Raw genomic sequence first — 144179 nt, 5'->3', positions numbered from 1 at the left:
CCATCACTGACTTGACCAACTAAGAGACTTAGAGGAACCTCCAGAGGCTCGCTGTGAAATGTTAGCTAAATACTTTGAGAGCAAAATCATTGTCGTCCCCCCCACTTGACTTAGATGCCACTATTGAAACAAATGTACACAGAGCATCATCAGTCTACTGGTTGAATTTCAATTCCTGCAACCTTAGGATGCTAAGAAATGTGAGGGTCACCTCAACTTTATCCACCTTGGCTTATAACATTGAGAAAGGAGGAAATGGCTGGGTCCAGAAGGTAGAAAATACCTCCTTAAAAAGGGATACCAGCTGCCATAAAGGAGATGGTTGTGAGATTACTCATAAAAGAAACAACCGCCAGCAGATCACTAACATCCCCTTCCTAGGTGCCGTGTTCTTAACTTACACCCCCTTCACAGATACCAAGTAGACTTATCACAGCAAGCATAGGACTACTTGCAATATATCAGTATTCCTTACACACGTACACACATCTAGATATAAACATGTGTTTTGTATTTGGGAAGGAGTTTTCCAAAAGAATTTAGTGGGACTTGGAGACTTTATGAAGTGGCTTGTTCACAATGCTTGCCTGTTTATGGGCCTTGTGTATAATCAGTGTCTCAGTGAAGGTTTGCTCAGAAGCCCACATGAACTACTCTGGTTTGTTGTGGGGTTTGTTTTATTTTTGAAGAAGAAGAGTGAGATAAAAGGATTGCACGCAAATTGACAAATAAATAAATAAATAAATAAATAACAATATGGTAAAAAACCTCTCACAGCTGTGTGCACTTAAATATGTCAACGCAAGATAAAAAGCATAACGAAAGCTGGCCCTGCCGTTAGGAAGAATGAGACGACTATCTCAGGTGGCAGTTACTAGGGGAGGAGGGGAAATGGTGTGGGGTGGTGGGAACAGAGCTATGTATGTTATGCAACCTAACCAGGGCCCATTCTAAAGCTATCCCGAGGACCTTTGATACTGTGGAAGAATTTTGGTGTAAAATTCATCCCCCTCCTGCGCATGCGCGAGCCAGCTTCTGGAAATTAGGTGACACCATCTTGTCCTTTGCCTCAGCCCACAAAATGGCCAGGGCTATCCCTGAATAAGTATTTTTAAACTGGAAGCATGCTTTAATGAATGGATGTTTTTAATTAACATACAAGACCCAGGAAATTCAAAAGGCACCGTTAGTGTCATCTGTGCACAGAGGTTGTGGTGGTGGTGGTGGGAATGTTCCTGTAGACTTAACAAGTTGACTTTGTAGGGGTCACACAGAGGCTTCTTACCTAAGGGCCTGTTATTGAAATCCTCCTCACAGAGCTCTCACAAAGCTCAATGTAAAAAAAGGGGGGGGGAATTATTCACATGCATGTGTTGTGCCTCCTAAAATGCAATTATTTAAATATTAATAATAAAACAACATAAATAATATTATGTTGGAATTGCCAATGCTGCCACTTGGACAGGGCCTGGAGACATTATCCTCTGATCACATGCAGAGCGCAGAACAGATCTTGTGGTGGGGCAAGGGGCAAGCAGAGTCTAACACAAAAACAGGACATTCATGTAAGGTGAACAGCTAAAACAGAACAGCTGAAAGAGAAAGGCCAACCCTTGCTTTTCTGGCAATTGGTGTCAAAGCAAAAAATAAATATAAGGCAAAGTTGGGAAGGGTTTTGTTGATTTTCTGGTTGGGTGGCAACTCTGAATATGGTGACAGGTCACCTCCTTTGTCTTCCTGATGGGCAAAACAAAAAAATGCTTGCCTTTCTTTTTGATCTTCTAGTAGTTCAACTTCATAGTAGTGTTACAGCAGAACCTCCAAGTGTCCCTATTTTCAGGGACGTCCCTGTTTTGATCCCGGAATGTCCCACCTTTCCTTAGGACATCCCTATTTCACTGGAGAAATGTTGGCTGGTATGGAGTTATTCAACTCCCGAGCTATCTGAAGGCAATTCTGTATAGGGAAGTTTTTTTTAAATGTTTAATGTTTTATTATGTTTTTATATATGTTGGAAGCTGCTGGGGCAACCCAGTAAGATGCGCGGGGTATAAATAGTCAAACTATCATTATGGAATGGGACATCCCTATTTTCATCAGAGAAATGTTGGAGGGTATGTTATAGTCAGAGAGCACATTTCCCAGGAAGGCCTGTGAGGCTACCTTCCATTTTAACTTTATGTAAAGTATCAACATAGTTATTTGCCCAGGCTGTTGGCTTTTTCACAATTAAGCGTTGAGTCATTCTCTCTACTTCTGTTCTTGATATCAATAATTGTGTTTTATCGCTTGCTTGTTTTATGTGCTGATTTTATAAGTATTTAGTCATAAACTAACATTGGTACTTTTAGAAGGAATGCAGTCTAGAAATTTTGTAAAATAATTAGAAACGTATTCTCATTATTTAATTTTATTCAGCGCTTTGAGAATGTGAGAGAATAATCAATAAAGGTACACATAGGGGGCCATTAGTCCTTCTGCCAGCTTCACAGAAGGATTCTCTCCCATGTTTACTGTTTTTTATAAACAGAACTACTGGCTTCTGGGGCATTGTGTAAATAATAATTACCCAGCACAACACTGATTTCAACATCTGCATTTGGGTTCTATTTGTAACTACTGGATTGTATGGAGTGATCATAAACTGACTTTCAGTGCTTTCTACCTGTCCTTGATAGACCCACCCAGGATTTTTGAAAAAGGCGGCCACTAACAACAACAACAACAACAACAACAACAACAACAACAACAACAACCATTTTTTAATCTGCTAATTAGTGCCCAGGGCATTTTGTGTAAAAATATGACAAGCAATTCAGATTAATAAGCCATCGTAAACCGATTATTAGAAAGTGAAAAAGTGGACAGGAATGAGAAAAGATGGACCAAGGAGAAAGAGCAGTAGATTTTCTAACAGAACAGTGCTTTTATTAATGGGGAAGGGCAAGAATCAGATGCAAGTTTCCATCTTTGAGATAAACCACAATGGCTGGACATGCCTCTTCTGATATGACAGTGGACCTGGTGTATGAGCATAGAAATCATCAGAGGAAGATCCCAGGAGTTGAACTCAAATGGAACCACGATCTATAGCATCTTTGCTATTGTTTTTATTTAAAATACAGTTTATGGACGCCAGTGTGGTGTAGTGGTTAGGAGCGGTAGTCACGTAATCTGGGTAACCAGGTTCGCGTCTCCGCTCCTCCACATGCAGCTGCTGGGTGACCTGGGCCAGTCACACTTCTTTGAAGTCTCTCAGCCCCACTCACCTCACAGAGTGTTTGTTGTGGGGGAGGAAGGGAAAGGAGATTGTTAGCCGCTTTGAGACTCCTGAAGGGGAGTGAAAGGCGGGATATCAAATCCAAACTCTTCTTCTTCTTCTTAACCCAATACAAAATTGCAGCCTTCCTTTAAATTTGAATTTCTTTTTTTTTAATAATATTTTTATTGAACAGTTTTTTATATAACAGAAACAAAACATACATAAACAAACATCAAACAATAGTAAAACATAAAACAAGTACCATTTCATAACCCAATTTCTAAACCTTACTTCCACGACCTCCTCTTACTTCCCGTTTCTGTATTCCAGATTCTTACAGTTATTCAGCGAAATCTTGCCTTATTTTGTTATAAATTTATACTAATCACCCTTATTCTCTTTGTCATGACCATTACTAATAGTAACCATTTATTTTAATCCAGCATCATTCTAACTGTCATTAATTTTATAATGTTTCTTTAAATAGTCCTTGAACTTTTTCCATTCTTCTTCCGCCGCTTCTCTTCCCTGGTCTCGGATTCTGCTCGTCATCTCTGCCAAGCTCATATAGTCCATCACCTTCATCTGCCATTCTTCCAGTGTGGGTAGATCCTGTGTCTTCCAGTACTTTGCAATGAGTATTCTGGCTGCTGTTGTGGCGTACATAAAAAAGGTTGTATCTTTCTTTAGCACCCCCTGGCCGACAATACCCAAGAGAAAGGCCTCTGGTTTCTTGGTGAAAGTATATTTAAATACCTTTTTCAGTTCATTATAGATCATTTCCCAGAATGCCTTAATCTTCGGGCACGTCCACCAGAGGTGAAAAAATGTACCTTCCTTTTCTTTACATTTCCAACATTTATTATCAGGCAAATGGTAGATTTTTGCAAGCTTGACTGGGGTTATGTACCACCTATAAATCATTTTCATTATATTTTCTCTTAAGGCGTTACACGCCGTAAACTTCAACCCGGTGGTCCACAACTTTTCCCAGTCAGCAAACATGATGTTATGACCAATGTCCTGAGCCCATTTAATCATAGTTGATTTAACCGTTTCATCTTGTGTGTTCCATTTCAGCAGCAGATTATACATTTTTGACAAATTCTTAGTACTGGATTCTAACAGTTCAGTCTCTAATTTTGATTTTTCCACCTGGAAGCCTATTTTTCTGTCTAGTTTAAACACTTCATTTATTTGATGATAATGTAACCAATCTCTCACCTTCCCTTTTAATTTTTCAAAACTCTGCAATCTCAGTTTGTCCCCTTCCTTTTCCAAAATTTCCCAATATCTTGGCCATTTCGACTCCATATTTAGCTTTTTAACTGCCTTAGCTTCCATTGGTGATAGCCATCTTGGAGTCTTATTTTCCAGCAAGTCCTTATATCTAACCCAGACATTCAATAGTGCTTTTCTGACAATATGGTTTTTGAAACTTTTATGCGCTTTAACCTTGTCATACCACAAATATGCATGCCACCCAAAAATATTGTTAAATCCCTCCAAATCCAGAATGTCTGTGTTTTCAAGAAGCAGCCATTCTTTTAGCCAGCAGAAAGCTGCTGCTTCATAGTACAATTTAAAGTCTGGCAGGGCAAACCCCCCTCTTTCCTTTGAATCCGTTAATATCTTAAATTTTATTCTGGGCTTCTTGCCCTGCCAGACAAATTTAGATATATCTTTCTGCCACTTCTTGAAACAGTCCATTTTGTCCATTATTTGTAGTGCTTGAAACAAAAACAACATTCTTGGCAATACATTCATTTTTATAACTGCAATTCGACCTAACAAGGAAAGCTTCAAGTTTGACCAAATCTCTAGATCTTTTTTCACTTCTGTCCAAGTTTTTTCATAATTGTCTTTAAATAAATTCACATTCTTAGCTGACATATTCACACCCAGATATTTCACTTTTTTAACCACAGTCAACCCCGTCTCATTCTGAAACCTTTCTTTTTCTATCTGTGTTAAATTTTTCTCCAATACCTTAGTTTTTAACTTATTCAATTTAAATCCTGCCAATTGACCAAACTCTTGGATTATTTCCAAAACTCTTTTCGTGCTAGCTTCTGGCTCCTGTAATGTAAGTTAAATTTGAATTTCATTTACCTTATTTTACTGGTTAATAACACAGCCAGCAACTCAGTTTAGCCTGAATAATTTGAACTTACAAACTTCATAACTTCATTTGCCTGAATGACACTAAATGGTCCAATTATTTTGCATGAAATAGCAAATAGTTCCAGTCATAATTCCCATAGTTAGTGCTCAGGAACAAAAGAATTGGTATTCAACTAAGTTTTCCTCAGTTTTACTCAGAGTAGACCTGTTGAAAGTAATGGCCCTAATTCAGGCGTGGGTCTATTGTGAGTAAAACATAGCAGATACCTCCCAATATTCGTGTGTTGCATTTGTGTTTCTCAAAAAGCAGCTTCAGGTGGCTGCCTCAGTCTGGCTCATGGGTGGGCCAGCACTGTTCATAACCTCTATGGACTTCGTAATATGAAAGCAGCAACCTTTTTTACACCAAGCTACTTTGGAATGGAAAGGGACACGGGTGGCGCTGTGGGTAAAACCTCAGCGCCTAGGACTTGCCGATCGCATGGTCGGCGGTTCGAATCCCCGCAGCGGGGTGCGCTCCCGTCGTTCGGTCCCAGTGCCTGCCAACCTAGCAGTTCGAAAGCACCTCCGGGTGCAAGTAGATAAATAGGGACCGCTTACCAGCGGGAAGGTAAACGGCGTTCCGTGTGCTGCGCTGGCTTGCCAGATGCAGCTTTGTCACACTGGCCACGTGACCCGGAAGTGTCTCCAGACAGCGCTGGCTCCCGGCCTATAGAGTGAGATGAGCGCACAACCCTAGAGTCTGGCAAGACTGGCCCGTACGGGCAGGGGTACCTTTACCTTTACCTTACTTCGGAATGAGATTCTTCCCTAGGGCTAGAATAGGTTTTCTGATTTGTCTTCCCATTAGCAGCTTTGCTGGGCTAATCACCGGTGTTGACATGTAGCTTAAAAGAACAGTGGGTAGCTCATTCTGTATAAATATGTTCTTCTGCTCTCTGCCTCATCGCTTACTTGAAGATAGTAACGAGGGCTAGTGGCAGTAGCAGACAGTTCTACATGCCTAAATGCTAATAACACACTCCTTTATGAGTTGTGCATAGTGTTTTTCTGCTTTGGTAGGAGTTCTGGAGCAGAATGTGATTGGCATCCATTCTGAACCATGCAGCTGTAGTAGCACTTCACCTATTGCATGGCTCCTTCTATCAGTGCTAACTTAATGGGGCCTTATTGGCATCATTAAACTATATGATTGGGCCATTGATGATTATGCCCTTTATTTTTGTAAAGCCAATGTCTTGATGTGGTCCGCAAAGCCAGTTCATGGTGGATATTGCAATGGGTTTATTGATTGCACTTTTGTTAAAAAATCTTGCAAATATCAACCTAGACTTAGATCAAGGGTTCTCAAACTGTAGTCTTCGTACCACCAGTGGACTCCAAGCGTCATTCAGGTTGTCAGCAGCCTGTCTGCAGAGCTGTGGTGGAAGACAGGGAATGGCATACCCATCACATAGATTACTCATATTGATTTTTAATTGTATTTTATTGCTTCTTTTATTTCTTATATTGTATATGATTGCATTACAATTTGAATTCTTTGGAACTGCAATTGCTACATCAGACAAAGAAATTATTAAGTGGTCCACCAAGACTCTCAGCAGTTTTCAAGTGGTTTGTGTGACAAACCACTGACCCCATTCCTCATAAAACAGGTGGATTAGTATCTGGTATGACATATGTTAACAAAACTACTTTTTAAAAAAAACAGCAACATTTGCTGCCCTGTGCCCCTTTACAGGGCCCCTCTAATGTTTCATATATTGTGCATGCTATCTGAAAACAGCATGCAGAGTGCTTTTCAAATTTCTGGATTTTCTTTTCTGGGCTTTCTTTTGTGATGGCCCTGCAGAGAGACTTGAGGAATTAATTTGTCCTTTTCAAAATGGCTACTGCTGCTTCTAGGGTTTTGTGATGTAGAAATTGCATCTTCCAAGTCACTCTGACGTTGTCTTTGCTCCCTGTTCTGGGTTTTTATCAACACTGATTGTTTTGCCACCACTGTGGCTTTGTGAAGAGCTAAGAATTCTTTATTAGCTGCATTTTTTTTCCAGAGCACCCTTTGTCTAGAATTCCAAGAACTGTTCTATCTCTAAGATGCTTCTCCTTTTTATCAGAAAACTCACAGTGTTCATACAAGGCTGGCCCTAACAAATGACTCAATAAGATATCCCTTGGCTTCTGAGCTCTTTGATAGAAGCAGATCCTCTCATAAACCACATTCCCCCCTGGAGATGAAATGGGCCTCAGACTTGACACAAACTCTCTCAGAGTTGTGCTTGTGGTCCTCTTCTGCTTCTTTCTCATGACATAAAGTGCCAAGCTTACCTGCATTATTCATTTTTCCTTGTGGAGGTTTATGGCCTGGCAGAAGCAAGCAATTATTTCCTTCCATTTAGAAAGTACTACTAAAGGTGAAGGTTTCAGATGCAGGGAACTGTGCCCTTTTCTTTGTCACATTAGGAATTTGTAGCTTTATAAACTTTACTTCTGACACCAAGGCTTTCATACCATTAGAAAGCTAGACAAGAAAGTTACTGTTTCCTACAATCTAGCACATAACCTAGTGACTAAATCAGGGGTCAGCAAACTTTTTCCGCAGGGGGCCGGTCCACTGTCCTTCAGACCTTGTGGAGGGCCGGACTATTTTTTTTATAAAAAAATGAACACCTATGCACACTGCGAGGGGGGCAAGTAGTCCCCCCCCAGCCGCCTTCTTGGTTTGCCGCCTGCCTCATTTGCCAAAGGGCTGGCAGCGGTGGCACAAAACTGGCTTCCTCCCTGCCTAGAGAAAGAAGGCGCTATGCTTACTTTGCCAGGGGCTGCCACCACCGCCGCCACTCCTTCTCATGAAGCGGGTAGGCAGAGAGAGCTTGTCTGCGCTGCTCTCTGGCCCACAGGAGCACCAGGGCGGTGGCGGTGGCGGCGGGAGGAAGAGGCCGAGTAGTGGCAGCTCTGTCAATCAAACGCCGTGCCTGGTTTACCTCAGCGGCGTTTGATTAACAGAGATGTCCGCACGCCGCGCTGAGGTAAACCAGGTGCGGTGTTTGATTGGCAGAGCCGTCGCCACTCAGCCTATTCCTCCCGTTGCCATTGCTGGGAGTCTCGGCTTTGCGGCAGGTTCCGGCTTCGCGGCGCGGGCTGGATTTAGGACCCTGGCGGGCATGATCCAGCCCAGGGGCCAGAGTTTGCCGACCCCTGGACTAAATCATATAACGACATGATCCACACACTTTTCATGTTCATTTGAGGAAAATAAAAGAAGAGCCTAAAGTATATCCTTAAGTAGGAATGATTTTGCACTTATTGTGTGTATATATACAGTGTGTGTGTATTCTCTCATGAGATTTTCTATTATTATTTAATTTAATAATAATTTAATTTCTATACCACTTTGTATTTTTAAGAAAAGAATCTCAAAGCATAAAATAAAACAATCCGGAATAAAACATTACTGAAGAAAGTCAAATATAAAGTAGACATTCAATGCAACATAATTAACAGAAAACTAAAATATTATCTTAAAAGACTTCAAAATTAAAACATTACAAAGGTGGCCAACTACAGGACGGACATTTAATTCAGCAAAGTTAGTAAACAATGAAATTTTTATCTTAAAGAGTTCAAAAGAGGCCAAATAAAAATGCACACTTAAAACAACATAATTAAGAAGAGAATAAGATATTATCATAGAACATATCTGCTGTTGTTGCTGCCAATCCTGCCAATAGGGTTTCATGGCAGGCTGTGGCTGTGGAAGCTCAGGCTGATAGGGTCTGCACTAAGAGACAGCTAATATGGTCTCTGTTACAATAACATTTGATCACATGGGATTGTGGACCAACTACATACATTTTGGCAAGCTGATTGGTTGTGTTGATGCCAATAGGATTCTGAACATATGCAAGATGCACAGAATTTGGCTCTGCAATTTATATAATGTAGATAGCTAAATATTTGATGGTTTGAATGGTGCTTGGATTTTCAAAGCCACTTAAACAACTGAGCTTTCTATTAACACCTGTATCATTAATATGTGTATATTGTGTATATTTACTATTCTGCTGGGAGCCACCCAGAGTGGACTTTCATCTTTATTTTGTCCTATATTGAAATTTCAATATTTGATATGATATTAAAAATATTTTCATGTTTTCTTCCCATAAACGAATTCCAAATTAACTCCTTTTGTAATTTAATTTTTTTAAGCCAAATTTGGCTGCCAACCTGGTATATGCATAACATTAATTACTCTGAAGGAGCTTTCCATGCACATAATCAAGCTATTTTATTAACAGGTTGAGTTTTAAGCAGCTTGATGTTTTGGTAAACAAAATAATTTGACTGAAGGATGTTGCACAGATATAGGCATAAGATTCCAGAAATAGATGGTTAGTCCTGAAACAGGCTCCCCAAAGCAGGAAATATTTTTATTACTTGGTATTTAGTATTTAGAGTGAGAGTAGTAAACAAACTATCTTATTACCAGGCTGAGTTTTAAACAACTTTTTGTTTTTTTGTAAACACAAAATAATTTGACTGAAGGATGTTGCTGTATTAAAATGGAAGCCATCCATTCTGAACTGACTTTTTCTCACTCCCGCCTCTTCCTTTTTATTCCAGTTCTTCCTTCCCCTTCCTCGGCCCTTTACTTTCCTCCCCTTGTCCTAGTTCATTCTCAATATCCATTGACAATGTCGCTAATCTACCCTGTAAGACAGGAATGAGTCTTTGTTCTCTCTTTGCCTTTTCTCTCTCCTAACACACACACACACACACACACACACACACACACACACAGAGAGAGAGAGAGAGAGAGAGAGAGAGAGAGAGAGAGAGAGAGAGAGAGGCTTACTTATAATCAAGTGGTATATACACACACACACATATATATACATACACATGCATATATATGTATGTATATATATGAATGATATTTAGTCCATGCCCAAGTCATCTAGCTTCTCTCTTTACATCATCTCTAGTGCTAGTAATCTCACACTTCGTCTATTATCACTGTATTCTCTCTGGTTTGTACTGTCTCACCTTTGTATAGGAGTCTACTGCTGAAGTAAACGAAGCTCTTTTACTGCCCTGATCATGTGACATCCTTCCTTATGTCCTCATGCTAATAACTTTTCCATTCACAGTTCCAGTAGAATCTCATCCCCATCTCTCTGCTCTTAACCATTGCTCTTCCAGCTCTACCACCCTTGGCTATGCAGCTTACCCTTCTCTCCCAAATAACACCACTCTTTCTCTCTTCCTGCCCCTTAATCTTGGAACATGACCTAGAGCATCTATGTGATGCTAATTTCCTCTTCAAAACCCACCTTTTCGGTGAATCCTTTGACACAGGCCCCTCCTCTCCCTGCTGCAACTGAGCCTAATTTACTGTAACTGAAATTGTACATATTTGCTCCTTGTTTATCTCTACTCCCATTTACCACCTTCTTCTCTGTTGTCTCCCTTGTCAGATTATAGATTGTAAGCCCTCTGAAAAAGTGACCTATCCTGTTCTACTCTGTAAAATGCCATGCAGATGGATGGTACTGTACTACATAAATAATAGTAACTGTCTTTGTTGTGACCTGAACATGCATTTGCCCAATTGATCTGAAAGTAGGTGAAGTCGCCCATTCTTACAACACTTTCTCTTTAGCCACCTCCCTGATTTATTTCTCCATCTCACAGTCATCATTTTGGTCAAATAGCCACAGTACATTCCTTGTTCTAAATTACTTTTCATGCCTGGTATTGTTACCCGCAGCAATTCTGTGGAAGAGTTTCTTCCACTTTGTTGAACTGTATTCCCTGTTTGACACAGTCTCTAATGTACGCTTTTCTGCCCTTTCAACAGAGTTCATACCCACAGACAACTGTGTCTCACTGTTTTTCTCCATTCCATCAGGTTTCTGATATGCCCACTATGTTGTTGTTTAGCACCAAGCACTCCAGGTTCCCCCATCTTGGCTCAGAGGCTTCTAGTATTAACATATAAAACCTCTATTCGTTGTTCAATAGGGAGTTCCTGTCTCCTGAAGGCTCATGATGATGTAGTCCTACTGTTGAAGCTGAGCAAGTCTGGACTTGTAAGCTATCTGGGTAGGATACATCTTGGGAACCATGTGTAAGCCACTCTGAAATTCTTAGAGAAGGGCCAGGGTATAATAAATACCTGTACCACTAGGTGGTCTGGCTTCTACACTGAGAACAGCAGAGGTACAATAAAACAGAATGATTAGCAGAAGCAAGCATGGGTATGTTAACAGCAAATATTGAAGAGCCAAACTAATTTCCTTATCTGTCAGCACAATTTGGAATGTGTCAGATATTTTTCTCTGTCCATCCATGGTTGAGTTTCTTTTGCTTGTAATAGTGATTTCATTTACCAATATAAAAGCTGAGTGATTAGAGGTAAGCAGACTTTCCAACAAGAGGCAGCAATTCCACCAGCCCTGCATCAGAGAGAACTCCTATATCTCAAGGTCCTGCAGTTTCAGACACAACATAGCTCTCTTGCTCCTCAATTCAAATGATGTACTCCAAACTGTTCCCAGCTGCTCTCCACATGTTTAATGAGCATGTAGAAGGCAGGTAGAGGCAAGCTTCACCCTTGCCATCTGCCTGCTGAAACATACACCTGCAACATACATGCAATGGCAAGGTTCCATGTCATTGGGTACGGTGATTGTGGGCGAATACCTACCAGGTGGCTACAATCAAGAGGGCCAAATTTACAAATACACATACCAGTTTCAGCAAGGCCTTCAATAATGGCAAATTGCAAAAATGTGGCTTAGACTATGCTGTATTACATCACCCAGCTGCTTGAAAACCTGTATGTTCAGGTCCAGCTGTCTGAAAATCTGTATTTGCTTAACATAGGGTTGCCATATGTCCAGAATTACCCAGACATAACCGGGATTTGGCTGTCAAAAACCATGTCAGGGCGGAAATCACTTGAATTTCTGGGAAAATACGGATGTATGGCAATCAGTGTCGGAAGTGTAGATTTTGGCAACTTTCCTTAAAAATAGCTCAAAAACTTTTTTGAAAAAAGATTTTGCAAAAAAAAAAATTGCCAAAAAACTCAACAAATTTTGTGTTTGGATTTTCACTTTTTGAACTGCGGCAACGCTAAGCTTAACACTACCAAGAGGAATGAAAGAATCAATGGAAGGTGGCTAACCAGTGGGGTTTAGCAGGATCTGTCCAGGATCTAGTGGTGTTCAACATTTTCATTAATGACTTGTTGCTAATCCTGTGAGCTGCTGTGTGCCTGAGCTGCTACAATCAGGTCCCAGCACTGGCAGGAGGCCACAGTTGGCGCTCTTGTGACAGCCTTAGGATCCTGCAAAGCAGCAGAAGCTATCCCTTCCTCACTGCTGCTTGCATGCCTGTCCCAGCTCTACTCTGTGGTCTTGAACAATTTCCTCCCCTCAAGACATTGGGCAGTGCTGGGAATAAAACTGTTAGGAACCTGGCTAACCACACTAAATGACATTAAAGCAGCATTACACAAATGGCTTTCCTTGTAGCAATAATAGGAGGTTCTCCTGGCACGGTTAGCCATCTGCATCTTTGCAATTGCACCATTGCACAATCCAAGTATTAAACATATATAGATGGGGAGTGGAAATCAGTGGAAAACTATTTAGGCTACAGCAACTTTGAGAAGACTATGAGATTACAGTATCTCAACAGTGTGCCACAAAAAATAAAACAAAAAAATGCCTCTGTAAAATTAATGCCATCCACTTGGGGTAGCATTTAGAGAAGGAATTTAGGATTCGGAGAAGAAAAGCAGCAAGATACAGACATATACATGACATGTGTAAAAGGCAGAAGGAACTGGGAAAGTATCACAAAAGTAAAATGCTTGAAACCTCATCACTTGCACCTGATCAATTGGCTTCATTGAAAAACATTGTCTCTAAGCTGAAGTTGTGTTTGATGGCTTTTTAGCTGGATCATTCACACATGAAAAGTGGTTGATATACTAAAGAGATGAGCTATCGTCTGTGTACTTATCAAAAGATGATGGGGGGGGGACATTAAAATTTTATGCAATACATTGAGATCTTCCATAAAGCCTTTCTTTCATAAAGTAGAGAGAGGGCAACTAATCACAATGACACTTAAGGCAGGGCAGGAAAAAATGGCTTGTATGTGGACTCGCTTTTCCAGAAATGGAGGGGCTTCTTCCATTTGTGGATGTGTCTTTGATTCAGAAGGGAACTCCTGCTGTTAGAAGGGATGAGAGACAACTTTCATCCATTTCATCCCACCCAGGAGTAACCTCCAATGCTCCCCTAGAGCAGATTTTGGGGGACATAGGGGGTTGCTGTGGGGAGGGGAGATCAGCAAAATTACTGCCTCCTTTCCTTCAACAGAAGCATGCCATGAACGGAACTCTATTCGCAGGATGTTTAGATCCTCACCAAAAAAGATGCAGCAAAGAAGACTGAATGTGGAATATCAGAAATTACTGCCTAACTGGAAGGATAATAGGTTAACAAACTGTATTGCCCTAAAATGGCTATGCTGCTTCTCTGGGGATGATTTTAAGTTTATAGAATTCTTCTATTACAGAGATGGTGGAGTGAATTACTCTTAAGTCACATTCCAATTTTCTTGTCCCATTGTCTGGCAAATGTACAGTTTATGGATCCATTGCAGAAACTGACAGCAGACTTCTATTATACAGTCTATGCAAACTGACCCTGATTTCTGCCTTTGGCATATTTTTACCTGTGATCTAGATAAGTTAAGAGATAGAGACTCCAACTTCAGGTCACTCATTCAAGGCCAGTTATATATCCTATTATCTCAAACTATCTGGTCTGTCCTCCACTATTCTCATGCCTTGCAACAGAGGTTAAAACAGATCCATGTTATGTCTTCTGCTCCTTTCTGGTAACACTGAATTACAGAATCGTGTATCGGAGGGGTCTTGGAGACCATTTACTCCAACTTCCTGTTCAATGCATTAGTCTTACTGCTACTGCTCTAGTGGTATCCACTTGACAGTGCCAGATAAGCTTGCAGTGTTCTGACATTTTACATATTATCATCATAGCATCTTGCAACATAGCTAAAATTTATAAGTACACTGAAGTATGACAATGGACATTATTTGTGCTTAAGTCAAATAAGGGAAACCATTTGTTACCTTTGTGCTTGGAATTGTAGCTCTGTGAGGTGTAAACTACAGTTCTCATGATACTTTGGGGGAAGCCATGTGCTTTAAATGCGCTTTAAAAGTATGGTGTGGGTGTGACTTCATAGTGGTGTGTAGGCCAGTCTCTGGAACACACAGACATTCCTATCCATCTTAAAAGGCAGCCAGTTCAATATGTGGAGGGAAAGAAACATGGTTTGATCTGTCTAGGAAGGTGTTTGGAGCAGGACTGGGGAAGGCAGAGCTTTATGTGCAAATTAGCTTACAAGTTCAGAGCAGGCAATAGTATCAGGCTGAGGATCGTGAAACCTGTATGGTTACCTTGTTGTTGTTGTTGTTTAGTCGCTTAGTCGTGTCCAACCCTTTGTGACCCCATGGACCAGAGCATGCCAGGCACTCCTGTCTTCCACTGCCTCCCGCAGTTTGGTCAGACTCATGTTAGCTTTGAGAACACTGTCCAACCATCTCGCCCTCTGTCGTCTCCTTCTCCTTGTGCCCTCATTCTTTCCCAACATCAGGGTCTTTTCCAGGGAGTCTTCTCTTCTCATGAGGTGGCCAAAGTATTGGAGCCTCAGCTTCAGGATTTGTCCTTCCAGTAAGCACTCAGGGCTGATTTCCTGAAGAATGGATACGTTTGATCTTCTTACAGTCCATGGGACTCTCAAGAGTCTCCTCCAACACCATAATTCAAAAGCATCAATTCTTTCGCGATCAGCCTTCTTTTTGGCCAGCTCTCACTTCCATACATCACTACTGGGAAAACCATAGCTTTAACTGTACAGACCTTTGTTGGCAAGGTGATGTCTCTGCTTTTTAAGATGCTGTCTAGGTTTGTCATCGCTTTTCTCCCAAGAAGCAGGCGTCTTTTAATTTCGTGACTGCTGTCACCATCTGCAGTGATCATGGAGCCCAATAAAGTAAAATCTCTCACTGCCTCCATTTCTTCCCCTTCTGTTTGCCAGGAGGTGATGGGACCAGTGGCCATGATCTTAGTTTTTTTGATGTTGAGCTTCAGACCATATTTTGCGCTCTCCTCTTTCACCCTCATTAAGAGGTTCTTTAATTCCTCCTCACTTTCTGCCATCAAAGTTGTGTCATCTGCATATCTGAGGTTGTTGATATTTCTTCCGGCAATCTTAATTCTGGCTTGGGATTCCTCTCCAGCCTTTCGCATAATGAATTCTGCATATAAGTTAAATAAGCAGGGAGACAATATACAGCTTGTCGTACTCCTTTCCCGATTTTGAACCATCAGTTGTTCCATTTCCAATTCTAACTGTAGCTTCTTGTCCCACATAGAGATTTCTCAGGAGACAGATGAGATGATCAGGTACTCCCATTTCTTTAAGAACTTGCCATAGTTTGCTGTGGTCGAAACAGTCAAAGGCTTTTGCATAGCCAATGAAGCAGAAGCAGATGTTTTTCTGGAACTCTCTAGCTTTCTCCAGAATCCAGCCGGTGTTTGCAATTTGGTCTCTTGTTCCTCTGCCCCTTCGAAATCCAGCTTGCACTTCTGGGAGTTCTCGATCCACATACTGCTTAAGCCTGCATTGTAGAATTTTAAGCATAACCTTGCTAGTGTGTGAAATGAACGCAATTGTGCGGCAGTTGGAGCATTCTTTGGCACTGCCCTTCTTTGGGATATGTATGGTTACCTGCATATATCTAAAACCACTCTCCATCATGTCCAGGTCTCCATCATGAACTGTGCTTAACTAAGATCATTTTTCAAGATGCAAGACCGATATCTAGTATCATTCAAATATCAATATATCTTCTGGGGAAAGAGATGGCACTTTTATTGACAATGGCAACCCCCCCTCCCCCCACTGTCCTCCAATCTGGCCCTCTGCTGTACCGAGCGCAGCCAAATTTAGTCAGGTCCACCCCATTCCTCTGCCCGAGTCTCAGTGAGACCCCCCCCAATTTTCTTATCCCATGACTGCTGAGTTTGCTTAGGAATCTTTGGTGAAGAAGTAATAAATCTGTACGGCAAAACTGAGCAAAGGTCTCAGCATAGCTAATGGGCAGGTTAGCCCTGATGGCAGCTACACTCTTATTCCCATACCAAATTCCAGATTTCCTTCAGATAAAATAACTTATGAAGAGAACATTGCTGGTTGTTCCTTCCTTGGATAAAAGTGAAAGAAAGAATGTTTTATAAGCACAAGTTAGCATCTACTATATTTCTGTTCCTGTTGTTTTTGTGCTTTATTCTCAGTGTGCTCATCTGTGTCCTTCAGGGGAAAAAAGGATACATATTCTGAAAATGAAAACCATCAGACAACCTTCTGGAAAGAAGAGACCTATTTTAGGTATGTCTGTGTGAATATTGTACGTATGCATGTTAATTGTTTGCTTTGTGGTTGCTGTTACTGTACACCAACCCTATTTCTTGATAGAGATAAGGTGCCTGAACATTTAGTTCAGAAAAAAAAGAGACACGGGGAAATGTGTATACAGTAACCCAAGCCTGCATCTGTGTAAGTTTGCCAGTGACTTCCAAACTGTGCTGTCTGAGAAATTGAAATGTGCTTTGGAAAATTAAGCCCCTCTGTAGGATTTAGCTAACATCCTCTGCCTGTCAGAGCAAGTATGCCCCATGCAGTATTTACTCTCTCCTCTCTCTGCCAATTTTTGGGTGGTGACATCATCCTGGGGGGAGGGGAAATGCCACCACCGGGATTTCCTGATGCAGCTCACACTACAGCTGATGGGCAGGGGGAACCCCAGAAACATTAACATTGGCCTGGAAGCACAGGGTTAGGATTTGGCACCAAGAAGTAATATCAATTCCCCAGCCCAGTTGGAATGATGTTTGTCCATTATCCATGGCACTGATGAAGAAATGTTTATGTGTACGTACCTCCAATTTTAATTGAGAAAACTGTGCTTCAAGTGTTAAGTGTTTGTGTAACAGTGGTCTATGTTATATTTGTGTACTAGTTCATGTGCTACTTTCCATAAACCTGTTAAGATATGTTGTCTGTCTAAATGCACCAGACAATGTATATTCCTGCATCTATCAAAAGGCATTTGCCCAGGCATATATGTTTGTTTAATAGATTTACATACCACACTTCAAAAAGTATTTGCAGGGCAGTTTGAATAGAAATACATACACAATAAATCAGTAAAGGTAAAGGTAAAGGTACCCCTGCCCGTACGGGCCAGTCTTGACAGACTCTGGGGTTGTGCGCCCATCTCACTTAAGAGGCCAGGGGCCAGCGCTGTCCAGAGACACTTCCGGGTCACGTGGCCAGCGTGACAAAGCTGCATCTGGCGAGCCAGCGCAGCACATGGAAACGCCGTTTACCTTCCCGCCAGTAAGCGGTCCCTATTTATCTACTTGCACCTGGGGGTGCTTTCGAACTGCTAGGTTGGCAGGCACTGGGACCGAGCAAAGGGAGCGCACCCCGCCGCGGGGATTCGAACCACCGACCTTTCGATCGGCAAGCCCTAGGCGCTGAGGCTTTTACCCACAGTGCCACCCGCATCCCACAATAAATCAGTAGTAAGCAGTAAAAGAGCAGAGTAAAAAACAGCAACACAAAATTAAGGTATATTGTGCTCAGTGATCATTATTTGCATATCCTCGGTTTTTTACTTCATGTCCTTCATGGATAACCTTCTATTTGTGCAAGCTAATGTTTACTGGATATGCTTCTGTTAGTCCTGCAAATGTAATCAAGATTGTAGATTTGTCTATGCTACTACCAGATCACTGTGCAATAGTGTTGTGCTGAAGATGATTTATTGGGACTTGACCAGTGGCATCTACACTAAAAACACATGGGTATCCAGACAACACATAGTACAGTACTGCTTTAGTATATATTTAACTGGATTGATTTGCTGGCAATGAAGCAGTCAATGATGGCCAGCAAGTCCATGTTGATTTAAATGACTTAGCACCACAAATTTAATAAACTAACTTCAGATGCACTTCAAATAGATTTCTAGGGTACCTCTAGAATGTATACCAAATTTTACAATTCAATTTTCTCTGCTTTGAAGAGGGGCAAATGCTAAAGCATAGCACACTAGAAAACTGTACAGAGGTAGATAGAAACCTTTGAACAAACAGCTGGTTCACACATCTATACAATTTCTCTGTGCATGATGACTCAATGCTGGACATGTGAGTTGACCCCACTAAAAAGCAGTGCTTCTGAGGAGATACATCATTTTTTATATTTCCCCTACACAGCCATTAATGAATTTATACAGTTGTTCATTACTCTGGTTTTATAACATTTCTCAATGAAACAAAACCTTAAATTGGATGAGTTAATAATGACTGACCAAGCATACTGGAGACATTAAAAACCACTGCATAAATAAAAGCTTGTCGTCAGGGTGGTGCACTCTCAGCTTGGCAAACCACAACTTGTGCTTTAGGAGATGGTGAAATATATTCATAGTGTGAGCTGTTAAGCAGACAACCCCCACTCTAATCTTGCTTTATCCACAAACTTCTTAGATGGTGTTCAGCAAACTACTCTTTCTCAGGAAAAGTTCCGCAGCATAGGAATGATACTACTATAAGACTGTAATAAAGATGGCCAAAACAATATACACAAAATATTCTCAACATACATGCAAGTTTTATTCATATTTTATAGCTACATGATGGACAGTAATTTGGGTTTTTGTACTTAACATCCACGTTGGCAAAATAATTTCTGCCTTTCCTTAGCTAGAAAAAAAGGCAATCTTAGTCAGAGGGACCCAATGCATGATTGATTTTGCTCCTACCTCACTTGAGTGAGTTAGATTTCTTTGTCTAAACCATGGCCATCAAGGAATTAATAATGGGTTGAAGTCATTTGATTCCTAATGCATGATAAGTAAAGGGAGAAAGAAAGGATTGTTTGAGGTGGTTTGGTGGCAATGGTTCTTTGAACTGGTTTTACATCTGCCTAGCAAAAGTGCTGTGTGAGTGGTGTGGGTTTTTTGTTATTGTTTTACACATATTACATTTAGCTCCTTAGCTGCTTTCCCATAGGTTACTGCAATTATCTCCGGAAAACACTACAATCTGACATCTAAGGGTCAGAAATGCCATGACAGGTCTGCGATCAAATCCCTGTGCCTGTGATAATGTCTGTCCATTTTTTCAGAAGAGCCCTGCTGGATCAAACCAAAGGTCTGCCGTCACTGTTCCAACAGTGACCAACTAATGTCTTTGGGAAGCTCACAAGCCGGAGAAGAGCACAGTAACTCTTCTGTTCAAGGTCCCCAGCAACTGGTACTCGGGGGAATACTGGAGTTAATATATAGCTATAGCAATTGATAGCCTTATTGTCCGTGGATCCCCTTTTAAATCCATCCAATCTGACGGCCATCACTACATCTTGTGTAGCAAATTCCATAATTTAACTTACGGGCTGTGTCAATAAGTACTTCATTTCGTCTGCCCTGAAACTTCTGTCCCTCAGCTTTCATGTGAGATGGGGAGGAAGCTTCTCTTTTGTCTACTTTCTCTACCCTTATATCACACCTTTATCCCTCTATCCTATATTTTTGGAACCACATGTCTAAGTCTGTAATGGCTGGTGTTTGATGCTCCCAGCGAATTACAGAACTAGACTTCTAACTGCATTGTTCTGAGTTAACACCAGGGCTCTCTCTCTCTCTCACCCCTTAAGACTAAGCCCCCGAAAATTAAACAAGCCTCTAAGCCAAAAATGAACAAAAACAGGACAGTAAGAAAGATATATTTTTTTAAAAAAATAAACAACTACATTTTAAATAAGTCCTTATTTTCAATATATTTTCAGTGGTATCTCATCCAGGCAGTTTTCTGAGTTAAATGGCCAGTCCTGTTGTTTCAGCAGCAGAGCTGCATCATGACCAAGCTCATATTTTTTGGATTTCCTTGGTTTTCCAAAGAGTTTATTATTTTCACATACATACCCACCATACACTTCATAGTCTGATAGGTGATTTTTGCGAGCGTCCTGGGCCTGCGCCCCTGGCAGTGGCCACTTTTGCCAACCTCTAGGTATGCCTCTGGCTTTATACAGAGACAATCTAAAATGCTGCTACTGTCACAGCTCCTTGACATCACTGGGACAAATATATGAGTGCACAAGATGGCTGCCGGAATGCTTGTCATATTCTATCAAAGCGCGTTATGGACGATAGTTATGATCCAGCAGGTTGAGCAAGCAATGTGCTCCTTGTGCAGAGGTATATTGAATAGTGTTAGGGAATGCTAAAGCTGCATCATCACTATGGAGATGGGGAATAAGGAACTGATGTCATTTACCAGGTAATGTAGCATCTCCTCCTGTGACCTATCACTGGGTTTGTGCTCTGCATTCAAGAACTGTCCTGTTCACACTGTCTTTCTTCATCAATTTAGCTATCTATCTATCTGGGGGGTGCGGGGAGAGAGAGAGAAGATGAGGAACTGAGGCCAGTAGATAGGACTTGGCCAAAATAACCAACTGAATTATTGTCTAAATCTGAGTTCTCCTTCTCTGAAAGTGTTTTTTTATCTACAAAATAGCACAGCAATCAAGGGCTGTGAAAGCAGGCATTGGGGGCTGTTGCAATGTAAATCTGAACAGAAAAAGTGTGGCATGAAAGAATCTCATTTTTACATTAACTCCAGATGAAATTTCTCTTGTGAGGGACAACTGAGAAGGCATTTCATCTGGGCCAAATGATCTACAACAGCCTTTAAAAAGGACGACTGTAGGACTGGTGTTCGGCAAGCAGGTGGCTTGCATTAAAACCCTATGCAATAAATGTAGCGGCCATCGAGACTATAATTCCTATTAGCTCTGCCTACTGACCATGCTTTGTAGGGCTGATGGAAGCTAGAGTCCAACAATTATGGGAGGGCCACAGATTCTTCACCCCGGTTTAGATAATTTCGTTTGTTAGGTGCCATCATGTCGTTCTGCACATTCCCTATTTAAATGAATTGAGACTGTGCAGCATCGGGGTTTGGTTGATTGTAGTCTCAGCATTCACTTCTATCACAAATTCTATGATCCTAGACATACATACTTGCTGCCTGCTGAAATAAATGGGACTTAATTCAAGTAAATGCTTTGGATTGGGATGTAGAATTACATGATTTACAAAGAAGCTAAGATATGCTAACAGGAGCTTTACAACTAAATTGTTTCACAGAGATGCGGCTTATTGACATGCTAAACCCAAGACATATTGTCTAAGAAAAGAGCGTTATAAAAGCAACTTTTATTAGCTTTACTGCAGCCTTGCAAAATTATTGATTATTTTAATCAAATTGAGTCTAATCCCACATGCAAGCACTTTCCATGTCTCGACCAGTTATAACATTTTAAACACTTTGTTCCATTTTTTCTCATTCTATTCTTCATATATTGATTTTAATATGATGAGTGCATCCAGCACTGATAATTGTGGCACAGTGTGTGTCATTCTTTCAACAGATGACAAATCCTCTTCCCAGTGCTGTGCTACAAGGATTGGAGAAACAACCTGTCTACAGTGACCAAATAATTCAGCAACATAGAACAGAATGAAAGCCAGCATTTGGAGGTCAATTTCACTTGTGATTGTGAGGATTCAATTGCCTTTGAACCTCTCTTGTGCTATTTATGTGTTTGAGTGTTGGGTTAGGACCAGGAAGACCTGGGTTCAGATTTGCATAAAGCAACAACAACACTGTCAATAATACTAACCTGGATGACTTTGGTCCAGTTATCTGTCAGCTCCTTTCAACACATACAACAGGGAGTCTTGTAGCACTTTAAAGACGAACCAATTTATTACCGCGTCACATTTGGTCAACCAGGCTCCACTTTCTCAAATGCATAAAATGTTATTCTCAGTTGGCAGCATGCCTAAGAGGGGGAAAGTAAGCAGTGAAGTCAAATGTCAATGGCCCCACTGTTTCAAATTTCCTACCTCTATATCCATGTGTATATAATTCTGCCAACTGAGGATAACACTTCATGTTATGAATAGGGATGGGCAAGTATATATATATTTAAAACAAAAACATTTATACAATATCATTTATTTATTTATTTATTTATTTATTTATTTATTTATTTATTACATAGTTAATCTATAAAGCTGATTGACCTGGAATATGATGTTCAGGGACGTGACAAAACAAAAAGGAGTGGCAAAGAGACAGGTCACAGAAACATAGAATCTTAAGAGTTGGAAAGGACCCCAAGGGTCATCTAGTGTAAAGCCATTCAATGCAGGAATCTCAGCTAAAGCATCCATGACAGATGGCAATTCAGCCTCTGCTTAAAAACCTCCAAGGAAGGAGAGTCCACCACCTCTTGTGGGAGTCTGTTCCACTGTTGAACAGCTCTTACTGTCAGAAAGTTATTCCAAATGTTTAGTCAGAATCTCCTTTCTTGCAACTTAAAAAAGGTCAGGAAAGACAGGTCTGCTAATGGCTGCTTGGCAGTAAGCCCTACTCAAAAGACAGTAAAGTTGAAGTCTGTCTGATATGTAATAGGAGAGAGAGAGAGAGAGAGAGAGATGTAATGGTGTTTTGATCCTAATAATAATAATTTATTATTTATACCCCGCCCATCTGGCTGAGTTTCTCCAGCCACTCTGGGCAGCTCCCAATCAAGTGTTAAAAACAGTACAGCATTAAATAATAAAAACTTCCCTGAACAGTATACTGTTCAATAATACTGCCCATCCAACCAAAGGTACTATATATGCATATTCCAAAGTTGTGGGATGGGCAAATCTGACAATTTTTGTTTCTCTCGGTTTCTCATTTTTCTAGTCATACGTTTAGTTCTCCAGTTTGTGGTTTTTTGAAAAATAAAAAAGTCACCGTGAAAATTCACCAGCATTCCTTTTGGTACAGTTGCTTTTTATGCATCTTCTCAGTAGGTACTCATATTATAATTATTTGGTGCCTCCTCAGCTCAGCATCTTATGCCCTAAATCAGGCACTGGTGTCACTGAATAGGCAGTCTTGAATGCATCATACACCTAGTTTAGAAAATTCATTTGTAAACCTTCTAAAACAATAACACTATTTTTTCGCAAATTTAGAACCTAAATAAGTTGAGTTAAATTAAAAATCAGGAGGGAAAGCTCATTTACAGGAGTTCGAACAGTCCCCTCCTAATGCATCATGCTGTTAGGGTTAAGATGAATATGGAAATTCATCAAAACCATCTTTTTCGCAGTGCTCTAATAAATGGATTTGTAAACTGAAAACAATACCTTGCTCATCTCATCTAACTCCCAAAGCAAGCTCCCATCCTCCTTTTCCAGATGAGAGATAACCAGAACTAGGCTGAAGATTAAAGGAAGGTAACTGGATATATTTATTTCATGGACTTATAAAAGCAACTTTGCCCCTCACATGTATAAGTAACATTTTATGCCACAGAGAAACTGACATAAGGACTTTGTTTTGCTCACTCTTAGAGGAAAACTTTGTGGAAGTTGCAAGTGCAGCAAAATATTAAGACAAAACATTTCTTGTTTCTGTTGAAAGTGAGTGTTACATTGAAGAAAACATAGAAATATGTTATCATTGTATACTAGCCAAAGTCTTATTCTATAGTTCATATCTCAGTGAATTGTCAGATATATCTAGACAGTGAAGAATGCATAGTCATTAATAAAAACAATGTAATTTTCCTATTGACTTGCAACTTTATGCACAACTATAATGCTGTAATGTTGAAGTGCATGTTGGTTTAGTCCTATAGGAGTCAGAGAATCATAGAACAGCAGTTGGAAGGGATCCCAAGGGTCATCTAGTCCAACCCCCTGCAATGCAGGAATATCAACTAATGCATCCATGACAGATGGCCATCCAACCTCTGCTTAAAAACCTCCAAGGAAGGAGAGGCCACCACCTTCTGTGAGAGTCCATTGGTTAGAGTCCTGGGCATGGTCCATAGCTTCTGGGGCAGCAGAAAACAAGCTATCATATCTCCTCTCAGTCTCCTCTTATCCAGGTTAAACATATCCAAGCCCCTCAACTGTTCCTCATATTGTGGGCTGTGGATTACACTTTCTTCTGTAGCCCTGGATTATAGATTTTGAAAGTAAATGTTTCAGAATTTTCTCTGGTACAAGGGCACATATCTTAACACAGACAACTAAAAATGTTACCTTTTAAAAAAATAGTTGAAAAATAAATTATGCAGAAATAGATTAGAAGTCAGGTCATTTTCTGTGTTTTGAGAGCTGCATATCCATGTATCGGCAGCCACTATACCTAACTGGGTGGAGGGTTTCTTCCACTGATACAGACCCCACATTTGCAAGAATACAGGAGTTCGAACAGTCCCCTCCTAATGCATCATGCTGTTAGGGTTAAGAGCTGTACTTCCATGGGTGCTTCAAGCAGTGAAGGACTATCCCTGGCAATAGAGAGCCATGCAGGGATGCAATTAGCAGTGCTGCCTCCCCAGCACTGGTGTTACAGAAGCTCACCTGATACAGGCAGGGCTGCGATGAAGTCAGGGTTGTGTGGATATGCCAGAGTGTGAAATTGGCTCCACTGGGGCATCTGCATAGCCGCAACCTCACCACTGCCCTGCCCAGGTAAGCCGAAGTGAAGGCAGCTTCACCTCATCCCACCAGTTATCTACTGGCAGCTGTCTAATTAAAGGCTGTATATACACCATAAAGCACACTTAAAGCATATGACTTCTCCCAAGGAATCCTGGGAACTGTAGTTTATCCCTGACAGAGCTGCAATTCTCAGCACCCTTGACAAAGTGAAGTTCCTAGGATACGTTGGGCAAAGTCATGTGCTTTAGAAGTCATAGCCCTAAGACTGTGGTCTTATTATGTCCCTGCTTCCCAAGACAGTAGTGTGCACTACTTAAATTGCTTAACAAAGTGGTAAGCCAGCTCTGCTATGGTGGTGTTTTTTTTGGGGGGGGCAGGTGTGCTTGTTCTGCCGAGTGGAGCTCTGAGCTTCTGCCCGTCAGCCCTCTCCTGATAATGGTATGCTCAAGCCAGCTGAGTCTGGGGCTTTGAGAGACTGAAATCTCAAGAGGTTTCTCCTTATCCACAGGTCCAAGTGACGGAATCAGCCTTGGAGATTGTGACCCAGTAATTACTTGCATATCTTTTTAAAGTGTAGGGTTCTGAAACCTCCTTTCAGACATAATACATGTTTATCTTAACTCCCCTAACTTTAGTTGTGACGGCTGGGTGCAGGGTTTTAAGCAGATGATGCAAAATTGCTGTTCCCTGCTGATTGTAACAACAAAGTTTGCAATTAGTTTAAAGACAAAATAAATTGGACAAGGACAAACCTAAGTAAGCAGGTATGTTTTTAAGCCTCACGCACAAGTAGATTTTTGTAATGTGGAATAAGGGAGATAACATAAAAGTTAGAAAGCTTAAATTTCCTACATTAATATCTGAACTGTGTTACATTCATTTTCTTAAATTATAAAAAGTTTAGAGAATTCCAATATAGCCCATATATACTGTTTTGAGATATAAAATTCTACTCTGTTAAAAACAACTGGCATTTAAAGGCAGGTTTTAAAAGATTATTTTGTTCTAAAGTAATCCTATTCAACTTTATTTTATAACCAGGGGTTTGATTACTGCAGCATAAATATTTTTTCAGTAATTTAATACAGCCCTGAATAGTACTGAAAGCAGAAAAACAGTAATTTTAAAAGCAAGTTAGTTGCCATCAGAAAAAAGATGCACTGGTTTTTATTGGCTTTTAGAAAAAAAAATTCGGGGGGGGAAAACATGTAACAAGTACAAACAATGGAGGTGGGGGGGAAATCATCTTAAAGCTTTGCAATTCACAGTGCCAGTTTACAAGGCCATGCCTAAGTGGTTAAAACCAAAAATAATAGAAGAAAAAGGGAGAAGTGTGGGGGATTGGATAGAGAGAGGGATGGGGGCCTTGGCAGTGCCCATAGGACGTACACATTGCATAATAGCTCTGAAGATCTCAGAATAATTGTGCTCCTTATGCCTTCAGGCAAAAGCAGCCTTTTCATACGCTGCAAGAGAGGAAAGGTTGAGCGATGGGGAGAGCCGTCTGGTTCTTCCAGTGTTGTTAAACCCTTGTTGTTGAGATCAGCAAAACTTGTTCAGATATTTGTAACTTTTAAACAGTTAAAAGAAGCTTAGTAAGATGCAATACTGAACTTGAATGAGACCTATGTGTATCAAAGCTTCTTACAATTAATTAATGCATTGCTCCTTTTACTTAGTTCATTTTTTTAAAAAAAGTAAATAATAGTTAAACTGCAGTTCTTTTGAATGAACTGCACCTGATGCTACAAACCTGTGCCTACTTTCCTGAGAGGAACCTTAAATGGAAACAGTGGGCCTTGCTGTGAGAACTTGCATAGGATTGCACTGAAGACCAAATAACTCATCTGTTCTGGTTGTGTAATGACTGGAAGGCCATTGTTTTTGGCAGACGAAGACTGCAGTTCTATACACACTGACCTGAGAGTAAGTCCCAGTGAACTCTGAGTAGTGTTTACTTCTGAGTAAACATGTATAGGATTGCATTGTTAGATTGCAATCCTATACCCACTTTTTATTTAAATGTATTTATTCTTTATATTTGTAGACCACCTTTCCGGACAAAGTTCTCTGAAGGGAGTACTTAACTGAACTTAACAAGATTTATTTTTTTGAACAGACATAAACAGGACTGTGGTGTAAGGCTGCAAGCCCTATGCTGACTTTCCTGAGAATAAGTCCCGATGAATACAATAAAATATGCTAGTATTTTCAAAACAAATTGTCTGTTTGTTTTTTTAAAAACAAGGAAAATTTCCAGCAACAAGCAATAAAAGAACTGTTTTCCTAGGTAAATTTATAGAGTCCTAGTTTACTTCAGCATTTAACTAGGAAGAACGTTCTTTAAAAAATAAACAAAAGGTTCTAGAGAAAAAACCCCACTGTTGATAGTTCCTTAATTTTTTTAAAATACATACACCTATATATGCAACTAAAAACATATTGCAGGACTGGCTCCTATAAAGCATTAATAATCAACTCATATGTTATAAGATTATATATTTTAAGTTCATATGGCTAATTAAAAGATTCCCCCCAAAAAAGGCATGTGCATCTATAGATACTGTAGATAGATAGAGTTGCACTTATGTAGGAATATTGTCTCTCCATCTATGAAAAATCACTTGAAAATTCAAATAGCATTTATATCAATTTCCTTAATTTATATATATGGTAAATGTTAAAACTTACAATTTCTAAAATGTTACACCTAATAATTAAATACCCTTAGTATATTTAATTATATATTGAGGATTGTTTTTGGGGAGGAAATCTTTAAAATTTGGCAGTTATCCAGTTTGTAGCTCGAATAGCAGGTGTATCTGTATCTGCTGCAAATATTCCAAACTGATTCATTGACTTACCTTTTTTAAAAGCTAATATGAGAATCAGAATTGAAAATGTGAACAATGAAAATAACCAAAAATACATTTGATTTCAGTGTTGGCATTAGTTAAAGGAATTTTCTGTAAATGCTCTTTTACAAATATTTCAAGGGGTCTTGATTATTTTTTTTTATGTAAACTATAGTTGTGGGGCTGCTCATGCCTTTTTAAAAATGTATATAGATTTTTTTAAACAGTAGTCAAGAACACAAATTAATCTTGTTTCTAAGTAAACGTGCTTAATTTCTGGCTGCCTACTAATAAGATTCTCTCGTATAATACATTTGTAAGGTATATTGAAACAATTTTCAAACAGTGTAATTTAAACCATGATTGTTTGTTGATCTACATAGAAATCTTGTATTATGTTATATAATATATTAAATCTATAAGGCAACTCTTAACATGACAACCAAACATGCAAACACCCAAAACACCCCAAATCCATTTTATTGTCTAGTTTCTGAAAATTATATCCTATTTTAAAGTATATATTTATCCAGGATTAGAACACATATATACTGTCACAGATTAATTAGCAAGGAAGAAAAAATAGACTGCTTACAAACATTTTATCATATATCCATGAAATATTAATTTCTACAAATCTATGTTGTAGCATTGATACTCTGTTACTGAAATCTTAATTGTTATTAAATCAATGCGAAAAACAAAACTTTCTGTAGAAGGGACTTTATGACTTATATAACAACATTCTAGCACTTTATATTATCAAACGCTGCCTTGGTGATCACTTAAGCTTACATAAGCTGGAAACATTTGTAAATGTATCTGAAGTACTGTCTCAATATCTGGGCCTTACTCTTTACCAATTTAAAAAGAGCAACTTGCATGTTCTGTTATAGCACCATGCTATCATATTGCAAGGAAGCAAAGAATAATATAATAGCCCTTGTGTTGTTGTTTCTAGGACAAATTAAAAGCCTTTTTGAATAAGGAAAAAATATAAATAATAAAATAATTCATTAAAATTCACCTTGTGTATAACTCCTTGACAAAATGTCAATATTTACTGGAGTCTATATAAATCAACCCAAACAATTTTAAGAATTATTTTTCAACAGCAAAGGTTAAAAATGTTTAATATTTGGTTTCAAATGAACTAGGAATGATGTACATACTGTATAAACTTACAGGCAGGGTTGTAGGATATGCTCAGATTGTAATATGATAAGCTCCTGATTACATAAACACGCCTTAAGGGGAAAATTGAGGGGGAAATAAATTTAAGTTACTCCTGCCTCTTAAGGTTTATGAAGCCAATTTCTGTTGTAGTCATGGGCCAGGAATCCAAGAGGTTCTTTGGGCATGGAACAGGACAGGTCCTCTTTAGATGAAAGATCTTCACACCATATCAGCATTTGCTTTTTATATTTATCTCCATTTCAGGAATGGTTTTCAAAAAATATAAGCCCAAATTTCCCTTAGGCCAGAGCTGAGGAACCTGGGACTCTCTAGATGGAGTCCAACTCCCATCAGGCCTAGTCAGCATGGCTCTGGTCAGTGGTTGGCAGTACAATCAGATTAGACCAGATTTAATAGTGATGGCCAAACTTGGCCCTCCAGCTGTTTTGGGACTACAATTCCCATCATCCCTGACCACTGGTCCTGTTAGCTAGGGATGATGGGAGTTGTAGTCGCAAAACAGCTGGCAGGCCAAGTTTGGCCATCACTGGACCAGAAAGTCCTCTAGATGTTGTGGACTTTGTGAAATGCATGCACCATTTTATGTGTTTGTCTTTGTACCACTTAAGACGCAATCATCTGTAGCTATCTGTCTACAGATATGTAGATATAGATAGATGATTGATAGATAGATAGATAGATTAGATAGATAGATAGATAGATAGATAGATAGATAGATAGATAGATATAGATAGATAGCTATATAGCTATTTGGGGAGGAGTTCTGCCGAAATAAATTAACCCTGAACAAGCCCATATCATGAATGGAAGTCTAATCCATTTCTTTAAGTCTGTCTTTCTAAATATATTGTCCTCAAACACAGAAACAAAGTTCAATTTTTGCTGATCAATAGGACTTGCATCCCAGTCATTTATTTCAAATCACAGTGCCAGGAACAGGCAAATGATAACAAAGTAGCTTTGAATATTGAGGACCCCATTAGAGCCATATCACCACCACCACATGCAGCTCCTTGGAAGATTCAGCTGGCAAGATAACTCTAGAACATTTCCCAGTATGTACTGGGAGCATACTGTGATGTATTATGTTTAGGTGGCTAACCTATGGCCCTCCAAATGTTGCTGGACTACAACTCCCACCTTCCCTGACTATGCTAAGCTGGGGCTGATGGAGTCCAACAACATCTGAAGGGCAATATAGATGTATTTGGTTTGCTGCTAAACAACATAATATTTATATATGTGGCAGGCAGGTTCCATCTAACAAGTGAAATTTTGCAATTGGCTTGGGATAGCCTTGTTCCCAATGTTACTGAACTCATATCATTATATCATTAAAACCATGAGGTGAGTTTAGATATACTGTGGTTCAGAATTTTTTCAAGTAAAAATCCCCCCTCAAGGCTCTAACAGAAGCCAGTCTGTAATACCCCACTCTCCTCCTCAGACCATTACAGCATAACACTTTCATGGCCTAAAAGCGTTTAAGGAACACTGACTAAAGTAAATTCTACCAAAATCAGTTTCATCTTTTTTCAGAACCCTGTGTCACGACAGAGGCATAAGTCGACAGACCTGGCTCACATAGTTATAGTTACACATCACGCTATTTTAATGGTGCATGTCGGGACCTTCAGTGGAGGCTATTGACTTCACTCCACTTTGTAGGTACCAGTGAAGCATTTAAGCAGGGCTGGATTAACTGTTAAGCAAAATAAGCATGTGCTTAGGGCATCAAGGGAAGGGGGTCACCACAGAAATTTTCCATTGCCGAATTTACCATGGACCATATGCTGCAGCTGAACCGGGTTCTACAAAAAGGCACCCACAATAAATAAATAAAAGACATACATAAGTATATATATAGATACAATAATAAAAATAGGAATAAAATAGTAATGATAGAGATTAATGATATACATTAATTTTGGGCGTACAACATTAGAATTTGGTAACTGGTAAGCTGCCACTCTGTCCACTGACGCTCAAGTCTTTTGGCTGTCCCGTATTTTATGGTTTATTATTGTTTATATTTTGAATTAGATATATAGGGGGACACCAAAATCTTTTAAGTGCTTAGGGCCTCGAACAGTTATAATCCAGTCCTGCATTTAAAGCTTGTAAATTTACCTTTTTTCTAGTTTATGACAGAACTGTTTATTATTAAAATGTTTGGTTAAGACATTTAAAAACATTACTCAGGGAGTTTCCTAATTTGTTATTAAGAGGGGAATATTTCATTTCCTCAACCAACTGGAAAATTGTGCTATGCTATATTAACATGAAGCAGACTGTTGCTTTATTGTTACGAGTGGTAGGAAACAGAGGTTTAAGAAGGATAAGATTTTACAGGCTAGCTTTCCCTCAAAATGGTGTGCCTGAGTTCATATAGCTTGTGTCAGGTAATTCCCCCCACCCCCAATCTAGTTGTGCTTGTCTTGTTCATGCCACTTGTTTGCCAGCACACAAATAAAAAATAGAGTATATTGGTATATTGATATAATAGTGGTATATTTTATATTTACTCGTTTAGAAGACTTGTAATAGTACTTTTGGTAATTGTGAGCACTCCAGTTAACATTTTTTACAATACAGTCTTTTGAGTTTGTTTGTTAAAAAAACAAAAAAAAAAATATCAACTGTCCTATCCATTTTCATTCTACCCTTCCTTTTACCCTTAATAACGTGACCAAACCATCAAAAGGCACACAACGAGAAATCAGAATGGTGAGGAAGGGAACATGAACTATGCACTTGAATTTAAGTGCCAGACAGGTTATCAAAAATATGAATCTTTTAATTGAACTGTTCAAAACTTGGGAAGATCCCCTTTTTGAACATGTCAGAAATATTTTTATAGGCTCAACAGGTAATACCTATATAAGGCTGATTAGGCAGGTTCAAGATGTCAGTGATCTTCATGCATCATGGAATCAATTACAGACTCTATAAAACATGGGAACCCAAGGTGTAGTGAAATTTGTCTTCCAAGGCATCCCTAACTCCCAGATCCACTGGTTGGAGAATATTAGGATGGGGCAAAAGTGTCCCTCCAATGGTGGCTGGTATCTATGCCCTGGCAGCCCCCATAAGTCTAGCATTTCAGAGACAGTAGACCACAAAATGGGACATTCCAAAGATGGGGCAGGGATGGAGATAGCTTGGATTTATTGGAACTAACACCCCTCCATTCTGCTGAGAGGGTCCAGGAAGAGGCCCAACAATTATGTCAGCCCGAGATGCCATAAATAATGCCCCCTTTGAAACCAAAATTTCAAATTTTCAAAACACAAAGAACTACAAGGACAGGAGTAAGAAAAAGAACCCACTCTCTTACCCGCTTTGAGAGTGGTGGTTATTCTGTCACCACCAGTTCAGCTGTTAATCGAAATGCCCTCTGCTTCAGTCTAGTCATTTAAAATCTCTTGCTGGAGAGATGAGTTTAAAGCAGTCGCTACTAGAGGAGACCCTGGCAAAAGTAGTTCATTAAATGCATACACAAGTAAGTATAAATATTTTTATACTTTCTTTTGGAGGGCTGGGTAGGCTCAGGGAAAGTTAGATAGTCTATGGCCTGGTTAAAATGTGTTGTTGTTTAGGATGACATAATCTGTCAATTTCAGTTCTCTCAGCAGAGCCGAAACTAGGCTTTATTTCACCCTGGTCAAAGACCCTGTTTGGCAAACACCCCATGCACATTTCTGTACACACACAGGATTCACCCAGGGCAAAAAACCCCAGCTAGCCCTGACCCTCCCCCCCCCCGTAGCTATGGCACTGCTCTCAGTTTCTCATTTTTCCAATATTAAATTCAGTTTTCCATATCTACAGCAACATGTCACTTGTTTTTAAAATCCTGGTGAAAATTCAGCATTTTTGTGTAATACCCCCCCAAAAATTTTATATGCAGTTTAGCCTAATTCGCACATTTTTGGAAGCAATTTCCTCCTGCTATAATGCATTTTGTGTGTTAATTTCACCAATGTATTCATTTTTATCCACACTTTCCCTTAATATATGCATTTTTTCTAAACATTGGTTGGTGAACTACATAGCAAAATTTAGATAAATACAAATTTCGAAGGACAGCTGTGTTTTGGTTTGCAAATGAGACCTGAATCAAAGTTATCCATCATTCCTAGATGCAATGTAATGCAATGCTAAGCGTGTTTATTCAGAAGTATGCCACACAAAATTTAATGATATTTAATCCCTGCTAAATGTGCTGCCTTAAACATTTACCGGTATATAGGTGCTTGCTTCACTGTTTCAAGGACCATAAGTGCTACCATGTACCTTCTCTGCCCTCCCATTATAGAATTCATTCATGGCTGAGTCCGAACCTTTCTGCTTTAGACATTGTTTTACATTTGTAACTGATCATTCCTATAAAAAGAGCCCAAATCCACAGTTTAGCCTCACAACCATCCATGACTAGGATGAAAGGTAGTATCATGTCCAATATCATCCAGTAGGTTTGGCAATCTGGCCTGTGATTTCCTACCAACAAGCCTAACACTCTAGCCCAGCCCTCCCCAACCTGATGCTGTCATAGATGTTTTGGACTACAGTTCCCATCAGCCCATGCCAGAATAGTCAGGGAAGGCTGCTCTAGGCCTTCTTCTATATGGACAGATATTTTATAGCAAGGGATAGGATACAATATTTCTGGAAAATTTGATAGTTGACTTTTAGTTTCTTTCCTGCTTCTCTTAATGTGGCTGCAAATTGTCCAGAGTTCCTCAAATAAAAAGTAAAAATAAATAATCCACAACTGTTACTGCTGTGTAACAGCAATTTATTACCAAGGAGAGTGGTTCCAACTTTCCTGGGACTCTGCACCATATAGCAAATTTCCCATTATTCTCCTACCTCTTGTGTGTTTTATTTCTGGCTCCTGATTAGACAGATTACAGTCTGGATTGTTGTCACTGTAAAGGTGCAGCAGATGTTGGGTCCAAGGCATTTTTTAAAAAATTGGTGTTTATTACTGTGAAATATTTCCAAAGCAAGAAGTAAGGAAACTGATTTTGTCTTTAATTCTGATACTTACCTTCTGTACTTGGGTGTTTGACTTGGGCCTATTCTTTTACATTTTGTGAGGGACTTACTTAGAATTACTTAGAATTAGAGTACCATAGAGTAAGATATTTGACGAGAAAATGAAGTAACCTGCACAAAAAATGAAAAGGCTAGACTTCTCTTTTGCTCCCATTCTGCATCAAAAACCCTTCTCCATACACTAGTCAGCATTACTATCCCACACAGTTCTAGAGAGGAACACAAAAGCAATAACTATTTCCCAGAGGTTATTCAGAAAATAAATTATGAGAATATATAGGATAGCCCCTATACCTGACAGCTCGACAGAGGAGGAGCAACAGGAAGGAACTGGGTGGATGAGTTGGTAGGTCTCTGTTTGCAGGAATCTTGAGTGGGGTTCAGTGTTAGGGGTCCATACCATACATTGAAAGCCCATGGCATCCCCAAAGAATCCAGGGAACGGTAGTAGACCCCTCACCAAGTTATAATTCCCAGCACCCTTAACAAACTACAGTTCTAATGTTTCTTTGAGGGAAGCCGTGAGTTTTAAATGTGTGTTAAATGTGCTTTAAATGTATGGCATAGTTCAGTTTTTATGACACAAAATTATGCAGGCAGGCGGACAATATATTTTTTTTTAACTAGCTAATTGGCCTGTTCAGAACAAGTAGGTTCTGCAGTAGGAACAAGAAGAAGAATTTGGATTTTCTTCTTCTTCATTCAGTTCTCATGTGGGACACTAACCTGTAAATAGACAAATATAGGGTGGTAACCAAGATTAGTCATACTCAAGAGTAGACTCACTGAAATAAATGAAGTCGGCAGATTTCGGTGGGTCTAGAGTATTACCAGCTTGGATACACTCAAAATGGCAAAGGGAGAAGGCAGGGGCTAGGGAAATGGCTGCGTCAGCCTGAAGCTGGCACAGCAATCGAGCCCAGATATGACATCAGTGAGTCTGGTTCAGGATCCAGTAGATTTGAGGCTGGCTCAGCTCCTCTTTGAAATGCCCTGTTTGGAGACTTGTCACAGGCTGCTTTTGCCAGAGATCCCACTGGCAGCACTCACTCACACATGTTCAGTTTGGGCTGAATGAGGAGCTCCACACCAGAGAAGTGATGATGGCAGAAGCCAAGCACCAACACCCTAGCCCAGCACAAGGGGGGGAGGCTTGGACTGCAATGTTAGTTAAGGAGTTGTTTTGGCAATGAGTGTTTACCAGAGCCTCAAACCATGTGCTTTAAACAGCTATGCTTCCTATACGTAGGTCTGGTAAGCATGTAATTTATCAGAATATTTTACAAAGCATTTTGAGGCCCAGAATGTTTTATGGCCAAGGACACAACAGGAAGAGGGAAAAAGAGGGATGCAGAAAAATATCAGTTATCTCTCTCTCTCTCTTTGATAGCCGAAGCAAGTGATTGCGGTTGCGTGAGAGGCCGTTTACCTAAATTATAGAAAGAGAGATTTGGCTCAACTATAAGGTGGTGAAAGATAGTATCAGTTTCCCCTAATTTCACATTGTCTGGTGAGAGATAGGATAGACAATTAGGAATTAGAAGTTTACAGAAAAATGAAGTTGCATTTATTAATTTTCATAGAATCATAAAAATATTTTATTACAGTCAGAATAGTAAAAGGCTAGGACACTATTTTAAAAGCAATATTCAATTATATAATGGGTAAAGTGGATATATTTAAAGTGATATTTGGTAACTGTCACTGGGTTTTAGTTATGAAACATGCCCTTCAGTTTAGGTGTACATGCAATAGCTTTAGATTTACATGACATAATTATTCTTTCAATTTCTTTAAGCTCACCTCATCCCCAAAATTACGTTTTCTTAAAAACTGGATTTTTAATGCTCTGATTCTTTTTATGCTATTTTACATATTGTATTTTATTGTTTCATATTTGTGAGCTACCCAGTTAGCTATATTAGTGAGCGGCCAATAAAATGCCATTATATACATGTATCAGCATCATTTATATCTTTAGAATAATTTATTTTTAAAGTGTGCACCTGTAAGAGTAGGTGAACACCCTACCCCACCCCACAAAGCCCTAAGAGACTCTGGGCCATTAAGGAACAAGGACAAAAGTGACAGGAGCAAAAGTGAAACCAATGCAGGTACTCTCACAGACTTAAGATGGGGAAAACAAAATACTTTGCAGGTATTAAAGCAGATTTTCAAAATCCTCTTTGTTTTTAAGAAGCCTGAAAAGTGTTAGTAGGAGTCCCAAGGAAAGAGGTTTCTGTAAAACATCAGGCTCTTTGAGCACCATGCTATAATCTTCAAAAGGCATTTTCAGTTATTCTTAGTCTGCTGCTTCTAGGAAATGGCTGTACCCCAAATTTCTGCTGTATACAATAATATAAATCGGGGGGGGGAGTGCATTTTTGGAGCCTATGCTTGTTTTGTGCCAATAGATAGGTTTTTGTAGACCAACAGGTTGTTACAGAAATTATGTTAGTTTGTTGTTTTGAATCAAGGGATACATATTGAATAAATTTTCAAGGGTTACAATTTTCCTATTAAACACCCCCCCGCCGCCGCCTGAGATATTGTACAAAATCTGTGAGCACTACTCATTCAGTTCATTCTGGTTTTTTCTTCATAGGACGAGTTAAGGATACAAAATAAATTTAGGCAGGAAATAGTTTTTATATATAAAATGCTAATAACTAGCCCAAAGTATACACAGCAAAAGTAGAAACCAAAAAACTGATGGGAAGTGTTTCCTAGTTAGTGTTATGTCCAACTGTTTCCTTCGTTCTCACTACCTTTGAGATCACCTTCGAAATCAGGGAGGAGCATGTGAATTGCAACAGTTCGACGGAGCTGAAGCTCCATTGGAAGGGCGGGTGTTAGGCAACATTTATACCAACATTAATTCTGGAAGATTAAAGTCAAAAAAAAGTGATTTCAAGTAACTGGTTTAGCTTACATCCTAAGTTTTCCATTTGGAAACTAAAAAGGATGCCACTTATTCTCTATAAAATGAAAGCCTTTTAAGGGTCTCATTCTGGATACAGTGCACATTCATTGCCTTAATAACGGATCTGTTTGGGATGGTGAATGGGGAAAAAAATTAAAAATGAACAAACCATGAAAATAGTGGATCTGCAATTATTTTATTTGTGAAATACCTTGCGGACAAAAGAGGGGTACGAGAAAAAATGCGAACACCTTGCAGGAACAAATTATGCACTATATATATAAGCATTCAAGCAGTATTATTGTATAACATATACAGTATTATAAACCAAGGGAAAAATAAGAGTAAAACTGTTTTATTTTGAAATGAATGCTTATAATAGGATATAGGAGAGGCAATAAGGAGCAGTATCTTCCAATTTCCTCTTCCCTCAAAACAAACCACTACTTACAACTCATATTATTTTTATTTTCTAGACACAAAGATTATATAGGATTTCAATTTTTCTATTTTTCAAAAAAGGAGGAAAGTGCAGTGTATATAGTTTAAACAAACCCCCCCCCACAGGTTATAGTGATGAAGAACATAGGCCCTACATTTAAAAAAATATATATTTCAGGTATAGTAATACAAACTTTTGTAGTTCAAGGGTCCTGACTGTTTTTAAAAATACAAAAAGTAGTTTTTGTAATTGCAACTGATTGTCTGGTAGATTTATTTTTCTCTCTCTTTAGTTTTACAGAGACTGTTGGGAAATCCTTGTTTCAGTAAATGCCAGTGATGGATTAAAGAAATGAGCCCCCTTTTACTGGTAAGGCATTGGTTTATTACTTAAATTTTTTGATGGGATAAGAAAATAGTTACACCATAGTTCCATAATATATTATTTGGCCTTTAGACTAATAAACCATGTAAACCCTGACTGTTATTTTTATGTAAGGTATTGTATACAGAAAAAAACAAGTTAAGGTTGTTCTAGCATCTAGCAAAGTGTGAAAGGATGGTTAAGCAGACATTGAGTTATCCCATGAAAAGCCTAAGAATAACGTAACATTCAGTATGTAATGCTTAGTATGTATGTGAGCCAGATCCATGTGAGAAAATGCAAAAACACAATTCCAGGTGAAAGGTGGTTTTATTTTGGTTATGCAAGAATTAAATTCTAAAAACAGTATTTCTCAACCAGAGTGATTTGGTAAACATTTTAAAAATAAAGCAGTCTGTCTTGATAAGCAGGACTGTCCCACAAGATACATTTGCCATACAACCCCTGCTGAAATGGTAGTCGTAGAAGGCCTTTTCTGCAAATGTCATTCTTTTCTTTGGACGTGTGCTTGGAAAGCTCCCAGTGGACTGAGCCCCAATGTACGATTTTTTAAAAAGGCTAGTTAATTAAAAATAGGCTGTTGTGTAATAAAATTTTGGGTTTACTGGCTTTGGTTGCAATGGTGTTTCTTAAGACCAAATTGTCAATTTTAAAAAGTTATGTGATTTAGAGGACATAAAGAGCTGTGTGTGGAGGTGGCAGGGTGGAGTGAGGGGGACGGCATTGGGGATATTATTTTTCTGACCTAATCTGTACCTTAGATAATTTCATGTAATAGCAAACATTGTGGGATATGACCTGTTAAAAGTGTAAGGTATGCTGTTGTAAAACACACACCTGCCCCAAATCAGTTGTATATTTCACTTCGATTACTCATTATTAAATTCTGGTTACTAAAATTTGATGTTCATGGTAATGTTTAAAAACAACAACAAAGGTTTAGGACAGTAAAAGCTCCATGCTATTGTGAAATCTTTTAAAGGCAAAAGCAAAGCCTTCTTACCTTTTGGTAAAATAATTGCACACTGACTGAAAGCTGCAGAAAAGTGATTCTGTCTGCAGTTCCCTATGATAAAAAAAAATTACCTATAGAAAAAAGTAATGAAGGTTTACAGTTTGTGTGTGTGTGTTTTGCCTTTGTGAGGAGACAGAGAAATAGTTCTGCTTGAAGCCAGAAAGACATATACCATTCTGAAATGGTATGGTTGGATCCTGTCAAAATATTTCTACTTCTTAATTTCAGATTTAATCTATTGCCAGAAAAATTGTCAATATTTTAAAGCACCTGAGGCGTAGTTTTCCTCAAGTGCTTTTGTTAATATCTAGAAATGTATGCAATAAGTCAACATTCCATTACTCATGCAACTTTTATTATTAAATAAAGCTTTCTCTACCAGGGTTAAAATTACTTAATAATGTTACTCTGAAATTCTTCATTGACTTGAAATAGATAAATAATATTAATAAGACAAAAAATGTAAAAATTAATTGAAATCCTAAAAACAAGGCCTTTTTAATAGGCCAGCTTTATAAACTTTAATTCAAATAGTGCAAACTACATAAACTGTCCATCTTTTCTTTGAGACATAGAAATATATACAGCTGAGCAGTTCTATAGTTAAATATGGGTTATTAGGGGAGGCCTGTTATATTTCACGTTTCTTTTCACACAGTCTTTGTCCCATGTTGTCCGTTGTGGCTTTAATCTATGTATTAAAATGCTTGTAAAATGATTGCGGCTTGTTTGTAAATGAAAAAGGTAGAGCTCTGCACGCCTGACTGTTGAAGGATTTGGTTTTTCAATGGAAATGTTGATGGACAATTATGTAGTGCTGGCTGTTAAAGAGTTGAGATTCCTGTAGAATTTTTGGGGGTGAAAAACTAGCAAAAATCAATGCACCAAGAAATAAATAGTAAATAAGCGTATGGGTATTATTTGAAATGACTTTGGCTTGTATTGGCTTGGGAGATATACAAAGTGTGTCTGTAGAGTCACAAAGGAAAGTTTTTTCTGTCGTAGTTTTAGCCAGGTATCACTTTGAAAACTGCTTTGATGTTCAAAATATTTTGCTGGGAATTAAACTTTGTAAAAATGTGTGGGAGTACGTTATAGGTCAGCTTCTTTGAAAGAAGCATGACCACTTTTCCTGCTGTTTCCATGGTCTAAAATAAATTATAAAGGAGGGGGGATTACAGCGACAACATGACTGTAAGTGACCATATTTTGTCTGTTTTTTTTATTATGTGTAACAGATTTCTGAGAGATTTGGATTTCTTTTAGGGGTTGTAGCACCAGCTAGGTTTCTGTGTTGTCTGGGAAGCAGATGGTCTCTAGAATTCCTAGCCATGTAACAATTAACATGGCAGTACAAATTAGAATAATTAGACTGATTTTTCTTTGGCAATTATTTTTGAGGGCAGTTATTTCAAATGCAATTAATAATAAATAGTAAGAAGTGTGTACACACAATGCCCATTTCAGTTAAGTCTAGGAAGGCTTGCCATGAGGCTTTGTTTTCCTCTTTCAAATTTGCTACTGTTTAATCTGTTTTAAATTGTGGTTGGTTTTGTTTATAGATGTAGTTTGTTGGCTCTTGAAAGACTGAAGGAACTGAAAAGCAGGAGCGTAGTATAGTAATACTGATATATACCTGAATGCATATTTGTAAGGAGAAAAGTAGAATAGCAAGGGTTTTATAAATCTGCTTTCTTTTTCTTATCTGTTTATCTATCTGTATGTCTATATGTATTCTGAGATCTTGGGAAGAGACCTGGGGATTTTAAGAACAAATAGTGCATTCATTAAAAAAAAATTAAGAGGTACTCAGATGGGAGAATAAATTCCACCTGCTGTCTGAGGTACAAAGCAAAAATATTGATTATTATTGATACAAAGAAACTGTAGTCTATAGAAGCGTGCAGGAAAACAAAGAACAGTAGACTTAAAACCGAAAACGTTTATAGTAAACACCTGAGGATGACTGCAGATGCAGATTTGTTACTGTTCTAGAGAATTTTAAAAGAATATTCTTATGCTAAAAAAATATTCCAGGCTTCCCTTTAGAAGCTCTCCGCGTGTGGTCTCCCCTTTTCACTTTCTCTTGACACTCTGAGTGTTTTTAACGCGTCGCGTGTGTTGCCTATTTTTTGTGAACAGGGATGTGAGGGGAAAGTCGAGGAAACAAGAGTCGAGCCCGACGACACAAAGTTGTTGCCTCTGGGCAACCAAGGGGTTAACTCTGGAGTTGCTGGGCATGTGCAGTGTGGGAATTGTAGGCAGTAAGGATGCTGGGAGATGTCGTAAAACCCGCTCCGGCTTCTTCCTGTAATGGCCGATTTCAGGGATGCTGCAGAGGGATTTTTTATCTCTGGCAAAAGCCCGATTTTCACCGATCCGAATGCAAATGCGGAGCTCGCCCAAATTATGGGTGTCTCGGGATATGCAGCGGCTGATTAAGTGCCCAAGAATGTCCGAAGGCGGAGAAGATTGCTTGCTTTAGGGGCCTCTTGATCGTTGTCTCCAGTATTGATGAAAATGTCGTGATTCCGGTCGCTTCGTTGGCTGCGTGTCATAGCGCCGTTTCAGTTTCTGCTGACTGAGGCTCTCTCTGTGTGTTTGTGCTTCTCCTCGGGGGATGGGGTGGGGGAGGAATTCTGCATTGCTGCAACAGGTTTTGCTTGAAATAAACAGGTTGTTAAATCTGACTTGCTAGGATTCGGGCGCATTAGCTAAACAGCTTGCTGCTGGGAGGGTGGAATTATTAGCCTTGTGTTATTCCACGTCTTTTGCCTATGTGATTTCATGTTTGCGCTTTCCTTTAGTACATGACACCTTTTTTGTGCCGGTAGAGAGATACCAGGCAATGGCTGATTTTCTGACATTGCTGCTTAAAACCTTCCTATACAATCACAATGATTTAATAAGCAATTGCACAGCAAAAACTGTGTGTGTGTTACATTTAAATTCAGTTAGGAATTTTCTTATGGCACATAAACTGTTCAGATATTATATCTAAGGCAGAAGGAAGCTTACTTGAGATGAGAGAATGTGGTAAAAGCTAAGTCATCCTTTTAGAATATTATGTGGTTTTGGTTAGAATAGGTAATGACATGGCATAAAAGAAGACAAGGCTTAACAGAATCATTCTGTGGAAGCCAGTTTAGCAATGTCCAAACAGTAATTTCTTTGATTTAAATTTTTTACTGTTCATTATAGGCAGTTGTACAGGCAAATTTGTGCATGAATTGCATTAAACTTTATCAAAAGGGGTTAAGTGTATGTTAACATTTGGGAATTGGTAAAAGCAGAAAATAAATTGAAATGTCAAAATCATTATTTTTCTGACCACTCCTGTTTAATAATAATAATTTTATTGTGTATACCCTGTCCATCTGGTTTGATAACAGTTTTGTGCAAACCTCTATAAATATGGGGTATGGTCTGAAGGTGCATGAGGCTACCACCTTGCTGAATCTGTGCATGTCTGGATTTGATCAGTGTCTGGATGGGTGAGAGCCTGGACACATGTATGTTGCCTTGAGTTCCATGATTAAAGGCAGGCAGGATACCATAGAATTGTAGAGTTGGAAGGGACCCCTAGGGTTATTCAGTCCAACCCCTTGCAATGTAGGAATCTCAACTAAAGCGTCCATGACAGATGGCCATGTAACCACTGCTTTTAACCTCCCAAGAAAGGAGAGTCTATCTACCACCTTCTGAGAGAGTCCATTGGTTAGGGTCCTAGCCATGATTTGGGTCCTAACCTCTGGAGCAGGAGAAAATAAGCTTACTCCATATTCCATTTGACACCCTTTTAGATATTGGAAGATGGCTATCATACCTCCTCTCAGTTTCCTCTTATCCAGGCTTACCCAGCAACCTCAATCATTCCTCATAAGGCTTGGTTTCCAGACCCTTGATCATCTTGGTTGCCCTCTGTACATGCTCCAGCTTGTCAATATACTTCTTAAATTGTGGCTCCAGAACTGGACACAGTACTCTTAAGTATGGTCTCACAAGCCAGAATAGAGCAGTACTGTACTATTACTTCCTTTGATTTGGGACACTCTGCTTCTCTAGAATAGTATGAGCTTTTCTGTTGATGCACCACATTGCTGACTTATGTTAAGCTTGTGGTCTACTAAGACCTCTAGATCTGTTTCACATGTACTACTGGCAAGCCCGGAGTCCTCCATCTTACGTTTTTGCGTAAGATGGTTATTCCTGCCTAAAGTGTAGAACCTTACATTTGTCCCTACTGAGATTCATTTTGTTTTGGCCCAGTTCTTCAATTTGTTAAGGTCATTTTGAATTCTGAGTCTGTCTTCTGCATCATAGTTACAAGAGACAAGCCTCTTGCTCCAGTTCCATTTCCTGCCTTCACCGCTGGTAGGAGGTCTCTTACCTGCTCTAGGCCCGGTAAAAGAAAAGAAAAAGATGGGAATGCCATCTTGGAAGGGATTTTTCTTTCCTTTGTTCTTTCTTTATCTTCATTTCTTGGATCCACTCTTTCAGCTCCCTTCTGTTATCCATACCAGGTTTTTCTTCTCTCGGATCTACCGTATTTTTTGCTCTATAAGACGCACCAGACCACAAGACGCACCTAGTTTTTGGAGGAAAACAAGAAAAAAATATTCTGAATCTCAGAAGCCAGAACAGCAAGAGGGATCGCTGCGCAGTGAAAGCAGCAATCCCTCTTGCTGTTCTGGCTTCTGTGATAGCTGCGCAGCCTGCATTCGCTCCATAAGACGCACACACATTTCCCCTTACTTTTTAGGAGGGAAAATGTGAATCTTATAGAGCAAAAAATACGGTACTTTTGACTAGGCCTCCCTTTGGGCCTACAGTCTTTGGAGGCCTCTGGACTTGGGAAGGAAGGCTAGGAAAGGACTGAAACCCAGCAGAAGGGGTTTTCCTTCTCAGGAGGAGACTTTCTTTTCTGTGAGATGGAGCTTTCTCCGGATTCATCAGTAGGATCTGTGGGAACCCAAGCTGCCTGCGCAAAGGGGCCTGGAATTCCCTTGAATTTAGCAGCAGCCCAGGCTGAGGAAGTTTTGGGCGACCTGCAAAGGCCTGATCCAGCAGCTCCAGCAATTCTGGAGGTTCTGGTAAGAAGGGGAGTTGGGCCTCCAATTACCCCTGAGTGGATTGCCTGGCTAGGACAGGCTTTGGGCCTACCCGCGGCTTCCACGCTCCACCCCCATCCCCACTTGCCACAGACCCATCAGGGTCCCTTCAGCCAAGGGCAGCACTGGGGGGTGGGCCTCAGGAAAGCACCCATGGTTCAAGCAGGGCTGGGAACTCGCAGGGTGCCAGGAGGAGGAGAGCTGATCCCTCCCCTTCCCCCTCAGAATACTACTCTTCTTGGAGCAGCCCCTTGTCCCCTCAAAGGGGCCCCAGCACAAGTGATGCTGGGTGCTGAGCAGGGAGAAAGGGGCCCTGGCAGAAGGACCTACAGGATAAGTGAACCTTCCCTTTCCCCATGGGCAGCCAGTTCAGAGGATGCCTCATGCCCTCAACCTCTTTCTTCATCATCCAGGCTTACATGCACCTCTTCAGACAGGGAGGAGGGTGAGCTTTCCCCAGATGAGGAGGAGGGGGAGCATCCCCCCCAACTCTTTATGAGCCCAGACATCAAGCAGCTCTTGGGAAAGGCTGTGAAGGCAGTCATTCTCCCTGAGGAAGCCCGGCAAGCCAAGAAGCAACCCCAGGCAGCCAGCAATGCCTCCAAGACCTCCCCCAAGCGCAAGGCCCCCAAGAGGGCTTTCCCCTTTCCAGTAGAGTTTGAGAGCATCTTGCAGGAATGGCAGGCACTTGGGGCCTCCAAGGCAACAAACTCTCTCATAAAACGGCTACAGTGGTACCTTGGGTTAAGTACTTAATTTGTTCCGGAGGTCCGTACTTAACCTGAAACTGTTCTTAACCTGAAGCACCACTTTAGCTCATGGGGCCTTCTGCTGCCGCCGCACCGCCAGAGCACGATTTCTGTTCTCATCCTGAAGCAGAGTTCTTAACCTGAAGCACTATTTCTGGGTTAGCGGAGTCTGTAACCTGAAGTGTATGTAACCTGAAGCGTATGTAACCTGAGGTACCACTGGATATCTATTTGATAAGTATAGAGTGGGATTTCTGAGATGCCCCCCATATGTTCCTTTACTCATGGATCCATGGTTTCCAGAGATGGGCAGGATTACCCCAGGAAACCTGAGTACAAAAGGGCAGAGGTTCTGTTATACAGGTCACACTAGCCATGAAGGTCTCAGCTGCAACTTCCTTCATGGCCAGGGCGGTCTGCATCTGGGCTCAGGCCTTTCTGAGGTCCCACCAGGGTTTGTCCATGTCCAGCCGGATGCCTTGCAATTTGCAGCAAGGGCCGTGGCAGCAGTCGTGTCAGTGCACAGGAAGGGAAGGGAAATTATTCTTCCTTTCGTTCCAACAGGGGCTTATTCAGCGCTAGAGATTTCAAGAGCTACAAACCCTCCTGGGGAGGGCAGGGTTTCCCAAATAGATCCTCATGTAGCCAGAGCTCCCTCAAGCAGCCTCAAGGCAGCAATTACAGGGGAGGCAAGAGGCGGCGGCAGCGGGAAGCCTTGATCACAGAACAGTGGGTGCTCAGCATTATCCAGGAGAGTTACAAGATAGAGTTTGACCAGTCCCCCCCCCCCCGCCAAATTCATTTCCTCCCCATGCTCCAAAAAAACACAGAAACACCTCCCTATGCTTCAAGCAATCCAGCATCTGCTGGAGATCAGAGTGATAGAGCCTGTGCCAAAACCACAGCGGGGATCTGGCTGCTACTCTAGTCTCTTTATGGTCCCAAAGCAATCAGGAAAATGAAGGGTCATTCTAGATCTCAAGAGGGTCTATCAGTACCTGACCTGAAATAAATTCAGAATGGAAACCTTGAAGACCATTCTAAAGGGTCTCAGGCCTGGAGACTTCATGGCTTCCCTAGACCTGATGGATGCTTACCTCCACAGCCTAGTTTACCCAGGACATAACCAGTTTCTGCATTTTGCATTCCAGAAAAATCATTATCAGTACACCTGTTTGGCTTTTGGCTTGGCCTAAAGTCTGAGAATGTTTTCAAAGGTGTTGATAACTCTGGTGGTCCATCTACAGAAGAAGGCCATTCATCTTTTTCCATACTTGGGCGATATTCTGATCAGGTCAGACTCACTCCATCAAGCCAGGAGCGATGTAGCAGAGACCCTAGACTACCTACAGCAGCACAGATTCCTAGTGAACATGGAGAAAAGCAAGCTGATCGCCTCCATGACCTGTGTGCCATGGGCGTGATTTCATGCCAGACCCCTGCAGTGGGCTCTCCATCCCTATCAGATGGACATCATACAGCGGAGGCATGTCAGGCTGCAGTTGAGCAGGGAGACCAGGAGGTCCCTAGAGCTGGCTTTCCCCAGTTTTAGAGAAGGGGTGTTCTTTCAGGGAGCAGCCACAGGTCCAGATAACAACGGATGCGAGTCTTTCGGGGTGGGGAGCACACACAGGTGATCATTATGCCCAAGAGACCTGGTCCAAGGAGAAAACATACCAACCGATAAACTGTTTGGAGCTCAGAGCAGTCAAGACTGGCCCTCCTCTGCTTCAAGAAGTTGGTGGAGGGAAAACGTGCTGATGCATTCAGACAACCTGGCTACCAAATCATATATATGCATGGAGGGCCAGATCCCAGGCCCTCATGTAGGAGGCCACCATTCTTGGGCAGAAAGGCATCTAGAATCCCTATTGGCAGAGCACGTATTGTGCTCCATCACCAGGTATCTCAAGCAGAATGGAGCCTTCATCCACAGGTGTTCCAACAAATAGTGGAACGCTTCGGGTTCCCCAGAGAACTGAAAGGTGGGGCTCTTCTCCTGGTTCATGATGAGGGGAGCAATGGGCATGGATGCCTTGACCAGCGGCCAGGGGGACTTCTATATGTCTTCCCTCCGATGGCCCTGATCCAGAGACTGCTCAGGTGGGTCAGGTCCAGCCTGGAGAGATCATTGTTGTGGCTCCCTTTTGGCCAAGGAGGCCTTGATTTGCAGATCTGAGGGCCTCATCAGTAACAGACCCTTTGCCCCTACCTCAAAGGAGCAGTCTGTTGTCAGGAGAGGCCCACCACCCAGGCTCGGATTGGCTACAACTTCACTCTTAGCTGTTGAGAGGGAATGCCTAAGGAAGTTGGGGTTGACTGACTAGTAACCGCCACCATCCTAGCTTCCGGCAGAGTCCACTCAGCGAATCTACAAATTCACCTGGCGGGCCTTTGTCAGGTGGGCACGTAGAAATAAGGTGGATCCCCTAGAAGGACAGGTACCAGACATTCTAGCTTTCCTACAGGAGGGCTTGGAACGGGCTACGACCAAACACCCTCCGCAGGCAGGTGGCAGCCTTGGGATCAGTTCTCAGATCAGCAGGAACTCCTCTGGGGCCCCTCTCCCTGGTAAGACGCTTTCTGTTGTTTTTTAAAAAAAATATTTATACTTGTACATCATACAAACATTGAATAAAATGAACAAATAATACAAAAACACAAGAAAATTCAAAAACAAAATTACAAGGATATAAACAATAACATAAACTACAATCGAAAAAAGAAAAAGAAAAAAGTGACTTCCAACTAACTCCATGTGGATCTTTATTCCTCATATCACTGGTTGTCTGTAATGATTAAATTAAATTTAATCGGTAAGACGCTTTCTGAAGGGAGCAGCGCAGCTAAAACCACCCATGGTACGCAGGTTCCCCTCTTGGAACCTCCACAGGGTACTGAAGGCACTCACAGGGCATCTCTTCACGCAGCTGCACTCTGTCCCCCTAGGGTTTTTGAGCTGGAAGGTCCTTTTCCTGGTGGCCGCAGAAGACAGACTCAGAATTCAAAATGACCTTAACAGATTGGAGGAGTGAATGTTGCTACTTAACCATGGTAAGTTCCTTCTCTGTAGGGAAAATTGGGATCCATGATGATGTGGGTTTGTCTCTGCCTATCTCAACACTGGCAGAAAGTCTTTTTTTAAAAAACAACAACTTTGAGGATACCTCAGGGGAGAGACAAGTCGCTGTTGCTTGCAAAATCAGAGATTGTGATTCAATAGGTGGGTACTGTTTCGTGTTTCAAATAGACAAAAATGTGGCTATGAAATCCAGGAAGTGTGGGTTCAGACACTGGATTGTGAGCACAAGCAAAAGGCAGGGATTCTTAAATGCTTCTGTGCTTCATCAGATTTTTGTATGTGACCACCAATAGGAGTTATTTTCTCCTAGAATATGTAAAGTGAGAAAGTAAAATTGGTTATTCATCAAGCGCATCCTGTGCGGTGCAGAATACATGATCAAGTCCTTGTTGAATCAAACTTACGCTGCTAACAAATTTAGGTTCTAGTGATAAATGTTATTTACTGGAGCTTTATTCCTCCTCACTTGGAAGTGGCTTCCGCTATCAAAGGGCTTTCAGGATTGGGAAATGCTGCCCAATAGAAATCAATCACTATTAAAATTGCAGCTGACCAGAGGTGAAATCTGCCCAGTTTTAGGCCTACCATCAGGTTACATTATATGGATGCTCTTTCTTTTATACCTTGATCTTAAAATGCATCACAGATAAGCAAATTCAACTAGAATAAAAAGGAACAACTTCATCATCTCCTGGCAAATAGAAGGGGAAGAAATGGAGGCAGTGAGAGATTTTACTTTCTTGGGCTCCATGATCACTGCAGATGGTGACAGCAGTCACGAAATTAAAAGACGCCTGCTTCTTGGGAGGAAAGCATTGACAAACCTAGACAGCATCTTTAAAAGCAGAGACATCACCTTGCCAACAAAGGTCCGTATAGTTAAAGCTATAGTTTTCCCAGTAGTGATGTATGGAAGTGAGAGCTGGACCATAAAGAAGGCTGATCGCCGAAGAATTGATGCTTTTGAATTATGGTGTTGGAGGAGACTCTTGAGAGTCCCATGGACTGCAAGAAGATCAAACGTATCCATTCTTCAGGAAATCAGCCCTGAGTGCTCACTGGAAGGACAGATCCTGAAGCTGAGGCTCCAATACTTTGGCCACCTCATGAGAAGAGAAGACTCCCTGGAAAAGACCCTGATGTTGGGAAAGAATGAGGGCACAAGGAGAAGGAGACGACAGAGGACGAGATGGTTGGACAGTGTTCTTGAAGCTACTAGCATGAGTTTGACCAAACTGCGGGAGGCAGTGGAAGACAGGAGTGCCTGGCGTGCTCTGGTCCATAGGATCACGAAGAGTCAGACACGACTAAATGACTAAACAACAACAACTGGAAGGAAAAATTTTTTTTGTTTAAACAACAACATGTTAGCCACATACAAAATTGCTTAGAAATCAAGCGGAAATTGGGCCATGGGCTGTTAAAAAGTGGATAGTTTTTATTTAATGAACATCTCTTCTGAGTAAGATTGTTGCTGGAGCTTTCTCATCAGAGCACAGAGCAGTGCATGGAAGGTTAGCCTTCTTGCACTTCTGACATTCCCCACAGCCACAAGGGAGCAGATCAGAGCAAGTTAGGGAGGCATGATTTGTTTATCCTGCCTTTATTCAAGGACTCTTCATGCTTACTCCCTGCCTGGATTTCTCTACCATGTAACTCTGGCTGTGTGCTACCTCTGAATTGTTTTGTTTATTGAGGTCGGTCCATCCAGTTTCATTTCTGTCATGTTCTTAGGCAGAAACACTGTTCAGTTACATGTATGAGTTTGTTGTTATGGGTATTCTAATGGGACTGTGAAGTCTTGGGTCCATTTCCAAAGAGACTCTGTTGTAACCTGCATTTGTGATGTGGATGGTTAGCTGGTTCTCGCTAACGTGGCTTTAGGAGGCCCGGGATCAACAACCAAACGAATGAACAGGTGCAGCAGTCACAAGCACATGGATACACATGCTGCTTGGGAGATGTCTGTTCCAATTGGACTGATGTTGCTTGCACAACCCTGTAAGAAAGGCCTCGTAAACAGGTTGCCTCTAATGTCAAAGACTTATCTTTGTCCCCTTAATGTGTAACATCTATGAACAGGACGAATTTGGACAAAAAGTGGGGGAGGAGTGGCAGGTACAAGACACATTCTTGAAATTTCACGTGATAGAGAGTCCCAAGTGTACTGCCATTCTTCAATAGTTTCATCATAAGGCCCACACAGTAGCAATGATCTGATACACAATGAATACATTGAAAAGTATTGCTGTATATCTGAAGTTGAGACAAACACCAGCTTAGATCAGATGGACGTTGCCTAGGAAGTATGAAGATGAGTTTGTGATCATGGTTGGGAAGGTGGTTGGACCCAGGCCTTGGTACAAGGAATAGCAACGGTAGGAAATGCAAGCTTATTTTCCCAAACAACCCATGTAGCATGCATAAGAAGACCACCCTAAATCCCAGTGGCAATTTTATACATGCTGTTGCACCCTGCCTATGGTAACTTTAAGAAACAGGAAATTAGCTACTTTGAGGTTTCAAGCATGTTTTGAAGACCGAAGACATAGTAGCCATTGGTTTCAATACTGGGCAATTGTGATGGCAAAAATACTGTGCTTGGCATAAGTCTACATGCGCTTTCTGTGAGAATGTTTCTTTGTGTATCTGGATGCGTTAATGTAACTCTCTCACACATATACCGTTTTTTGTTTTTGCATTTGACCATATAATTATGCATGCTGGATCCCACTTTATCTGAAACATAAGGCTACATTATCAACATAGCATTTGCAAGTTGCCAAAGAACTTGGAAAGCTTTAGAAGAGAGGGAATTTGTTCATCCTTCATAGAAAGGAAATTGCAAACCCTTCTGCAGATGAGACACATTAAAAAATTGGAGAAAATTGGCCAATGCCATTTAAATGTGTTCATAAAATAACAGCTGGTAGAAAGAACCAAACTAAATTGATGACAGTATACATCATAACTAACTAACTAACTAACTAACTAACTAATGTTATTTGGTACCTCAACAGCTAAGGGGTCAAAGAAAGGAATCAAGTTCACCTTAATGAAAAAGAGATGTAGAGCTCTTTTTTTAAATGTGTTGGCTGCCAAAAATGAGATGAGAATCTCAATGATATGTTCAGACATGAAGAATCATTTCCTGGACTTAGAAAAACAACAGCCTCATCCACATGGAATGCTCTGCTGGAGCTTACTGATGTACTGCTAAAATTTGTCTGTTTACCATCATGTTACATTACAGAATATGCTATGCATCCTGTTGGGAGGTTCATCATACTGCTCTACGACCAAACAATCACTTGTGCTGAAGAACTCTGTGAAAAGTATTCTGCCAACACGAGCTGCTTTCAAAGGCTTGCTCTTCCTTCCCCAATAAGCTATAGCTGGAAGTGACTGGATAATGGGCTAAATATGAGAACGATGTAAAACAAAAACACCATCTGAACATCAGTGTTTGCTAAATAACCTGCTTATGCTGGCTCAGCTATTGGTTGCAAAGCACTGGAAGAAATCAAGCATTCCTTTTATGGATATGTGGCTTCAAAGGTTGGTCTCAGCAAAGATTGCCCACTTTTAAAGACTGGGACAGTGGAAAATAATAATAATAATAATAATAATAATAATAATAATAATAATAATAATAATTTATTATTTGTACCCCGCCCATCTGGCTGGGTTTCCCCAGCCACTCTGGGCAGCTTCCATAGAAACCAAAAATACACTAAAATATCACACATTAAAAACTTCCCTGAACAGGGCTGCCTTAAGATGTCTTCTGAATGTCAGGTAGTTATTTATCGCTTTGACATCTGATGGGAGGGCGTTCCACAGGGCGGGCGCCACTACCGAGAAGGCCCTCTGCCTGGTTCCCTGTAGCTTTGCTTCTCGCAGTGAGGGAACCGCCAGAAGGCCCTCGGCACTGGACCTCAGCATCCGGGCAGAACGATGGGGGTGGAGACACTCCTTCAGGTATACTGGGCCGAGGCCGTTTAGGGCTTTAAAGGTCAACACCAGCACTTTGAATTGTGCTCGGAAACGTACTGGGAGCCAATGTAGGTCTTTCAAGACCGGTGTTATGTGGTCTCGGCGGCCGCCCCCAGTCACCAGTCTAGCTGCCGCATTCTGGATTAGTTGTAGTTTCCGAGTCACCTTCAAAGGTAGCACCACATAGAGCGCATTGCAGTAGTCCAAGCGGGAGATAACTAGAGCATGCACCACTCTGGCGAGACAGTCCGCGGGCAGGTAGGGTCTCAGCCTGCGTACCAGGTGGAGTTGGTAGACAGCTGCCCTGGATACAGAATTGACCTGCGCCTCCATGGACAGCTGTGAGTCCAAAATGACTCCCAGGCTGTGCACCTGGTCCTTCAGGGGCACAGTTACCCTATTCAGGACCAGGGAGTCCTGCACACCAGCCTGCCCCCTGTCCCCCAAAAACAGTACTACTGTCTTGTCAGGATTCAACTTCACACGGATACAAATCCACACGGATAAACAATTGGATACCTTTTGTATTATATTGGAATGGGATAAAAATGTGAAGTACATCAAGACACACTGAATATTGTATAAATTCATTATTTTATGAAAATACTAACAATTGTTAAATATATGGATAAATTATTTGAAAAATTCAGAAATGCTACTTTTTACATTCAGTCAAAACCTTAAGGGCTTTTTGAGGTAATAACACATACAAAAAATTAAAGAATCTGCTTACTTCTGTACTTCTGTTAGCCTCTATCCAGCACCAGGGGGCCAGGATGGTTAGGGATGTAAGGGCCTTGTGCCATTTTTTACTTTAAAAATACGGGTAACTTGCAGCTTATGCACATTTAACTTTAGTGCATTCAGCTTTACATGGTTGGCAAAACAAGTTAGAAAGGGGGTGATTGTCTGGGGAAACAGACTTTGGTAATCCCACCCACCCACCATATTTTGACGATATGCTGTTTTGGCTTTATGCACTATCCCCAGAACGTAACCCCTGTGTAAGTTGAGAATGGTCTGTAAATAAATCTGAAGATATTTCAGGCCACAGAGCAGTTTCTTACCCACTCAGCCACAGCAGCAGGTAGAAATCAGGCATATGGAACATTTGTCTTCCATCAAGCAGTAAACCTATACAGTGGCATATGGGTTACAGGAGCCGTAGCATAGTGCAACTGCTCAGGTTTTGCATGACGTCCAGCCCCACTCTCAACCATAATGCATTCAGACCAGTGTTTGCACAATTTGTGTAAAAATAAAAGGTAAAGGTAAATGACCCCTGGTCGGTTAAGTTCAGTCAAAAGCGACTATAGGGGACGGCACTCATCTCGCTTCAGGCTGAGGGAGCCGGCATTTGACCACAGACAGCTTTCCAGGTCATGTGGCCAGCATGACTAAACTGCTTGTGGTGCAACAGGACACCGTGAGGGAAGCCAGAACACACGGAAACGCCGTTTACCTTTTCACTGCAGCGGTACCTATTTATCTACTTGCACTAGTGTGCTTTTGAACTGCTAGGTTGGTAGAAGCTTGGACAGAGCAATGGAAGCTCACCCTGTTGCACGGATTTGAACCGCTGACCGTCCAGTTGGCAAGCCCAAGAGGCTCAGTGGTTTAGACCACAGTGCCACCCACATCTCTATGTACAAATTGTGTACATAAATGGGAATCCTGCAAAAAGCAGGGCTATCCACATTCCTCAATTATTTTCTCGGCTCTTTTCCTTTCCCTACACTTCCTTTAAGATACTGTTTCTTTGTTTATACATTACCTAAAGGTAAAGGTACCCCTGCCTGTACGGGCCAGTCTTGCCAGACTCTAGGGTTGTGCGCTCATCTCACTCTATAGGCCGGGAGCCAGCGCTGTCCGCAGACACTTCCGGGTCACATGGCCAGCGTGACAAGCTGCATCTGGCGAGCCAGCGCAGCACACGGAACGCCGTTTACCTTCCCGCTGGTAAGCGGTCCCTATTTATCTACTTGCACCCGAAGGTGCTTTCGAACTGCTAGGTTGGCAGGCGCTGGGACCGAACGACGGGAGCGCACCCCGCTGCAGGGATTCAAACCGCCGACATTTTGATCGGCAAGTCCTAGGCGCTGAGGCTTTAACCCACAGCGCCACCCGCGTCCCTATACATTACCTACATTTACTTAATCCTCTTAAACTCTTAATTTAGATTACCTGCCTCCCAGTACCTCTTCCCAGTCTATACAAATTAATAAATGGTAGATTTAAAAGTATTTTTGTGTGTGTTAGCATGTCCCCACCCCAGCCTAGCTTTCTTTGATCCAAATGTTTAACACTGCTGGTCTCTTCTTTTAAACAGATATCATTTCTAATCAAGGACTGTGAACCTGAAGAAACTAAGTGTAAGTAGCTTCTGTTTTCTGAGTACTCTGTTTCCCTGTGCTTGTGGAGTAGCACATTATTTTGTCTCAAAAATGCCAAGCCCATACCCTCTATGATGCAGCAGAAAACTGGGATGCCTGTCTTCTGGATCCACGTTGTTGTGTGAATCATGTGACCCACATGAGAACATGCCCCCCCCCAAAAAAAACAGGATGTCCTGATTTAATTGGGACAGTTAAGGGGTATGCAAGCCAGCAAAGACTAGCCAAGATTAGATAGTGGTATGCTCCTTACTGGTAGCAATGGGCAGAAAGAGGCCTGGTTTGCACTAGAACTTTCAAACTGGGCCCCTTACGTTCCTTTTGTTATTTTTCTGTGCACATTCATCTAGAAGACTCACATAACTCAGTTAAATTACTGAACTTACATATGTAGTACCTCAAGTTGCAAGAGAAAAGATAGCAACACACCTTTTGGGGTGGTTTGCTATGGTCTGAATTCTAAAAGAAAGATTCAGCCCAACTGTCAGGCATAAACAGAAATAGCACTGGGTGTGGGTGCACAGGGTAATTTTACGACATGAAAATGTAATTTTGCATTGCCTTGTTACCGCACACTGTATCTTCAATAAAGGTTTGGCTGTCATTTTGCTTGAATGTGTATTTTTGTAAAACTCCTACAAGAATGGCCAGGCAGGTCTTACAGTCTCACTCTTTATCATGGCTCACACATTCAAATTCACATTAAAAACAACAACCCCACATTCTGTCTACCTCCAGCTTTATTTCATCCAATATATCAGTTTCCTGGTATTTGTTTTTTGTTGATTTATTTTCTGGCCTGAAACAGCACTACAGTATATGCAATTATATTCTACAACAATTATTTGATTGTTACTTCTGGTTTGGTAGCCTAGAGGTCTTCCTTCTCTGCCTCTCCTTTTCTGTATCCAGTTGTAGTCGCAGAATAAAAGGACAGACTCTTGTCAAAAGCTGTAGCCCACCAGCCATATTTGGGTGTTTGGTTCCACCTGACCATTTTGTTGCAATCCCCTTGTGACTGGGCACAACTCCCCCTCGTTACTGTGCTATGTGATGCTTTAAAATGAGCATCCTTATTCACCCTGCAGTCCCTAAGCCCTCTGACCAGGCTTTGTTTGGAAGTGTCAGGGAGGGAGGTGTTCTTTTTCTGCTCTTATATGTAGTCTGCTGTACTGCAGTTCTGTAGTCACCTGATTTTGATTTATGAGAGTAGCATTGCTAAGCTGGTAATAAGTAGACCATTTATACTATTCCTGAAGTCAGGGTGAGCCTGCCTCATTAATTATTGCTCTGAGAATGGGTTACATAAGTCATGTACAGGCAGGGATGTTGCCAGAGGGGAAGGCAGAAGTACTCAGGTGCTCGTGAATTCAGCAAGCCACCATCTGGTTTTGGCAGTCTAGCAGGTTGGAATCTCCTTAAAAGTGCAGCATAGCTTACATTAATTGTAGCAAATCCTATGTAAAAATTTATGGGGATATCCTAGTAAATCCCTACAAGTGGGCATGCCATTCACATTCTGCTCTATTCCATCTTTCTTCTATGGTTTCCAGTCTAAGATATACAAATGGGCTTGGAGCAGCTTGATTTTCTCTCATTCCACTGCCATTTATCTGGAAGCGAGCACCCTTGAACTCAATTGGACTTACATCTGAGTAAACACGGTTAGGAATGTGTTGCTAGATTGCAAATCATTTGGAACAGAAGTAGTGCTTCCGAGTTTAAATAAACTTTGACATAGAACCACAGAACTAGTCCAACCCCCTGCAATGCAGGAATCTCAACTAAAGCATCCATGACAGATGGCCATCCAACCTCTGCTTGAAAACCTCCAAAAAAGGAGAGCCCGCCACCTTCCAAGGAAGTCTGTTCCACTGTCAAACAGCTCTTACTTTCAGAAAGTTCTTCCTGATGTTTAGTCAGAATCTCATTTCTTGTAACTTGAAGCCATTGGTTTGGGTCCTGCTCTCTGGAGCAGGAGAAAACAAGCTTGCTCCACACCCAACTCTCTCAACTATTCCTCATAGGTTGGTTTCCAGACTGTTGATCATCTTGGTTGCCCTCCTCTGCACACATTCCAGCTTGCCAATACAGTGGTACCTCGGGTTACATACACTTCAGGTTACAGACTCCGCTAACCCAGAAATAGTACCTTGGGTTAAGAACTTTGCTTCAGGATGAGAACAGAAATCGTGCTCCAGCGGCATGGCGGCAGCAGGAGGCCCCATTAGCTAAAGTGGTGCTTCAGGTTAAGAACAGTTTCAGGTTAAGAACGGGCCTCCGGAACGAATTAAGTATTTAACCCGAGGTACCACTGTATCCTTCTTAAATTGCAGTGCCCAGAGCTGGACACAGTACTCAGCTGTGGTCTACTATTACTTCCCTTGATCAGGACACTATATCTGGGCATAAAGTTATAATTAAAAAATGGGAGCTAACAAAATTACCGTACTTGGCACAAACGACAAGGGTAAGTAATAGCGGTATATTGGTGCACTTCTAATTAACAAATTCTGGGCAATTTAAATCCACACATGCATATTGTACCTTCCTGCTGACAAGCAGGAGCCACTTCATATAGTAACTAATTAACAGCAAGCCTGGGAATTGATGCACTATTTCTAAACTGATTTCATCTTGCCAAATAAGCACTCACAAGAACAGCTTCTCGCAGTTGAATAATCCCTACAATAGTTGTGGCAACCAAGGCTTTGTACACATGCCAGTTTAAAGTGGATTTCATGCATCACTCGTGGGTATGTTTTCATGTTGTCCACAGAATGTTGTACTCATCCAAGTGAGATGGTAGTCCAGCAGCCACACTTTATCAGTAAACCCCATATTAAATAGAGAGAAACAGCTAATGAGGTAAGGGGGAAAGGGGAAATCCAACATAAAATTGCATGTTACCCAGCTGTGGACATACTGAAGTGCCTTGTGTGGGTGGGTTTTAAAAGCTTACACTGGCTGCCCGTTGGTTACCAGGCTAGATTCAAAGTTCTTGTGTTAATTTGCAAACTCCGTAACCATTTGGATCCAGGATATTTTAAGGACTGCCTGATCCCTTCTGTCATTACCCAATCACCGAGATCCTTAGGGGAGTCTTTGTTGGTGGTCCTTCATGGCTCAGCTGCACAGCTCATTACTACTAGAATCCATGCATTCATTGCTGTGCTCCCCAGCCTGTGGAAAGTCCTCCTAGCTGTGATGAGACACTGGCACCATCCTTGTTGAACGTCAGGCGCATGACCAGTATTTTCTTATTCCAGCAGCCATTTTATGGTAGTGTTTGGGTTTCTGTTTGGTTTAATGATGAATTCTTACTGTTTTATTCTCTGTATGGTTTATTTTTATGTACACCAAATTGCTAATGATTAAGTGGTATATAAAGGTAAAGTAAAGGGACCCCGGACCATTAGGTCCAGTCGTGACAGACTCTGGGGTTGCGGCGCTCATCTCACTTTATTGGCCGAGGGAGCTGGCATACAGCTTCCGGGTCATGTGGCCAGCATGACTAATCCGCTTCTGGCGAACCAGAGCAGTGCACGGAAACGCCGTTTACCTTCCCGCCGGAGCGGTACTATTTATCCTCTTGCACTTTGACGTGCTTTCGAACTGCTAGGTTGGCAGGAGCTGGGACCGAGCAACGGGAGCTCACCCCGTTGCGGGGATTCGAACCGCCAACCTTCTGATCGGCAAGTCCTAGGCTCTGTGGTTTAACCCACAGCGCCACCCGCATCCCAAGTGGTATATAAATGCACCAAATAAATAAATATCAGGCGTTGACAAAAGTCTGTATCCAAATAGTTGGGTTCTGGGAACTAGAGGAAGCTGTCTGTCAAAGCGGTCAGAAGCAGATGCATAGGCAGGGGTCTAGTTTCAGAGCAGCAGTCGAGATAGGGACATCTCCCTTATATTAATGCAAATGAAGCTGTTCGCTGAAAACTAATACAGTAATGCTCTTTTAAAGTTGGTTTCAAGGCAGCGCTTTTCAAGTGATGCACTTTTCAATTTCACCGTGAGTACTGGATGTAGCTGCTGGGAAGAAAGACTTCGGATAGGAGGAGCATCTCTTAGATGGGGCAGCTGGAAGGGAAATGTAGGAAAGTCATCACTGCCAATTTGTTCAGATGCTTCTCTAGTGATCTCTGCACACTCCGGCACTCCCAGCACTCGGGTGTGGGTATGGGTGCTATCACGCAGATGACCACCACTCCTCAATAACCCAGAGAGCGCCTGTGGATTCCAGAGTTCTTGTGGCTTGATTTGGTTTTTCTTCTTCAGCAGCTGTGTCACCAATTCTACCAGCACTACTGCAACTACTGATCCCACATGATTCAGAGTGGTTCACAGGGTTTTTCCCATCTTCAGCATAAAGGCATGACAAATTTAGCAAGAGGCTGACAGGCCAAATAGCAAAGGTTGTCAGGTCAGTTCCAGCTCAGGCCAGCAGTTCCTCACCTCTGGGTTAAAAGAATGACTTTCAAAATGGCCTACTCAACACAATAAGTCCTAAGTTCATCCTGCTTTACTAGTTTGGCATTTAGAAAGTTTTTGCCTAAGGAAGGAAGGGAATGTGAACAAACTGACAACACCTGAAGAAACTCTATTATGCAATTGCGATACTAGAGGCAAATGGCTTCACCTGGTGGGGCTGGGAAAGCTGCCCACACATTACTATTGCGCAGAGAGAGTTTGTGATGCCAGTTTTCTAATCCATCCTTTCTAATCCATGCTATAAGGCAGCTAGCTTCCTCACGAGGTCATCGCCTGGGATGGTGGGCCATTAAGAACAAAAGGCAATGGGTCATTAAGAGAACAGAGGAAATGGGGTTCTGTGCCAGATGGCAAATGGGTGGGGGCCCTCTTCCAGCTCTCTGGTAGAGAAGGACAAAAGCCTGAGTTTGAAAGCAGAGTTTGTGTTATGTGAGCTAGAAGCTGAAAAAAAGCAGCAAGCAGAGCATCAGAGAGCAATGTTTGATTTCTGATTGAATCTAAGGCTGCAGCTATTAGAGAAACAAGACCCTTTAAGGGTGCTGATGCTGTAGGCTCAGGTTGTAAATAAACTATCAGAAAGACACCACAGTCTCTGCTGTCCCTCAATTCCAAAAGGAAACATGGACCCTGAGTGAGTGCCTGGGATCCCTGGAAGCTTACTCAGAAATTGGGGTAGTCAACAGTATTTTAGTCCACAGGGTGCCTTACACAAATTTACCTTTTGTGTTGTTGCCACATCTATAGGTTATGTCCTGGCTGCTGTCCAAAACGTGGATAAAGGCTCTTTTAAGTAAGCAATAGATCTTTGTTCAGACAAGTAATAGCCATTTTCAGATTATAAACCAAGGCTCTCTAATTCTTCTGAATAGGACAATAAAAAAGCAAACTGGAGCTGGTACTTTAAGACATGAAAACAACCAAGGTATCAAACACCACTGTCATACGCTGGCATTAATTATGAGAGATATAAAACTAGGTGAAATGAGAGAAAGGTATTTAAAATGTTTTTAAAAAATGTTTTGACATTCCTACTTGCTAGTTAACAAATGGAGCAATGCAGATAAGAGCTTAAAAGAGAGTAGAAAATTGTCAGAAAGACAGCAAGATGAAAACTATCCATTCATTTGCACAAAAGCTACCGGTCACAAATGAACTGATACACATTGGGGCAAAACAATTGCTAATGAAGTCTGAGCTGGTGGTGACAGACCAAGAAGGAAACCTTGAGTTTGTGGTTAATAGCTCAATAAGGTGATGACCCAGCATGTGGCAGCTATGATAAAGACAAATTTCATGTAAGGGATCATTAGGAAAAGGATTGAAAATAAAACTGCCAATCTCCTGCCAATCTATGGATTAACCATGATTGGAATATTGTGTAAAGTTCTGGTTGCCCCACTTCAAAATGGATACAGTGGTACCTCGGGTTAAGAATTTAATTCGTTCTGGAGGTCCGTTCTTACCTGAGGTACCACTTTAGCTAATGGAGCCTCCCGCTGCCGCCACTCCGCCTCCGCGCAATTTCTTTTCTCATCCTGAAGCAAAGTTCTTAACCTGAGGTACTATTTCTGGGTTAGTGGAGTCTGTAATCTGAAGCGTCTGTAACCTGAGGTACCACTGTATTGTATAACTGGAAAAGGGGGACCAAAATGATCAAAGGGGACAAAGCGACTTCCCTATGAGGAAAGGTTACAGCATTTGGATTTTTGACTTTACTTCAGAGAAAAGGCACACGAGACATGACAAATATATAAAATTATACATGGTGTGGAGAGTGGATAGAGAGTAGTTTTTCTCCCTCTCCATGTTAGAACCTGGGGCAATGCAATAAAGCTGAAAGTTGGAAGATTCAGGACAGACAAAAGTACAGAGTATTTCCTGCTCCTACAAGAAGTAGTGATAGCCACCAGCTTGGAAAACTTAAAAAAATTAGACAAATTCACAGATGATAAAGCTGTCAATGGTGTTTACTTGATGGTACAGTACATCCTCCATTGTTGAAGTCAATACAGTATGTGTCAATACCAGGGCTGCAAGTAGGGATGGTGCTCGTGTCCTGCTGCAGGCTTCCCATTGCCATCCAGTTGGCTACTGTGAGAACAGGATGCTGGACTTAGATGAGCCTTTGGCCTGATCCAGTTGACCTCTTAATATTTTCCTGATAGTCTCTCCAAGTGACTGGGGTGGCACGTAATGTGTTCATTGCTACAACTGACACTCCAAACAATGATGTTGAGATAAACTTTAGCAATGATTGAAAAAGCAGGATTAACTCCCACACAACTGGGCATTACCAAGTCCTGTAATTTCATATAGTGTGTAATGGTTGCGATAATCCTCTATAATCCTATAGGTTTATTCCTTGAGTCGCAGGATACCTCATAAACCTCCTTGTGTACATTTTCTTATGGTGAAAGCCTACCCACCATCTCTTACACTGGATAAACTGAATGTGCACCAATACAATATGAAGGTGCTGTAAGAGATGGACATCCGAATATGATAGCTGGGTATAGAAGTTTCCCATAAAGAAATCAAGTCAAATGTGCCTATAACCAAAATATCTGCAATCAAATGCTTACTCTAAGTAGTCAATCACCAACAATAAAAGTGTATTTATAAGCAATTAGAAGTCCACTACAGATACAAACTGGGATAAATATATCCAATTAAAAGTGTTGCTGGAAAAGGAACAGCAAAAGTAACAGAAGTTAGCTTCAAAGTGAAGCTAAGATCCCAATTTCTCTATCATATGGAACAGACCTCATGACAAGAAGGTATCTGTGTATACTAATAACTTTCTCAAGAAAGAAGAGAAAGTATCTTATTTATTTTATTAAATTTGTATGCTGCCTTTCATCCGAAGATCACAGAGCAGTTCACAACACACACAAAAAACCAAAATGAGAACACAAAATACTTAATAAAACAGAAACAAAACCAATAAGCCTCATTCCACAAACACATTTTAAAGGCGTAAGAATGTCAATCAGCCAAAGCCCTGGTTATAGAGAAAGGCTTTTGCCTGGTGTCCAAAGCTATAAAATGGGGCTTTCCTCGCTATATGCTAAAAGATCCAATGCAACCTTCAGCCAAATGATTTATAGACACATGAACAAAGAGATGAAGTGAAATGTCTTGGGACATATAGCTGATACACCATGCAGGAAAAGTCACATAGCTGGCTACATGCCTGCAAGAAATTTGGGTGGTTCAAAAGTATTTGCCAATGCACATGAAAAGTTGCGAACATGCCCGTACAGATCTTAAACAGATATCGTCTGCCTTGCAAGGCACTTGTTGCTTGCTGATAACATCATTTCTGAAGAGATACCTCCTCCTGGGGAGCATAGATTTCCCCACTAGGGCACAGAGCCTGCTTGCACAACCATCTACGGGGGAGGGAAGGTTAGTTTTATTACGAGCTACTGTCTCATTTCCTGAGTTATGCCCCAAAGAGGGAAAAACACTGTGGAGGACAACCACACACAAATATCTCTAAGAGTGGAAGAAGAAAGCGGGGCAACATCTCAGCAGTAGCAAGACTTCAGGCATAAAGGTCCCACGAGCCTCTTTTCATCCACCACGTAAATATCTACATTGGGATCTGCTGCCCCTGTGGATCTTGCTTCCCGATGCAGTCGCCTCACCTTTGCCTCATGGGTGGGCCGGCCTTGAGCGTGGACGTTGGACTCCACGCCCGAGCCGCCCGATTGCTCCCCGCCTTCAATTTACCCGCCGGGGAAAAAACCGCCCACCTGCTCACCGCGTGGCCACCACATGAATGAAGAAGGCCTCGGCCAATAAGAGGCAAAGGAATAGGCTCCACCCCACCCCTGAGTGCGCACGCGCGAAGGGACCGGCTCCTCTGTGTGTAGGAGGGCGGTTTCGGGGAGAAAGAATGACTTGAGTAGGCCTCCGCGAGCGTGGACTCCCTGCGAGCTGCAAAACGTCCAATGGGAGGGCGCGCGGGGGAAGCGGCCAGCCAATGGCTACGCCGCGGGGGCGGGGCTGTTCCGTGGGACAGGCCCGGCGGAAGGCGGGCGGGCTCATTCTCGCCTGAGCCGTCTCGTCGCTGTGGTCGCAGGAGCTGCGGCGGCGCTATGGGGGCCTCAGATTCTTTCTTGTCTTCCTACGCCGGCCTCTTCTACTGGGTCGGGGTGTCGAGCGTCGCCTACTTCGTGTGGCTGCAGCTTCAGCGCGTAGTTTATGCCGTCCGCCTGTGGGTGCTGGGCAACCCGGCGGCGGTGGGCCCGCACCTGGGCGCGTGGGCAGGTGAGTCTACCCGCCCTCCGCCGCGCCGGTGCCCCTTGGCTCGGAATTCTCCAGTGGAGGCCTTGGCAGCCAGCCTCCGTTTCACTCTCTTGCTCCCTCCGCACAGTCCGGCCGGTGCCTTCCCCTCCTAGGCCTCTGTTCAGCCCCAGCAGTTCTCGGCTGCCTTCGCTTCTTCTCCCCACTTCGTCAAACTCGCGCACGCCTTTTTCCTCCTGCGCAAGTGTGTTTTTGTCTTTCCCTTTTACGTTGGCGGGTGATAACTTTCGAGCGTTTCTCCTTGTTTTGAGAGGAGCCCCCCTGGCTCACCCCTCCTCCTTAACTGGCATTGGATGGGAATAAAGTGCGGTACGCATTCAAGGTCGCTCGCCACGGATTAGCCTATCACTTCACATTCTGCTGATGCTGCTTTTCTGTAATCGGCGCTGTGGCAGATTTGGGGCGGGGAGAGTAAGGCTGTACTTGAATTGTTTAAATTTCTCTGCCCAGCGAAAGCTTCAGCTGCGCAGTAAGATTGATAAGATTACCGGTAGTTCTTTCTTTTATACTTGTAGTCAGGGTTTTAAAAAACCTCTTTCCTGATGTATACTTCTAGAGGTAATGTTTTTAGTGATGTTGGTTATTGATGTGGATGGTTTTCTGGCCACATGCATTGGAGTGGGGGGAGACATTATCTTGTTAAGTGTTGCGCTTCGGTTCCATCATAGAGATTGAGAGTTCAGAAGCAGGAATTGGTAGTCATTATAGATTTTTTTGAAAGTGGGGATAATCCTTTGTATCTATCTGCCTTTTGGCCCTTTCTCCCAATAAATATTTATTTAGGGTCATTATTAAATTCATGTAAGACATCTTACTGGTAGAATGGAACTTACTAGAATAGTTTTATCCTGTGCTTGGATCCCTTAAGGGTTAGGATGCCTATGGTATACTGAGGTTATCTTATATGTACCCCAATTTTCTACAATTGAGAGTTACCTGACATAGCTTACAAGATTTTTTTAAAAGGAAAAGCAATAATAAAGCTAAAGCTTCAGAAATGGAAATTTAAAGCAGAATTAAAAGAACATAAAGCAGGAACTTTTTAGAGCTTTTGTATAATGTAAAGGATCTCATTAGGAGCTAAGTAAAAAAAATAAGTTATGCTTTTGTTTGATTGCTCTGCAACTGACCTGTATAAGTTTTTGAAACATGCTCTCTTTTATGTTAATGTAATCAATAGATTTAATTCTTGGCCCTAGTGAACTGCCAATGTATTATAATATATGCATCTTAGGGTCATGAATAACGTAGATTTTTTTCCCCTTAAGAAATTAAAAAGCCATGTAGAATTGCTTTTATTAAACCAGCTTCTGTTCATGTCAGTATATGCAAGCTAGTAGCTCTTGATTTATTTGGAATTCTTCACCAATAGTACCTTTAAAATTTAATTAATCCTACATCTCCATCCCATTCTCTGAACTATGCACAGATTCATCTTCCACAATAGTTAAAATAGCATCCTGTGGAGGCAAATAGGCATTACTTGTTTAACTCTGCCACATTTGCTTCTAGTAACAACTCCAAGTGCCCTTGATATACACTTTTGTTGGCATATTTTGCTCTGATTTCATTTAAGATATTGCTAGCCTTGTCATTCTTGCTCTTCTATAGTACTCTTGTGATACTATGGGCAGGTTATTCTGTAGTGCTGACACAGCAATCCTGATGGCAGTACTGACTGTTGTGTAGTGGCCTGGGGCAGTTTATATTGTGATTTTATGGGGTTTTGGGTGCCTTAAATTAAGTGCTATAATTTCATCAATGCTTTGCTGCATTTAGCTGTGTAAAAATACAGGCCAGCCTGATAATGGCTGGTTTGTTAAGCAAACAAAGGCAGGGAATATGAGCCATTAACAGAGACTCTCTGTGCTGGACAGCAAATGGGTGGAGCTTCACTCTGAGCTGTGGGCAGTTAGCAGAAGACATTGCCAGAGTTTTTAGAAGGGAGTTTCAGGATTGCCAGTGGGAAATGATGTAAACTGGAGGGAAAATAGTTGTAAGTTGCAGCAGGCTGGTGAAAGTGGGGAGAGAGCACAATGGGGGCAGACAGTGTGAATCCAAGGCTGAAGAAATGGAAGAAATGAAACCCTCTTGGGACTGTAATCCTGGAAGGTTTAGGTTGTATATACAGTATGTATAAATAAACCATGTATCTTAAAGACACCACAGTCTCTACTGTGCCTTATTTCCAAAAGGAAACACAAACCCTGGGTAAGTGGCTGACCCCTGAAATCTGGCACTGCTGTGGAGATTGGGGTGGTGTGCAACAGTAAGATAAGAGGTGAAGTTTTACTGGCACTGGGAATTTCAGTACGCAACCCCATGCTCTTTGTGCAGTGATGCATGCATTACGACCATACTCATTTATGTTAACTGAAATTCTTGTTTTGTCCCAGAGTGTATCTTTGCCTAGTATCACTTGTGGAAGATATAGAAGTTTGATATTCCAAAAGAATCATTCCAAAATGGTTGATGCGGCCAGTGTGTAAAATGCAAAAGGAACAAGAACCCTAACTTCACACCACTCTCCACAACTCTTTACCCCTCTCTGTATCCCATAATATTCATTCTTGTCTTTCTGCAGTAGTACATATTCTGTATCCCTATCTTTCACCTTTTTTTCTTGTCTCTTTCTCATCTCCACCCATCTTTATTTCTTCTGAGTTCTGTAGCTGGAGTTTCACAACTAGTTTTCATTATTAATTAGTAATTCTCACTGTCTAAATCAGATTAGTCAGGTTCCAACAGACTGGAAAAACTAGTTGTAACTCCATCAGATCCTTCTAAATTCTTCTAAATTCATGGTAAGAAGCAGTGACAGAATGTACTATAGATAAGCTCCCATCCCTTCATCTCCCAATACTGGGAAACCTGTTTGGCCTGCAGATTTGCAGAGAGAGAGAGAGATAGGAAAAGGCTATGTATGGCTGAAGCTGCACATAGTTAGGAAGAGGACAATGGTCTGCGTTTGGGCCTTACCTTGAACAGGCTTGTGCTAATGTAATGTTTTTGTTTTCATACAGTAAAAGGTCCAAATAAAAATATGTTTTACATACTCATTTTTTTTCATAGATAACGTTTTGGGAACACAAGCATGTTGTGTGCTAAAAAGACACTTAGATACTTGTACAAAAGTGCAAAATTTTAAACAGTTCACAATATAACAGTGTCATGTTAATTGTCTTAATACAAATCTAGGAATCAGATGAACCACTTTTTAATCCATTCTTAAAAATTTAAATATAAGTTTCTGAGGAAAAAAACATACAACTTGATGGCTGAGTATAGGCATACTAATTTAATTTTATAATCAGTTCCATTGGGCAGCTTCCAAGACTTTACAACTTTTGCAATCAAATTACATAATATTTTCCCATTAGTTCTTTTCTGCCACACCAAAACAACCTTTATCCTGACCTGATAATTCCATCAGCCTATCAGATAATGTGTGGATGTGCCTGTCTGTAGCTCTACCTAGGAGATTACATCTTGTGAAAACTGCATACTCTTGATCAGTTGTTCCCAAATCCCACCCCCTCTTTAAAAATGCTTAGGGAATTGGCAGAGCACTCTTTGCTCCTTTTTTTTTTTTGACCTTATAGCAGTGGTAATGCACTGTGCTACATGCCTTAAGATTATTTTTTTTTTTTGCTTTTTATATATTACACTATTTTATTGTAGTACAATTTGAATTCCACAGAATTCTGTCGAATTCAAATTGTAAGTGTTCTTCACAGGCATGTTGTGGACCACACAAACAAAGCTGATGGTCTGTGGACCACAGTTTGGGAACCCCCAGTTTACGTAAATGATTATCAGAGAGTACTGAAACACGGACATATTGTCCATGTGCTTAAGAGATACGCTACAGACATTACTTCCGGACTTTGCTCATGCTGTTGACAGTCCACAAGCTGCTTCTCACTTTCTCAAATAATGTGACATGTTTAGTGCCTTAGGCAAATTGCTCATTCTACATATGTAGCCACATACTTGAGATTATAGTTGAGAGCAACCTAGAGTAAAACAGAGCACTTTTCCAAGTTAACCAAGGGTGGTATTCAACTAAGGTTTGCGCCGAGTAAACCCAGAGAAATTAATCAACCTATTTTTGTCACTTTCATTTTTATGAGTCTTCTCTGCATAAAGAATAGCTGAATACCACCTTTAGTTTCTTTACCTCCTTACTACTAGCCTGCTGTATGTAAAAGTAACATCCAGTGATGTCCACCAGTTTGCCCAGCAGATCTTCTGTCTTTTATTTTCCCTTCCTGAACAGATTTTAGGGGCACATGGGGGCGTGGAGAGGAAGACAAAGCCCAGGTGTGCAGGTGGATGTCTGCTTTGCACTATGGTTTGATCTTGCTCATATCGGCCACTAAAGGTCCTCGGGGTTACATTTACATTAACAAAAAACATCAGGCAACTATATTAAAATTAAAACTTGTAAGAATTACTTCAGCCAGAGATATCCTATCCACATACCTCTCCCATTATTTAAGATAGAGACATAAAACCATCTTTGTTTCCAGTAACATTGTAGTTTGTCCATATAGTCCATATAGGTAAGCCAAAATTCCACTCCTTTAATACATGCTTTGAGGTGGTTCCAATTTACTGTGTGTTGAAACACAGCTAGTTTGGAAACTTGTACCTGTACCTGTCTTCCAGAAAAGTACCTCTCAGTTTTAACATTTGGGAACTGGACATGTTAATCCAGATAAAATCTTACTAGCCTGGAATAAACAATCTCGTTTTCCTCTGCACAGCTGTCTCTTGTTCCTCAGTCAGGAGTGCTGGACAGCACAAAGCCATTGTGAAGAAGTTGTTAGAGTGCTGAGCTAGGACCTGGGAGGCCAGGATTCAGGTCCCTACTCGGCTTTGAAGCCTACTGGGTAAGACTTTGGGCTAGTCATTGTCTCTCAGCCTAACATACCTCACATGGTTATTGTGAGGATAAAATAGAGAGGGGAAGAAGTGTTTCCTCTTCTTTAGCTCTTTGGGAATAAAAGGTGGGCTATAAATGTAATAATAAATAAAATCCCCAATTTGTCTACACCCATGCACAAAATACACAAATTGTGCACCTCTAGGAGATATTCATGCCACAGCATAAGGCAGAGGTCTCCAACCTTTTCAGTCCACAACTCCCTTAACCAACTACTGTACACTCTTTCTGTGGCACCCCTGTGGGGCTCAGGAGCCCAGTTATGTCACCCCTTGCCTGCAGAGTTGGCTTCCTCTCACCTTTTTGCAAACACCCTCCCTTGTGGAGTGTTCCCTCAGCCTCTTCTCCTCTCCCCTCTCCTTGGGAGTCCTGCTGCTGCCCCTGGTCTCTGAGCTGCCCCACTCCCCGCCCCAAAGAAAGGTGGTTCCCAGAGACACCTTTTAGTCTGCAGAGTTTACAGCCAGGGCTGTAATAATAAGCTGTGCAAGCCTTTGGGAGGCAGAGACATGAGAGAGCATCAGAGGAGGGAGGGAAGAAAAGAGGGACAGAGGTAAGTGTTGCCCGTGGTACCCCTGACCATCATTCAAGGCACCCCAGGGTGCCATGGCACACTGATTGAAAACCACTGGCATAAGTCATCAGTTGTTCCAGTCTCGCCATAGCAATTGTCACATGCTGCTGGGCCAGAATATGAAATATGGCCTGAATAGATTGAAGCTTTTGTGGGTGGTTCTACATGGAAATACCCTTTCAAGGCAAAATATGCTTTCAATGAGGCTTATAACATGGGAAAGAAGTCCTGTGAGGAAAGGTTGAAGAAGGAGCTGGGTATGTTTTGTATGGAAAAGGGTGGGGTGGGGAGGAGAGAGTATAAAGGTAAAGGGACCCCTGACCATTAGGTCCAGTCATGGCCGACTCTGGGTTTGCGGTGCTCATCTTGCTTTATTGGCCGAGGGAGCCAGCGTACAGCTTCCGGGTCATGTGGCCAGCATGACTAAGCCACTTCTGGTGAACCAGAACAGCACAAGGAAACGCCGTTTACCTTTCCACCAGAGCGGTACCTATTTATCTACTTGCACTTTTGACATGCTTTTGAACTGCTAGGTTGGCAGGAGCAGGGTGAGCAACAGGAGCTCATCCCGTCACGGGGATTCGAACCACCGACCTTCTGTTCGGCAAGTCCTAGGCTCTGTGGTTTAATCCACAGCACCACCTACATCCCTAGGAGAGAGTATGTTGTTGTTTAGTCGTTTAGTCATGTCCGACTCTTCGTGACCCCATGGACCAGAGCACACCAGGCACTCCTGTCTTCCACTGCCTCCCGCAGTTTGGTCAAACTCATGCTGGTAGCTTCGAGAACACTGTCCAACCATCTTGTCCTCTGTCGCCCCTTCTCCTTGTGCCTTCCATCTTTCCCAACATCAGGGTCTTTTCCAGGGAGTCTTCTCTTCTCATGAGGTGGCCAAAGTATTAGAGCCTCAGCTTCAGGACCTGTCCTTCCAGTGAGCACTCAGGGCTGATTTCCTTAAGCATGGAGAGGTTTGATCTTCTTGCAGTCCATGGGACTCTCAAGAGTCTCCTCCAGCACCATAATTCAAAAGCATCAATTCTTCGGCGATCAGCCTTCTTTATGGTCCAGCTCTCACTTCCATACATCACTACTGGGAAAACCATAGCTTTAACTATACGGATCTATAAGGAGACAGTATAGCCCTCTTCAAATACCTGAAAGGCTGTGATGTAGAAGGCAAATATTCCCGCCCCGTCCCCCCCACTGTCCAGACAGGGAGTCTGGAGTAACCTCTCTGTTGCCATCCTTGTAGAACTTATTCTCACATATTCTGTTGTTTACATAGGTGGGGTAGTAGAGCAGCTGAGAGAATAATGGAGAATTCTGCACTTAGTTAAAATACGTGCTACAAGCCTAAGTATTAGTTTTGTAATGTTTTTCTTATAAAGCTTATCTTGCAAGAACTTACCACTATTTCCTCTGACTTGTGCAATCTATAAATATATATTGGAAATGGATTTTTATTCTTCATATTAGAACTTTAAAAATAACAAACTTATAAAAACAAGTGTTAGGGTTGCCAAGTTGTACCTATACAGTAGTACCTTGGGTTACATACACTTCAGGTTACATACGCTTCGGGTTACAGACTCCGCTAACCCAGAAATAGTACTTCGGGTTAAGAACTTTGCTTCAGGATGAGAACAGAAACCATGCTCCGGCGGCAGCGGGAGGCCCCATTAGCTAAAGTGGTGCTTCAGGTTAAGAACAGTTTCAGGTTAAGAACAGACCTCCGGAACAAATTAAGTACTTAACCCGAGGTACCACTGTATCTTGAAAAATCCAGAAGCAGCAAGAAAGTTGCTGTGGCACGTTGTGTCTTTATTAATCACTTTGCCCTGTATCTTTTGTAGGTATCAGAAGTTGAGTGTCTCCCCCCCCCCCGCCCCCCAAAAAGAAACACATGGTGAGCAAGGGAACTGGTTGCAATATAGGCACAATCCATGTGAACTCTCCCTTATAACCTAATGGAATGGTATCAGTTGAGTGTACAAGACCCCACATAGTGCAAATCCTGGATGTGGTTCTTTGTGAAAATGCTGGAAGAAGTCACACAGACACATCTGAGATAGAGATGTAAGATGGACCAGCAGGCCTGACACTTCCATGTCTCACAGTGCCTGTGAATTTCCCCAGATGCCTTTCACCCTCATCCATACACACACTTCTTGTTTGATAGTTATTAATAATCAATACTTACAATATTATTCTGCTCTTCCATTGGAGTGTTTAAGAGTGGCTTAGCATTTAAGAGGATAAAAGTATAAAACCAGATAATTAAGGGCTGCTTCGACATAATCTAAGTAAACAAAAACAAACAAATCAGAAAAAAACAAAACAAAAATTTTGGGTAAATTTAATCTATTTGCCTTGCAGTGAAAACACATCATAATTGAGGACAGTCAGATCTCCCTGGGGAAGAACATTCCTCAATAGGTATGCACAACAGAAGGTCCCCTTTGTGATCACCACTCACCTCAGAAGGCAGGGAGAAGCCTCAAAGGGCCTACAGAGATGGCGTTTAGATTGGCAAGTTCATGTGAGGGAGGCAGTCCTCCAAGTATCTGGATCTTAAGCCATTTGAGGCTTTAAATATGAGAACCAGCTCGTTGACTTGTGTCTGTAAATGGAATAGTAACCAGTGAAGTTTCATAGTTTTGAGAAGGATTCCATTTGATGAATCCCAGTTAGAAATCTAGCTGCTGTTTGTTGTTCCAGTTGAAGTTCCCTTGTAGTCTTCAAATGCACACTGGCTCATTATAGTAGTCTAAATGGATTGCCACTAGTACATGAATAACTGGCAAAACTTTATGGGGTTGGAACTAGTGCAACAGCTGTTGTTGGTGGAACATAATTTCAATGACAGAATCCACTTGGGCTTCTACAGATGGGGCCAGCTCTAACAGCACCCTCAAGCTCCAGCCTGACCCTTAGAGGAGAGCAAGTAGGAAAAATAGTTATCCTATTTATTGCATAAGTGCAGGGTCCCCAAACTAAGGCCCGCGGGCCGGATAAGGCCCGAGGGACTCGTCAATCTGGCACTGCGCTGCGTGGCTTCCCACTTCCGGGTCAGAGGAGCACCGGAAATACCTTGTGCGCATGTGCAAGCGTTATTTGCACATGTGCAAACGTTATTTCCGGTGCACATCCAGGGCGGAGGAGGCCTGTGCACAAGCTATTTCTGGTGCTTCTCCGACCTGGAAGTGCTCCGGAAATAGCATGTGTGCACGCGTATGGGCACGCACTCCTCCGGCCCACCGTGCGTTCGGCGCTGGAGACACCAGCCCGAGGCACTGTAAGTTTGCTGACTCCTACATAAGTGTTCTGTAAGGATTGGTAGTTCATCATCTACCATCCTTTCTGGGGGTATTTGGCCCCCTTTGAAACCTGCAAGGCAGATTCCATGCTTTCCATTGTGCTGCTAAAGAAAGGAGGGGAGACAATGAAGGAAGGGATGCAGGGACTTACCGTATTTTTCGCTCTATTGGACGCACCGGACCACAGGACGCACCTAGTTTTTAGAGGGGGAAATCAAGGGAAAAAATATCCCCCCCCAGCCCCAAAGAGCAACGGACAGGCTGCGCGCAGCCTGTCTGCTTCTCCCAGAGCTTCTCGGGGCTGCGGGGTAAGCCCGGGTTCCCCCACCAGCCCCAAAGAGCAAAGAAGCCAAGACAGCACGCGGGATCCATAGCCGTGCAACCTCTCCAGCCAGGAGCTAAACCTCTCCAGCGCGGCTAAAGAAGAAGACAAGGCAGTGAGCGCGATCCATCCCACTCGCTGCCTTGGCCTCCTCATTAGCCTTGCGCAGCATCTTTAGCCTTGCACAATGGGATGGATCGTGCCCGCTGTCCACCGGGGCTGGACTAGATGACTCCTGGGGTTCCCTTCCAACCCTGCAATTCTATGACCTCGGAAGGTGTTTGGGGTCTCCACCACTGGAGGCTTTTAAGCAGCGGTTGGGGGACCATCTGCCTGGCCTTCTTTAGCTGTGATTCCTACATTGTGAGGGGGCTGGGCTAGATGACCCTCGGGTGGCCCTCCCAACTCTATACAGTCCTACAGTTCTGCGGCAGGAGATCCACAGCCACTTCACACAATGCCCACTCCCAGTTTTCATCTGAGAGACATGTGGCTTCAGTGTCTAGGTAGGTACCCCCCTACCTGCCACACTTCCCCCACCCCACTTAAGCTGAGGGAATTCCTGCCCAGAGAAGCTCCCAGGTGAGGCAAGGGTTAAGATCTACCTCTGGTAGATCTCTTGCGGCTGGAGAGGCACGCAAGGCTAAAGAGGAAGCCAGGGCAGTGAACGGGATGGATCGCGCTCCCTGCCCTGGCTTCCTCTTTAGCCTTGCAAAGACTCCCCCCCCCCCCGAGAGGCGCGCAAATCTAAAGAGGAAGCCAGGGCAGAGAACGGGATGGATCATGCTCGCTGCCCTGGCTTCCTGTTTAGCCTTGTGAAGCCTCCTCCCCCCCCCCCCCGGCTGGAGAGGTTGTGCAGGGCTTTTCTAGAGGAGGGAGAAGGGACTGACTGGCGGTGTCAGTCCCTTCTCCCTCTTGGGGAAAAGCCCGCAAGAGCTGCGCGAAGCTTGTGTGGGGCTCTTGGGGGCTTTTCCTGCCTGCCTCCCCCCTGCATTCGCTCCATAGGACGCACAGACTTTCCCCCTTAGTTTTTAAGACGGGAAAAGTGTGCCCTATGGTGCGAAAAGTACAGTACTTCAACACTTAAATTTCAGTCCTTGGACCACCTAGTGAACTTGTACTTACTGGTTGTTTTTTTCTTTTATTAAGAATCTTGGACAGCTTTTTAAAAATAAAAACATAAACCATCCATTCTGGTTTTGCTGGGACAGACCTGACTTGATATTTGGCACATGCAAAAGTGAGCAAATTGTTGCTCAGCTCCTTCTTTAGTCAGAAGGAAATTTCTTGGTGAAGTTAGAAGTGTTTACCTTTACATTGCATGTTCTCATAATTGTTGTTGCCCTTTTCTTAACCAGACCAGAAGGAACAATGATTTTTTTAAGCTGTCCAGTAAATGCAGATCTGATGCATATAAGCCATACAATTAACAGAGATCCTGTGCAAATTTTAAAGCATGTAAAATGTTGAGTTATATGCAGTTGCTTCTTACTTAACTGTTCAAGTAAACCCCTCTGGCAGTTTTCTAAAGGAACTTGAAGAGTGAGTAATGTAATGAAGAAGTTGCTTCATGGTCATGTTTGTTGGGAAAACATTTTGGTTTGAAATTGATTGTGCCTTTGAGAGTGTTTTAGCTGTAGAATGAAGTTTTTTATATATTGCTACACAGCATCCTCTGTTGGCTAACTTGTGAATCGACCTCCCTATTTTTATGCCTACAACTGTAGCATTCCTTTAAAAATACAGCATTCTCTTCAGTTATGTAATTACTGTACTGCCAAACAGTTCAACACAACATTGAAGGCTGGTATGTGTACATTGAAGGCTGGTACGTTAGAGGTTCCTCTAATGTAGGAACCTCCGCTGAACAAAGTTGATGCATTAGTTTAAAATGCATTGTAATAAACATCTATGCTGCTCCTTGATTGTATTTCCACTGGTGTCCCAACTAAATTAACCCTATTTGGCTCGTATATAATTTCAGATTTACTCAGATCTTGAATGGACTTCCTTGATGGAGAGTCAGGCACTCCACCTATAGAAGGAAATACTTTGGGTGGGGTAGCTTTCTTTGTTAAGAGTTATTGCACATGCAGGCAAAGATATCAACAAAGTTCTCCTGAGGCAGGCTCATAGAAGACCATCTCAAGCAAGAAGCAAGCTTTCAAATCCCTGAGTCCTCTTAGAGCTTGGTTTTTGATCTGAGTTGGAAAGCATTCCCAACTATTCCTGTTCATCCCTTAATATCTGTGAAATGCCTCCCAAAGTGGTTTACAACCATATTAAATTTCCCATTAAAAATATCATCAAACCATTGACATTTAAAACATCCACGGTCCATCCAAATATAAAGCAGCATACCATAAAAGAAAAGAAATAATATAACAATGTAAAAACACAGCATACAACTTACAGATCCCAAAGGCCATGGTAAAACAAGTCTTAAGCCCTGTTTGAAATTAATGAGGGATGGGGCTTGGGTGATACCACTTGGATTTAATTCTGAAAATGTCCTCTTGCATGTTTGTGCTAACCTAATTATTTTTGCACTCCCCAGCTAGTTTGGGGCAAGGAGATAGGGGTTAGCCATTTTAGCAGTGGGTGGCAGAGTCAGCAGGGCACCTCAGCCAGTTGCCACCAGAATGACAAGCCCTCCATACAGATGCAGGTATTGGTGCTCTTATGTGTGGGGAATATGTTGCATGATTTTGTTGAGACTTTGGTTTTCTAGCAGCTTTTGGAGTGAACAGTTAGTGGGTTGGTAACAAGCCAAGTTAAATGGAGTACGTGAGAAAGTCTGCTTGGAGATAAGGTAGCCTAGCAGCAGGTGGTGATTGACTAAGTTCTTCCTTATAAGCAGAATGACAAAGCAGTTTTCTTGTTGGAGTATTGGAGTGCTGAAGTTTGGAAAGAAGTTTGAGTACCTCGGGTTAAGAACTTTGCTTCAGGATGTGAACAGAAATTGTGCGGCGGCAGCAGCAGGAGGCCCCATTAGCTAAAGTGGTACCTCAGGTTAAGAACAGACCTCCGGAACGAATTAAGTACTTAACCCGAGGTACCACTGAAGGAACAGGTTACCCAAACCTGACTATCCAGTAGTTACCCAAACCGGGCCCCCAAACTTCCCAAATTCTTTCCTCAAGGATTCATTAGCTAAAATGCATTAGCTTCACCACTGTATATGGTAACTTGTACAAAGCTGTGCTTTACTCTGCTGTATATAATAAAGCTAACTAAAAATCAAGTTACTAGTCAAGCAAGTTCCGTTCCTGTTTGTCGTCCTAGAATTGTACGATTTGGCAGCTGGTAGCAAGAGTTTTGGTTGAGATCCATCAACAGATTTTGCTGTCTAGTTTTCTGTATTTTGGCCTGTTATGTTTGTTAGTTCATGAAATCAGATGTAGTCAGTTTGAACTGTTTCTTGTATAGAAAGGAAAATTCAGTGTTAAGTTCATCTTCCGCCATAACGTGGACTACTTCATACCTTGTATACATGAGAAATACTCTCGTGTAGGCAATAAAATTCAGTTTATTGATTATTATTACTGCAGGGCCTGCAAGTCAGAGCTGTTCCACCAGGCCTTTGGCCAAGGCACAGTCTGACCCACCCCCCTCTGTAAAATTCATAGAACTCTAATCCAATGGTTGCCATTAATTTGATTCTGAATTGATTCTAGAATGTATTTTAATTAATTGACTGCAATTTTATGTACACTCTGCTATTTTTACCTGTTGTTAGCCGCTCTTTGGCTGGGGAGGGCGGGATACAAATAAAAATTTATTATTATTATTACATATGAAGCTGTTCTATTATCACATCATTGGTCCATTTAGTCCAAGATTGTCTATTTTGAATGTCAGCAGCTCTTTGGGATCTTGGACAGAGGTCTCTTCCATCACCTATTTATTACCTGATCTTTTCAGTGAAGATTTGGGATTTGAACCTCAGACCTTCTTGATGCAAAGCATTTGCTCTAGCACTCCTCATGCTTGTAGATAACTGTATGTGGTAAACAACACATAGGGTTATACATTGCTTCCTTTCCTATACAGAAATTTGATGTACACATCCTTTAAGCTCCAGAAGCTATGTTTAAGCCAATTTAAGGGTTGCTTTCCCCACATTTCTGCTGTGGATCTTTTTTATCTTTTGGCACACCTTTCCTGCATGCTTTCAAACATGCAGTGTGAACCTCTGGGACTCATGATTGAGTAGGGCTCCTAATAGCGTATTTATAGTGTATTCGCTGACATGTGAATGTCTGTACAGAAAGGACACTGAATTGTGGAAACAGGGAAATAGATCTCTCTTTTAACTTGTGAGGGAGACTGAATTATTGGTGTTGGGACACAACATATATTGTGTTTAACTTCTTCAGTAAACTGAACATTGTGAATGACCAGTCTTTGTATTCAGTTGCACCTTTCATCATCTTACGCTGTCACATGAATGTGCTGTGTTCTCAGTGAGCAGTGGGACTCAACTGCTTGTTTGGTGAATAGGTGTGACTGAACCCCAAAGGGGAGAAATGCCATGTGACAAGGACATGCTCAAAATCCATGTGTTCTTATCTGGGGTGAGGGATTGCTATGGTGCTGAGCATAGCATTCTGATGCCTATATAGTGTCCTTTTTGTTCTTTCAGGGAAAATAAGATACATCAAACAAACTGTAACAGAAATGCTTAAAGAAGCTGGATAGTTACACTTCTGTAACTATTCTGTAACTAAAACAGCCTTCCTATTAATGCTCAGTATTGAATAGTATTTTAAGAAAGCATTTTGGCTTCCTTCATGGCATTTCGAAACAAAAGTAACTTACACTTACTCAGCCACAAATGAACAATTGCAGAACTTCCTCCAAGAAAGTCTCAGATAAATCAAATAAGCATTTATTTATCCTAATGGTTAAGTTCAGACATAATGGCAAACCATGGTGTAGAAGCCTAGGCTAAATAGACTTTTATGTTCTCTATCTGGTGTTCTGCAGTTTCCCCTTCCTGGTTTGCTATTAGGTTCGTGATGGCAAATGGTGGTTTGCTGTGAACCAAGAGTGGAGAGAATCGTATCATGTGAGGGTAGGAGAAAGTATGAGAAGCCAGTGCTCATTCCAGGCTGTTTTTCATAACGCCAATAGGTTGTTGGAATGGTACTAAGGAGATCTGACTTCAGATCTCGCTTAGCCATGTAGCTCACTAGATGTTCATTGTCTAATCCCTACCTTTCACACAGGTGTACATCACAAGTGACATCAGGTGTGGGGCAGGTTTGGGGAAATTAACATGTGGGCAAAACTAAGACCCGGGCTGGGCCAAATTTGACCCCCTGGCCAGAATTTCCCCACCCTGATAAAAATAATGCGAGAGGGTAGAAATGTGAACCAAAATGAAGACATGTTAAATGTAAATATAATGTTTAGCATTCCACCATATTGAAATTTATATTTGATGAATATGCAAAGCAAATATATATATCAAGAAAAATGTGTGTGTGTGTGTGTGTGTGTGTGTGTGTGTCCAAGATGGAAGAGGAAATAAAACATGGAAATTTTAGTTTTCCCATTGTACATACAATCAGCTTTAGTGTATCTCCTTTCTGACACCATAGTATAAAATAGAGAGGTGGCAAGTCATCTTTTAACGGGCTCATGTACTTTCTTATAAGGTGCTATAAGGCAGCTTTTCAGAAAGACTTTATGGATGTTACAGTGGTGCCTCGCAAGACGAAATTAATTCGTTCCGCAAGTTTTTTCTTCTTGCGAGTTTTTCGTCTTGCGAAGCACGGTTTCCCATAGGAATGCATTGAAAATCAATCAATGCGTTCCTATGGAGACCGTACAGGGACAGATGGCAAGCGCCGCGCGCCTTCCCCTCTGTCCCCAGACCTGTTTTAAAGCAAGGGGCAGCGGGGAGAATCGCTTCTCCCCATTGTCGCCCCTTGGTTCAAAAGGGGTCCGGGGAGAGAGGGGAAGGCGCGCACGCCTTCCCCTCTGTCCCCTCTTTTGAAGCAAGGGGCGGCAATGGGGAGAAGATCGCTTCTCCCTGTTGCCGCCCCTTGGTTCAAAAGGGGTCCGGGGACAGCGGGGAAGACGCGCTGCGCTTCCCCGCTATCCCCGGAGCTTGCGGGGCAAGCTTCGTTTTGCGAAGCAAGCCCATAGGGAAATGCGTCTTGCGAAGCGGCTAAGAAAACGAAAAACTCCTTCGTCTAGCGAGTTTTTCGTCTTCTGAGGCATTCGTCTTGCAGGGTACCACTGTACATCATTTTAGCTAAGAATAGATGTTGTGATGTGTAAAATGGCTTACTTGCATCCCAAATAGACATGATAGACAAAAATTGTTTTCATGGAGGTTGCAATAGGCTACATTATATCTTAATTTTTAAATAATGAGAGCATTCTGTCATGAGTTGCAGATATTAAAAATTAAGGACATTGATCTGTTGCCTACAGTGTAAAGAGGAATATTCCTTTACAGAAATGGGCATTTCTGCAGTCTACAAATTTGAAAGTAAATGCACATCATAAATCTAGATTTCTGTATGTTCCTCTTTCTTGCAAATAGAATGTTTTCAATAACCATTTCCCCTCTTCCTGCATTGTGAAATGGTGGCAGCATATCAGCAAGGAATTGCATTGGTATTCTAGAAGCATTGCCAAACCAGACAGGTCTGCAGCACACTGGTCTATTTTTAGACTTTAGGTTGCCATTTTTATCCTGTAAAAATATTCATCAGTGTCTGGGTGACAGGCCATCAGTTTTTGTAAATGTGGTAGAGACCACATTTCCCCTTCTACCTATCTTCTCTGTTTTATGCTTTGCAGTGTGTAGTTTGGAGTAGGGGGAGGTGGTTACTTTGGATTTCAATTCATGCATTAAACTCCTCAGTTCACAGATCTTTAACGTCATGCACTTCATTCATCTTTTTCTATACGCAGCTGCTTACGCATCTCTGCTTATTGTCTATTATGGCTGAACTGTTATAGTGCACAAAAGTAAGCGCGCTGGGGGGGAATTAATGGATTTAGATGCCTTTCTATAATTTCCAATCTAGTCTCTCTCCTGACATTCTTCAACTGCAGCCACAAAGCACTAAATTTAAAACCACATTGGTACTGTGGGTAAGGTATTCTCTTTTTCTCAGAGCAAATACAGCAGTATGGGGAAATTCTCCTGAAATCAAAATGGGTTGGTGGGTTGTATTAGATTGGTTGTGCTTCAGCAATGAGTCCCAAGTTCCAGTTCCTGTTTGGGAATGAAAATTCTCAGTAGCCTTGAGCAAGTCATGCCCTCATTTTAAGTTGTTACAATCTTATTGACCTAATAGACAAGTTGATTGTGCAGTTTAATGTATACTTAGCATGCAGAAAGATGTTTTCAGAGTGATTGATAACAATCCTCAGGGTATCCTTTGAGGAGATCTGCAACCAACAAAGTCAAGGTAGTCAAGACACACCTGATGCTTGTTTTGTGGTTTCTGTCCCTTCTCTGACAAAGGGCAGACAAAAAGTTATGTAGCATGTAATGTAGCTTGTAGAGCAATAGATCAGTCTTCATTTTTCCTCAAAAACCATACAAACAGATGTACATTGAAATGTATAGGTAGGTTGATTGAACCCCAACTCTAAGAACAGTGGGCAGTAATTTACAGAAATGTATTTTAATCACTTGCTGGATAAATGTAACTTAATAAATGAACATAATTGAGAGATGAGGTGACTTGCATTTTTATAGGCTTGTTACCTTGGCACACTAGAGTTTTACAATGGCCGGTCGTAGATACTGTGTCAGAAATTCTCAAATCTAGTCATGTTGCATGTTAAATATAACCCTAACCCCATTTGTATAGTACTAAAGAACCTCCTTAATACTTGTGTGTTCGTACTCATCTCATCATTTTGCATTTCTGCAGTATATTGTGACACGCAGATAGAAAGACAATGCAACACTTGGGTACTGAACAAAGAATTGTAATAGTTGTAATACTTGGGAGTTGAACATGGGTACGGGCAGTTGTAATTACCGTATTTTTCGCTCTATAAGACGCACCAGACCACAAGATGCGCCTAGTTTTTGGAGGAGGAAAACAAGAAAAAAAAGTTCTGAATCTCAGAAGCCAGAACAGCAAGAGGGATCGCTGCGTAGTGAAAGCAGCAATCCCTCTTGCTGTTCTGGCTTCTGTGATAGCTGCGCAGCCTGCATTCGCTCCATAAGACGCACACACATTTCCCCTTACTTTTTAGGAGGGAAAAAGTGAGTCTTACAGAGCAAAAAATACGGTAACTGGTGAACTCAGTCAAATTCAAAGACTTAGTTCTGAATGTTTTTTTTAAAAATCTATTTACTTCCTATGAAAAACTAAAAAAGAATCTATTTAACTTCCTTTTGTTCATTTCTTGCCTTCGTGACATGGAATCTCCAAATAAAATGTTTCCTGGCTCATGCCAGAGTGATGCAGTAGCAAAAACAAACAAACAAAGAAAACCAACTAATGCTAGTTTAGGCCGCATCAACAGAAGTATAGTGTCCAGATCAAGGGATATAATAGCACTGCTCTATTCTGTCAAACTCCCCCTAAAGTACTGCTTTCAGTTCCTGGGAACCACAGTTAAGAAAGATATTGACAAGCTGTAACGTGTGCAGAGGAGGTCAACCAAGATGATCAAGGGTCTGGAAAACAAGCCATATGAGGAATGGTTGAGGGAGTTGGGTATGTTTAGCCAGGAGAAGAGAAGACTGAGAGGAGATATAATAGCCAAATATATAAAGGGCTATCACATGGAAGATGAAGTAAGCTTGCGTTCTCCTGCTCTGGAGGGTAGGACTCAAACCAACGGCTTCAAGTTACAGTGGTACCCCTGGTTAAGAACTTACTGTATTTTTCGCCCTATAGGACGCACTTTTCCCCCTCCAAAAATGAAGGGGAAATGTGTGTGCGTCCTATGGGGCGAATGCAGGCTTTCGCTGAAGCCTGGAGAGCGAGAGGCGTCGGTTCGCCGACATCTCTCGCTCTCCAGGCTCCAGGAAGCTAGCCACAAGCCTTGCATGCCCGGGGGGAGTTCCCCCGGGCGCGCACGGCTTTCGGGCGGCAGCCTGCAGCGCGGAGCACGGGGCGCCCTTTGGAGGACGCCCTGTGCTTCGCGCAGGTTTCCGCAAGCCTTGCGCGCCCGGGGGGAGATCCCCCGGGCGCACACGACTTGCGGGCGGCAGCCTGCAGCGCGGAGCACGGGGCGCCCTTCGGAGGATGCCCCGTGTTTCGCGCAGGTTTCCGCAAGCCTTGCGCGCCCGGGGGGAGATCCCCCGGGTGCGCACGGCTTGCGGGCGGCAGCCTGCAGCGTGGAGCACGGGGCGCCCTTTGGAGGACGCCCCGTGCTTCGCGCAAGTGTCCGCAGCCTGCCCCCCGTAGCGTGGGGCGCCCTGAAGCAGAGCGCCCCTCGCGCCGGGCAGCCATCGGCCAGCCCCACAAGCTCGGGGTACAGCCGGGAGGCGCAGGAAATTTTTTCCTTTATTTCCCCCCCAAAAAAGTAGGTGCGTCCTATGGGACGGAGCGTCCTATGGGACGAAATATACGGTAATTCATTCTGGAGGTCCATTCTAAACCTGAAATTGTTCTTAACCTGAAGCACCACTTTAGCTAATTGGGCCTCCTGCTGCTGCCGCTGCACAATTTCTGTTCTCATCCTGAAGCAAAGTTCTTAACAAAGTACTATTTTTGGGTTAGAGGAGTCTGTAACCTGAAGCGTCTGTAACCCTTGGTACCACTGTACAAGAAAGGAGATTCCAACTAAACATCCGTAAGAATTTTCTGACAGTAAGAGCTTTTCAACAGTGGACCAGACTCCCTCGGAAGGTGGTGGACTCTTCTTCCTTGGAGGTTTTTAAGCAGAAGTTGGATGACCATCTGTCATGGATGCTTTAGTTGAGATTCCTGCATTGTAGGGGGATTAGATGACCTTTGTGTCCCTTCCAATTCTACAATTCTCTGATCTTTCACCAAGGGGTGAGTGTACATAAGAACCTCAGAGAAGCTCAGCTGGTTCAAATTAAAGACCAATCTCATTCAGCATCCTTTTCACCCTCTGGCCAATCAGGTGCCTGTGGAAAGCCTGTAAGCAGGACATGAGGATTAGAGCATTAGCCCTCACTTTTTCTCCAGCAACTGGTCTTCAGAAGTATACTGCCTCAAATAATTGAGGTAGTAGCTGTAGATGACCAGTAGCCATGGATCCATGAATATGTTTAAACCCCTTTTAGAGCCCTCCAAGTTGGTGGTCATCACCTCATCTTGTGGTGGCAAATTCCACTCCTTAACACTGCTTTCTTATTCTTTCCATAATTGACTCCCTTGGGAGGCTCTGGACTCTCCTTCATTAGAGGTTTTTAAGCAGAAGTTGGATGGCCATCTGCCATGGATGCTCTGGTTGAGATTCTTTCATTGCAGGGGATTGGATTAGATGACCCTCAGGATCTCTTCCAACTCTATGACTCTAACCCACAGCACTCCAACATGATTGTACATATTCTATCACTGTTCATTTTTTAAAAAAAACAGTGTGCTCCGAATCCGAAGAAAAGTGAGCATAAGGGTTCTCTTGCAAAGTTTCTCATGCCAAGAGTCCCCTTTCATTATAGTTCCCAGTGCCCCAACCCACACTATTCTAGACAGTTCCTGAACCTTCAGTGGCTTGCCACAAGATCTGACTTCCACATATTATCATGCCTATAATCTATCATATGAAATGCACTGTGGGTGCCAAAGAGAAGTGAGAATATGCAAAATCTGAACATTTGTGGTTGCAATTTGAGTGAGAAATAGGAGGTTTAGAAGCACACATTTGTCTCATTTTCTGCACCAGATTTTCCGTTCAGTAAATGTATTGTGTTGCTGCTGTCTTATTAACTTGCAGAGTCTGCATGCTTATCTTCTTTGTTCTTGTTAAAATATGAGCTGGCATGTGTTAGACTGCATTAGCGTTCACTTCTAGGGACTTCAGTGCCTTCTAAATTTGGCATTGCTAAGCTGGTGCCCTGTTTGCTTGAATCAATTGGGGTAGCTATTTTTAGCAACAAAGGGGAATTGAAATAGCAATTTTCTTTCCATGCAATAGATCCCAAGAGGAATACTGATGTAAGCTCTCTGTCATTGCATATACTCGCCCCTCCTCAAAAACCCTCAGACAAAAGGCAGCTGTCACAGTTTGCGGCAGTATTAATCTTTAATCAATTGAGTGTTTTCTGCATTCAGGTGTTCTGAGGGGAAAACGGGTCATGAGGAGAACCTGTCTGGAATAACTAAGCATTCTCTTTGGTGGGTAACGGCAGGGAATAGGCAGAGCAGCTAAAAATAGTATTTGCTTCAAGTGTTCCTCCAGTCTATTTTTGATACTTGATTTTGATAAGGTTGATTGGGCTCTTACTAAAAATAAGTTTCTTCCAGGCTAGCAACACATGCACACACACACATAGTAAAATGTTTTTAACTAACACAAACTAAAATTCTTTAGTGGGCTGCAGATAATCTTGGAAGAAAGTGTTGGTCAGACGCCAGTGTTTATATAATCTCTATTAAATGAGGCATTATTTGATGCCAACCAGGACTTGTCTCTATTCTTTCCAGTTTTTGTTGTGTTGAAGGGCTAGTATGACTTGTTTGCCTTTCACAAGCTTCTTGTAATGTAGTGGAAATAGCAGCGGGTCCCCCCCTGTTTTACATAATTCACACCTATTCAGTGTTACCATTTTCTGTTACATGCCTTGATTTGAAAGACTGTTTTGTTAACTCCTGCTAAAAGCTGCATTTAATATAGATTCTCATTAAGTAATATTGGAATATTACTTGCAGCTACTTATAACTGAGAAGAGAAATGCTGATTTCCCACATTTGCAACATAATCTGTTAGTTATCTATTTATTAGCAGTTATTTCACAAGAAAGTGAGTGGAAGTATTGTTGAAATTTTGATTACATGTAAAACCATGTGACTTCTGCAAGACTACTGCTATTCTTCCAACACTAGATTTATCAACTTTTCCAGAAATCTTGCCCTGCATTTTTCTTCACATATCATAAGAGTTCACCCTCTTAATCCCAAAACGAAACGTCACTTAGAGTTTTCTGTCTACTTCTCCATCTGGGGAATAGAGGGCAGGGTGTGGATTCAAATATATAGCTGGAACAGCCTCTCCCTGAATAAAGCAGCACTGATAATTTTCATGAAAGCAGTTTGCCCAAGACTACTCTGCAGTCTTCATGTTTGAGTGGTGACATAGCTGAATTGCTTCTATCAAATACTGTCTTATTTATTCTTACATCACTCTCCTTTGTGCTGTTTTCTTCCTGTTCAATACTATAAAAATACTAATTTATTCACAGTAGTCTTGAATTCTAATCCGAAGGAGGCAAGCATTATTTTTCAGATGAAGAAATGCTGAATCAGTATAATGCTTGGATTGAAGGAACGAATTGGAGGTGCCATTAAAACATAACAAGTAAAATTAACGTGTGTTGTAAAGCTTTCATTAATTGTTCATAAGACATACATGCTAAATTGGATTTGAATTGATAGACAACATTTAAAAAAAATCCTAAGTCAACTTTTCCAGAAAACTTATATCACTTCTAGAAGACGAAGAATTTATGGCATTATGACATAAGCTTTGGAAACACACTAACATCTCTGTTCTTCCGCCTTTCATGTTTTATAGTTATCACGGGAGCTACTGATGGAATTGGAAAGGCATATGCAGAAGAGGTAAGTTGTGATTCATGTAACATATTGTACCTTTGTGCATTTTGACATGCATACAACAAATTGGAGTCTGTATCCTGTGCTGTATGTATGTCATGTTCTTGTTTTGCCTGAATGATAAGGCAAATTGTTGTTTAACAGGGATAATGTGGCAAAGTATAACCTGCATGGAAACACTGTTTTGTAACAGAGCTAACTTAGCATGGCAGTCTAACAATCTAAATGAATTCTGAGATGCCTCTGGTGCATGTTACAGTATCCGTTATTCTGGTCAGATGTGTATTATAGTTCATTACAGTGCTATTCTTCTATAAAACAAAAGGTGCCACAACTCACTATGAACTCCTCCCTTGTTCTCTTATAATGACAAGGATGCCCACCTGAGAGGTACCAGAACTGAGTTCTGGTGAATTCTGGCTGAAAAAAGCCCTGATTATATATAATGTGCATTATAGTTTGCTCTACTAAGACTCCTGTCTTGTTGTCTGGCTATCAGATGAATACAGTGGATGCTTGGGTTGCGAACATGATCCGTGTGGGATGCACATTCGCAACCCGCGTCTGTGCACGTGTGGGTTGCGATTCGGTGCTTATGCGCAAAGCGCAATTTAGCGCTTCTGCGCATGCACAACCGCCGAAACCCGGAAGTAAGCCGTTCCATTACTTCCGGGTTTCAGCGGTCCGCAACCTGAAAAAACGCAACCTGAAGCACTTGTAACCCGAGGTATGACTGTGTATGATTCCACCCATATTTGCAAGACGAGGATATTGCATAAAGCGAAAGAAAAAAAGAACTTTGATCCTTAAAACACGACCCATTAACAGTTTGACATCCTTTCCAATGTCTTCATTTGTGCTAGGCACAGTGTCTGCTTACACATAGTACTTTGGATTCAGTGTTAAGGTTTGGCAGCCAAGTCAGGTAATATTTGTACCTCTGGATACCTAAAACCTCATCTGAGGATTAATGCCTGTGTTTACACTAGGAGTGGAGAACTCCTGGCCCAATGGCCACATTTGACTAAGCACTGGTCCCAGTTTGGCCCCCAAGGCTGATCTAATATATGTGATGTCAGATGTGGGGCAGGTAGAGATGCAGAAGGATCTGCTGCACCACCAGGTTCCCTGTGGAACTCATGTTGGAGTTCCCTAATCCCAGCAGAAAGTAGGCTGGAAGTCACTATCAACTGATAGGTAGTAATTTCAAGCCTGCTGATCAGCAGCAATTCGAAGCACTAAGGAGGGTTCTTTGTAAAAAGTTCTAACAGTTGACACCTGATGTCACTATGACATCAGGTGGGTTGGTAGATGGGTGGCCCTTCCAACCTGACCAGTTTGGTCTTTGTGAGATAAGGATTTGCTCCATTGGCCAGTTCAGTTTCCCTATCCTGGCTCACACATTCACAAGTGATCTGGTTAGATCAGTGGATTGGTGTCTTTGAAGAGATCTAGCTCAGTGTCCATCTTAATTATGAATCTTTGCTCAGTTACCATAGATTACTAATTTTCTACTCTTTATGTCAAATCTATATTTGTAATTCCTTTTTTCTGTTATTCGTTAATCCAATTTGAGCCAAATACTTCCTCCTGATGGAGAGGAGATATCTTTAGATCTAATTCTATAATTGAATTTCTTGTATAAATAGTGGTGTTGATCAATAAAATGCTACCATAGAGTTGTAACTGGCACTCTTAGACTTTTGCCCTTATTTTTTTCAGTTAGCAAGGCGTGGAATGAAGGTGGTTCTTATCAGCAGATCTCAGGAAAAATTGGATCAGGTTGCCAAGGAAATAAGTAAGTAGTTTTCTGGTCTTTTCTCAACTAGATTATTGAGAGCTAAAACAAGGGATGATGGGATTCAACCAGTGAGCCTCATCAGCAGAAGTCCTATTCATGGCTTCCCTGCCTTTCATCTGCCCCTCCAGATGTTGCTGAACTCAACTATTATGGTCAATGGGATTATGGGAGTTAAAGGTTAAGCAACATTTGAAAGCTAGGAGGTTAATCAGCATTTACATCGGGTGGATCCAGTAGACATCGTGCAAGCACAAGCTTCCAAAAAGCCTTTTCACAGCTCAGGTCCTCTTATGAAGTAAAAAGTGGTTAAAGCAGAGAGTAGATATAAATTGACAGTTTTCCCAGTGGAGTTATATAATGCAGGGTTGGCAGTTCTGGACACCACACCTCAAAAATTATATTGTGGAGCTGGAAAAAATGTAGAAAGGGGCAACAATAGGGGGCTGGAGCAATTCCCCTATGAAGAAAGGCTTCAGCGTTTTAATTGAAAGAAAGAGAGCACATGATAGAGGTGAATAAGACTCACTGAAAATATAGTTTTGCATTTAAAGCTGCCCATTTGTGGATGGACCTTAGAACCAGTAGAAGGTCCTACTGGAAAATTTAAGAATTGAACAGTATTGCACCTGTATATATTTTTCATCAGTTTTCGCATGTACATGTCACAAGTGCTCTGCTTTTGTTCCATCTCCATAAATAAGCTAAAACCTAAAAGCACAGTAAAAATACCATGTAATCATCATTGTAAGTACCTGAGAATGAATATAAGTTACGGTCTCCCCTAGAATGTAGTTGGCAGGAGACCAGTGCCAGAAATAAGGTGGTTGAAAATATTAGCTAGTTTATGGCAGGTTAAGTTTATTTCCAAAATTATATTCAAAACATACTTGACACACCACCAGGAAACACTTTTACTCTGCAGGAATAATCAGTTTGCCAGCTTTAATAAAACAGCAGTTAAATAAAGGTTAAATGGCAGTGTTAAAATGATCAAATACTCAAATCACACATACTGTTATATATACTATGATCAACACGTTTTCTAGAACTACCAAGAACCTGGGTGCTTGGAATCCCCCCCCCCCGATTTGTAACCATTCTAAATTTAAAAAAAATACCCAAGCAGTGTACAAAATACAATAGAAAACATAATGCAAACCATAAAACAAAGTTAAAAACATAAATTGACAAGAATTAAAAGCTTCTGAAATAGAATAAACTAATTAGCATGTTGTTGAGTTTGGAAGTAGTTGTTGATTTCTTTGTAAAAACAAAAAAACGAAAACGATATTGGAAGATGGTGTTCCCAGCACCTGGCATTCAGAGGCATACTATGTCTGACAGTAGGAGGAGAACATAGCCAGTCTGGCTACTAGCTATTGATAGCCTTAGCCTTCATGAATTTGTCTACTTTCTTTTTAACCATCCAAGTTGGTGATCATCATTATTTCTTGTGGGAGTGAATTCCAGAATTTAATTTATGTGTTGCGTGAAGAACAGCTTTTCTTTTGTCTGTTTTGAATCTTCCAGTATTTGTTTTCTTTGGATGTCCAGAAATTCTTACATCTTATCCTACAGCTATTCAGGGAAGACCGGCTTGAATTCTCTGTGATAATATATTATGTGTATAATATATATTTATAATACGAAATGGGGGACCCATGCTTGATAATTCTAGGCAGAAGGTGAAAAGGGATGCATTCACATCAAATTCATATCACGAGAGCTTTTTGAAATAGAGCGGGGAAAGTTGTTAAAGAGCTTAAGTATTGTTGTACTGTATTTTGGGTCTGTGGACCGCACTCAAGCTGTGTGTGTGTGTTTCAAATATATAAGCATTAATATCTGTGAGCTGGCCAACCTTTAAAAACAACAACTCAGAATAAGAGTTTTACAATTCTGGAATACTATAAACAGGTTTGGGGATGGAGAACTCTGTTTTACAAGCAGCAATGTCTACATTTATGAAAGATCTGAAACCATCATTGTGGCCTATTGATGCTGGAAAGCTTTGTAGCCACCCTTTCCCCTCTGCCGTGTACTATTTCCATGGTGAGAGGTGGTGGCTGAAATAGAGAAAGGCCCTGCTGGCAGATTTTTTTAAACAAAAAAATCTACTCTGAGTAGATTAGTATTTTATTTCATGTCAAAATTGTATAAATTTGGGTTCAGGAAGAAATTTTCTGTCATGTTTGCAAGTGATAGAATAGAAGTAGGAGATGTCTTGTAGTTCGTGCTTTTCCTAAATTGTGTGAACCATCAAGAGTATGCAATTTTTTGAAAAATATGATGAGACCTCACACTTTATTGATACATACCCCATATCTTGTTTAAGTCTTAACAACAGTAGAAACCAATAAAACAATGAAATCAAGTAACAAAACAGATTGGAGATGATGATCAGAACAGAATCAGACAAAATATTACAAAACAACATTAGTATAATTATAGTGGTGGTAACAAATCTGTTTAATGTGGTATAACTTAAGAGTTCAACATGTTTACTAAAGGGAACTTAGTTTGCATTGGGTCTGTCATATCCCCTAAGTCTTATTAAGTGCTAGTAAATGGGTGCACATTTATTCATATCATAGTTTGAATTTTTATTATAAAAAGAGCTTGTCTAGCTACTAATGGACATTTTCAACAACTGTTGCTATAAGTAATGATGATTTTAAAATGCAGTGTTCAAATAAAGTATCCAGGTTTAAAACTGAGCTTAGCAACCCACTAGATTGTATATATGGTGCAATCTGTGCAGGAACCTCTGGGCAGGTGTTTGCCTTTCAACAAGGCTAAAAATAGCATTCATTACCATAAGCATGAGGAACACACTCAGACATGAGCAGCATCACGATAACCCTGTGGGAGAACTTGGAAATGAACACAGTATTTTTCTTTCCAGTGCCAAATCATTCAAACTGGTGTAAACTACTTGAATGAAATTAATTTTCCCACCTGTCAAAATCAAGGTTTTTGCCATGTTTTCAGTGCATTGAAGGGAGGGTGATTCCTTCTCTTTGCTTACCCCATTCCATGTCTGTAGAACTGAAGCAGTTGTATCCTGTCAGCATAATACATATGTGGTGCTATTGAGTTTTTAAAGAGTTGCTAGTCTAGGAGTATATTTGCTGGAGTGGGTGTTGGATTGGACAGAGGTGTACCTACGCTTAGGCCTCTCAACTTTCCACTGGCTCTTGCCCACAGAGTGACACCTTTGTCACATGACTGGTGGAGCTCCCTGCTCCAGCTACTGAGTGGATGGTGCTGTGGTCTAAACCACTGAGCATCTTGGGCATGCTGATAGGAAGGTCGGCGGTTCAAATCCCCATGACGGAGTGAGTTCCATTGCTCTGTCCCAGCTTTTGCCAACCTAGCAATTCAAAAGCACACCAGTGCAAGTAGATAAATAGGAATATGTTAAATCCTGAGCAGGCCAAATGTCCATTGTGTAGCTCCTTTGGGCTGATCATCCCAGTAAATGATATGAAATATTTGTTTCTCTCACTCAACTTGGCAACTTTCCTCACTGCAGTACATGTGGGATTTTTTAACCAAGCCATTGATAAATTGTGCATTCATGGCAGAAACAGCTATGTAGCAGTGCATATTAATGTTACTCTTTTTCTAAATCCTGGATTATTTCTAAATCTTCGGTTATTACTTTTGCTAGCAATAAAAACCTCAAGTATTTCATAACAAAGAAAGGAGAATGGGTAGTGTCCATTGATATATTTATCTGCAAATACCCTGACCGCAAGATTTCAAACATGAATGTGTAGTGATAGAGCAGATGTTGCTAAAAATAGCAAGCCTCCACCTCCCTTCACAGAGATGTTGAACTTGATTTTCTTCTGACGTGATCACAAGACCACTGCTGCAGTAGGGACTTAATGCTATTTACGTCGTTATTTTGCATAGCAGCATATCCCTGGGGATTTATAAACAATGCAGCTGTTCTGAAAGATGAAGTAGGAAGCAAACAGTTGCATCTGCCATTAGGGATATTAGGAGGGGGAGGGGGAAGCAAGCAACGGAATACAATTAGGCTCACAAGTCTGCATGAATGCATAAGCAATTGTTTTTCTCGGTTGGGAAAAACCTAGGAATGACTTTGTCCTTTAAACTCACAACTATTTTTATGAATTACTTGAAGTATTTTACCTTACCAGTGTCTGTTAAAACAATCACTTAGAATTTAGAATGAAGTAATGTGTAGGGTTATTGCATCTTTTATGATTTTATAATACTATGAATTCCATTCAACAGTTTGCATAACAGATCTACCACTGCCCCCACGTGCCTCTAAAAAACCCCTTTGGAGTTGAGTAGTGGGGGAAATTGGAGGGGGAAAGACCATGGAGGCACTGAAGGCAAGAACAGTGAGTTTGTTGGGAGAGAGAGTGGACAAGAAGAGTGCATAGTGATTAAAGGGGTGTTGCATGCTCTGTACAATGAGAGAGGTGGGTTATTTTATCAGCAGAGGTCTGGATCAAGGTGAAAAGACTGAAGTGAAAATGATAGAGAATAAGCTTGCGGTCAAATCGGATGATTTCTAGAGCATGCATCATTTGACAAAGGCCACATGCTGACAACTTAGTAAGCCATAAACCAGGGCTTACCATAAAAGAGCAACTTGTTAGTGCACACTGCTGAATTGCTCCGGCTGCACTTTCCCCCTAGCATCTGTGGGAGCAATAAACTACAATCCTTCGTTAAAAAAGAACTAGCGCTCACAACTTTTTCTCTTCAAACGAACCATGATATAGTGTGCTCTGGGCCACATATTTATACTGCAGAAAACTAGTATGTTTGCAACAAAAACATGAGGTGTGTAACACCTGAAAAACTAAAATACATACCCTACTGTTGTATGAAGGTAATACCATAGTTTCTTCAATGCCTAAAAATGTTTCAGTGAGGAATAACTCAGCTTCCTGAATAGAGGAAACAAAGGGGGGTGTCAGCAATAAAACAATGGTGGTACCAGAGAATATGGAGGATACAGAGTGAAAGGAATACTTAGAAGAAAATAAGTTCAGTGATGGATTATTTTGTGTTTGAGGCAATAGTGAGCCATCCATCTGTCCATGAAGAAGGGTTGAGTGGGGGAAAGTATGGGATAGAAGCAGAACTTGGTGACCTGTGTATTAGTGGTACTGAAAGTCAAAGAATTTGCTAGTCTTTCAGTGGCAGCCACAGAAAACACAGAATCATTGTCTTTTGTAGCCGCAACTGAGGCAGGGAGGAAAGCAGATAAAACTTTTTTCTTGGTTAGCTGATAAATGAATGAATAGTGACACAGGGAGGAAGAGAATCCGCTAAGCACAGTTTCTCAGTGGCCTAAACCATAAAGGAAAAGTTTAGATTTTCGTCCCTTCAGTTTCAGAATTGATTCAGACTGTTCAATTGAGACCCAAGAAAACAAGGCAAGAATTATATTCTACTTATAAGAATTGTGGACAGCAGTCTCAATTTTGTACCATTTTGTTCAGTCTACAAAATGAAGAGATTCATTTATCTCATAGGGTGGTCTGACAAGTCTGTTTGTTTGTTTGGTTCTAAGTCTCTTTGGGTTGCCTTGGACAAGATAAAGTTACTAACAAATTTCATGGGGGTGTGAGGGGCCAGAGAAACTGAGCAGGTGGAGGAAAGAGTTGAAATGGGTGGAGTGATAGAAAAAGGAGGAAGCCCTTAGTTCAGACTTTGCTGAGTGGTGGGGGCTGGGAGAGAAAAAGGATGGTCTTTCCCATTTATGACTTTGACTCAGTCTATCGCCAGCACGCAGCTCTTGACAGATTACTTCCAAGGGAATGCGGCCCTTAACATTAAAAAAAAAAAATCCACCCCATGCATAAAGCTTTTCTATGCGATATGTCTTAGCTCTGCATAAGACTGCAGTTGTATGGAAGATTTGGCATACGATGCAGTATGTCCCCCAAATAAGGTTGCACCTTCTTGCAAGCAGTTTCTGTAATCAACACTTAACATTTTTGATCCGCCCCAAGTTGAAATGACTGCAATAAGGTACCGCTTTCTGTAACAATGTGTTGGATCTCTCCTTACATACACTTAAGTCCCTCAGAATGCTTAAGCCATGTTGTTTGGAGGAGCTTTGGATTATGTGAACATACTTAAGAGTGACATGCTCTTATCCCTGTCACTAACAAACACTAGGAAACTACTTTCAGTGTCCGAAGCAGCTGAATATTTTGCTGCCATTGAACAGTGTTTTTAACACAAATGACAAATCTATGCAGTATATTATTCCTTCACAAGGATGCTTATGTTGGAACTTTGTTTGGACCAGTATGTCTGATGGATCATTTAAAATTGGTCTTAATGGCAAAAGACTGGTAGTTTCATTCTGGTAAGAACAACTTTAAATGCATGCCATGTGTTGATGATTAGTTTATTTGACCCATTAGGACTTAACAGAAGAGGTTTGCATTGGGATTTTAAAGTTTTCCATGTTTGTTGTAAAAGAATCCATGCTTATATTTGTGTGTGTGCTTTGTTTCAGGAGAGCGGTTCAAGGTGGAAACGAAAACCATTCCTGCTGACTTTGAAGAGCGTGAATCTATTTACAGAAACATAAAAGCAGGCCTGGAAGGTCTCGAGATTGGTGTCCTAGGTTTGTATCTTACTCTTATTTCCATGTTATTTGCTGTGTTCTTGGAATCTTTGCTCCCAAGGAAAGTAGATAAAATTACTCAGTTCATAGCAACAAGTCATTTTGGAATAAACTTTGAAGCCTCTGTGCTTCATAAAACAGTTGTTCAGAAGTGGAAGAATTTACACTGTTATCAAGAGTAGCTTATCCTACGAAAAAGGTCACCTCTTCTCTTATGTCCTTCATGCTTCAGACATCTATCTAGATACCTTTGTAGTAGTTTTCTTGTATTTTCCAGCATGGTGAAGTTCAAGTATTGAGGCTAAAGCAGCTTCAAAGCTTAACCTCTTCCATTTTGCCCCTGCCTTCTACTGCATGTGTGATTGCTTAAATATGGCTAATAATATAGAGTCTAGGCCCCAGACATTTTTTCACCTCCTCAGTTAGAGATTAGTATTCTTGTTTAGTGGGTTAGATGATTCCTTTAGGATTGGAGGACTTTCATAGAAGTCTTTCTTATTGTTCAGGCTCCTGCTTGTCTTGCACTCTTTATTCTGAGCCATATTAAGGAAATCTCTTCAGATACATTTGAATTCCGGTAATGTGTTGCATCTCCTTTCTGACTAGAGTATATCATAGAATCATAGAATTTTAGAACTGGAAAGGGACACCGAGGATCATCTAGTCTAACCTCCTGCAGTGCAGGAATCCCATAGGGGGATCGAACCTGTGACCTTGGTATTATCAGCACCATGCTCTAAAACCAACTGAGTTATCCAGTGGTTGAATGAGTGGTAGAATATATGTAAATCTGGATCCACGTATTCACTCCGTGTTATAGGCTAGATTTTTGCTTCTGGAAATGAAGCATTTTGCAGAGTATGATCAAATATAGGTGATCCCAGATTCAGTTATTAATTTGTTGCATTGGAGACTGCAACTGCAGAAATGATATTACTGAGGAACAGCAAACTAGATTATATTGTTCACCAACTGGAGGAAAGACTGGGGAAAAATAAGTTGGTATTCCTCTTCCCTTGATCTGTTTCTGCCCTGCCACCACAAGGTCCCTGAAGTGAGAAGTGCCCTGCTTACACTAGCTGAAATCAATTTCCATATCTTCCATTCATCTGTTTTGCTGACATTTGGATACTTAAATAGTTCATTGTAATATGTTGGAAAGTGGCTATGCCATATTGACTGGAGTTCTAGACTTGGACTACTTCCAAGACACTTCTTCTCAGCCCAGCCTATGTCATAGTGACATTAAAATGGGATAATGCTCTGCATGTTGCTCTGAGATCATTAAAGATTAACTTGCCCACCTACAGTGTGAGAACATGCCAGGAGCAAATGGCAACTGTTTGGGGGATACTTTCAATTCAGTAGGATTATCAGCTTAAACCAGGACTCACCAAATGCAGGATCTCCTCTTTGAGGATATGTATTCATAAGACTCTTTTTCTGAGCGATTCATTGTATTCATACCATGCAACTTTCTCCTGCAATGCCCAAACTGGTCCCCCACTTAACTCATGGCAAATGGAAGCCATAGCAGACCAGATCAGATTTCAGTTGCTCCACACAAAGTTAAGTGCAACGCCACATGGAGTGATCCTATGCCATACTGTCAGACAGTTTATGCATATTGAATTTAGGAACAAAGCACCAGTAAACGAAGCAAGAGAAGCTCACACTAGCAGTTAAAATTAATTTAGATTTTCCCAATTCTCTCTGCACTTTGGGAGATGATGGGAGGTTTTCCCTGATAAATTGGAGTGTCTACATTAGTGTAAGCAGTAAGTCTGATAATAAAACTTGAGGACACTATATTGTTCCATTGAAAAATTAGATTTAAACAATGCTCAGTAAATTTCATATGCTGCCAATTGATTGGGGGTGGAAGGAGGGGTACAATTTCACAGATATGAAGGGTATGAAAACAGCTTTATTGAATGCTTTCATTTGTTGAATCTGTGTATAATGTACCTCGAAATAGCACAGGAGCAAGCAAACCTATTCAAAAAGCTAGTAATTGTTGCTGAAAACATAGAATGCTTAATGTAATGGGAAAGCCATTAATGAGGTTTCTCCTGCATTATTCTTTCACTCTACCTCTTCATCTACCTCCCAAAATTCTTTATGAACGGTTTTCAAAGAACTAGTGTGGTGTGTTGGTTTATACTGCCATCTAATGTACTGATGATGATCTGACTTGGGACTGATGTAAGAATACTGTCCCTTTGCAGGTTACTTTCTTCCCAAAATGACTCACTGTGTCATAAATACCTACTCTTCCGCAGTCATTTCTAATGAACAGAATCACAGTGGATGCTGTGATACAGTTTATGAACAGAAACTTGGAATGTTAATTGCTGATAATGAAATAAACTATCGCTTGGTATCCTTGTAAGTGTCAAGTGGAAAGTTTATTGGCATTGGACATAATGCATACAAAAAGGCAAAACAGAGATAAAGGTATTCTATGAAGAAAATTTTGCAAAAAAAGTAGAGATCAACTCTTCTGACAGCCTATTATTATTAATATTTAAATCTCTTACCCTCCATCATAAAAACATTCTAAAAAATTGCACTCACAGGAGTAGGGTGGGTGCTGAAAATATTTATCTTGAGTGCCAAAGGTGCATCTTCAGCATTCAATGGGAACTATATAATAACTATAAAATAGATTCATCTCTGTGGGGAATTCCACAACTTAGCCACATAGAATTCCTTCCCTCTCCTGAGCCACCGCCATCCTGAACCTCTGAGGGCACTGGAATTACCAAGAAGGGCCCATTTCCTGCTCAACATCCAAGAGGGCCTGTAGGGAAGGAGGTAGTCTTTGAGATATTTGGAACATAAGTTGTTTAGGGTTTTTGAATACTAAAATGAGCACCTTGAAATGGGTTCCAAAATGTCTGGTAGCCAATGCAGCTTATCTAAAATAGGGATTATATAAGTTCTAAATCGAACCCCAGCCAGTAATCTGGCTGTTGCATTTTGGACCAGTTGAAGTTTCTGAGTCCTCTTTAGCATCTGTCTTTCCAGATTCAAACACAGTTTATTGGCCCTTATCCAGTCCATCACTGCATCTAGACACCAATTAAAAGCTTTCACAGCCCCTCCTGATTCAGATGTTATGCAGAAGTATGTCACCAGCATACTGGAGTTGCCTTTAACAGAATAAGTTAGGGGTCAGCAACCTAAGGCCCATGGGCTGGAAGTGACCCATGGAGATCGTTTGACCGGCCCACGAGCCACCCCCCGAACCAAGCTACCCGCTTGTGCACTGCGTTAAACCAGCGCTGCGCGGGGACTCATTTCCATGGCGCCGAAAATCGCATCTGCGTAGATGCCAAAAATCGCGGGCACTCACACAATCCGGCCCATGGAGGGATCTCAGTGGGACTGATCCGGCCCAGGCAAGATAAACCTTGCTGACCCCTGGAATAAGTTATGTTGCCTCTCCTTTGCCGTTGTTCAGTGATCTTCTGTGTCCACGTTGTTGATATTGTAAGAAACTCAGATGAATTTATAATCTGAAGTATCAAGAGTTTTCCCACCAGGAATTGAGAGTCTAGGCATCAAGTGAATTCAGATTATTTAAAAGCTGAATATAGTGATGTACACATTTCATTTCAGAATGTAATACCTTGTGTGAACTTTTCCTTCTATTTTCCCCGCAGTAAATAATGTGGGTATGTCATATACTTATCCTGAATTCTTCCTTGACATTCCAGACGTAGATAAAGTAAGTATTGTCTTCTACTCTTGCCCCTCTTTTAAATTTTTAAGATAGACTTGTAAAAAAATAAGCACAACTTTGGATGTATTTCTATAAACATGATAAAAATAAGGTAGAATATGTTAGCAAAAAGAACAGAGTTTTCTATGCAGTCTCATAAATAATTGAATACTAAAATTGAGGTTCACAGTGATCATGTAATCCAAATACAAGGATTTAGGTTGTTGTCACAACCCAGTCCCATCTCCTAAATACTGATAAGATGGCTTTAAGTTAAACTTACTTTTGCATATCTTTTTCTTAAGGTGGTTAGGCAGGTTTCCTCTCAATTTTATTAAGGTATTTATTTTGATACAGAGGAATCAACAGTTGAGGCTACCATGCTAGTCACTAAGACCAAAAATTGACCGATTTAGTGTTTTGCAACTACTTCATGTTTAAATTATCTTGACTGTTTTAACTGCTTATAAAATTTGGAATATTAGTGCCATGCATTTCACATAAGTGAGCAATTCTGGGTTAACCATAGTGCTGAATGGGTTTTACTGCACCATGCTATCAAGTTGATAAAACCTATTTCCACCCACTTGGGTTTTCCTTGCCTTGGTTTGACTAGCAATAAGCCAAAATATTTTCTCAAAACTTGAGAAAATACAGGTTTATTTCTAGCCACTCAGGTAAATCAGAGTTTGCTGAGATTTGTATTATCAGCCAAGAAATTATGAAGCTAAGGAGCATCTCTGTCACAATCTCTTGTCCAGTTCTCTTCCTTATCACATGAAACAGTGTAAGTTATTCAATAGCATTTATTACCAGAGCAAAGGTACTTATTCTGCATACCTGTGAAGTGTTCTGTATTGAGTATAGCTGATGTGATAGTGCGAAACTTTTGTGTTATTTTTAAAATTTAACAACTGCTTCTTCATCTGACTTAAGTAAATAAGCACGTCATACATCTCAATTGCTGCCGTTTTTGTTTAAATCAGGAATTTATGGTATCCTGCTATAGTGCCGTTTTTCATTGGGTTTTTTTTCTTATAGACAATTGACAAGCTGGTGAATATTAATATCATATCTGTGTGCAAGGTAAGTGCCACCTTGTGTAGATGTGGGGGGAGAGGATATGGCACCTTTTTCTATTTGTCAGTATCAAGTAATTCAGTTGTTTGTCATAAATATCGTATTCATCCATGCAGTCTGCCCATTGTAGGTGCAGTTTCACACTCCTGTTTTGTCAGGTTGTTACAATTGCTTGCCTGGAGCAATAGCTTCCACATAAGTCTGTTTTCTTTAGTAGCCTCTGGAAGTGACTCTGCAGCTGATAATAACACAACTTTCTCTCTCAGAATGCTCTGGGACACTATAGGGAAACATCAGTGGTGGCTGTAAGCAATGGTACACTCAGAGTGTTACTGCTGCCTGCCCATCAGGGTTCATCAGAGGGAATCCACCAGAGAGCATTTTGCTCTCTGTAGCCTGCTCTGGTCCAAAACTATTCTTTTGTTACCCACAATGCTCATTTTTAAAATAATCTTGGAGTTCTGAAAATTAGTGATAATTTCTAAAGCACTATTCCTGGCATCTCCCCCGCCTCCATAGAATATGATGTTGGGGAAGGAGCCCCACTGATTCACATAAGCACATCACACCAGTGCAAATGCTCACATCTACTGACTGTTCTTGTATTCAAAGAGCTTCAAGCATGTGGCCTTTCTGAGATGTTTCAGGTGGACACTGCATATGAAGTGGTCATGAGCTCTTGATTGCCCTTGCAATCACTATGATTACATGGTTTGTCCCATTACCACATGAAAATGCTTAACTGAAAGACTGTAAGTGATAGTTAATAAAAGCAGGAAATACCTTTATATTTGTCATATTTAGCTTGGATTTAATTCTCCAAGGTCCCCTGTTTCTGTTATGTTTGCATGGTTATCCTTTCATCTATCTCCAAATACAATGGTATAGAGATGACAACTTTTTCAAAAGAAGAAGTTATCATAGCAATTATAAAAGATGACATTAGGAATAGCGCTCCCAAAATGTAAATTGCTATACAAGTTTGTACATTGTTGCAACTTCTGTCTGGCATAGGTCATTTTTCATTCCCGCTTTACACATTATGATGAGTGTGACTCAGCAAAAGTCACCAATTTACTCCGTGACGGACCCAGGACATCTGCATCCTCCAAGGCCATCTCTTGGCAAAGGAATTGTGTAGGATAGGACATTATGCAAAATGTGTACAAAATGGCTGTCCCCATTCTGCTTCAATTATGACACCAATGATTTGTTTTGACCTGGTGCAATCCATTAAAAAGAAGCATTGTAGCCAGACCACTTCAGTTCATGTCAGCAAGATTTGGCCATGGCCCACAGCCATTAAAGATGATGATAGAGGCCGTATTGTGGATTGCTTGTCCTGTTCTCACACTTTAGCATACTGTGATGCTGGATTTTAGAATTGGTTGGTGCCTATTAAGAAGAATCATAGAATCTAAGGTAGAATGGAGCCAAAAGAGCATCTATTTCTCTTTCTACCTTAAATCACAGTACCATACAAACTTCATGATAATCCTTACAAAGCTTCCACTGTCCTTATGCCATCATTTGAACTTTGTGGTATGGTGGTGGCGTAACTAGAATTCTTGTACGTCTACCAGAAATCAGTGCCTAGAATCAGTATTATGAGGTATTTGACTGTAATTTCACCAAGATGGTATTTAGAAGCCTATAATCAGTGGTGCTGTAGCAGTACAAACAAGAAAGAAGAGCAGACTACCGGTGTGTGCTGTAACAAGTACAAATGAGTTCATCTGATTCACTGCACATGCTTTGTGCAAGAACCAAGTGACACCAATAGAATAAAAATATGCTGCTTCCACAAATGAAGGCCTTCAATTCTCCTAGACTATTTTGAGGTGAAGAGGTGTCGGTTTCTTTATGAGGAGGCAGAGAGGCTTCCCTCAATCTGGTGTCTGCATCCCACTCAATCACCAGGTTTTTGTTTCTTATTTATTTTTTCAGATGACACGATTGGTGCTGCCCAGCATGCTGGAAAGGTGAGTCACACAAATACTATCCAGACAGTCATCATTATTTATAGGGGAGAATCCTTTCTTTGAAAAATTCATTACTATGACTAATCAGCCTGGCCTCCATGTTTCAGTGGCAAAGTAATGCCGTGTGAGTCATGGTTCTGGGTGCATGAATCATCAGACGTGGAAGCCTATCTCCACTTGATTCCCTTTTTTATTTTCCCTTTCCCCTTCACTGTTGTGGTGATTTCTTTTAAAATGGAATTTTAAAAAACCCTTCTGACTCATCGGTGTGAACTCAACAACCTGCAGTTCTGTGGGGGTGGCTGTGGTTACTGGGATGTTCCCGGGAATAACCTTTTTAAAGCCATTTCTGAGAGGCACGAGAAGCAAAATGGGTATAGAGAATAAGCTCTAGTTGTATTGCAGGTGGCAGATTGAGGGAAGTGTGCAAACAAAAGCAGGAAGCTCCTGGAATAACATGGTGCTGTAATATATACAACCTTTTGGTGCTTGTCTCCTGTAATGCTTCCTGCCTGTAAGGCTATCACACTGAGTCCTATAGAGCTTGTGTTGGGGTTTCCCAGTCACTTGACTGCTGCACGACGCAGATAGTCCTTCTGAAAGTATAAAACTCCCCACTTCCTCCATTCCTCCCACATGAATTAGAAAGAAAGATTGGATGCAAAAAGACACCCTGCCATTGGTATCTTCCTCATCCTGCTTCAGACTGGTATAAGTGTCATTTTCAGCACTGTGTCTTGTTCAACATTACAAATGGTCTTCCATCCTTTCAGGATTGTTCTATCGCAGAAGGGAATGTGTGGTATTCCAGATGTTACCGAGCTATTGATCACGTCATCTCGGATGACTGGTCATGCTAGCTGAGTGATGGGAGATGGGAGGTCAGCAGCATCTCGAGAGCCATAGGTTTCCCACCCCTCTTCTGCAGGAATCAATTCCCTCTTGCTCAGTGGAGACACAAACTAAGGTAGCTGGAAAACTAGTCTCGCTGCAGGTGATCTATTCCAATCTCTTCATTCTTGGTAGAGTTCCCGCTTGCCTCCATAAGAATTCTGCCCACCCACTTTTACTGACTTGCGGTGACTCAGTCTAGAGATCAAATAATTGCTAATGTATATTTCACAAGCTTCTGAATTTCTTGACTTCAACCGTAACAATGTTGATGCAGACAGTTCAATTCCCTTTTATAAATTTCCTCTTATATGTGTTCCTCACATATCTCAGACTTGCTCAGAACTTCTCTGAGACCGTAGTAGTCTTTAGCATCCAATTAATCCTGCCATCCCCTTCATGGATCACTGCCTTGCCATGGCGAAGGGGCTTGAAGAACTCAGAGAAGCTATGAACTATGCCGAGCAGGGCACCCAAGATGAACAGGTCATAGTGGAGAGTTTTGACCAAACGTGATCCACCTGGAGGAGGAACCGGCAAGCCACTCCAGTATCCCTGCCAAGAAAACTCCATGGACAAAGACAACAGGCATATAAAAGTTATGACGCTGGAAGATGAGCCCCTCAGGTCGGAAGGCGTCCAACATGCTACTGGGGAAGAGCGGAGGGCAAGTACAAGTAGATCCAGAGCTGATGAAGCGGCTGGGCCAAAGCCGAAAGGACGCCCAGTTGCGGATATGCCTGAAAGCGAAAGGAAAGTCCAATGCTGTAAAGAAAAATATTGCATAGGAACCTGGAATGTAAGAACCATGAACCTGGGTAAGTTGGAGGTGGTCAAAAATGAGATCTGTTCAAGAAAATTGGAGATATGAAAGGAACATTTCGTACAAAGATTTCCATAATAAAGGACAAAAGTGGAAAGGACCTAACAGAAGCAGAAGACATCAAGAAGAGGTGGCAAGAATACACAGAGGAATTATACCAGAAAGAAATGGATGTCTCGTATACCCCAGGTAGTGTAGTTGCTGACCTTGAGCCAGACATCCTGGAGAGTGAAGTCAAATGGGCCTTAGAAAGCACTGCAAATAACAAGCCCAGTGGAAGTGATGGTATTCCAGCTGAACTATTTACAACTACAAACATGAGTCTGAACTGCGGGAGGCAGTGGAAGACAGGAGTGCCTGGCGTGCTCTGGTCCATGGGGTCACGAAGAGTCGGACACGACTAAACGACTAAACAACAACAACAACAAATCCTGCCATACCACTTGCTCTAGTTCGTGAGCATAATACAGTGGAGATCATCTGTTCACTCCCTGTGGGTGATGGCACACTATCCTTCTCCGGAGTTTAGGATGACCAGGAAGAGTTGGAAGTAGGCAACTCTGGGGTTGTGATGATTGTAAAGACTCTTACCTCTGCCACCATTGCATTTGCTCATTGTTGTCCAGAGGAACTCTTCTGGGTGGTGAAAGGCCATGTTATTAACTATAGTTTTGTATCCAGTCTTTCATATTTTTTAGCTACAGGTTCAAATATGCAGTTGCATCTCCACTCCAGAGTTTTCTGAATAAAACCAATTATTTGGATCTGTTCTAGGCTGGTTTTAGGCCTTGTTTTGGCACAAACAGCTGTGGTGGATAACATATCTGGGAGATGGGCAAGGGAAGAAGAAGAAGAAGAAGAAGAAGAAGAAGAAGAAGAAGAAGGAGAGGAGTTTGGATTTGATATCCCGCTTTATCATTACCTGAAGTGCCAGCCTGCTGTTTCTTTTGGATCTGTCAGTAGTTTTCAGAACTATCACCTGTTATATGCTTCTGGGCCATCTTGCTGGGATGAGTGTATGTGATACCATTCTTCCAGCAGTTCCATTACCATTACCATGTCTGTACTCAGAAAGTGGTGATTGGAGACCGCTGTCTTACTCTTTGGGCTTTGACCTATGGTGTACCACAAAGTTCCATTTTGTCCCTCGTGCTTTTGAGTATTTACATCAAATCCGCTCCTTCCTCCTGGGCCGTGTTCAGAAAGTGGTGGTGGGGGATGAGTGTTCAGACCCCTGGGCTCTCACTTGTGGGGTGCCTCAGGGTTCTGTCCTCTCCCCCATGCTTTTCAACATCTACATGCAGCCGCTGGGAGAGATCATCAGGGGGTTTGGGCTGGGTGTTCATCAGTATGCGGTTGATACCCAGCTCTACCTCTCTTTCAAATTGGAACCAATGAAGGCGGTGAAGATCCTGTGAGTGTCTGGAGGCGGTTGGAGGATGGATGGCGGCTAACAGATTGAGGCTGAATCCTGACAAGACAGAAGTACTGTTTTGGGGGGACAGGAGGCGGGCAGGTGTGGAAGACTCCCTGGTCCTGAATGGGGTAACTGTGCCCCTGAAGGACCAGGTGCGCAGCCTGGGAGTCATTCTGTCCATGGAGGCACAGGTCAATTCTGTGGCCAGAGCAGCTGTTTATCAGCTCCACCTGGTACGCAGGCTGAGACCCTACCTGCCCACAGACTGTCTCGCCAGAGTGGTGTATGCTCTGGTTATCTCTCACTTGGACTACTGCAATGCGCTCTATGTGGGGCTACCTTTGAAGGTGACCCGGAAACTACAATTAATCCAGAATGTGGCAGCTAGACTGGTGACTGGGAGTGGCCGCCGAGACCATATAACACCGGTCTTGAAAGACCTACACTGGTTCCCAATACGTTTCCGAGCACAATTCAAAGTGTTGGTGCTGATCTTTAAAGCCCTAAACGGCCTCGATCCAGTATACCTGAAGGAGCATCTCCACCTCCATCGTTCTGCCCGGACACTGAGGTCCAGCACCGAGGGCCTTCTGGCGGTTCCCTCACTGCGAGAAGCCAAGTTACAGGGATCCAGGCAGAGGGCCTTCTCGGTAGTGGCGCCCTCCCACCAGATGTCAAAGAGAAAAATAACTACCAAACTTTTAGAAGACATCTAAAGGCAGCCCTGTTTAGGGAAGCTTTTAATGTTTAATAGGTTATTGTACTTTAGTGTTTTGTTGGAAGCCGCCCAGAGTGGCTGGGGGGACCCAGCCAGATGGGTGGGGTATAAATAATAATAATTATTATTATTATTATTATTATTATTATTATTATTATTATTATTATTATTATATCTTTGGATGAAATCATCTGGCGTTTTTGAGCTGAGATGTCACCAGGATACAGATGACACACAACTTTTCCTCTTGATTCCATTGTCTGATCTCAGAGAAGTGGTGGAGGTGATGAACCAGTGTCTAGAGTCAGTGCAGGGTGAATATAGGTTAACAAGCTGAAACTTAATTCCACAAAGCAGAGCTATTATTGGTTATGAGTACTGGAGACCTTGATAAGATAGTTCAATCTGTCCTGGTTGGGGTTACACTGTTCTTTAAGTAGTAGGTATGTAACTTGGGGGTATTCCTTGATCCATCACTTTCCATGGATGCTCAATTGGTGGTTGCTAACTTGTGTTTTGTCATCTTCAACTGATAATCCATCTGTGACCAAACCTGGAGAAGATGGGCTTGGCATAAGTAATTCATGCAAAGAATCCACCACCACGTTTGCTGTATAATATTTGTATACTATCTTAGGATGACGCTGATGATGACAGTAATGATAATAATAAATGTGCACTTTGACTTTATAAAACATATTTTATAGCCACAAGAATTGAGAACAAAAAGCATTAAACATCAAATGCATTGCAACCATAAATTGGTGGTTTAGTACTGCAACGATCATGATTTCACATATACAAATAGAAACTAATCCCCTGCCTCAGCCCACTCTGTGCGGTATAATAAAACCACAGTAGTATGAAATTGATGCCTTCTATAAAATAGACAGAAATTGATTATTAAAAATAATTAATAGTTGCAAGGCAGTTCACAGAACTAAAGCAACATAAAGCAATTAAATACATAGCTACTCCGTTTCCTATCTAAAAATAGCAGCACACCACACTTCACCAGAAAGTGCACTGAAATAAAAATGTCTTCATAGTCTGCTTAAAGGTCAATGCAGACCATTCTGACCACTCGTGAGCAGCATCTTGTGCAAGTAGATGGTTGTTAGAACAGACTGACACTCCCTGAGAAGCAAATGCTATGCAGTCTTTCTCGAGGTGCTAGAAATTGTTCCAACCCTCTTAAGAAAAAGATCCACATTCTGTGGTAAGGTTACTTACATTCTGCATAAAGCCAAATTCATCACCTGTTATGTATATTCTATCCATAACCATACTGCACAAAGATAAGTGGTACACTGTTCAGCACAATCTTTGCCTAGAGCAGTGGTGCACAATTCAAATCACGACAAACATTAAATTGTTGGCTCCCCCCTCCCCCCGGCCGCCTCTAGAAGTTAATTGTATTACAGAGGCAGCTTGCTTTTTACCACTTTACATAGAGCTGGGGCAGACGAGGGTTGCCATAACAACAATGGGAGAGCTAAATATAGCATGTTTTTCTACAATTTTGCTTAAGGTAGAATGCTGATGAGGTATTAGGGTGTGTTCAGTCAGTCACTTTGTGCATTCATGTTAGACAAATCTGATTAGAGAGAGCTAGAGAATGTGTAGTAAAATTTTATATATAAAGAGATCCATTGGCTCAGTTCCAGCTTGCCAAGCTATTGTCCGTTCTCTCTCACAACTTCTACCCCCCACCCCACCACGATCTTGGTATCTGAGCAAAGTCTCCATAATTGCTGTTGGTTTTATAATTCTTATCCTCTAACCTATCTTTGGGTTAATATGTAGCCTTGACTTTCACAAAGGAAAAATGCTTGGATGGAACCATTGTTGAACGGGAAACGTTTTGTTTTGTCATTGAATCTGTTCCGGCTAGTGTCCCACTTTATCATGCGTTGTACCTACAAAGAGATAACCTTAGTGCCCTGGACTTCAGGGAAATCTTGTAGCCACTAGGACTGTAGCATTAAAATATTTTGATTGCTCCATTTTAAAAACATTTTTAATCAACTGCAAATTGGGTGAGAGACTTTTAAATTTGTTGTGCTTCTTATTTAGTACTGGTAAAAACTGCAGACGGAAACCGCCATTGTCAGGGGCTCAGGAGCAGAAGCACAGGGGAGAGAGGAAATGGAGAGCGAAGGGGAGGAATCCGAGGGGAGCGTAGGGGAGTATGACAGTGACCCGAGAGATTCCATGAGCTTCTCCAGCGAATCAGAAGATTCCCAGAAGGGGGCGCCGATGGTGAGGGCAAGGGGGGTCCCAGGGGGGACGCACCAGAAGCAAGGGGCCAGCGGGGACTCCCAAAGCAGCAGCGGGGGATCAGGACCAGCTTCCCCACCAGAGCGCAGTGGGGGGGGAAGAGTCACATGTGTCAGGACCAGCCTCTCCTCCAGCGGGGAGAGAAGATGAGTCAGGGCTGACCACGCCCCCATCGGAAAGTGGGGAAACGGAGGGGAGGTCAGTTCCAGCTAGCCTCCCCGAAGGGGGGAGCAGTGACAGCAGCAGTATAACGGTCAGAAGGAAGGTGGGAGGCTGGGGGCGCGCGCCAAGTTCAAATGTACAGGCGCGTGGGACAGCAGGAAACCCGGATTGGGAACCAGGTCCTAAAGCCCGACGGAGGGAGGGGGAAGAGTCAGGGGACTCAGCGTCAGAAGAGTCTAGGAAGGGCGAGACCCCGACGGACAGGCGGACCCAGAGGAGGAAAGAACAAAGGAAGAGGTGGAGCAAGGCTAGAGTCTTAAACTGGTGTCAGGGGGGAGGAGATTCAGACGGAGCTTCAGCGGTCTAGAGTTTGAGACGTAGTGCTGCACGCTGCGGCTGTGGAAGTGAAATTGAACTTCAATAAAGACTTTTATACTAAACAACGAAGCAGCGTTGGTCCTTTGTGAGCTGGGACCTCGGGCGGCTCTGACAGCCATGTTAAAAAAAGCATTCACTTTTTGTGTGAGAGAATGAAGAATGCCCGTTCTGAATTATGCCTGTTGCAAAACATCCATGCTTAGTATAAAGGAAAAGGCATGTACTTGGTTTTTAGAGCATTTACTTTCTTACAGTTTTCTTGAATGCATGCTTACTTGGATTCTTATTCTATTATCCAGCTCATTGAATTAATGCAATTAAGATTTCTAGGAGCAGCTATTTTTGAAAATGACCCACCAGCACTGTGTAGATAGTGTTGCGTACTTATTGCAATATCTTTCCATTATCCATGCTCTTCAGTATTCCACAAAGTCATTTTCCTAATGCACAGGAAGTATTAACTTCCCTGCTCTGTGCTAATTATCACTCCCCTCCCATATAACATTAACATATTAATTGTAGCTATCTTGTGATGGCTTGAATGCATGAAATAACTGTCCTCAATCACATGATGGTGACTTTAAAAGTTAGAATGGAGGATTTGAGAGAACCAAGTGAATTCCCCTGCTGTGAGTTCCATGGAAGTAATTCTTTCCCTCCTCAGGCAACTGGCTAACTACAAGTTTGCTTTAAAACATCTTACCCAAATTACCATATTTCATTTACAATAGAAGAGGTCCCAAAGTTTGGCTTTTGGCTTACTGGCAACTGAAACAAAAACTCCAAAATGGTTTGCAAAGAACATTCTCTAAATGAGTAGTTTGATCTAGTAAAATATCATTGACCTTGATGGGGTTTTTTAACTTGTAACAGGAAAAGCATACTACGTTGTGTAAAGCTGGAATTGCATTTTGTTTGAAATGATACCTGCAAAAGGCAAATCCAATTGTTAGGGGTGGACCATGGGCAGCATTTTGAGATGAGTGTAGAGTGAGTAAGATAGTCTAGGGATCAGGTCAAACAGGGTCAGGGTACAAGTTAGGAGTTGGAACCAAAGAAACATGAAAGAGCCCAAAATTGGGCAAGAAATTTAATAATTTGCTGTACTGTTTTGTTCAGGTACTGGTAAAAACTTCAGGATTCTGTCCAGCATCTAGTCCAGCATTCTGTTTTCACATTGGCCAACCAGATTCCTGTGGGAAGCACACAAGCAGGACATGAGCACAGTAGCAATCTTTCACTCATGATCTGGTGCAGAATGCCACGGCGAGACTCCTTACGGGGTTCTCACCATGGGATCACATTCATCCAGTGCTTTACCAGCTGCACTGGCTCCTGGTGGAGTACAGGGTCAGGTTTAAGGTGCTGGTTTTGACCTTTAAAGCCCTGTTACCTGGGACCCTCATACCTACGGGACCGCCTCTCCTGTTATGCCCCACGGAGGATCTTAAGGTCCATAAATAATGACATTTTGGAAGTCCCGAGCCCCAAGGAGGTTAGATTGGCCTCAACCAGGGCCAGGGCCTTTTCAGCTCTGGCCCTGGCCTGGTGGAACGCCCTACTGCAGGAGATCAGAGCCTTGCGGGATTTGACATCTTTCCGCAGGGCCTGCAAGACGGACCTGGCCTTTGGGCTGGACTCAGTCTAACCCCACTCTCATTTTTTTAAAAAAATAAATAAATTATGGTACGCCTTATATGGGATTTTGTATATAAATTTTGCCTCTACTCTTTTTGCTGGCCCATGTGGGACCAGCATGGCTAGTTGGCCCCGGTGAATATTTGACGTTTTCTCCCCTTATGGCTTTGATCTATGGGCTACCACTAAAAGGAGGCTGCATTTTAAGCTGCATTTTAAACTGTATTCTAACTTATATTTTAATCAACTATTTGTTTGGGGGTTGTTGTTTTTTATGTCTTTACTGTATTTATATTCGGTGTTAGCTGCCCTGAGCCGGGTCTTGGCTGGGGAGGGCGGGGTATAATTATTATTATTATTATTATTATTATTATTATTATTATTATTATTATTATTATTTAATAAGAAGCAGGACTGAAGAATAAGGTGGACCAAAAAACAAAAACAAAAAAACACACCCCCAAGACAGAATTCACGAACATGCTAGAATTCAGGAAGACCTTTATGCTTCTTCCTACCCAGAAGGAATCAGTGGGTAGGTGGAATCAGGCAAGAAAGTTCTTTGCTTAGAAGGCCTGCTTAGAAGGCCAATTCAGTGACATAGGGCAAGGCAGCTGCATACAGATCCAGCACTTCCCGACAGCCATGTTGGTGATAAAATGGATCTTTACATTAGAAGGTTAAAGTTTTGTACTTCTTAGAATAGCAGTAGATGCAGCATTTTCAGTGTTTACAAGTAACCGTGTTCATTAGTCATGCAAACACTTTCCCTGCTTCTTAGCTTGTGGGAAACTGCCATACTGTAGAAATAAATTAACAAATTGTCCAGGAGCACCTTAGAGACCAACTAAGTTTGTTCTGGGTATAAGATTTCATGTGCATGCACACTTCTTCAGATACACTGAAACAGAAGTCACCAGACCCTTATATGCCATGCTGTAGAAAGGATCATCAGGATTTCAGCTGCAAAGTAGCAAATACTTGAAGAAACATTCCTTTGTTTTTTAAAAAAATCATTGACAACAACATTTGTCTCCTGTAAAACCTGTACAGTGTGGGGAATCAGAATTATTTGTCCCTATTAACTCATGCTGCTTTTTTTTTAATTGGCAGCTGAAGAGGTCTCTCTGAATGCACACATGGGTGTGTTGACTTTCATTTTATAGCAGAAGCATGACCCGAGATTGTGGGTTGGCACCAGAGGATTGTGAGGTTGGGCATTTCTCTTGGAAGAAAAGTAAGCACCAAAGCAGGAGCCAGAGAGAAGCTAAGCTCTTAAGAGGCATTAAATTATCATTTCAGAACAACACGTTGTTATCACATATCCATATACACAGATATATGCACCCACAGAGCACATGCTGAGACCTAAACTGTCACTTAGGGAACTGGCCATGGAAAAAATATTTGTAAACCAGACTTTGGTTTCTGTAATAACCTGTTTCAGTTCTTCTGTTTCTAATGGTTCATTTGATATGTTATGTTTACCACTTCAGGTCCAAGGGAGTTATATTAAACATTTCCTCTTTTACTGCGATTAACCCAACTCCATTGCTGACTGTGTATTCTTCAACCAAGGTAAATTTATTTATCCCTTTATTTCATTTATGTACTGTGCATCCTACCAAGTTAAAATTTAACCAAGTGCTTTCTGGTGGGCAGTCACTGTAATTTGTAAGCATATTTAGCAAATGAACTTGTTCATATTTCAAGCAACGTTTAGAGCAGGGGATAGCACACATCAAAGCTGACGCCTCTAGAATTGCACAGGGGGAGGATATACAAGAGAACCAATGTCACGATGGAAAAGTTGTCACGAGGTGGCATTCCACCAGCCATGATGGCACAACCAGCTGGACTGCCTCCAGTGATGGTAAAGATTGATGAGGTCTATCTAGGGGAAGGGAGCCTACCAGGTAGCCCAGTCCCAAGTTGTTCAGGGCTTTATATGTTAAAAACATAGCACTGAGCATGATTTGATAGTAAATAGGCAGCTATTCTTTTTACTCTTTTAGTGCATGTGTGCTATGTATTTATTTCATTTATGAGTCACTTCCTATGAGGCATCCCAAAGCACTTTACAAAAGGTGTATTATGTGTATAGCTAGGTACCCTACTAAGCACCCTAACTGCTGCATTCTGTTTTTTTTAATAAATGTTTATTAGCATTTTCAATAATAAAACAAAAACAAAAATAAACGAAAAATAACCAACATACAAAAATAAAAACACATAAAATTCCCATTACTTATTTTCTTTTACCTTATTTCTCTGACCTCCTCACACCTCCCCTTCTTGTATTCCAATTTAAATTGTTAGCTCAGCAAATCCTTATTACTTATTTCTCAACCTTAACTTAATAATTTATTTTAACATATTATTATTTTACCTTTTCTCTTTAATCCATTTCCTCAAATTATTTTTGCTAACCTTATTTTCATTTAATTTAGTTCATTTTAAAAACCAATTTTGCCTTATCCAAACTTAAACATCAATACTTATACATCAATACTCATTCTTAAAACATTTTTCTAAGATCGACCAATATTCCCTTCCACGGATTTCCCAATTTTCATACCAATAACAAAACAGAATAAAAACAGAACAAATTATAATTATGTCCCCTTTGAATTCCCAAACTCCACCCCCCCCTTTCCCGGTTTCAATCCCCAACAAATATCCATCAGTCTCAATCTACTGGAGATCTCATGTCCGAGGCTCTTAATTCTCTCTCCGTTCCTCTCTGCCGGTCTTTTTGATAGTCCTTAATATTGAACACCAAATCTCGGAGAGGCTCCAGTACAACAGGATCCATGTTTCTTCCAGCCAGGCCTCCATACTTAAAAGTGGAGCCTATGGGGTACTCCAAATCTTGTTTCTTACTCCTTTCAAAATCAAATGTCCCGAAAGCTCCGAATTCCACGATCAAATTTATAATCCTTGAGTCTTCAGATCTCCACATAAGGAGATCTTTCCATTTTTCAGTCTCCAATTCAGGCCAGACTTTCCACATCAAATTTTTATCTTCCTTTGTTGCCATCATGTCAGGCCTCAAGCTCTCCTTTGAGACCTGCAGAATTACAGCTCCTTCTTTTTCTTCAAAAACAACATCTGTCTCCTTCTCCATATTCTCAAAGCTCTCGAAATTCTCTGTTTGCCCAGTTGAATAGGCTTCCTGATTCAAATCCTTATCAAACTCAATAATATTGTTTACTGTTAAGTCCAGAGTTGTAACACTTGTAGCCAAAACATCAAGTTGGCCTTGTATCTTTCCCAAGAGAACAAATGCTCTGTCCAGTTCCATCTGGATTTTCCCTCCTCCAGCCATTCTTGTAATGTCCCAAAACCCCCTCTAGAGGGATTTTGGTTCCTTAGTATTCCTTTCAGCTCAAATCCAAAAGTCAAGTTAGTTTGTATCAGCTCTTCCTTATTTTCAAATTGTATCAAGTATTTCCAAATTTGTAACCAGCAGAAACAAGAAAAACAAAGTTCTCTTTTTCCGTCTTGACAGCTAATTTGACAGCTGTCAAACTCTTCAATACCTCATCAACAGGCTCTCTTGCGGGGCGCTCCCGGGTCCGGGGTGGTGACACTTCAGCTCCCAAAATTTGTTCTTTATCTTCCAGTAAGATTTCTTATACTACCAAACCGTGAAATTAAAATCCTTAACCAAAAAGAAGAGAGTTCTCTCGACCCTAGTTAGCAGGTCCTTTACTTTAAATTATTTACAAGACGGGGAGGCGGACTTCCTGTTTAAGCCTTCCCCAATCATGCCTAATTCATAAAAATTCTTTAAAAATCCAATTTCCGTACTACTCATGGGTTGTTACTTTACAGTCCGATTGCTCACAAGAAGTCAGCGCTCTCCGACAATGGCAATGCGGCTTCACTCTGCAGAAGAAGCAGTCTACTCTCAGCACCGCGCGGCTCACCCCTTCCCTGTTCCTTTAAAAAGGCTCCTTCACAGCTTGGGGGGGCGCAAATGGTGACTGCCGAGTCACCACGCTCACAGGCTTCACCGCCTGTGATTTTTAAGGGTCCCCGCTTCGCCGCAGCGGCAAGACCTGATCCTGCGGAGCCGATTCCCTCCGGAGCTCAGAGGGAATCCGCCATTAGTCGATCGCGCTAACCCGGAAGTCCGCCTAACTGCTGCATTCTGCTCTAGTTGCAGCTTCCAAGCTAAGCCCAAGGGTAGCCCCACATAAAGCTCATTACAGTAATCTAATTATGAGGTTACAAGTAATTATGAGATTATTTGTCCTTCTGAGTTTGCCAGATGCAAAACTCAGACCTTAGTTATCAGACCTTAGTTAGCTCCTTCTCATGAGATTTAAGCCAGTCTTGTTCACTATTGAGGTTGGTTGGATATAATACTAAACCACCATTTAACATTATGGATATAAACCACTGTGAGGTTTGGGCTCATGTAGCTCTCTCCCTCCTCCAGCGCATCTGTGAGGAGCTGAGGAGCTTTTGTTTCCAGTTTATATTAACCACAGCTTGCTGTGTTATGCAACACAAGTTGTGGCTATTCTTCACTAAGTTTGGTTGAAACAAATTCATTTTAAAACAGTTTAATAAAGTGAGTTTTTTCAACTACCCTTAGTTAATATTAATTACAGCTGAGGAATCTTGACAACGTACTAACCTGTAGTTAATCTGAAATGGAAGTGGGAAACTTCTGATTGCCTTGTGGCTTCTCTGAAGGAAGACGGAGTTGAGGGGAGAATGTGAGGCTGTGACTCACCCTCGTCACGTTAAACCATCATTTGGCATTATGTTACAAGCCACACCGTAATCTCTAAAGGCTGAGATTCTTAGAAAATTGAATGTTGTATTTCTAGGGAAGTGTGGTATGTATATTGCATGTATATATGGGACTCACCTTTGCCATTTCTAATTCATCTGTTTAAGGTATTTTGAACACAAAGTGATGGTTATGAACATGTTTTAGTTGGTGAAGATGAAGTACTTTTTAAAAACTGAGCTAAGCATATGATTCTAGAAACTCTGGAGAAAGGAGAGCATCTAGATTAGCATCCTCATCCCGATCAACCATGGTTTGGTTGCAGTCCCCTTGTATAACTTCAGTCACATACACACAGCTTTTGGCTTGGAATACCACCTTCCGCCGAAGGCTATATTTGTAGAATTAAGCAGGGTTTGTCTTTCATGAGGAAAATATATAAATTATGCTATAAGTTCATCTGCATATAGTACCTTCCTAACATACTTTCTCATTGCATTTATTTAGGCTTTTGTTGATTACTTCTCTGAAGGTCTCAGTGCAGAGTACAAAAATAAAGGTGTCATTCTGCAGGTGAGATGAACTGGTCTGTTGTTAATACCTCTACAGTTGTTTAACTGGTTGTTACCAGTTAAGATGCCGACCTCATTCCAAAGTGTGGCAACATCTGAGGCTTTGCTTGGAGTCCCAGTGCTGACCTAGGCTTAGTGGTATCCACTAGAAGCAGTGCCTTTTCATCAGTTGTGCCCACTTTGTGGACTGAACTCCCTCGGGAGGTGGCTCTATTTAATTATTTATTTTTAGTGTCTGCCTGAACATGACTGTTCCAAAATTTCTTTAAGGTGGAACAGTTTCTTATATTGAGTTGCTTTTACTGCTGCTGCTGCTCTTCATAACCAATTTTTGTGTGCTAATTGATACTTACAAGGTTTAATGTGTAACTTTATGTTTTATTTATTTAGTCCATTTTTAAACTGCTCTTCATCACTTAAGAACCTAGGGCAGTTTAAAATATATCTATTTAAAACAATAACATTCAGTGGGTGACGTTCCTTACTTAGGAGTAGACTCATTGAAATAAATGGATTTAACTTCATTGATTGTGGTTGGAAGATCCTTTGCTGTTTTTCTGTAACTTTACTTTGGGGAAATGGAACATCTATGTAAACTATCTTAGAAGATGAATGAATAAAATATTTAATTGAGAAAAGGCAATGTGGAAAGGTATTACAGTGCTAAATGTGTATTTAAAGAATGACGGAGATGAACAGACCAGCTCTTGGACCAAAAACTGTATAATGCTATGACTGCGCTATACTACATTTAGTTTAGTTGCCAGTAGTCCATCCTTTGGCGCCACCCAGTGCTGTAGCTGAGCAACACAACTTTAGATACTAGGCAAGTTTGCACGTAATATTAAACCATGGTTTAGCACCACATACATGAGCGAAAACAATCCCAAGCAAAGACTCATGCTCGCATGTTGAGCTCTTTTTCTCAGCTTTCTCCATGCAGCTGGGAAAAGGACTTTGGCCGTGTTTCCTTTCAGTCATCCCATCCAATCAATATTGTGGTTTAGCACATAGGTAGGACACAAAGGAATATGGTCCCCCATCCCTGGCTTCTCTGCCCAGCCCTAAGGACTCTTTCAAGGCCACACTGTCTCCCAAGGCCACACCCTCCACTGTTTCCCCCCCTTCTTTAAGTATGTTTACCTGGCTGGAATCTCTCCCTGAACTCTAATAATTCACCTATATTGCCTGGATGCAGGATAGAGAGGCATGTATTAGGTGGGTGTAGAAACTACAGAGGTAAAAAATTGTATTCATTGCTCTATCCACTTTTGCCTCCTGCCCACCAGTGGCAGGTAGTTCCTGAAGAGTTGCCCAGAAAGGAACACAGCCCTTGGTCTGAAAAAGGTTACCCACCGCTTGTTTGTCACAAACTCTGGTTAATTAAACAAACCCATTTCACAACCTGTTGTTAAAGGTTGATCAGAGTTAGCATGAACTACGACCCCAAGTTTGGACAGCACAAGCCAAAGCCATTGTCCTGGCTCTGCAGCTGATGGATTGGGGACGGGGCTTAACATGCAAGCCTAATGCTTCACTTGTGATTGTTCCAACTCAAGCTCACAGTATTCATGGTCTGGTGTTGGGTGAAAGTGGGACTTTTCAAGACTTACAGTTAATTAACTTATATCTTGCATTTTGGTCTTATAAACTGTGTTAAAGGTTCTCTTAAAATCTAGAATAGATTGGTTTGTGTATGCAGGATGCTACCCCGAGGTATGGTACAATGAGAGCTACACAGTGAGATGTGGCTTGATATGAGCTACCCATCTTCTATTTCCGTTGCAGACAGTAGTCTTATTGGCACCTATAATCAGTATCAAAATGATGCATATTATTACTATTTAAATAAATACTCTGGAAATCAACAGTGACTATAGTTTTTAACTACCCCAATGAACTTATTTCCACAAGGGGATATTTACATCAGGCCTGCCACATCCTTAAGAACCAGCATACCTGAGTTAGGCAAAGTTTGTTACTGCCTTGTGCCACCCCTTCCCCAGCCCTTTCTCCTGATTTGGAATCACTGGATTGGTGACACCAGCAGGGCAGGGAAAGGAGAGAGCAGCTGGGAGCACATATGTGGAAGAGAAGCACCATATCCCTGATGCAAGGTCTTCTGATGGCCATTTTAGTAGAGATAATGGCTATTGGGGTGGAATAGAACATCAAAAGTGAACTAGTTGCGTTTGGAGAAGAATTTGCACACCATAAATTACTGATGTTTTAATGATTTTCTATAAATTGCTTTGTGAAGTCTACCTGAAAAGCAAAAATATTTAATAATAAATGGTTGAATGTGAAAACATAGTTGCATATGATATAGTGAAAGCTGTTTGCATGCTGAATTACTTCGTATTCATCATGATACTTGTTTCTTGGCATAATAATTATCCATGAAGGCATATTTTAAGAACCAGAAAAACATTCTGCTATTCATTTCCTTTTCAGAGCGTTCGGCCATATTTTGTAGCTACAAAAATGACCAAAATCCGTAAACCATCAGCCTTTAAACCTACTCCTGAAGCCTATGTAAAAAATGCCCTCAACACCGTTGGTCTTGAGACACAAACTTCTGGATGCGCAACCCATTCATTGGTGGTATGTATTAGTCAGTTTATTGCTCTTAGTACATTTCCTATTTGTGGAAAGAAAATGGGGATGGAGAACGTTTTTGACTCCCATTGCAGGTCAACTTTGACAGATGGGTGGGACAACCTACCTGTCATTCACATGATGTCATGATGACACCAGATAGCTCACAAGTGAGTTGTCCTGCCCACCAGCTGGCTGCCGGGCACTTGGGAACCACTATGCAAAGCCCTGCACAGCTGATACAGAAGGCTTTAGCTGAAATATTTTTTGCAGGCTTTGGTGCTTTGGCTCCTTGAACCAAATGCTTTCCCTTGCCGATGCACTACAAGGATTGCACTTTTAAGGCTCCCAGTTGTGCCATGTCTTTATTTGCCCCACACCTGACATCATATATGACAATAAATTTGAACCCCCCAGCAGGCTAAGTTTGGTCAATGGACTGGAGGCTCCCCTCCTGTTTTAGAATATCCGGTGCTGTTTGTGGGCTTCCTATAGGCATCTGGTTGCCACTGTAAGAACAGGTTGCTTCCATCATTCCTGGCCATTGTCTATTTTTGCTGGAGCTGATGGCAGTTGTCATTCTTCAACATCTGAAGGACCAAAGATTTTCCACCCCTGAGAGTCCTTTGACCTGATCCAGCAGGGCTCTTGTATCTTGTTAATATCTGAGTGTCACTGTTGTAATTTGGTTTCCCTTATAGTCACATTAAATTCTGGTCTTCAGAGATTTGATAATGAACCTTTTTCTTCCTCCATTTCCTAGGCCTGGTTTAGCAGGTTTGTGCCCAAGTGGTATTTCACAAAGCTGGCCCTTGACACGAACCTAAAACTGAGAGCTTATTATTTGAAGAAATTAAAGGAGAATTGAGTTGCATCATCATGACCAATTTGTTGGTAGTTCTGTGGAGCGAAATACTGGTCATATCTTAAAGTTCTTTCGAATGGGATTTTCTTTTGGGACCACAGTCCAGCGTGAACAAAGAGAAAACTGAGGAGCATGGAAAAGGCAACCAGCAACATGTTGATTTTGTTTGTTGTTGTTCTGCATCATTGTTTTAGAATATGCTTTTTCGATGTGACTTGGAACAGTAACGGGTACTTGTAGTTACTAGCTTTACTAAAATGCACTTAACACCAACAGATGTTTGGTTTGGGAAATGATGTCAATGTGATAAATTTGACAGAATTTGATGTGGAACATTGTTGGTGTTGGTACAGAACAACACTAATATTGGTATTGAACTGGTCAATGCAGTATTTCTTTCATTAAATATTTGTTGTCATTTATTTTTACTTTGCAAGAAGTCACACAATGGTCTTTATTATGAATGAAATTGGCCCATCACACATGGGCCACAAGATCCTTGCCTTGTCAGCATAGACTTCTTTAGGCATTTCACTCCCTTCTACATGATCTCCCCACCTAAGACACTGTAAATGTGAAATTGTTGCAGTCTACATGATCAGATTGAAGTGAAAGGGCTTAATGTGATAGCTGTATAGATTTTATCCATTGGCAATACTTTTGTTTACTGATGCTAGTCCTTTTACTAAAATAGTATATTAAGAGAGGTGGGCTTTATCAAACTGTTGGAAGAGAAATGCTACAGATCGCAGTAACAAATCTTGCCAGTTACTGATAGTGATTTAGCTCAGTTGGTAGAGCAATGAGACTCTTAATCCCAGGGTTTTGGGTTCAACCCACACCTTGGATGAAAGATTCCTGCACTGCAGGGAGTTGGACTACATGATCCTTGTGGTCTCTTCCAATTCTATGAAAAAAAATCCTTAAATCACTCGTACCCTGGATTGAAAGATGTGCTTGTACAACAGGGCTTTCTTGCACCACCCCTCCCAAAGCTACCTCTGAGGATTGAGGAAATCCTTTAGAATAGTATAGAGTGTCACAGAAGGCTACAATAGGAAGGGAAAATTGGGGGGAAAGGGAATCTTGTGGAAACCGACATGCCCTCCTTTTGCACCAGAACTCTTGGATCCAAGGCTATGTTGTTGCTTAACATACAGTGTTTGAAATTAGATACTGATAGAAATATTATTTGATGTGTATATATTGGCCCTACGCTACAGACCCAATGAACTGAGAATGTACAGCGTAGAAACTACATTTAAAAAAATTGGCTGCCTTTACATGCAAATTAAGATTTCAGTGCTAACGTCCTAGACTTTCTCTGCTCAAGCATTACCAGTTGTATGTGTTTTACTCAAGTAAAATTAAAATGCTGTGTCTTTAGATCAGAGAAGAGGAACCTTTCTGATACTGACAACCACAAAATCTTTTGGGGGCTGTATATTGGGAAGACGCAATGTGGGGGCCTGAAGTTAGCAGTGGCATTGACCAGAGATAGCAATAGGCCACTCATTTTATTTCTGCTACCCCCCCTTTATTCTCTTCCCCAAGCACAATTAAGCTTTGAAATAAAGTTCCCATTTCTGCAAATGGGACCCTTCCCCATCCCTTCTTAACTGCTGGGTGGGATTGAGGAGGGGAGACTGGGGGACCAGATCCAAAGGCGCAGCAGTCTGGCAATTTCCTGCGTTTAGTTGCTTCCATGGCGTACAGAGGACAGTTTTATCACCATAGCACATGAGCTCTGTATAGAGAGCAAAGAATCCTAAGGGTGCTGAACTAACGGTGGCTAGTGGTAGCTGAAGAACCCTACCTATAAGGTGAATCAGAAAAGCAAAAATTGCCCACTACCGTTGCCCTTAAATGATGGATCGTGATCAGTTGCCTATGTTCTGAAGAATCACTTGTGTGTGTTTGAGCACATTTATTGATGGTAGAAACTCTGCATTCTGTTTCATCTACTACCTATAGAGAAGCAATTTAAGGCTCTGGTTTGAAAGTAAATGTGTGTTAAATGATACTGTACATAGAAAATAAATGAAAACCGATGTAATGGTGCTGATAAGGATTGAGAAACAAGTTTTGTCCCAGAATGTGCTTGAATTTTCTAAATAGTTATTTGAAAGAAGATGGATTTTGGCTATATAAAGCTTCTCTTACAACCATTAGTAAGGCAGTTGCATGAGGTGAAGCACTGCTGCTGTGCTATCCCAGCCGCCAGACTGCTCAAAGAGATGGGGTAGGGCAGGGGAAGCAATGGGTTGGTGGCGGCAGCAGGCATAGATGCAGACACACATGCACCCACTAACACAAGGAAAAGTTGTGCTTTTCTAAACAAAAAGCAACAACCATAGAGAAAAAAGGGATAAAGAAAAAATGCTCAAACATGAAAACATACAAATAGATATTTTATGGAATATTAAATATCCATTTGTTTGTAGCTCATTTTTGAGCATTTTATCCTTTTGTGCACCTACTACCAACCTTGCTCAGCCTGGTCCAGCAAGCAGCAGTGCCATTGGAGCCAAGAGGGTGGTAGAGTGGTGGTGCCCCACCTTGTGTGCTGCAGCCTTTGGAAAATTAAGAGCATATTTGAGATTGCTGGCTTGCCTATGTAGCTTGACTGCTTTTTTTCCTAACCTGTTCTGTAAAACTTTCGATTTAAAATAAAACAAGATTTCTCATGATGTTTAATGGGGATTCGTTTATTTAGCCAATCTTGCCTGTTGTTGTTTAGTTCTGTGCGACTCTTCGTGACCCCATGGACCAGAGCACGCCAGGCACTCCTATCCTCCACTCCTGTTACCGTGCAAAACACATTCGGAACTCTTGTTTCTTCCCAGCATAAATCAGTGGAGCAGACAATCTCAGCATTAGGCAGGCCCTCGCTCCGCTGAAGGTAATTACAGTAAACAGAGACTGGAAGGCCACCTGCCAGGAATGCTGTGGCCATATCCTGCATTAAGTGGGGGCAGAGGGTGGTGGGTTGGACTAAATAACTTCCAGGGTCTCTTTCAATACTGATTCTGTGGGGGGGGGGGAGAAATACACAATCAAATGTCACAATATGCCCTATTCCACCACCTCCAGGATCAGGCAGTATGGGAACACCCAATGCCAACCAGAGCCGTAGCTAGGTAATCTTATGCCCCTGGCAGAACTGTCCAGATTCCGCCCCCTAGGTAAAGGGTAAAGGGACCCCTGACCATTAGGTCCAGTTGTGGCCGACTCTGGGGTTGTGGCGCTCATCTTGCTTTATTGGCCGAGGGAGCTGGAGTACGGCTTCCGGGTCATGTGGCCAGCATGACTAAGCCGCTTCTGGCGAACCAGAGCAGTGCACAGAAACACCATTTACCGTTGGAGCGGTACCTATTTATCTACTTGCACTTTGAAGTGCTTTCGAACTGCTAGGTTGGCAGGAGCAGGGACTGAGCAACGGGCGCTCACCCCGTCACGGGAGTTCGAACCGCCGACCTTCTGATTAGCAAGTCCTAGGCTCTGTGGTTTATCCCACAGCACCACCCTCGTCCCTCCATTTCGCTCCCTAGCCGCAGACAAATTAGCTCTTCTTTCTGCCTTCTTTCCGCCCCTGCCCCCCATTCCATTCACCCTCTATTTAAACCTTTTCTAAGAGGCAATAATAGATATTTTTATTTATAGATATATTATTTAGCCGATTTTGCGGGGGGGTGGGCTCGCTCGCGACCCTGGCGGGGGCCCACCTCACTACCCCCTAGCTACGGCCCTGATGCCAGCTGCTTGGGGGTCAGGGATGGGAGAAGGCTGCTGCTTGCTGCGGCTTCCCCTATGCTAGGCTAGGTAGGCCGGCGGGCTTTCTGCGGCAGGGCTCCTTCGCGCATCCGGACCTTACTCGGAGGTCCCGGTGTCAGCAGAGGGGGCGGGGCCTGCGCAAGGAACGGTCTAGCGCGGGGGAGGGGAGGCGCCTGTCGGTTCCCATTCGCGCAGAGGGGCAGAAGGGGGCGGGGGCTTTCCTGAGCGTGCGCGCGCAGGCGGGGGCGGGGCTGCCTCTTTTACCGCAGGTGTCTTGCCGAGGAGGAGGGAGCCGCTGTGTTTTGTGCCGCCGGTGAGTGGGAGCTCCGGTGACGGCGGCGGCGGGGGGCGGGAGGGATGATAGTTAAAAGGAGGGCGGGAAGAAAGGAGAGGTCGAAAGAGCGCGGAGGTTCGGTGGGTGGGCTTTAGGTAGGCCGAGTTGTGAGGAAATAAAAGAAAGGCGGCCTTGCTGCCGCTGCTTATTATGCTGCTTAAGCCCTGAATTTTGCTTCAGGAAGGGGAGACGCCATACATATATACATATGCCTATGCGTGTGTGTGTGTGTGCGCGCGAGTGTGTGTATATACACAGAGAGAGAGAGAGAGAGAGAGAGACAGACCCTGACCGCGTTCTCTGCCTTCCTTTCCTCAGGCTGCAGCTTAGTTCCGAGCGTGCACGGGTTTCGCTCCCATGTATGTTTCGCCTCTTCTGAAGAGATTTAAGAACGGGGGGGGGGGGTTGCGTCTTTGAGGCCAGGCCGCTGACAGTGCAGGAAGTCCCACTGCGTTCAGTGGGAGATCACTTCCAGGTTGTCGGCTCCGTAGCTGTGCTGCTGCTGCTGCATCTTCCAAAGCAATAGTTCTCCCCGAGTGTGTGTGTGTGTGTGTGTGTATATATGTATATATATATATATATATATATATGTATATATATATATATATATATATATGTTTGTTTGTTTGTAACAAAGTTATATCTTGCCTTCACTCCCTCCCTCAAGGTGTGGTCTGCACGCTTCTTTCCCTCCCCCATTTATCTTCACTGGCCCAAGGTCACCCAGTGAGTTCCATGGGCTGGATATGAATCCTGATCTCCCAGGTCTGAGTTCGACACAGTAACCATCACACTTTGGGAACAGAGAGTAGGTTGCCCGAGGCCGTGCAGCGTGTTCATGAATGAACCTACATATATCTGCCCAGAAGTAATTTACCCTTGAGTTTAATAGGGCTTACTTTCCAGGTAAGTAAAGTCTTAAGGCTGCCACATTCACATCATACATCTTAAGCGCTATGATACCACTTTAAACAGTCACGGCTTCCCCCAAAGAATTCTCAGAGCTGTCGTTTGTTATATGTGCTGTGAGTTGTTGTTGTTGTTGTTGTTTAGTAGTTTAGTCGTGTCCGACTCTTCGTGACCCCATGGACCAGAGAACGCCAGGCATCTCTGTCCTCCACTGCCTCCCGCAGTTTGGTCAAACTCATGCTGGTAACCTCGAAAACACTATCCAACCATCTCGTCCTCTGTCGCCCCCTTCTCCTTGTGCCCTCCATCTTTCCCAACATCAGGGTCTTTTCCAGGGAGTCTTCTCTTCTCATGAGGTGGCCAAAGTACTGGAGCCTCAGCTTCACTATCTGTCCTTCCAGTGAGCACTCAGGGCTGATTTCATTAAGAATGAAATTTTGCTTGCCTTCTGTGAGTTGTTAGAAGAGCCCTATTTTTCTCACAGAGTGAGAAATTCCCAGAGTGGTTTAGTAATCAGTCCCTCTTCACAGGGAACTATGGGAATTGTAGTTCTGTGGGGGGGAATAGGGGTCTCCTAACAAAACCCTTAGCAAACTACAGCTCCCAGAATCAAATTTCTTAGGAGGGCGGCCATGATTGTTTAAAATCGTATCATAGAGCTTTATATGTATGATTTGAATGTGGCCCAAGTTAACATTTGAACTGAGGTCCTGTGGCTTATAGACAGGCTATTATCTGCTATGTTCCATCACCTCTCTAGAATCCGTGGATATCTTAATGTGCTTAATTATTATTCCTTTATATTTTAAAACAGAAAAGAAAGCTAAATCCTTTGCAACAGGGTCTGGAAGATACTCTAAAGGATAATGGAAGATAAAAGGCAAAGAGCCAGAGTGCAGGGGGGCTGGGCTGGACCAGTTAATAACAGAGCAGCTTCTCGTGCAGGCAAGATCATGTTTTTGTTTTTATATAGATGTATATAATTGAACAAAATTAAAAGTGTCTGGTTTTCTTTACCAGTCCTAAGCTTGGATCTGTATAATATTCTTAAGCCCCTTAACCTTAGGGGATAATCCTTATTAATACAACTTTGTAGACTATTACCAAAAGGCATGTTGTATCCTCTATCCTGCTCCTTGTATAAGAAAGCATGCACCATTCCAAACCAAATGAAAGAAAGAGAATGGAATAATCTTCTTTGTTCTTCAGGCCTTGGGCCCCAACAGGTCTGTATGCTTGGTTTGGTGGCATCTCTTCCTGCTTTTCAAATAGGACTACAAGTTCCACCCACAGCACAATATGTGGTGATCATTCTGCTGAATTTCTGGCCAAAAATGAGTAGAGTTTGACTGGGTGGTTGGCATAGGGTGTGCTCTGTGTGTATGAGAGAGAACTTGCTGTTCAAAAAGTCAGTGGATCCAACATTTTCCTCTGCCATTCCAATATCTGGGGTTCTGCTTAATAGATGCTGCTCCAATTTTTCCTAATAAGTTTTCCTGAGGTAAATAGCATAAGTTAGTATATTAACTGCCTAAAGTTAGTAAGTGTACTAATTTAAGTCTGCCTGAAGATATGTGTGCATAAACCTTTATGCTTCCTAGGGATAAACATCTGAAGTAAAAAGACAATTACAAGACTGATTTCAGGTTTGAATAGTATATGCATTCAAGGTACCCAGTGTAACCTTTCATTCTTTCTTTTGCATTATGTATAACTTGGTTTACCATAGAAGTACTATTTGTCTGTTATATTAAAAGTACAGTTTATTCAGGTACATGAATACTGCATAAAATTTAATCAGGCTTTCTTTATAAGCTATCAGTTTCATTTTCTTCATATTTGTCAAATTTACCATGCACTTCTAAAAACAAGGTTTGCCCAGACTGAAACCAGCTTCTACTCTTTCACATGCCAGCTTATTTCTTGATTTGATACACGTATTTCCAAACATTTCCCAGTTTCTTTCACATGCTGCAGAAGATTGAGAAATCTGAAGTCGGTAAGAAGCAAGAGGAGTCTGAGGCTATGTTGTGAAAAGGCTTTGCCACAGCGTTGCAGGAGGTATATGCTTGGTAGAATTCCAGACTTCCTTCCTTGGCTAGATACCTGAAGGTGTTCTGTATTCTGCAACATTTGAAAACACCTTTCCAATATCAAGTCCTAAGCGTGCTGCTTATTTTGTCAAATTCAGAAGTAGTGCTATCATCACTTACATTTCTGCCTTTGCATCTTGGATTCAACAGATTTGTGACAGCTTGAATTGAGATAGTAACAAAATTAGGTTGCCCTGTACGTTGTCCCACCCTCAGTTCTTTAAGACATATTCAGGAGGGCAAAAATAGATTCACCAACTATGCTAGCAAGAAGAGGGCCACAAACAAAGGAGGCTTGTGACAATGAAGGTTCCCCATAAGTGGCAGAAACGTGTCTTACTGTTGCATTTGAGAGTTGTACTCTGATCAAATAATGGAATTGTAATGATCAAATATTGAACATACTCTTATATAAAAGTCTTTTCTGTTACAGTTTTAGAAATAATTTTGGCAGAGAAATATATAAACACCTTGTCTCAAACATTTTGTTCAACATTGTAAAAGAAAATATTTCATAATCCAATTTTATCCCCATTTTGTGGCAGGTGGGGAGGCTTTAGGGGGGAAAGGGGTACCTCCACCCAAATGTTTGCCAGGCTTTCATGTGTCTGCTTGTATTATACCTAAAGGTTATAGAAGGAAAGCTTCATCTTGTAGTTATTTACATGGGCAGTCTTTGAAGATCTAGATACATGGCACTTGTGCAGTGGATTTTTTATTATTATTATTTCACATACAGTTCTCAAAAAAATGGTATGTTCTTTGCGAAGGGATTTGGGCTCTTCGGCTTTGGGAGTCACTCTCAAAGCTACATTTCTGAGGTTCTGTTTACAAGGGTACCAGAAATACTAAGCCATGTGTATTAACTAATTTGGCTGGTTCTTTCTTTTTCTGTCTTAGCTTCTGGAACTTCCAGCCGCAGGAACCAAGCCTTTGCAAGCACAACACAGTCCCGAGTGAGAAGAGAGGAGCAGCTTCCATCTGAAAGGCAGTTTGTTTTTAAAGCCCCAGAAGAGGTAGAGATTAAATAGCTGAATCCTGACAAGACAGAAATGATGTGCTAGGATCTGGGTATAAGGTATTCAATCTGTTCTTGAAGGGGTTGTACCCCTCTTGAAGGAGCAGGTTTGTTTTCTGGGTCTACTCGTAGATTTGGCATTGTCACCAGAGGCTCAGGTGCCCTTAGTGGTACAGAATGCTTTTTCCCAGCTACAGCTGCTTCTGGACGGGGAAAGCTTCTGGCCACAATAATCCATGCTCTGATAACCTCCCAGTTGGATTATTGTAATGTGTCTACATAGGGTTGCCCTTGAAGACTCCTCAGAAACTGCAGCTAGCACAAGATGCAGCTGCTCAGTTGCTGAGTGAAGTAACCAGTTGGATCCATATTTAATTTTGTTCTTAAACAATTACATTGACTGCCTATACTTTTCTGGTCTGAGTTCAAGATACTGCTGATGACTTACAGTGCCTTGAGTAACTTGGGGCTGGCATACTTGAAGTATAGCCTCTCCGTATATAGTTCTGCCTTGGTGTTAAGATCTACTAGGAAGCTCCTCCTTAGTAACCCACTGCCGGAATCATATGTTACGCATTGGTGTAGGAAAGGGCCTTCTCTGTGGTGGCACCTTGGTTGTGGAACTCCCTTCTGAATTTCAGCATGGTCTTACTCTTTTTTTTCCCATTTAGACTCCAGCTTAAAACATGGTTGTTCACTTAGGCCTTGGGAGGCTGTTAATACTCAGTTGGATTTTGTAGTCTACCATTTAATGATGAATTCTACTGTGAATTTTATTCTGTTCATGTTTGCTATGGATTGTTATTTCTAACTGCGGTTTTACCGTTTCCTGCCTGAGAGCCTTGGATGAAGGACAAGCTAGAAATATTTTAAATAAATAACGTATACTGTCCCGCTCAAAGGCTGCCAATGCTGCTTACAGTAACCAATCCATGAAAACTTAAGACACATGCAGGATTATTACTGGGTTACCAAATTACCAGTTTTTAGCTGACTTACTTGAATGTGCCTGCTGTACAGAATGTTGTTGTTTTCCCCCCTTAGGTGGTGCGTAGACCCCCAGAGCCCAAAAGAATAGAGTAAGTACAACTTGACTTCATTGTAGAATAAGGTGCTCTTCTGACATATAGTGATATGGACAACACCTTCTCTTTCCTATTAGCTTTTCCATGGCAAAAGAATGGCCTCAGTGGTCATTTAGTAGACTTTCTTTCCCTGGCCCTTGTTGGTATTCTGAATCACGTATGCCTGCTCAACCATACCTGACTGATTTTCTCTTCCTCCTTGTTCTTAGGAATCAGGGTGTGTATGAGATCAGCACATCGCCATCAGGAATATCTCGGTAAGCAGATAAAAACTCTCATTTGTTATTATTATAGAATAATGCAGTTGGATTCTGGCCAGTACTGAATTGGCTGAGGCATTGGTGCTACAGAAAGAGTGTACTTCAGTGCACTGAATGTGGACTACGCTAGACAGTAATACAAGGAAAGGCTCTTGCTTCCCAAGTTTTACTTGCATGTTACCTGAATGACTGGAAGCAGAAATGGCTGAAAAATCTCTGAGCTAGCTACTCCACTGATCTTCCTGTGAATCACTGTATTTTCCTTATTTTCTCTTCAAAATATGGTCACATTTTATCTATATATTCATTTATAAAACTACCGCTATTTCATTAAAAATATCAAAGTGGTTTATAACAATGTCTATATACAATAAAAACAATATGAAAGCTAAAATCAGAGATCATCAGCTGTTAATGAAAGGAGATTTCTTTTTTAATTGCCTGTATACGCTTGGCAGCGTAGAAACATTTTCAAAAATATTCTTTGGATATGCCATAAAAGCTTCATTTTCAGTATCTAATGTTAGAGGTACTTTTCCAGGTTCCTACGGAAAAAAAAACACTGATAGAAAGCTTGTCTGTTGAAGGTGTCTTAATAAAGTTTTTTGGTAAAGAGATTTTTAAAAATCATAAACTGCTAACTAGCTTTGAATGACAGCCATGTGTCAAAGTTAGCACTTGCACTTAAACTGAAATGCATTTGTACATTAAAATGCTTGGGAGACGGATCTCGCAATGCTCCTGTATAATCCAGTTTTTCCTGTGCTAGGATTCATTTGATTCCTGGCTTCATTGACTTAAACGAAGCAGACTGGATGTTTGAACAACTCCTCCAAGAGATCCCCTGGAGGCAGAGAACACACATCAGGCAGGGTAATGGTACAGTCGTTCTCGTTTAACTGCCCACTTTTACTGTGGCCAGGCCTGCTGTTACCGTGGCATCTGCCAGGACCCACTAGGCTGACACATTGCTTTAGCTCCAGCCCCTTTTTCCATTGTCACTGCTGGCTGCAGCAGTTTTGGAGTTGTTGGAAGCCCACGCACCCCTGGATGAGCTTACCTGGTGCCGGATGATGTGGGAGAGAAAATATAGTTGTTCCCAGCCCGTTACAACTGCCTGCTTCTGGAGGAGAAAGCTGGTGGCTGAGGCCATGCAGCTGTGAAGGGTCCCAAGCAGTGGCAGTCACTGAGAGTGGTACCATTTGGAACAGGTCGAGTAGCACCAAGACCATTCTCGCTGTCCTTTCCCAATCCTCGTGTGGGCCTTCTAAGGATGCTTTCCTGCATATTTTGAAAAATATTAGAATGCTCCTTCTATTCATCATGGCTTGGTTCACATGTCACAGTAAGTCAAACGATGGCTTACTGGGGCTGCTCAGACATGCTGTCTCCCAGAGAGCAGCTTGAACCTGCTTTGTTCCTCCCTGGTGCTTTCAGCACAGTGTGACTGCTGAGCCAATGGTTTTCTAATAGCTTAGGATCACAGTTAACCACAATCTGTAGCAAAAGCGTGTCCTACAGTTACCTGCCCCTTGAACAGGGCCTGACAATAAGATTTTGGGTTTGACACCAAGGCCATAATTTGTGCTTATCACCAAGGGTCAGCAGTGGCAATTCTGCTTCATAGAGTTTGATAGGCTTTCCCTAAAGGAAAACCTTCAAATACATCTCCTAGTTGCAGCTGTGGTGTACCAATATATATTATTATTATTATTGCAGGCAGAAGTATGCTCTGTTAGTTTTGTCCACTTGGGGGCAGTTGTGTTGTATCTTTTTATAGTCTTGTATTACAAGCAAGATGACACAGCAGATAATACGAACAGCCTACAAAATCTCTCCCTCAGCCACATCAACCAAGTCCTGAAGTGCCTGCTTGATTCAGTCACTGGCATCTTCAGGTAGGGCTGGAAATGTCTCTTGTTTGAAACCCTAGGGAACTGCCTCCAGTTATTGTAGGCCAGCCAATGTGATTTCCTCCAGTTGTTGCTGGACTTCAATTCCTGTCATCCCTTACCATTGGCCATGCTGGCTGGGGATGATGGGGACTGTAGTCCAACAGACATCTTGAGTGAACTATGATGGCTGCCCTTGATGTAGACCATATTCAGCTAAGTGGATCAATAGGCTTTCTTTCTCTGTGTAAGGAGTGTTTTTACTGATCTTTGAGTAAATGCAGAGAGAGTAATTGCAGATGGAACTGGGGAGGAGGAAACTTCATTTATCAAGCCAAGGATCTTTACCAAACTATACTTTGGTCAATATATGGGTTACTTATATGTGGGTCACAGATATTTTGTTTTTCCTTTCTTTCTCTCTAGATCTATCTTATGATGAACCCAGACTTACAGCTTGGTATGGTGAACTTCCATATACTTACTCCAGGCTAACAATGAAGGCAAATGCTGATGTATGTATATATGCCTGAACATGTGTACTTGCAGAAGTTAAAATAACTTTGCCTACATACAATACAGTATTTTTATCTGAATCTCACTATTAAAAGTGAGCAGTACAGCTGTTGTGATGCCACACTGGGCTCTTTTGGAAGGATGAGTAGGATAGAAGTTTAATAATATGGTAGCCTGCTGACTTTTTCCATAACAACTGGACAGCAGTTACTCCTTGGCTACAGAAGAATGCCTGTTGCCTTCTGAGATTCTTTGTTCACTGAGCTCACTAACGGGAATGCTGCAGTGAAGGGGGGAAGTAGAGAGAGAATCATACAGCGATCAAAACACTTTGTATTCCTGCTGTCAGGTGACATGTTAGAATGGGAGATCAGTGTTAGTTCTCCCCTCCCAGGTAGGATTGCCTCTACACTTGAATTTCAGCCAACTTAAAATACGTCATTATGTCTAGGGTACACCCTTGATATTGTGGTATTGATACAGCACTGTAAGTTCTGTATTAGGGGATCTCTTCTCTAGTTGTTCATTAGTTATGGGTCATGAAATTTAATAGGCTTGAAACTAGTTTAAATATTTTAGTGCAGGCACACATATTCAGTGAGTGCTATGAGCAATTTGCAGGCTCCAGGTAGGTGGTACATGATTATAAAAAAATACTATGGTTGGAAAATACTATTGGTGTAATGCCAGGCTCTCTGATTTTTCATGAAGGAATTTATATGTTAAGATTAGCACCTCTTCAGATTGTGAAAAACAAAGAATACCAGCAACTCAACTGGAAGAGGTTATGAATGTGTGTTTAGAATCAAAATGCAAATAGCTTTTTTCCCCTTTGCACTTGTGACTTTCTCATGGAATTTTATTTTGAAATAAAGTTAAAAATACAGACAACAATAGCAAAGCTATACAGCAAGAAAGGAATAAAGAAACCCTGGCATGTCATGTTTGAGAAGCAATTAGAATAAAATAGCGTAATAAGCATGGTAATATATGGGTGTGGGTGTGTTCCTAGTAAGCCCCAAAGAAGAATATGTAATGGATTCAGTTCTTGACAACTCTTAGAGGCTAAGCAACTTTTATTTCACTTTGATAAACTAATGTGTAATATATGTGCATGCCCCAAACATAGCAAAACCCATTTCTTACTCTCTAACAGTTTATTAACTTTTTCTGCCTTTTCTAGTTAAGATGCTAAATTGGGCCCCTTCATAGTCCCACTTATCTTCTTCTACCCTTTTCCTCAGCACTTTTCCCTTTTACAGCACAATACAACAAAATTATTGGAGGTGTGTTTGGCACAATGAAAATACAACACTTGCTTGGCAAGGAGCATGTGTTTGTGTGAGAAGTGCATAGATACCAACAGCTTCAAAACTGAAGTGCACAAGAGTGCCAGGTTACACATGCCCTTTCCTATGCTGCTGCATTTGGCTCTCTGTTTCACTGCCAATCTGACCACATTGGCTGAAGCGTTGGAATGGCATTATGAGGCATTGACTGATGGCATACCCCCAAGCATGTTTTTTAATGTCAGTGCATACGAACAAACTGCTGAGAACATGGCACAAGCTGGCATGGAAAGTTCTGGAGCAGTTGATCCATTATTCAGTGTTCTCTAACAATGGATTGAGATCAGTTGGTCCTTTTGCCAGCTGTTCCAAGCCTTTTGATGCCCTGGAAATCTCCCTTTGATGCTTTGCATTTTTCTTTCATGCCCCCATCTCTCCCTCTGCATATGAGTTGTACTTCTTCCCATGTTAATCCGGGGTTTTTTCTGTCCATTTTTTTCTCTGGGAACAAACTTCCAGTGGCACCCACTATTGACCATGCTGAAGGATCGCATTGAAGATTTCACAAAGCACTCCTTCAACTCTCTGCTGTGCAACCTATATCGAAATGAGAAGGATAGTGTTGACTGGCACAGTGATGATGAGCCTGAGCTGGGAAGAAACCCTGTCATTGCCTCCCTCAGCCTTGGTGCCACCCGGGTGTTTGAGATGAGGAAAAAACCTTTGCCTGTAAGTGTGTTGGCTTTTCTACATTGTAGGGAACTGTGTAAACCAGTTGAAAGGCCTTTATGGAGTTGACCTTGTATTTGGTTATTCTAAATTGCATAGTGTAACATGGTTTCTGTGCAGGTAGCCAGTAGTCCCTGGGCCATTGCTGCTGGTGGCATCCAAGATTCTCTTCCTCCCCATTTCACTGTGAAGTAGGTTAGGCTGAGAGACAGTGACTGATCCACAGTCACCCAGTGAACTTCATAGCTGGCTGAGGATTTGAACCCTGGTCTCCAGGTCTTTGTTCAACACGCATAAATACTACACCACACTTCTAGGGTGGGCTCAAAGAGCATTAACTCTTTAAAGCTAGTCTCAGCTGCTTCCTCAATTCTATTACTCCTGCTAGTATAGGAGTGATGATGTTGCCTGACGGTAGTAATTGTTTCTGTAGTGATGTAATAAGTACATGATTGTCTATGTAAACAGGCAACTCCCCACTTACATGTGCTTGACTCACGTGCAACTGCGTATACGCATGGGGCCAGGAAATAAATAATTTGGTTTAAACTGCAAAAGGACGCAAAAAGGGCAAAAACAGCCTGAAAAGAGTGCAAAAACAGCAAACATGGCACAAAAACAGCAGGGGAAATAGCAGTAGCTAATAAGTGCTGCTGGTTTTTTAAAGGGTTTTCAGAGGTTCGGAAGATGTTAGAGGCTTTTTAGATGGTGTTCCCCACTATATGCAATTTCATGTATGCGCACAGTAACCGGAACATAACCCCTGCTTAAGTGGGGTTGCATTAGTAAATACTGCAATTATGGATGCAAAAGAGGTCTCTACTATGTTTTCAAATTTACTCACTAACTTGGTTCAAAACATTGCATTACTTGGTCTTTCCTTGAAATAAAGTCTAAGGGAAGTTTAGCTACATTTTACCTTGAAACAGTCACTCTTTCAGTTAGTAAAAACCGTTTTAGGTTTCTTTCAGACAGGCCAAGGAGGAAAAAAGAGGGGAGCTATGTTTTGTGTGTAAAAAGGCGCCATGGGAACAAACAACCTAGAAGAAGTGTAATTTTTTCACTGGCTATGGAATACTGAAGTGGTCATCCTAGATGTGTCCTATCAATCACTACTGGCATTTCTGATTATATGTTTAGTTGGAATTACTTTGCTCTGTAGTTTGGTTCTTTAGAGTTTATTTCTATACTTACTTTCAGCCAATAAAGGTTTTCAAGGCAACTCATAAACTTTACCAAAGATACAAAATTTAAGCCATAAAATACAACTTACAAAAGTAGAATAAAACTAACAGCATAAAAAACTACTAAAACCTAAATAAATAAATATAATTTAACTTGCGCCTTTAGTGGACAAAGGCATGAATAGCTTTTTATAGGAAATACTCTGGACCCTCTTCAGTTTTTTGTTCCACCAAGCAGTCACATTCCGCTTTGGCTTGCCTTACTCCTTCATCTTGGCTTAGCAATTTTCTTCTGTTACTTCACTCTTTCTACTGTTCTTTCTTTGTATAAATACAAAAAAAGAAGAAGGGGGGATTAGATTCCCCTCTCCTTTCCCTCCTCTTCTGAGAGGCGAGCACAAAGGGCTTGCCACCCATCTACAATTTTTTTCTTGTTGGGGGGAAGTGGTGGATGCTTTCACCTCCACTCTAGGAAGCATTGGATCATCCTCTACAGCCCCACAGGCTTTAATTTTTAGCCCTTACAGAGGTGGCATCGTCTGGGGTGACTTCCATAGTGTCTTCTATAGTGACAGAGTGATTCTCCAGTTAGATCCCACCTTCCTTCCCAGGGTGCTGTCTTCCACTCAGTCTTGTTTGGTTTGTAATGTTTATTGATTGGTTTTTATAAAGGCCCCATTCACATGGCCCAATAAGCCATAGTTAAACTTTTTAAAGTCGTTCTATCATTGCAATTAAGTGGTGTATAAATTTAATGAAACAAACAAACCATGGTTTAATAGTGCATATGCTTCCTCCAGTGGCGTGGGTCTTTCCATGTAACACCTGCATATTTCAAGCACGTCATAGTATGGCTTGTTGGGTGGCCCAAATCAAGATCATGGTCTGTTCGTTTGAAATTAACCATGAGCAATAAGCCAGAAATCAATGTTTGTTCTGTACCGAAGTGACAGACACACAAAGCCCCTTAAGCAAGTTGGCATGGTGAATAGCCCGAGGCATTGATGCTTCTGTAAAATGCTGGATTTATAACCCAGAGTATTATTTAACACAGATATGTAACTGAGTCATTTGTGGTTCCTTGCAAAGTCTCTATACATGCATACACAGAGTATAGGGTTCTAAAAACTAGTGTGGATTCATTGCATGTACTAATGATGTTCACTGTGGCTAATTTTGTAAAGAGGCCTTTAATTTTAGAAAGATCCTGGTATATCCAAGATTTTGGTTTAAGCAGTAGGTCTTAAGTTCTACAGAAATTCCCTGTTCCGTCGGGAAGTTTTGCTGCAGAGCCCTGCATTTGCTTAAGGAATTAGTCCAATGCAGTTAACCTACTAGCTTTAAAACTACACTGCAGTGTAAGCTATGAAACTGAACTATAATAGCTAAATGGCAGACAGCAGCTCTGCTGCTTTGCTGGTAACCAAGGAAACAGCTGCAAGGGGGGGGTGGAAGGAGGAGTTGGGTTATATATGTGTTAGATAACAATGTCCATGATACTCTAGAGATACAAAGAGCAAACATGGTTGGAAACTCGTCCTCTGTTTAACTTTGTCCTTCCAATGAGACACTGAGCAAGGTCCAGTCCCCTGTACTTGTAAGAATTATTCATTGTCTACAAAAGAAAAAAGATATTTCAGAGAGCAGGAACTGTAGAGAAAGGCTCTTGCTTTGCTGATGAAGCAATAATAGTGCACTCCTGTACGTGTTTCCTCAGAAGTAAGTTCCACTGTGTTCCGTAGAACTTACTCCCGGGTTGATGCCTTAAAAGGGAGAGTTGTTGTGGTTTTCCTGTAAAGGAAGAAATGGGGCAGTTTGAAAGGTCTAGGCTTCTAGGGTGAGTCAATATAGTGATGGAGGATTTCTGGACTTGCATTTTTTTTCATTGTCATCTGCTGCTATGGAGCAACATCTTGTGCCCGATCCCATGTTAGCCCTGCCATTAGTGGAAAATGGTATCAATCCAAAAGTCAAGCATGAAGAGTTGATGGTCTTTCCTATGACAGCAGCAAGACAAGCGGCTACTTCCAATTGGGGGGAAACCACCCCCTACTCCACACAGAAACTTGGACCCAATATGTGTGGAATATAACACTTAACTCAGAATTGGAGGGTCATAAGAGGAATAACAAAGAAAAATGGTTTTGACTCCATACGGTCTCCACTTATATTGTTTATTAACAATAGTATCGTACTCTCCCTTCCCTCTTAGTCACAGCAGCCACTAAGTAAAAATTATCTTCACACTTTAGATGAAGTATACCTGTAAGCCACTTGAGAAGATGTCTGCCATTCTGAGCACTTTCGGAGAAAAGCAGGATATAAGTGGTGGTGGTGGTGATGGTGATTTTCTTGTGGTTAATAGTAATAGAATGCATGCATGATTACAGTGCAAAAATGGAGGGCCTGGCTGGTTTGCTCTCTTACAGGGATGCAGTCATTTTGGATAAAATCTGCACTAGGTGCTTCCTATGTCAGCTAAATTGCTTTCTTAGATGACTGCTGCTCTGCCTCCCTCCCACCCCCTGATTGATGCCTGACAGAATATCCTGCCAAAGCCATCTGGGCAATTGTTTTGCTCAGACACATCATCCAGCCAAGTCTGTGCTGCACAGCACGTTGGCAACCTTCTTCTGGGCCAGATCAGGCATCGTTGATGACTCTTTCATTGTTGACTTTCATTAATCAACACTAGCCCCAATTAAGGGTTATGCTGACCCTAAACTCAACAAAAAATAGCCTGAGATATATATGTTGGGAGGAGCACAATAGAATTGGCAGTGCTAGCCCTCTCCTATACCTCTGCTTATATCACACATATACAGAGCTGTATAGCTTTCCCCAATGCTTCCCCCTTTCCATCACCAGCATCATTTCTCCACTGTACAGGTTTGTTTTAATTATTTGTTCATTACATTTATATGCCACCTTTTTCTCCAAGGAGCTCATGGCCATGTGGGGATGAAATCCTGGTCTCCCAGCTTTCAACAGTGGAATTATATACTCCTGAGGTTCTCGGAGATGTGGGTAGCCATTGTAAGAAACCCAATCCTGACTGTTTCTGAAGCATTTTAAGCATCAAGTGGATGGTACAAATACATGAATTTCAAAGAATGCCTTCAGATTCCTTGATTTCTGCCCCCTGTCCAGGCCAGTTGCTGGATTTTACCCAGTAAACTTGTAGCCCTGCTTTGTGTTAATGCCATTGTTTATCCCCCGAGTTCAGTTTGTGAAAGGCAGCTGTTTCAGCTTTTCATGGGACATGTGATCCATTGCTTGTTCCCAGCATCATATTCAACTCTTTGATCTTTGGATTTTCTGTCAAACAAAAAATGGTAACTTTCGTCTTTGCTAGTTCTCCCTATCTGGTTTTGTGCCAAACATACTACATCTGACCCAAATATACTTTTCCAAAACACATGTTTTTGTGCCTGCTGTTTCCCAAGGACTGGTACAGATCAGGAATGGGGAACCTGCAGACATCCAGATGCTGTTAGATTCCAAGCCCCATTGCTGAGCTTCTCATTCAAGAACTCCAGATAATGTTCAAGATTCCTTGGAGCAGAACCTTGTTTGAAAAAGATTACTATATTAATTCAAAAACAGGGCCAGATACATGTAGGTACAGCAGGTTAGCTGTAAAAAAAAGTGGATAGCAGTGCTGAGAATTAGATCAGGGAGGGAAACCTGCATTCCTTCAGATGTCATTGAGCTACAACCTCAATCATGGTTTTGGTAAACTGCCCTGAGAGCCATCTTTGACTGAAGTGTGGGGTATTAGTGCCTTAAACAATTGATCTGAATGTTGGCCATGCTGGATGGAGCTGATGGGGGTTGTGGACCAACAAACCTGGGGGCCACAGCTTCTCTATCTCTGCCTAACACATTCCACCTGACGAGATGGAGTTATCCTCTCCACACGGAGCAAGAGTTGATATACAGGCAAGCTCCCAATGTAGGTGCATCCAATTGACATGTGCATTGTGCTGAACCCGGAAGTGACATTAAAAATGGCAGAAATGGCCCTAAAAGAGTCAGGAAAGCCTTTGCAAGTGCAGTCCTGAGAGACTTTCCACCAACCTTTGAGGCCTTGTGGAGAGTTAAGAGTTAGAAAAGAGGTTTGGAGGGAGCGATTATGGTGGAGTTTGGTGGTCTGGTAAGTGCTGCTGGTTTTTTCAAGGGTTCTTCAATAGTTTCCATGGCATTAGAGGGTGTTTGCAGGCTTTCCCAATGGTGTTTCAAATCTATGTGTGCGGTGCCTCAGAACATAACCCCCGCGTAAATTGGGAGTTGCCTGTAGTTGATAAACCAGTGTGGTATAGCGGTTAGCATGTTGAATTAGGAACCATGGATTAGGTTCAAATTCCCCCTAAGTAATGGAGCTTGCTGGGACACCTTGGGAAGTTTCTATCTCTCAGGCTAACCTTGCTCAACCGTTAATTATACACTGGCTGTACATAATGTTTCTCTTCTCAGGAAGAAAACAACGACTTTACTTATGTGCAGAGGGTGCATATACCATTGGATCATGGGACGCTGCTTATGATGGAAGGAGCAGCTCAAGAAGACTGGCAGGTGAGACTGTTTAAACATAAGTGGAAATAGTTCACCTCCCCCTGAACTCCCCGGGGTTGGATGCCATTTCTTCCCCCTGGATTTCTACAAGGCATAATCATTGGGGAACCTAAGATTGAAAGTGAACGAACAAATAAAATGCCTTCAGGAGTGGGAATTATGGAGAGTTGTTTCCTATGGAATTGGACTGCTTCTTGTGCAACAGTCAACAATTCACAAAGCTCCGAGATCTTACTTTATAATTTTATAATATCCTTTCTGATAAACCAGTAAGAGTGGGATAGAAACCTCGTAAAACTTCGCTTAAATAGCACTGCGTGGCAATCTCATGTGGCAATAACGAATATTAATGTTGGAGAAATAACTTTCAAAAAGCAAAGCAAAATGAAATTGAGCTTTTGTTTGTTTGTACAGTGGTGCCCCGCAAGACGAATGCCTCGCAAGATGGAAAACCCGCTAGACGAAAGGGTTTTCCGTTTTGGAGGTGCTTCGCAAAACGAATTTCCTATGGGCTTGCTTTGCAAGATGAAAATGTCTTGCGAGTTCCTGCAGGGTTTTTTTCCTCTCCCCCCCCTTTTCCCAAGCCGCTAAGCCGCTTATCAGCTGATCCGCTAAGCCGCTTAACAGCTGATCGCTAAGCCGCTTAACAGCTGATCTGCTAAACCGCTTATCAGCTGATCCGCTAAACCGCTTATCAGCTGATCCGCTAAGCCTCTAAGCCGCTTATCAGCTGATCCGCTAAACCCGCTAAGCCGCTAATAGCGCTAATCTGCTAAGCCGCTAATGGGCTTGCTTCGCAAGACGAAAAAACCGCAAGACGAAGAGACTCGCGGAACGGATTCTTTTCGTCTTGCGAGGCACCACTGTATTTTTTTCAAAAAAGCTCTGAAAAAGTAGCCTTAAAAGTAAGTCCAGACTGAAGTTGTAAGATAGAAAAGAATATGGATATTTTTGTATATTCTTACAGTAAAGTTTTGTGTATGGATAGCAGATTAACTTTGTTTTGGTTCTTTGTTTCAGCATCGCGTACCCAAGGAATATCACTCCAGGGAAGCCCGTGTAAATCTGACATTTAGGACAATGTATTCAGACTCTGAGGCAATGCGCACTTGAATGAAATGTTCTGTGGTACTGTGCTCTTGCTGTGAGGCCAGAGATTAATGCTGGTTTGGGTGAGACAAGCCTGATTTCAGTTCAGTATTATGATGCCAGCATTTGAAGGGAGAGAAGAAAGAGGCTGCTATAATGAGAGCCTGTAACAGTCGCAAGTTCCCAGTGATGAGTGATGCCTTTTTCTAGTACTGTTTGCTAATGTGTAGTGCTTGGTGGTAAACTATTTTTGTTTTATTGAAAAACAAATTTCCCTGTAGAGCATTAATTTTAGTATGACTGGTTTGAATCAAATATCTTGAGCTCTTGCTAATCTGCAAGCACCACTTTTAACAAGTTTTCCCTCAGGCAAGCTGAGAGAGGATTTTCCTGATGGAGGAGAATGACTACATTTGGGCTTTTTGTTTGTACTGTGCTACATAAAAAATTGGTTATATGAATAAGAATCTTCTCAGTTAACTCCAGAGGGAATAATCAAAGCACAACTTGAGGTACTGCAGTAGCACACATAAGGCCTGTCTCCCAAAAACCTGAAGTGTATGTGAGCACAGTATAAAGAACTGACTCTGCTGAAACCATTAAATTACCCAGTAATAGAATTTGGAAACGGTATCCCTGTCTTCAGAGCCCCGTGCTATGCATACTGATGCTCTCCATGTTGTTAATTGCTGCATTGTTGAAAAATTCCTACTATCTCAACTTTATTTTCAAATGTATTCTAATGCATTTGGAGAGTGTCCTGGCCTCTCCTAGGAGCATCCTGCAGCACATTCTTCAAAAAAAACCCTCTGTATGTCTACCCAGAGTACCCTGTCATTGAAGATGCTGCTAAGTGGCAAGCATTGCCTAATTGCACTGAAATGCATCTCACACAGCAGTGGAATGAATACACAGCTCCATAGTGGTTTGGGGGAAGCAAGGGTTTATACTGCTTATCTATAAAGCACTGCTTCCCACCCTGTTTTCGGGGTCCATTCAGTATACTTTTCAAAGGCAACACATAATTGGCAGGTTGTAAGATTTGGGAATGATCCACCAAGACCAGTCTATGTCAGGGCAGGTAGCTTTTATTCTTGCAGAATCTTGCTTTGCTTGCCAATAGAACCCTGAGTGCCACCAATAAGAACCAGTTGCAAAATGGTGCCAGGCATAGAATTGCAGAATAAAGTGATCTGAGTACATACTCAGCCTAGGAATTGGTTTTCAGTGCCTGCGCTCACATACATACCCTTTCACAGGTAAATTGTCTCCTGTTTCCTAAAGCTTTCTTGATTTCAGTAACCTCACTTAGGGTGGAAAAAAGGCTTTTTACCATGACAAGCCAGAAACCCTTGCTGATCTTTGGATTACCTAGAAATCTGCCTGCAGATTCCAACCTACTTTATGCTTGCCTTGATCTATTCCTGCTGCTTGGGGGTATGTTTCACTACCAATTCAATGGTAGCAATGAAGTTATCCAGCTTTTTTTTTCTTACTGCCTTGTGGTTATAGGTGTTAGTTGTTCATTGGCTGTGCATTACCCCTGTCTAAATACTGTCCACAGTAATTATTGAATCAGCAGTACTTGTAGGCTAGAATCTATGACTGATTAGTTTACCTTAATGAAGATTCTATGAAAGGAAATCTTGAAAAGGAGGTTCATGGGCCCACCTGAACAGTGTTGGATGGGATTCTGGAGATGTTTGGGACAGGAAACATTCCTTCTGTGAACTCTTAGCTTTAGGATCCAAGGCTCATTTGTACCACTTCTTTCCCCTAATGGTCCCTGTGCCTCACCCCACATTCTTATGGGGCTGGGTTTGCCCATTTGGTGCCCTTCAGAGGTGGTTTTGACTACAATGCCCATGAGCTGCTGCGAGCATGGCCAAGGGTCAGAGATAATGGGAGTTGGAGTCCAACAACATTTGGAGAGCACCTTGCTCACTACCCTGGTGTAAAGATTGCTTTAGCGTCCATATTAGGGGCTAAATTAGATGGTATGTATGTTACATAGTTTGGCCCAGCTAATTTAAAATAAGCAATGGAGCCTGGGGAGGGAATAGAAAACATGGCAGGAGGAGATGCTTTATCAAAATCAGCCTCGTCCTCTGTGGTCCTAAGTGGTCATAGGTTACCCATTAGAGTGAGCATCCTCTGAGCACTGTAAACTGAGCCACCACCAAGAAGCATAGTCCCCATCACTGCTTTCTATATTGGTACCACACATTGGGTTTAAAAAGTCTTCCTTCAAATGCTGCCTTTGGACTGAGGCACTGTGCATGAAGATATGCAATCAACATAGCCTTTATTATTTTAATGAGAAGTGTAACCTATATATGAAATGGGGAAAACTCCAGTTGTTTATTTCAAATATAGTTTGCAGCTGTTTCTATGGCAATTTGCTTATAAACAAGAATTTATTGGAACTGAAGGTATACAGAATCCTTCCATTAATTAAAGATTGAACTGATGGATGAGTTGTGTATGCTGTTCATATTGTGCGAGATAAAAATGTTATACTTGTAAGAAACACTCCACTAAAGATGTGTTCCTAGAAGGAACTTTGTAAGACGTTGCCATCTGTCAAGGGCTCTTGACTGTTTCAGCTTTAGAATAAGAGTTAAGTTGTACACGATGATTTTTATTATTTTTTTAGTTCTTTTAAATTCTAAAACCCATCTGTCTCTGAATGCTATCATGATTCTTCATTGCCCCAAATTGAAACATGACATTTTGATACAAGATGTATCTGTTCAGAGTTTATAGCTTCTATTTCTCTTCAAACTGTAGAATTGAATGTGTTTGTGTGGCCCACTTAGCAGAACGACCCCACAATTCTCCTTGTGTGGTTGATCAGTTTTCAGGGTTTGTTCTTGTTGAAGCCGTGTTGTAAGGCCAACAACAGAAGACACATAAGGATATATCCCGCTGGTCAGGAATTGGAAAACGGCATTGTAAGCACAGGAAAAGCAATGGCTCTTTGCTAAGGCTTCATACTGAGGGCATGACTTCTGTAGCAAAGGAAGCCACTTTGAGGTGGGTGAGTGAGGATGCTTCATGGTATTTTTTTGTTCTAAGTAGTAAATCCAGACTTTCTAGTTCTCCAGCTTCTCTACCACTTCCACTGCTCCGCTTGCTTTTCAAGCATTTGCGTTATCAGATTAATTCCTTTGAAATCACTCGTGTGTTTTTATCAAACTGCCAGGCTGGCACCATTCCATCCATTCCTGTTAACCTTGTTCAGAGAACAGCCTGAGTGATCAATTTGGCCAAGTCATCTGATGTGCTACTGCAAGTGCCATGGTTACCAAATGGCAGAAAAGAGGCTAAGGAGCTCTAGAACTAACTAAAACACAGCACTGCCTAGCCCAAGGCAGCATGTTTCCTCCCCTATGAATGGTAGATGACAGATGATGATGATGATGAGTGCCTGTGCAGCCTAAAATATCTCATCAAGTACTAGCACCATTTGCTTAACTAAACACGTTGATCACTCACTTTGCCTTTTCTGGTCATAAACATTTTCAGCTTGGAAATAGCTCTTTTACTGGTGTGATTTTTGTGTTTGTGTGCTACTTTTAAACGCCCTGTTTCTATAGCAACACATTTTGTTTGCTTGAATTGTGGACCACTGCCGCACCCTCTCAAGCCGAAACCACTTCTGTGAATTTATGTGTCCCAAGGTTTTTCATATGAGCTGAGGCTGATTTTTGCTGCATTTGTTTGTTGCTAAATAAACACTTAGTTATTCAGGCTTGACCTTTCCACTGCGAAAAAAAAGGGGCAAGCGGACATCTAATAATATTGAGGTCAAACTACACTTTATGCACGAGACCTGTGGACTGGCTCTCCTGTTACCTTTTCACTTACCCCAAATTGCTTTTGAGCAGTAATGCTTGGAGAGAGGGTACTTAATCCTTTGGTGCCATTCTTCCCCACCAGCTGCTTGTACAAGTATTACACACCTGCTTCAGAAGTGACACCAAATATAACCCATTATTTTTCTCCCATAAAACTTGAATGGTTACTCCCATATAGAGAAGTGGTTCCCCCCCACAATGTGCTGTTTGAGTTTTTTTGGAGACCCTGTGAGCAAAACCTATTTTCGGTTCTTCATGCTAGGTGGCCAGGCTGGCAGAGATTGTGTAAGAGTGTGCAATATCTATGTGCAGAGGATTCCAGCCCTTTCCACTCTGCAGGTCTTCACAGTATATAAACCTTCCCTTCATCCTCTGCGCATCATAACAATAGGCACTTTGCTTGTTGTTAATAGTGTAGCAAACCACTGTATTGCCTAGCCACGAAATGCACAGCAGAGATAAACCAGTGGTTAAAACTTATGCTGAAGGCACCCTAAACATAAAAGAGACAACCCTATGGCCTGTGATCGACTTCAGAGAACAGGCTCTATGTGTCTTGAGCTCGTGGAAGATGGTCAATGTCATGTTCAGAACTGGAAGCCTATAGGTAAAGCTGGTCCTGGGAGACCCATGTTGGGTAGCCTTTTCAAGTCAAACTCCGCTTCAGTTTAATGGCCTGCTGTGAGAACTGCCTGTTCTGGAAAGCTGGAGCTAGTTGCTTTTCTCAGACAGGCTGACAAGGCAGCAGGAAGAAAATGGTCCCACACAACAGCCCAGTGAATGGAGCGAAGGAAATCTTGTCCATTGCATACAGTGATAGCTGTTTCCTCCTGTCAGGATAGTTCATGTTGTGCAGGCTCCAACGAGAAGGGCTGTGGGTTGATCCTATCTTGATCAATGTGCCATTTGCTCTGGTTCACCTGAACACACGTTGTTCTTCCCCTACTGTCACATCTCCAGCCAGCTCCTGGCTCTCTGCTAGCACAGAGATAAGAGCGTTTGTTTGATCGGAGTAAGAATGTCTTGCTCTTGTTACAAGGATTACGTTGAAGCTGAGCTTGGCATTTGTGTTTGTTTCTTCTTTCCTGCTGGCCAACATTAGCTTTGCAATAAAGCTTTCTTTGAGGAAGTACTTGACTGAGCTGAGCTATTTTCCCCTTTTAAAGCGGACTATTTCAAAGGATGTAGTTCAACTTTAGTCCTTGAAAGATGTTTCCCTAAACTACCAGACAGTGTAAGGCTCATCTTTACTCTGTCCTGCCTGAAGAACAACACTGAGAAAGAGCAGGCATGTAGCTCCAGTCATGGGGCAGTATCGTTGCCTGGAAAGTTATTGAAATCCAGTATCAGAATGACTGCTACTGCTAATACCATCAAATTGAGACAGAGAGAGAGAGAGAGAGAGAGAGAGAGAGAGAGAGAGAGAGAAATGCTGTGCAGAAGGTTAGGTCCCATGCTAAAAAAATGTTATTTTTTGACTAATTCTAAAATTGACGTAAAATTAAATTTGGATTCTAACTTCAGTTATGAACATTTCCCTATAACTCTAATGGGCTTGCATGTCAAGTTCTGCCTATTTCACACTGTTGACTAGGGGCTTCTGCTACAGTCAAGACCAGAATTTTGAGGACAAAGACATCCCTGGTTGCCTTCTGGAGTTCCTTTTCACCATTTCCCCCCCTTCATACACTTCAGTGGGGTTAAAGAAATGTCTTGCCATGCTTGACTGTTACAGAACAGTCTTGAAGCTAGTTGCAAAGTATGAAACTATGTGGACTAACTGGAGAATGATTTGATGACAACTAATGCAGTTCTGCTGAAATTAAGCACATTTGGTTTTGGGAGTTTCCTAGGTGGGAGCTTACTTTGAAAACTGTATGTTAAGCTCCTTCAAACCTTTGGAAGTGGGTGGAGATTGTAAGTGCTACAAATGAATGAGTAGTGCTGATCAGAATGAAAATGATGCTTTGATCCATGGCTGCAAGGGAATCCATATTCAGAAGGCGCTATTTCATGTAGCTGTTGCCTTTTAATTTTTATTTTAAAATCATGTTGAAATACGTGAATTTTTTTTAAAAAAACACCAACGTTCCAATTACTTCTGTTTGCTGGAGGTACACTTGTACCATGTGCCCTGAATTATTGAGAATGCAGCATGCCATTGATGGTTTAGCAGAAGAGCTGCTATTCACTCTGACATCTGTCAGCAAAATGAACTGAAATACATCAGTAATTTGCTGTGGCAGGGTCTGTA

General features: G+C 41.7%; 2 protein-coding genes across 3 annotated transcripts; both read left to right on the top strand.

Annotated features, from left to right (window-relative positions):
* The first annotated feature begins 62694 nt into the window (after window positions 1-62694).
* Window positions 62695-117746, top strand: HSD17B12 (hydroxysteroid 17-beta dehydrogenase 12). The gene is made up of 11 exons (XM_053387629.1): window positions 62695-63071; window positions 84965-85011; window positions 86728-86803; window positions 93330-93440; window positions 97109-97173; window positions 98209-98253; window positions 100195-100229; window positions 110033-110114; window positions 113791-113856; window positions 116310-116459; window positions 117217-117746. Exons 1-11 carry the CDS (start codon window positions 62753-62755, stop codon window positions 117319-117321), a joined length of 1101 nt encoding a protein of 366 aa, XP_053243604.1. The 5' UTR covers window positions 62695-62752; the 3' UTR covers window positions 117322-117746.
* Window positions 117747-121307: 3561 nt separating this feature from the next.
* Window positions 121308-138693, top strand: ALKBH3 (alkB homolog 3, alpha-ketoglutarate dependent dioxygenase). 2 transcript variants are annotated; one of them, XM_053387617.1, is made up of 10 exons: window positions 121308-121405; window positions 123150-123280; window positions 125329-125444; window positions 126491-126525; window positions 126741-126788; window positions 127561-127664; window positions 129110-129198; window positions 131008-131217; window positions 136878-136976; window positions 137997-138693. In XM_053387617.1, the coding sequence occupies exons 2-10, from the start codon at window positions 123202-123204 to the stop codon at window positions 138087-138089; spliced, it is 873 nt and encodes a 290-aa protein (XP_053243592.1). In that variant the 5' UTR covers window positions 121308-121405; window positions 123150-123201; the 3' UTR covers window positions 138090-138693. The 2 variants fall into 2 exon arrangements, with proteins under 2 accessions (XP_053243592.1, XP_053243585.1); XM_053387610.1 differs by lacking the exon at window positions 121308-121405 and adding an exon at window positions 122313-122332.
* Window positions 138694-144179: the final 5486 nt, after the last annotated feature.

The sequence above is a fragment of the Podarcis raffonei genome, chromosome 1 (genome assembly GCF_027172205.1).
Source record: "Podarcis raffonei isolate rPodRaf1 chromosome 1, rPodRaf1.pri, whole genome shotgun sequence".
Classification (NCBI taxonomy): domain Eukaryota; kingdom Metazoa; phylum Chordata; class Lepidosauria; order Squamata; family Lacertidae; genus Podarcis; species Podarcis raffonei.
The sequence above is the reverse complement of the archived record's forward strand: the minus strand, read 5'-3'. Positions and strand labels throughout refer to the sequence as shown.

Bases quoted from the DNA above. Each gene is read 5' to 3' on its own strand.
- HSD17B12 (XM_053387629.1), top strand. From the start codon at position 62,753: ATGGGAGGGCGCGCGGGGGAAGCGGCCAGCCAATGGCTACGCCGCGGG. The intron at 63,072-84,964 runs GTGAGTCTACCC...CATGTTTTATAG, and splicing joins GCACCTGGGCGCGTGGGCAG to TTATCACGGGAGCTACTGAT. The intron at 116,460-117,216 runs GTATGTATTAGT...TCCATTTCCTAG, and splicing joins GCGCAACCCATTCATTGGTG to GCCTGGTTTAGCAGGTTTGT.
- ALKBH3 (XM_053387617.1), top strand. From the start codon at position 123,202: ATGGAAGATAAAAGGCAAAGAGCCAGAGTGCAGGGGGGCTGGGCTGGA. The intron at 126,526-126,740 runs GTAAGTACAACT...CCTTGTTCTTAG, and splicing joins CCAGAGCCCAAAAGAATAGA to GAATCAGGGTGTGTATGAGA. The intron at 131,218-136,877 runs GTAAGTGTGTTG...TTCTCTTCTCAG, and splicing joins TGAGGAAAAAACCTTTGCCT to GAAGAAAACAACGACTTTAC.